General features: G+C 45.7%; 1 protein-coding gene and 1 long non-coding RNA gene across 2 annotated transcripts; both read left to right on the top strand.

Annotated features, from left to right (window-relative positions):
• Positions 1 to 61,550: 61,550 nt before the first annotated feature.
• On the top strand, positions 61,551 to 75,557 carry LOC146200461 (uncharacterized). The gene is made up of 4 exons (XR_014705241.1): positions 61,551 to 61,764; positions 63,743 to 63,950; positions 67,630 to 67,736; positions 75,519 to 75,557. It is a non-coding gene; the product is annotated as an uncharacterized LOC146200461 (long non-coding RNA).
• A 9,631-nt stretch (positions 75,558 to 85,188) lies between these two features.
• LOC146200460 (luciferin 4-monooxygenase-like) lies at positions 85,189 to 103,698 on the top strand. The gene is made up of 5 exons (XM_084595524.1): positions 85,189 to 85,441; positions 90,076 to 90,176; positions 91,565 to 91,706; positions 97,133 to 97,402; positions 103,138 to 103,698. The coding sequence occupies exons 1-5, from the start codon at positions 85,300 to 85,302 to the stop codon at positions 103,287 to 103,289; spliced, it is 807 nt and encodes a 268-aa protein (XP_084451650.1). The 5' UTR covers positions 85,189 to 85,299; the 3' UTR covers positions 103,290 to 103,698.
• Positions 103,699 to 121,783: the final 18,085 nt, after the last annotated feature.

The following is a 121,783-nucleotide window of genomic DNA, read 5'->3' as shown; positions in this document are numbered from 1 at the left end:
AATGAGGAAATATTCCTATACAGAAAAAAAAGCACGCCATCTGACAGCTGGTTTTCCGATGCTTCTATCGAGTGCTACTTACTGTTTAAAAAAATTCATTTTGTAGAAATTTCAGACTGCGCTGGTGTGAAGCCAAAAGCTCGGAGAGGCTTTGGGCTGTTCCTATCCTCACTGCCCTCAGCATAGTATGGTGGTTGAACATAGTCGAGGTGAACCTTCCGAACGTTGTAATAGCACCTGGCAGTGGTGATTATAGTTGGCTTCTGAAGGCAGCCTACCATGTATAGCTGCTGTTCTCTTTCAATGTGCCTGCATATCTTTTTTAAGCCTCCTTTAAAGATGCTACAGTCCTTCCTTTGCGCGCGGAGTGCATATGTAATAGCCGACATTATGTACTTGTTAATAGTTCGGTAAAGTTAACAATTAAGTTAACTCAATTATTAGAATTCAAGGATTTACCTCGCATTCAATTTTTTTTGGGAAACCACAAAACGTGGATTGAGATGAAGATGGACAGAACAAGCGCTCACTATCAGCTGACAAAACTTATTAGGACATACTCAATGGATATAGGAAGCAGAAAAACAAACACAAATAACAAAAGAAGAGAGATGCGCAGTCCAGATCATGTCGAAACGGCCGCGTCAAAGTGTATTTGTACCAACTAGAACAGTTTTCGACCCTTTTGCAATTCTCCCATTCTTGGCAACTATAGTTGAAACTAGAGGGATAACATGATGCCAAAAGTGAAGGAAATATGAATTTGCAGCATAACAAGATCATACACCCAAACCTATCCGAAGCCTCAGAAAGTTTCGGTCTCAATGGTACAAGCCAGAGCGAGTGGCACTTGCTAACACAAATAGATAGTTTGCTGTCATTATAAGAGTAATGGGAGCAATAGTGATGGTGAAAGAAAAAGTGCACATCAGACACGAACGACAAAATCGAATATTTATTCACTTTCCAGTCGAAAGAACATACACGACATCAACGAGAAAGAATGAGGTAAGAAAAAAATTATAAGGGTTCGATGCTGCTGGGCCAACTATTGAGCGAAAGCATTAACTGTGGGTGACCGAGCGTTCTTCTCTTTTTCTTCATTCTCAGCCCACATATAAAGCCCCGCTTTAACCAAGTCATAAGAACGCATCTTAGTAGCCTATAGGGGTAACGTGAATGCCACGGTCCTAGCAGCTGATTATGACATAACCGTCCCATGTGAAACGAGAAACCCAAGTTCGCAGCTCCTGCCAGCCGCTTGAGTTCGTAGCCCAGCTCTTACCCTAGTGTCACATGGAGTGTGACGTCACAGCGTCACGTGGGTAAGGTGCGGCTACCGGGCGTGCTACGCTGAAGGCTCTTGGAGTAGTTAACTTGGACTTTCTCAATACAACACGCTGGGCATAGCTGTACGTGCGGTAGAGTGCCTGCCTTTAGACACATGAAAAATGTGACAGGTTTCCTTGATTCATTGTGGCAGACGGAGAGCCCAAACATTTACGCCCTTTTCTTCAATATTAAGTAAGTATTATGAAATTCTCTCTCTTCCGTAGCGATATCTTTTAAAACCCTTCATACATCGCACAAAGAAAAAGAAGTTCGTTCCGCATATATTTCGTACAGAAGAATTTTGTTAACTGAGTTCGCTCGTGGAAATAATTTTATTGAGTTGGTGGGATCCGTGGGCGGATTTTCAAAGCACCCGTTTGACGTTTGGCTGACGTTGCACCGAGCACACGGCAAAGGAATGTAATAAACAGTTAGGTTGTGCCTGTCAATAAATTGTATAAACTTGGGTCAATCTAATTGCTACTCTACAGCAGTCGCACGCCCTTGCTCGTCTCCACAGCCCAGCAAAATTCTCAGCGTCAAGAATGCTACAGTCATCTCATTTTTCGAAAAAGTCACATCAAGATAAAACTATTGCAAGAAACTGGCACTGCTCTCGCACACAAAAAGTCACACGGAGAAAAGCGACTAGTACATTTTATCTGCTTATGAATACATTACATTCACTCAAGATGAGAGGTCATGCCTTGAGAGCATTGTTGCTTGTTCACCACGGCGTTTACAACTGCAGAATCCTCTAAACTACTAGCACCACCCTGTACACGTAAGCTGGGCTTCGTTTCACCTTCATAGTAGTCGGGTAGGATACGCAGCGGATGCCGCCAAACGCTCAAAAAGCTTCATGGAGGTTTATTGCGCATCTCTGCAGGAGTTGGTGATTGGTTGGCACGGAGCCGCTAATGGTAGTACAGTTAGAAACGCTTTACCGCGTTGTTTAGCCTTCCGCGAAATTCCAGGTGAAAGGAGCAGTACCGTCGTCTGGACCAGAAGCGTGGTCATGTACTTCATAAATATGGCAGTGAAAACTGCACGCACAGCGGAGTCAAAGCCGCGAACTGTCATTCAGCCGCCGCTATACTGGACCAACTTTCGGCGTTTCCTGCGTCACTCGCTTTTCTTGCACTGGGATAGCATCACCACAGCACTCCAGTACTGGCGACCTTCTGCCCTTCGCATTGGACATCGCTGTTGTTGCTGCAAGTGAACTGAAGAATGATAAAGAACGTGCGCGCCTCTTGCACACTCATTGCCATGAACGATTAGAGACACTTGAAGAGGTGAGGGAGAACAGTGGGAGAAGAGAAACCTGCTTCAGCAAGTGTGAACAGCGAAACAGTGAAGACGACGAGAGATGAGTAAGAAACCTCCAGCAGGGACAGCACAAACCGGACATTCTAGCACCGCAGGATCGAGAAATGTCCATCGTTGATCTCTTGCGCCACAAATACTAAAAGGGCCACTAAGCAAAGAGAATTGCATGTAATGAATGGCGCGTTTTGTCCCACATCTATGAGCCACCATAAATTTGTTGCTCGTCTCCTGTACGGCATTTCAGTCTAAAATAATAATAATAATAATACTTTATTTATTTCCTTTAATACAAGGAAAGGAAAGGTGCAGCCGCTAAAAAGCTGCTTCGAAGAGCAGCTTGACGGGGGTGCTGCCCCTGTATATGACGGCATTTAACAACAGAGAATTCTCGCCCACACGGTGAATAAACAATGAATGAAGAAATAATTAGACTACAAAAAAGCACTAAGTAACTCAGGAAAAATACACGAAAATAACACAGACATGCCGCAAGACAGAACACCTATTTAAAAATATGTATTTATATAAACATTTCGCGGTATAATTTAATGGGAGGAAGAGAGAAATCTTGACCACTATTAGGAAAATATTGATTTAATATGGTACGAAGCCTGAAGCGAAGGATCTGCCTGCCATATTTCATCCGGACCGCTGTAACGTGCCAATGCTCCGGGTTACGGGTATCGTATGTGTTTATGTTATGTTGAAGCGCTGCTATGAGTGTTAATGCGTGGTCCTTTTTACTGATACCTTGTTTATATAATCACAAAGCCTGTAGTTATACAAAGATGTTACTGTAACCCTTTTTAGCTGCTTAAATATTGGTCCTGTATGTTCGAGGTAAGAAGCTTTAGTAATATTTCTTATTGCACGTCTTTGAAGGAGTAGTAACTTTGTAATGTTTTCTGCTGTTGTTGTTGCCCATACTAGCAAGGAGTTACTAAGTATTGACGAAAAGAGTGAATTATAAAGCATAATGCTAATGGTAAGTGGAAATACTGGGAAATGTCGGCGTAGAGAACCTATTGTGCGTGACAGTTTGTTGACTAAATATTCTATGTGAACGTCCCATGTCATATGCTCTGAGAAGTAAACGCCTAACGTGTTCACAGAGTGAGCAGTTTCTATTTTCGTGCCACTGAGTACAAAGGAAAGCAGCTCGAATACTTTATTTCTGGGATGAAAGAGAACGGCTTTTGTCTTACTGACATTGAGTTTTAGACTGTTTTGACACGCCCAGTGTTCAAGTTTTTCCAAAGTTATGTTAGCCCGACTGGATAGCTGTATGCCTGAGTGACCAAAGAAAAACAAACTTGTATCATCAGCGTAAATAATGTGTTTTGTAGATGGCTAACCCTTGAACCAAGTTTCACGAGGGTTAGCCATCGGCCGCAGTCACACTTGTTGCTACCAATTCAGTGTGGATTGTTTCTGCGCTTGTTAAGCTTCTCGGCAACGGCTATAGTCTAGCCTCTCTTTGCTCAATAGTATTTCGCAGCCTGTCTGGCACTGCCGCGGTTTCTGTCTTTTGCGAAATGGCATGTATTTTGATGTTTTTAACCTAGCTTAAATGAAGAAGTGGAACATATGGAAATTCACGAAACGACGTTTACTGCACATTGCAAGAGTGTGTTGCGGTTTTCTACACGAAACGTGATCGGCTGTGGTGATAGCATAGTGCCCACGGGCCTGGGAACGATTATGAAAACGGGAATGTATGCTGAACAATCAAAATGAAAGAATATGCGGCAGACGAATACGTGACGCCATCTGAGGAACTCGTGTGCCACTATATGTGCAGGAATAATGTGGAACAACGCGAATCTCGAAAACGAACGCACCAGAGCTCACGTTCTAAAAGAAGGAAATAAGTGAAAATAGAGGCACGCTTTCACCTTACAGAAATGGGAAATGAAAAACAAATGAAACCAACAAGTCAGAAGCGAAAGCCCTCAGCGATGTGAAACTTAGGAAGATTTGATCGGTGGGTGGCCTTAGAGACAGAAAATAACCGTAGAGAAAAACCATGGCGTGCATTTCACTGCAGTTGCGATCCCGTGTAACTAAATTTGCTACGAAGGTATGACGTTGGTGCACCTAAAATTATTTTGTACGCGTAGCGTGAAACCGAGTAGCGAGTGACCGACGTTCAGCGGGGGACGAACGCCCTGGAGTAGCGAGAGCGGCATCGGAGATAACGTGCAGATAGCGAATGTAAAGGTTTGTAATTTGTTTTAAAAGAAAGAAAAAATTTCGCATCTATCATCATTCTTAGTAGACACCTACAGTGCCTTGCAAGGGAAGGGAGGAAAGTGGGAGTGAGAGAGGAAAATGGCGGCGTAGTGGAAGGCTCAAGAATAATTTCAACTACCTGGCAAACTTGACTTACTCAGACATCGCACAACACATATTCAAATTTCATCTCTGCCACAGTTCATATTAGCAGGGCCACGCTGGAGCTTCGCCACCCAGAGTAGGAAGCGTCAATGCGACTTAGGTGCCCGTCCTCGCCATTTGTGCTATTTTAAGGCGAAAGCCGCATATGCCCATTACGGCAATTGCAGTTGCAGTCAGCGACGTGGTAAAAACTTCTTCCCTAATTTTCGCCTTCTGCAAGGCTCTCCGATGTGGAGAGGAGAAGAACATCAGTATATTGGCACGGAACAAACTGATGGAAAGGGTATGCGAAGAAATTAGAACCGGCTTTGAGAAAATGAAATGTGCGATACTTTCCTAACTTCACGGTGGGCGCCTGAACAGCAGAATTGGGGAAGGAAGACAGGTGGAGGGGGTGGGCTAAGTAAGGATAAGTGGCTGCACTGGAGAGATGAGGAATAACTTGGTGTGAGAATGGCTACGACAGTCATGCTCGTTCTAGATCTGATAAAGTTTGTCGACAACGTGACATATGAGACAATTTGCCTGACATGGATAGGGCCATTTAACACGCTTTGGGTACGATAAGTCGGATCCAGTTTCACTGGGAGCCAGAAGCACGCCGCAAGTCTCTGGTATCTCAAAGTTCTCCATAACTTGCGCTTTATTTGCCTCCTCAGACCACGAACTCGTCATACCGGGTGATAGCAAATGTTTTGCGTCGGCAACAATAAACTAGGGGGAATGGTAAGATGCTGTAATGGCGTAGAAGTAGAAAATTCATTTTCCGTGGAAAAGGACTGCGGGTAAAATCTCGATGCAGTTCTAAACAGATTAAAAAAATGAAAAAAAAAGTAATATCTGCGAGTAGTTGCAATTGCATAAAACAGGTCTGCAGTGCGGCCTGATGCCGGTGATCGTTGATGGAAAAACGCTCATTGACTAGAACAGGATTTAGGCACCGCACCTTCTATGAATCTCTCAATAAATCCCCTGTTCCTATTTCTTCGTGATAGAGAAGCAGCTGAACTCTGGCGGCCTTCAGGCCTGTACCGCAGCGGTAGATGGTAAAAATCTTCTTCTGGAGAGGTCCCCACTCGTACCTGTAACTGAAACAAAAGACATTTAACGCGAGAACGCTATTCTAGCGAAGATAGTTCAGTACAACTGATCGAGGAGATAACAGGCCTGCCATGGGATATCATAAGACTTAGTGAGCTTAGGATATCAAGTAACACATAAGTGGACTAAAGTGCATGAACGTGCTGTGCTCCTGTAAAATTAGCACAGAGAGGCGAGATCTAGGCGCGGGATTGATTCTCAAAACATATATAAATGGTTACTGTGGGGACATAATCAGTGTCCAAACCGCCGACCCCATCCCGTGATGCGTGCGCTAACAACACGAACGACGATTACGGCGGGCTCTTGAGAACAAACTCAAAACGCGTGCCGAAGAACAGACATTTATGCTATAACAACACTCATAAGACAAAATACGGTAATGAATCTAGATCGTCCGTCTCACCAACAATGTTGAGGGCGAATGTTCGCCCCCGCTAGGAAAAAGGAATTACTCTCAGGTCGAACGGGAGGAGCAGGCGGGATACGTTCCCGTGAAGCTTCGCCACGGGCAACAACGGACGTGGAACGTGACATGCATTAGTACGGACTTGAGAGTGCCTTTCGAAGATAATTATTTATCGGAGTCTTATTCTGAGCAACGGTATACATATAAAGGTTAAAACGCTCCTTTAAACCCGCAGAACTGCGTGGTGCGTGCTTCGGGCGTCTCCGGACTACGCACGTGAGATCTACAGAAAAGTTCCAGATTCTATACGTGCGTTCCCGTCGACGAATCTGCTTATGCCCTAGCTCGAGGGTTCTGCCGCCGATCGGGGGACAAACAGGGGGCCTTGGAACAAAGCGCGCAGTGTGTGCCAAATCAAAAAGCGAAATTATGCAAAACAATCCACTCAGTAGGCAGGTGGCTGCTGTGCAGGCTCATACCCTTAACCGCAGCCAAGCCGTTGCCTGGCGCGCCTCCAGACTGAAACGTTCCCACTCCCGGTCATTGTGAGCCATAGCTCACAGGAGAAAGATCCGAAATCCATATAAATTATGACTCGAAACGAACCCTCAAACACATTATCTGGTACAGCCCTTTTTCTCTTGGGAGGAACACAAATCTGATGCCGCAACTCTGGAAGACTGCTGCGGAGCTTGGACAATAGCCGCCGCCCAGCTGGCATATGGGACGCCATCGGCCAACAATGTCTGCCGGCCTGCGTCTGAGGCGCAGCCCCTGCCATCCCTTCCAAATGACGAAAGGCCGGAGCTCCTTCATCCTTTGGTGTGAATTTTGTAAGAAAGTCTGCTTCCTCTCTCTCTCGAGACATGCTATGGTTAATCACGTGAAGCCAAAATAATAGTGTCACGTCTCGATAGAACGCCAAGGAGGGCCTAAAGATAGGATGGTTTCAATGGTTGACCAGAACGAGTCTTGCGTTTAAGCTTCCTTCTATTCCGGGTTCGCAGTTATGGTTTCCAGTCGTCTTCTTTGGCGCGGTCCTTTATGCGGCATTTGCCCCCCTCCTCAAGAAGCATTGTCCTGATTAGAACAAAACTGAGCAGGAGGTCAAGGTCAGTCCGAGTTGTACGGCTTCATATGTACAACGTGAACGACGTTGGCTTATTGGTGGCGTCGCTTTGATGTGGACTTTCTGTGGAATACTGCGCTACTTGATATACTGTGGACACTCCGTCTGGCAACACCTCATAAGTGACGTCCGTTAAACGTTGCTGAACAAATTAGCGCCCGAATAGATGTACTCACACTTTGTCGCCAGGTTCGTACATTACATGTCGATATCTATGATTGTAGCGTAGTTCATCATTCTCCTGCTGATTTTTGATCCGCACACTCGCTAGTTGGCCAGCTTCCTCTGCACGCTGGGCGACTTCCTCAGCGTCGTGATCGAGATCATCACTGTCGGAATAAGGGAGCAAAACTGCGTCCAGCATAGTTGTTACTGGTTGTCCGTGATTGAGGTTGAATGGTGTCATGAAAGTGGTGTTTTGGCGTGCCGTATTGTAGGCGAACGTGACATCGGGAAGAATTTCCTCCCAATTCCTGTGGTTCCCGTAGACGTTCATGCAAAACATGTGTGTGATGGCCTTATTGAGGCGTTCCGTAGACTCAGTGGTGTGAGGGTGATAGGCTGTAGTTTTGCGGTTACTCTTACCACTGAGGCGGAGAACCGTTTCCAAAAGTTTGACCGTAAATGCAGTTTTTCGATCAGTTATAATGAGTGCCGGATTTCCATGCCTCGTGCAATGTTCTCAAAAAAGAGCCGAGCTGCTTCAGTGGCGGTACCCTTTGGTAGAGCCTCGGTTTCCGCGTAGTGGGTTAGATAATCGGTGGCGACAATTATCCATTTATTCCCGGTTGTAGACGTCGGAAATAGACCCAAGATGTCCATGTCAATTTCATTAAATTGTGTCCTTGGCACTTGAAGAGGATAAAGTAGACCAGCTGTTTTTACAGGGGTGGTTTACCCCGCTGGCAGTTGATGCACGTACGTACATGCTTCACTGTAGCGGGCAGTTTTGGCCACTAGTATCTGTGCTGTACTCTAGCCAACGTGCGGGTGTAGCCTAGGTGACAGGCGGTTGGCTGGTCGTGGCACGTTTGCAAACCTTCACTGCGGAGAGCCGATGGGGCGACGAGCAGATGACTGTTTCCCCCAGGACGGAAATTCTTGTAAAGTACGTTGTTGCGAATTAAGAATGAAGAGATAACTCGTGCGAAAATCATAGGCTCAGCCCTAGTTCGCTTCTCCAAGAAATCAACAACAAGGAGCAATTTCTGGTCCTCTCGTTGGTGTTTGAAAGTGTTGCGTCATCTATGCCTCCTAAAACACAGCGTCTTCATCGGTGATAGTGGAAGGTTCGACATGCGCTCGCGAAAGGCAGTCAGCATCTGCGTGCTTCTTTTCAGATTTGTAAATAACTGCTGTGTCGAATTCTTGAAATCAGAGGCTGCAATGCGCAAGTCTTCCTTAAGGATCCTTTACGTTCGTCAGCCGAAAGAGAGAGTGATGGTCGCTAACGACTTGAAAGGGGCGAGCGTAAAAGTAAGGGTGGAACTTCATACCCGCTCATACCACTGCAAGGCATTATTTTTTGGTTGCGGAGTAGTTCGCTGCTGCTCTAGATAGCGTCCTGCTGGCGTAAGTAATTGCTGTTCCCACACGAGCCTGGAGCTGCACCAATACAGCACCTAAACCCACGTTGCTGGCATCCGTATGAAGCAGTGCAGTCGCGTCGTCATCAAAGTGCGCCAGGACAGGTGGTGTCTGTAGACGCCCCTGTCTCATTAAAAACTTGGTGCATTCCTTCACACTAGCGAAAACCGCCTTGTCACGTGTCAGTGAAGTAATGGCCAGTTAATGCGTGAGAAGCCAGCAAAAAACCGGCGGTAATAGGCGCAAAGACCCATGAAGCGCCGCATCGTCTTTTTGTCCGTAAGTGTTGGGAACTTGACCACTGCGTAGTAGTCAAGTTCCCAACACTTACGGACAAAAAGACGATGCTGCGCTTCATGGGTCTTTGCGCCTATTACCGCCGGTTTATTGCTGGCTTCTCACGCATTGACTGGCCATTACTTCACTGACACGTGACACAACGCTATTGTCGAAGCATACTCCAGCACTTGGCCAACTCTGAGCAACTATATCGCCCCCCAGATAGCTCATTCCGGAGAGTGGAGGCAGTACTCCTTCGCTGAGCCCAGACTGATCAGCTTCTGTCCCCCGCGAAGCTGCACCTCATAAACCCGCAGGTATACCCTTCTCCTCAGTGCCCGACATGCCCGGCCAGAGGCACGGCCGAACATCTCCTGTGGAGCTGCCCTGCTTTTGACGCAGTACGGGAGAGAGCACTCAAGTCCCTGGGTGGGCTTCGATCTGCAACCCTGCATGCATGGGTCGATCCCCCATCGCACATCGGGCCATCAGACGCAACCCGGCTCTGGCGAACTTTTCTTTCCTACTTCAAGGAAGAAGAAGGACCAGGCCATTACTTCGCGGAGCCAACCTCGGGACAACCCTACCTCGAGGAAGAAGTGGACACCGGTCCCTCATATCTATCCCAACCTTCACCTTCATCCCCACCCCCACCCTTAACCGCTCCGCCGCCCCTACATCCATGAAGTAACTTACTTCTGCCGCAAGGTAAACGCCTACCGTAAGCAGAAATAAAGACGTAATAAAAAAAAAAATTGCAGCTCCTCGTAACTAAAGTGCCACTTCTCGGGTTTTAGTGTAAGGCCTGCAGGTCGTATGGCCTGAAACACAACTAGCAAACGGCGTAGATGCTCTTCAAATGTGGCCGAAAACACGATCATGTCGTCAAGATACACCAGGCATGTTTGTGGAAGTTTTCTCCCGGTCCCTCTCACCTACTTTTCTACTTTTCAAGTCCATTGATGAGACGTAACGTGCATTTTGTAGGCGATCAAGGGAATGGTCAATGGGAGGAAGAGGGGACACGTTTCTTTTGGTGACTTGGTTGAGCTTGTGATAGTCTATGCAAAATCGTAAGTTGCCGTCCTTTTTAACAAGTACCACGGGGTAAACCCAGGTACTCTGTGATGGATGAGTAATGTCGACTTTAAGAATTTCGGCCACCTGTCGCTGAATGACTTCACCCTCTTTTGTAGCAACATGGTGAGAATTTTGTCGAATCGAGTGAATCGAGTCATCCGTGATAATTCGGTGTTTTGTCAAAGGCGTTTGGCCAATCCGCGATTCAGAAGCAAATCAGTCTCGAAATGGATGTATGAGATCCAAAGGGCGGTCCCATTCTGAAATATATTTGGGCTCCTATTGACGATGGGTACAGCCGTCTTACACACTGATCCTTCCTGTTGCAGTAAGAAGTGCTGCACATTTGGGAGGCTTTAGAAAACGGCTACAGTTGTGTGTTTCGGAATTCGCTGATGCTCGTCGCTGAAGTTTCTCAGCAGCACTTCTGGTCTGCCCATTGGTCAAGTTGACTAGACCTCAAGCTATAGAAATACCTCGGCAGAGTACCAGGGTAACTGCCCGTTCGTCGATGCCATCGCCGGTATGCGATATGCGCCACGTCGCACTTCAACAAGAGAGCATGATCGCGGAAGCAGTGTCACTGTCTCATTGGCGACGTGTAAGGGCATCAGTGGTACTTTCGCATAACCAAGGTCTTCATTATTATTAGTGAAGGCAATGACGCTGTCCCGAAAGCTGATTACAGCCCCATGAAGACGCAGAAAGTCCATGCCTAAGATTAGGTCTTTGCAACAGCCGAAGAGAATAACGAAGCTGCCAACGAACACCGCATTTCCTATTCCTATCCAGGCAGTGCACTTCTCTGTTGGTGCCAGTAGCTGACACCCCGAACTTATTACTGGCCCAGTCCTTTCAGTTATTACTTTACGCAGCCTGTCAGCGAGTTTATGGCTAATAAATGAAAAATCCGCCCCAGTATCCACCAGAGCATGTACCTCCAGCCCGTAAATGGACACGGCGAGGTCAGCGCTAACAACATTAAACGGCGGAAGTGCGCCAAAGTCGGCGCTTTCGGCTTTGTCGTCGTGGCTGCTCATCTGGTGTGGAATTTTAGGCGGTATTGTAGGCGGCATTTTCAGGTCAGCGCTAACAGCATTAAACGGCGGAAGTGTGCCAAAGTCGGCGCTGTCGGCTTCTTCATCATGGCTGCTTATCTGGTTGTCACGAAATCGGCGCACATATTCATCAAGTCGGCACGGCGCGAGGCCCGCGCGGCGTCGCGTGGAAAGCATGTAGAGAAAAGCCCCCTTCCCTGCGCGGGAGAGCGCGTAGCTTTGTACGCGTTGCCGTCACCCTCTTTCCCATTGCCCGGGGAGGACGGTGGTTCATCGGACTGGAATCAGCCAGAAATTTCCAGCATGTTCTATGGGACCTAGCCAATGCCGACGCGCGGCTCGACTGGAGGAGAAGAGGGAGCTATAACCAGCGAAGCTATGTGTGTGTGCGCGCTAGCTTTGGCGCATGTTAACAAACAGACGCGGCGCGCCCTATTTAAAGTGACCGCGCCGCTTGTTGAGTCAGCCAGTCAGTCAGTCAGTTCGTCAGTGTGTTGCGACGTGTTCGCCTGTGCTTCGGCTGGACTCCCGGGGATCACCCACTGCTGGCAAGCCCACGGACTTTCAAGGGAGCGGCGCTCGTCTCGTATGGCGGCCACATCGTGGCTCTTGAGGCGTTGGACTGCAACAGTGCCCGGTGAACAATTTGGTGTTTGTTTATGTACTCTCTCGTGTTTCATCTGTTGTAAAGCCTCTACGGTATTGGATACCTGTGTAATTGCATGCTTAGCGTTTGTTATTCTGTGAACCTCTCGTCTGTGCATTTCAAGTGATCTTGTGCGTTCCGTTGTATCGTCTCTTGCTGTGCATAAATTGTGTTTTGTTTGTTACTTCTGACTCCGATCCTTTCTCTGGTTTGAACCGGCGACCGCTGGGCACCAAACGACCACCCCCTTCTGTCACTACAAGGTAGTTGAATTCCGGCTGAGCTTGCCACGCAGGTCGAGGGCATCTCTTTTGCGACCGGAACAGCTACCCCCACTCACTCTAAGGGTGTCTGGGAGTGTGCGCACCGTTAAGGGCGCATCGTTAATAATACCCTCATAATTATTAATGGGTGACAATCTGGCGTCCGCGACAGGACGTTTGGTGCATTCAAGCTCAGAAGACGGGGAAAGAGTTGGAAGAGTTTACGAAGAGGTCGTAAACAGTGTATCAGCAGAGCGGTAGCGAGAGGTAGGGCCGCGCGGAAGCGTTTAGGCGAAGTTCGCTAAGCAGTGTTTAGGCTACACCCAGGCGGTTCGCGCTACAGATATGAATCTGAAAGAGTTGATTGAGGCTGGCACCCAGCTGGGGTTGTCCGGTGCCGAACTGCGCAAATGGGTTAGCCAGAGAGAAAAAGAAGAAAGAGAGAGAGAAGAAAGGGAACGAGAGAGGGCTCGAAAGGAAGCCGAGGAAAAAAGAGAGAGAGCAGAAAAAGAACGAGAGAGGGCTCGAAAGGAAGCCGAGGAAGAAAGAGAGAGAGCAGAAAAAGAAAGGGAGAAGGCTCGAAAGGAGCGTGAAGAGGAATTTCAGCGAGAAAAGGAACTACTTACTATGAAACTTCAGCTCCAAAACTCAGGGAACAACAACGGTTTAACTGAAGTGCATAGCTCCAGTGAAGGACATAACAGCTTGCGGATAGATGCAAGCAAATTGATCCCGAAATACGACGAGAGAAGAGACGATCTCGACGCGTTCCTCTTGCGTTTTGAAAGGGTCGCCATAAATGCAAATTGGACAGACAGTGAATGTGCTACCATCTTGAGCACTTGCCTTAGCGGCGAAGCATTAAGTGTGTTTGGAAGACTTCCTCCTGAGGATGCAGGCAGCTATAACAAAGTGAAAGCTGCATTACTTAAAAGGTTTAGATTTACGACGGATGGGTTTCGTGAGAAGTTCAGGACTGGAAAACCTATGGACGGTGAAACGGCAACACAGTATGTTGCGCGACTGAGTCATTATTTCGACCGCTGGACTGAACTCTCAAAAATTAAACTAGAGTATGGCGCACTTCGCGAACTCCTAATTAAGGAGCAATTCCTGGGCAGCTGTCACCCTGGTCTGTCGCTTTATTTAAAAGAAAGAAAAGCGAATACATTGGACGAAATGATGGATCTCGCAGACCAGTATTTGGAAGCCCAGGGAGGCGAAAATTTGAGCAAAATTGTAAATTCTGAAAGCCCACAAAAGCCTGAATTTCGGCAGACAAGACCTAGCGTAAAGTCAACCCCGAGGTGCTATCTCTGTGGACACCTAGGCCACATCGCACCTAACTGCCGCAAACTCGCAACCAACAATCCATCCTCGTGTTGGAAATGCGGACAGAAGGGCCACAAAGCAATGTCGTGTCCCGACGCTGACAAGGCAGCACCGCAGGCGGCATGCGCGAGGACTCCGTCAGAGTCGGAATATCGCCTGGAGGAAGAAGATGCCGATGGCTTTGTTGAGCTTAAGAACGGCAGGAAAGTCCGCGTGGTGCACGGCCAAGAGGAGGAGGAAGCAGAGAGAGGGGTTAATCGGAAGGTCAAGAAAATCCGGGTGGTGAACGCCGTAGTACATGCACAACCTGGATCTGCGGTGAATCGGATGGCGGTTTCGAGGGGAAAGATAAAAGGAAAATCAGTTTCTGTTCTACGAGATACAGGTAGCAGTGCCGTAATCGTTAGACGCAGTTTGATTCATGAGAATGATCTAACTGGCGAGAAATGCCCTGTGAGGCTAATTGACGGCTCAATCCAATTACTCCCTGAGGCAAAATTAGAAGTGCAGACGCCATACTATTCTGGAAAACTGACAGCCCTGTGCATGTAACGCCCTATCAATGATTTGGTGTTGGGAAATATCAAGGGCGCAACATTTCCCGAGGATCCTGATCAAAGTCCCGCGCCTCTGCGCTGCAAGGAATCTAAAAAGAAAAAGGCAAGGCGAGGAAAGCAAGGCCATGAGAAGCCGGAAGAAAAGCCTCGAGACAAGAATAAGCAAATGGAAGCACCTCAGAAGGAAACCGAAAAGAAAGCGACAACACGGGAAATAAAGTCAGCAATGCCTAGGCCTTCGTTGATGCAGGCAGCCCAAGTGTTCGTCCTACTTATGGGGGCGTTACTTGGGATATTTCACCTTCAGCGGAAGGAATACCGGTGCCTAGGAAAGAACACTATTACAGTGATTCTTTTTGTTGGTCTGTGCGCGTTGGCACATGTTCCCGTGTATCCGTCGGCGCTACTGATTGTAGGGGCAATTATCGGCACACATTGGTTGTGTGATTTGCAAGAGGATAAGTCCTGCCTCAGGGAATTTTCAGTAGCCCGATCGGAGAACATAGAAGCGTCTCAAATGCGAGAGACTAGAGCGAAGGCAGAATCCCTGGCGGACAGAGGCGTGTCACGCACTGATCGCGGGTTAGAATTACGCTCGGAAATTTAGGTTTGTGCGCTTCGCATTTGAAGAGCTGTGTGTTGTTGATTCCTAGGTGTATCCGACAACAGCGTGGTGCTATGTTTGTGAACATCATGGCATTGATGTGTGAATTTTGTAATGTGTTATGGCAGTTGTGAAATTTGTGCAATGTGTGGACATTTGCCCCATATATTTGTGAGCGCATGCATGTGCGCGCGATGTTCGTGGTTGTTGTGAATATTGTGGGACAATATTCTTTAAGGGAGGGGCAGTGTCACGAAATCGGCGCACATATTCATCAAGTCGGCACGGCGCGAGGCCCGCGCGGCGTCGCGCGGAAAGCATGTAGAGAAAAGCTCCCTTCCCCGCGTGGGAGAGCGCGTAGCTTTGTACGCGTTGCCGTCACCCTCTTTCCCATTGCCCGGGGAGGACGGTGGTTCATCGGACTGGAATCAGCCAGAAATTTCCAGCATGTTCTATGGGACCTAGCCAATGACGACGCGCGGCTCGACTGGAGGAGAAGAGGGAGCTATAACCAGCGAAGCTATGTGTGTGTGCGCGCTAGCTTTGGCGCATGTTAACAAACAGACGCGGCGCGCCCTTTTTAAAGCGACCGCGCCGCTTGTTGAGTCAGCCAGTCAGTCAGTCAGTTCGTCAGTGTTTTGCGACGTGTTCGCCTGTGCTTCGGCTGGACTCCCGGGGATCACCCACTGCTGGCAAGCCCACGGACTTTCAAGGGAGCGGCGCTCGTCTCGTATGGCGGTCACATCGTGACTCTTGAGGCGTCGGACTGCAACAGTGCCCGGTGAACAATTTGGTGTTTGTTTATGTACTCTCTCGTGTTTCATCTGTTGTAAAGCCTCTACTTTATTGGATACCTGTGTAATTGCATGCTTAGCGTTTGTTATTCTGGGAACCTCTCGTCTGTGCATTTCAAGTGATCTTGTGCGTTCCGTTGTATCGTCTCTTGCTGTGCATAAATTGTGTTTTGTTTGTTACTTCTGACTCCGATCCTTTCTCTGGTTTGAACCGGCGACCGCTGGGCACCAAACGACCACCCCCTTCTGTCACTACAAGGTAGTTGAATTCCGGCTGAGCTTGCCACGCAGGTCGAGGGCATCTCCTTTGCGACCGGAACAGCTACCCCCACTCACTCTAAGGGTGTCTGGGAGTGTGCGCACCGTTAAGGGCGCATCGTTAATAATACCCTCATAATTATTAACGGGTGACACTGGTGCGGCATTTTAGGCGGTATTGTAGGCGGCATTTTCGGTGGTAGTGCGGCAATGTCAATGTTAACAGCGGCGTCAGAAGCACGGTTTGTTGTCGGCAATTGTGTTGGGGGATAGGGTTTTCAGAATTTTCGACCGGTTGCAACCTGCCCTCGCGACGTTGCTGCTGTTAGTTTCCCCGGCGAGGGATCGGGGGCCGCCGTCCGCTAACATCAGCAGTGCTACGACGCATCAGTGAAGAATAACGCAGTGGCGATGGAGAGGCGCGGCGGCGGTATCCGGGGGATTCGGTTTCACTGCTGACCGGAGTGTCGTCCTCGATTTCGGCAGAGTCAGCATTGCAGTGGTAACGAGCAGAAGCAGGCGGAAAGGCATTCCCTTACTCGCGGTAGCGGCAGTACAGGTATACACGGCCAGGTTGTCCGCAGTAAAAACAGAGTGGTCGGCTGTCATAACTACGCCACCTGTCAGTCAGGCATGGTTGAGAGCGCCTAGAACGCGCCCACTGAGGCCCCTGGAAGAATCGAGTCTCCTGACGGCTCGGTGAGCTCAGTGGCGCGTGGCCTGGAGGCGGGCGACGAAGGACTGCGGCATAGCTTTCGGGTTGCGGCTCATGGTAAGGTGCCGGGATGTCGGCCGTGTAGCTGACCGGTTGTGTAGCGTGGTATGGCTCAAAAATGGCTGCCGCGTTGTCGACGGGGAGACTCGTTGAATGGCGCGGACGGTGATAGGGCGCACCAAATTGTATTCCTCACAGCTTTATGAACGCCTCTGGTTACTAAGCCTTGGTTTGGTTTGTGGGGTTTACCGTCCCAAAGCGGCTAAGGCTATGTGAGACACCGTTGTGGAGAACTCCGGAAATTTCGACCACCTGGGGTTCTTTGACGTGCACTGACACACTAAGCCTTCGTACCAGCAATTTGCTGCAGCTCTGTACGGACAATTTGAGGACTCAAAGAGTGGTCCTATCGGTTGCAGTCAGCACCGCTGTAGTCGTTCGAGCACAGTTGCCGAGCCAGTTGTACTGGCGGCACCGGTCTTTGAGGGCTCGCTCTATAGCCGTAGCTTCCTTAACTTATTCATTCATGGTTTTAGGTAGATTTCGTACCAAGCCGGTAAGCACCTGCTCTTTGACACCGTACATGAGCTGCCGTAACTTCCTTGGCTCACTCATATCAGGGTCCGCACGGCGAAAAAGGCAAGCCATGTCTTCCGCAAACATAGCCATGCTCTCATTCGGCTTTTGGACGCGCGCTTCAAGCAGGCGCAGCGCATTGTCTCGTCGATCAGTTCTTGCAAAAGTGTCTGCTAGCTGGCGGCGGAAGTCATTCCAAGTCGATAAGCCTGCCTCGTGGTTTTCAAACCACGTTCTAGCATTATCCCGAAGGGCGAAATAAACATTGCAAATTTTCTGTTCTGGCTTCATTGATCTTTGCCACTCGCTCAAACTGGTCGAGCCAGTCCTGCACAATTTCAAACGCTTCCCCGCGAAAGCACCCAGGCACCTTGGTGTTCTAAGAGTCACTGGCGTAAGGTTGGGATTTACCATAGCTTAGGAGACCTGCCGAACTTGGGCGTTTGAATAGTCTCTCGGCAGATTGTTGCACTCTAGCGCTATGCCTAGAAGGCGGCGACTAGTGCGATTGACAGGTGTGTCGATGTCTGGGGTCCGCTGTGGAACTGCCGGAAGGAGTCTTGAAGGAGTCTTATACATACCCCGCGCGCTCCACCAGTGTCACGTCTCGATAGAACGCCAAGGAGGGCCTAAAGATAGGACGGTTTGAATGGTCGACCAGAATGAGTCTTGGGTTCAAGCTTCCTCCTCACCCAGGCTAGCGCTTGTGGTTAACAGTGGTCATCTTTGGCGCCGTCTTCTATGCGGCAATAGCATTGCCCTTTTTTCCGGGGCTCCCTAGCTACCGCGACTTTCCTGCCTACTTCCTCCGTTAGAGCGCTGACGGTTGAAAAACCAAAACTTAGCAATTGGGACCTCTTTTCTGGCTTTTCTCCTTTTTTTTGTAGTTGTGGCTAGACAGACAGTGCTATAAGTACGAAAGCAAGCCGCAAAGTCATAGATAATTATTTTGTTAAAAGGTGAATAGTCTCACAGGGTCCAGCGGTCCGATTAGCACTAACGTACCAAGCGGCCGGTGATGTAAAGCTCAATTCAGCTCTCGGCTTAAGGCACGCTGTTGAATGCTGGTATGTGCTGCGCCCGGCCACTTGGTTCCAGGAGCGCGGTTTGAATTGTAGCAAACGGTGCTCCCGCGGCGCTCTGTTGGCGTATTACTGTTCTTTACTGTATGCTAGTGTGTTTGTTTATTACCAGCTTCGAAACATAAAAAATATATTTCTATTGCCAGTGACAGGCGATCAACTTAGCTGCGTCACAGCCTTTGTCAAACCGCAGTATTGCAGAAAAGTCGCCAGGAGCTTTGTGAAATGAGCATTTATTTCGCTTATTAAAAACTCAGAACCAATACAATTGTCACCCTTTGGTGCATAATAAGCAAACCGGACGACATAGCAAGAAAGTAGGATACATTATTCGAGGTGCAGATTAAAAGTGGCAATATTTCTACTAAAGTAAGGGTGAATAAATTGATGAATGAAATACAGGAGTGTCCGCTTTCAAACGGGGTGGTAGCAGTAGCTATCATGCTCATTTTTCTCCCTTTATCTTAATTATTGTTTTAGATTGGTTAACTACACCATCATTCTGTTTATTAAATATTTGTTTCTACATTACTAACATTATGTCACTTCTCTGCTTTTAAGCCAAAAATCTTCCAGTCGTTTTTTGCTAGTTTTCACGGCCGGTTTATTCACCCGGCCACTGTTATCTCTAAACCCCAGAGCTTTTGAGGCATCTCTAAACCCCAGTGACTGCGCCTGCATCAACTTCCGGATGGATGCCATTACCTTCGAGTATAACATGGTCAATTGTTTCACTGGAGTTACCACATACAGCACATGCGTCATCTTCATTGTTACATTTCTTTTTGTAGCTGCGTGTTCTAAGGCACCCTGATCGAGCTTCAAAAGTAGGGCCCTGCCTCTTGAGTTATCAAAGAAAGCTTGCTTTCTGATCTGCATTTTCCACTTTCGGTATAATTCCACCCTCTGTTTCTTTTCCATCGAATTTATCCAATTTTTACGTTCTGTGTTTTTCACCTGTTGCTTAATGCTCTTTATTTCTCCGTCCTTGTTACCAGCATACTTACTTGTTAGTTTCCTAGTTCTTTTCCTCCATTGTGAGTCAACGCGTTTTAAGTACAGGTAATTAAATACTTTAGCTGCCCATCTGTTACTGTCCAATTTTCTCAGGCGTTCCTCATATGGTATCTTACTCTGCGCTTCCCGTACTTCGAAAGATGTCCAGCCCATATCTCCCTGTACCCTAGTGCTAATCGTCCAACGGCTCTCTGATGTATTTGTAATGTCGACTGTACCTCTGATTTTAGGCACAAAACAGCATTTCCGAAAGTAAGTCCGGACACCATAATTCCTTTCCAAATACCCCTTAAAACCTCATACCTGTTGTATCCCTACAATGCCCTATGCTTCATTATCCCGGCATTTCTTCACCCTTTGGCCTTAAGTGATTGCTCATGCTTTCCAATGTAGTCCGATCCTTCATTTACCCATACCCCGAGATATTTATATCCTGCTACTCTGGGTATTTCATGGCCTTGTATTTTAAGACCCTGATCAGATGAGTCGTTGAAAATCATCAGACCCGACTTAACTGCGCTAAAACTGAAGCCTAGAGTGTCCCCTTCGTCTCCGCAATATTTAACTAGAGTTTTCAATTCTTCCAGACTCTCCGCTAGCAGCACAATATCGTCTGCATATATCAAACCGGGGAGGAACTGCTCTACCGCCTTTCTACCTAATATATATGACCGGTTAAAACCTAAGTTCATTTCTTGTATCCTCTGTTCCAGGGTTATCATGTAATTTATGAACAGCAGCGGGGATAGAGGAGAGCCTTGTCTTAATCCTTTGCATACTTTGACATCTTCCGTGCTTCTTATCCCTTCCCATGTAATTTCTACTTTGTTATCCCGGTATATTTCCTGTAGGAACTCTGTTATCTCATAACCGATACCTTCTTCTTTTAATATTGTAGCAATCCTGAAGAAGAGGAAAAACACATAGAAGAAGGAAAGGAAAAGGACGTTGAGAAAGACGAGGAGACTCTCGTGCCGGTGCCGGACGCACTGCCGTTAACCAGCTGAGCTCCCTGCCCTATCGTCTTGTTGTTCAGCGATCCGACGTCTTACCCCGTCGTAACAATATGTTCCACTGGAGTTCCCTGTTTACGTTGTCGTACGCCCCGTTTATGTCCAGGAAGGCCAAACACAAAGGTCTATTTTTCACTCTAGATATTTCGAAGCATTGGGTAAGCACTAACAGGCTATCATCTAAGCGCCTACCATTTCTGAAGCCGTTTTGAAGTTCTCTGAGTATCTTGCTACTTTCTACCTATGCTTGCACCTTTAATTTTACCTCCTGTATGGCCAACCTGTACATAACAGATGTTATGGTAATCGGCCTGTAGAATTTTATGTGCATCCTCTCTCCTTTCCCTTTATAAATCAGTCACTTTACTCTGCCGGCAGCTGTCCGGAATTTGCATTTGTGACTGTTTCCAAAGCATTTAACAACGTTACCTTACTTTCTGGATCAAGTTCATTAATCAGCTTTATTGGAATTCCATCTATTCCTGCAGATGTGTTTTTAGCAATATTTTTTCGGCCTTTTTACAGTTTAGATGGATGAGTTCTAAGATGCTTTGTATTCTGCTATCTTGTGTTGCTTCCTGATTTGCGGAGATCATCCTATCGTCTCTCTTAAATGGCTCGGCTATAACTGATGTAATGTAGTTCACTGCGTTGTCTCCATTTAAACAATTGCCCACGTTATCTTGTATCCGGTCATGCTTTCTTCAATTCCTTTTACCTAGCCAGCTCATATGGTTCCACAATTTCCTTGCTCCACCTCTAGAGGCATCGTGTATGTCAGCCATGCAGCGATCAGTAGACTGCTTTATTTTATTCTGGACGAGGGCCTGTACATCGTTTCTTTTGTCGATATGTTTCCCATTTTGGGTCGATTTCCTCCTGAGATACCTGTGCTTTATTTGCCTCGATGTTCCCTTGAAGCAGCCCGTCGTTGTTCAATAGCTTCCCTGATTTCCTTATTCCACCAGCTCCGTGGCTTCCTCTTTCCATTCCAGCGGTTTGCTACTTTGACCGCCTTAAATTTCTTCCTTATGAGTGGTTCTACCGGTTCATAAACCCAGCCTTCCATGGGGCTTTTCTCTATTGCTTCCGCTATGTCTGCTGCTATCTGCGCTATTTGATCGTCGTTTAATTTTGCGTTTACGTTTTGCCGAAGCTCCATTTCTCTTGTCATCAAGGGCCCCATCTGCAGACTAATACATTTATGATCCGTTCTCAGACTACACTCGCCTTCTTCGTCTATTTCCATTTTTGTGACCTTGCTATAAATTCCGTGCGACATTACACAGTAGTCAATGATAGTCTGCCTGTTGCGAAATTGCCACGTGATTTGGCCTTCGCATTTCCTTTCTCTATTTACTATAACTAGGTCCTGTCGCTCACAGGAATCTAGCATTAGCTTCCCATTACAATCCATGTATCCATCCAGATCGTCGATGTGGCCATTCATGTCCCCCAGCAGAATAATATCGGCCCCGACTCCAAACTGGTTTATATCGTCACAAAGACATTCAATAAGATCCGTGTTTTCTTGCCTGCATATGTGTCCTCTTCCTAAATAAACTACCCCTAGCTATTTTCGTATGCGGGCAGCTGTTATTGATACCCAGATATGTTCTTTACAAGATGATTTTATTCTTTGCCAAATTGTTTCCCGGTGTATCCACATACCTACCCCTCTACCCTTTTTTTTTCTGTTCTCGTTCTGTTGCACCCTTCCCAGGCGTAGCCTTCTATAAACGGCGGATCTTCTAGATCCCTGAGATGAGTCTCGCATAGAGCGTACACACCTATTTTGTCCTCCTTCAACTGCTGTTCTATCTCTAGCAATTGCGTTCTTTTAAACCTCCTTGCATGTTTATGTAGCTGATAATAGCGTTCAATTTCTTTTTGTACTTTTTTTTCTCGACCTCCTCCTTGCCATTTTTTGGGGCTCAGCCTCTGTTATTTCACTTTCAATTCTGCTTCACTTCTAACTACCTCTGTTCACGGAGTCAACGCGGACCCCCCATGAAAGCTACAGCCCTGCCTGCCAGGCGCCAGTCAATCTATTCTCGCACCCTTCTGTTAAAATAATGCCATCTCGCTGAAAAGCCCTACCAAGACCTGCTCTATGCACCTCCCTGTTTACCTCAACCACTTCGAAACTCTTCTCCAGGCTTAACTTTCTTATTTCCTGATTAACTGTCACCACTTCCTTTTCCAGCTTTCAGTTCGATCCTAGCACCTCCGGTACTGTGTATACAACTATCTGCGCTTGCTGTGTTATCTGCCTGATATCGTCAACTCCCTTAGCTCAACTTTCCACCAGTCCGGCTGCGTCAACATTTAGGACATAGTTTAGCCTCGCGGCTACTATAACCATACTGCGCTCTGCGGAATTTTCAACAGCCCATTTTTTCTCTCTTTCTGCACTGCCCACATTGTCCTCTCCGGAAAGGTTCCAACTAACACTCGCTTATCACCCTTTACACGTTGCAAGATATCTTGCTTGCACCTGCTCATGTTAGAATCTCCGGCGACAAGCACCTGGGCACTCTTTCCCTCTCCCAACAGTTGGGTCCTGCTTTAGGCTATCTGTGTCCTTCTTTCTGGGATTTTCATTCTTCCTTACTTCTTCCTTTTTTCCCGACTTCTTATTAGCTGCTTCAAAATAACTCTGTCGGTTCCGATCCGAATGACTTACTTTGCTTATGCCTTCCATGCCAGTGCTGGTCCCATCCACGCGGCCCGCACAGGAATGTTCGTCCTCATTGTTTCCAAGGCTAAATTCCGCCTGACTTACTTTGCTTACGCCTTCCATGCCAGTGCTAGTCCCAGCCACTTGGCCCGCACAGGAATGTTCGTCCTCGTTGGTTCCAAGGATTACGTCGGCCATGTTTTTTCACTTGAGGAAGCTGTCCTAGCAGTTTCTGATTTTCTGCCCCTAACAAACATACTTCATTTTCTAAATCATCCACACGAGACACTAAACTGCCCTTTTCTCGTTCAAGTCTATCTAGGCGTGCACTCAGCACGCAACACCGACACAAAAAGTCACTGCCTTTCCCTTCATCTCAGAGTCGAAACGCGTTTCCTTGAGATTAATCTGCGCTTCACACTGACTACACTTTAACTTCTTTTGATTGCACATCTGAGCATGTATCAACTGAACTATTTCTATTACGAATTCGCAGAATATACAAACTGCGAAAGCAAGACTAAAAACGACTAGCAAACACGTGTTAAAATAAATTCTGCGAATGTCAATAGCCTAGAAAAAAGAATATTTCTCTAAACAAAATAGTTGAAGAATGTTAAAGAATGAACGCCGAGAAAACCTAGCTGCCGGCACGAAGAACCAGGCCGCTAGGACAAAGAGCTAAAAATCTATTCTTTAGGCTGCACCTAACCTAACTAGCTAAAAACGAAATAAAGTTCATTAAATAAAGAACTCATCTATTTGACGCTTTCGGAAGCTCCCGCTGTCGCCACTCCGTCCGTTTCCGGTAGCCACGTGCAATCGGAGGAGCGATGGAGCACGCGTCCGCACCACACGGCTGTCAACTGCCAGGTGGCGCACGGCTCTCCGTGAAAGGCGATGACGTGGGACTGGTGCTAGCGTTCCAGTATACTTCAAAAAAAATTTTTTTTTGCTACCCAATTCTTGGACTATCCCTCTCTGTAGGTATGTGCAAGAAGTTATTTGGTCAACAACAGCTACAACTATGGCCGTGCTTGCTGACTGTGCTTGCGTGGATCCAGGTATTGGACCGTTCGTCTCTAAGGACTGTGCGACTTTCGTTTAGAACTACGTGACAGTTTGGTGTAGCGTGTGCTGGGTACGGCTAGCCTATGCAAGAAACCCCTCCAGGCAGCCGTTCCGCAAGCCCTGCACCGATCGACACCCCGGTACACCACTTCAGTCGGAGGACCCAAGGACTCCCACCGGTGCTTGCACCATCAAAGACCGCCATGACAGCACCCGCGGTTGTTCCTAGGCACGTAGCTGGCGCTACGCCAGCCCACTATACAGTGCAGACTCCAAGGGTTCCCAAGTCATTTCACAGGGACCTTTTCGAGTATGTGGAGAACTGGTTCGTTCACTTCGAACTTTTGGCTACCTTGAACCAGTGGGACGATGCCGTGCAACTGCGAAATGTGTATTTCAGAATAGAGGATGGAGCGCGCACCTGTTTTGATAACCGTGAGGACGTTTTAACATCATGGCAGAGTTCCGCCGTCCCCTGCTGGAGGCCTACAAAAGCGTTGACCACCGCGAACGAGAGGATCGTGCCATCCACTCTGGCGTCCAGCATCCGAAAGAAAACGTACAGTTGTACATCGATGTACATGTACAGATGTACGTCGAGGACATGAAACGCCTCTTCATACTAGCTGATCTAGCCATGCCCGAGAAAAACCAATTGCGTCACTTAAGGCGTGGAGTTAAGGAGCAGCTATTCGTAGGTCTCGCACGCATCCCTTTCATGCTGCTGTCACAGCATCGTTTATTCCTGTCGGACACCACCTTGATTAACTGCGTGAACTGATCCGTGCCATTGTGCATGAAGAGCTGCAGAAAGTGTGCATCTCATCACAGCCTGCGCTCAGCTCTATCTCAGCTCTTGTCCGCGAGGAGGGGCAACAGGCGTTCCAGAGGCCATAATTCTGCGATCGACACGTCACATCTGTCTGATGCCTACCACCGTCCCACGTATGCCTACGTTACACGGCGTCCTGCTCCCGCTTTGCCGCGACCCATTTACGCTGCGCCTCTAGCCATGCTCCCATCAGTGCCACCGGTGCAGTATTATGAGGATCAACGAACGCCTTGTCGGAAGGCTGACATATGGCGCACACCTATCCGGCGGCCATTCTGCTTTCACTGCGGAGAGCCGGGCCATCTTTATCGGAATTGTTTTTACCGGCGCCTTGGCCTGCAGGGCTTCCGCATGGTCTCTCCGAGGCCTCGTGTCGGTAAGCGCCCTCCGGAAATAGAGAACTTACTTGCGGACCAACGTACTCCTGCCCATCCGCAGAGTCGCGCTCATAGTAACCGAGGCGCTCTTCCCCGACCCCTAACGGCCTCTCGTGAGAAGCACAAGGTCGATTCCCTAGTCCTCGCCGGAAAACAGAAATCAGCGACCTTTGGATGCGAGGTCGCTGGGAGGAACTGGGCTGAAGACCGCCCGTTGCCACAGCTATGATCCGACCAAGAAACGACGGCGCCTGCACCAGAAATAAATAACCGTGGTTCTTTGGACATTCCTGTGGTAATCGACGGTTGCAGAGTCGATGCGTTAGGGAACACAGGCACCGAATAATCTATTTTACGTGCACCGTTAGAAACTTTTATGAAAAAAAGTGGTTACCCCTTGGCTTGGAGGGCATCTCAGAACTGCCGGTGGTCATCTCATTACGCCCAAGGGTATGTGCACTTCTCGCTTTGAGATAAGCCAGTCCACGTTCGTCGTTAGTTTCATCATGCTGTAGGACTGCTCTCAGGATCTCACCATCGGCATCGATTTTCTGCGGGAATTTGGTAAGTTATTGACCTCCGGAACCAAATCGTCACGTTTAAAACAGAATCGGCTGCCGAATTCAATAACTCCAGCCATCGCAGTGCCGCTCTTCGCATTTCCGCAGGCTGGTCACGCTTCCGCCACGAATGAGTGTTTTGGCTGGCGTCGCTTGTGCCGCATATCTCAATGGCGACAACCTAACCGGACGCTCCTTCTCACTTAAGGCATTTGTGTCGCTCGTAGCTTGCTTACGATTCGCAGTGGCCGGTCTGCAATTCTCGTCACCAGTTTTTCTTCAAAACAGCGGCACCTTTTTCTTGGAATTACCAGCGCTTCAGCTGACGCTGTAGTCAATGTTCCACTCTGTTTTGCGCCTGCGGCAGCTGCCACTGACGATCATGACAGGACGACCTTATAACATGACAGTTTTAGAAAGTACGGCGCATAATACGTAAAAAAAGGCAATATATTACAATGCTTATTAATACATTCGCGGCTCCTTCGGCAAGAGTGCACAGTGCTTTATTTTAAGCACACATTTCAAATAATAAACTTCAGGCAAGTCTTTGGTAATATTACGCAGGGTACAACATTGCAGGGTACAACGAGATTATGAGAAGGTTTTTACCTTAGGGTGTTTTTTCTGAATGGTTTTTTTCCTTCTTACTTTAGGGATATGCGCAAGCGTTCACTGGCTTCGGGTTATATATGTGAACATGAATCTTTCAATAAACTTAGTTGGAGTTAGCGTCTGTCCCGTCCGTCTTTGTGTGTGGTTCGTCTAAAACTTAGCGCTGTAATTCCTTTGGTTTAACACAACATTGCTTATAGCCTAAATGAACACCCCATCCCTGCTCCCTCAAGTGTTTTCTGCTACAACCTTGCCCACAAATTTCTACCAGAAGCTCACATATTTCATCATCAGCGTTTCTTGTTCAGAAGGTTTGAAATTCTTCCAGATAAAAATATGTTCTAAGTACGAAAGAAACAGAAGCACATGCATATTCATCTTAAAACCTGCTTTGCATTGATTTCACGAAGAAAATGAACCACGTTAAAGCATTTATCTCCACAATACACAATATTTTGATATGAAAATTGCTCCTTTATAATTATTGTCCTATCAGCCTGGGTGTCCTTGGTACGTTAGACGCTCTAAACCAACAAACTGCGACCTAGGAATGAAATATTCTGGAACTCATATCACAAGAAATGCGCAATTTTTCTCCAGTCTTTCTTGCCATTGAGATAACCATCATCATGTCTAATAAGATCGATAAAATCACCCGCTGAGAAAGGTACAAGTGGCTCGTACCGGTGTTGGGGAACAGCACAAAACAAAAGGTTTCTCTAAAACTGCTTCGAAGACCTTCCGTTGACGTGGTGATGGCGGTGGTGGTGGTGATGATGATGATGATCCGGTGATGATAGTGTTGAATCCTTGCAGCCCTCAAGGTTGTTGTATTGAAGAAGACAGGCTGAGGATTAACTAATCCTTGGTTATTGTCACACTAACACATCGCGCCAAGCTTTTCGTTCAATAAAGATGGTAATCAGCTCTAATTTTCCCGCGAATACGGTGAAGACGAGGCGCTCACATTGTGACACTGTAATCATTTTTGTTTGTTACGAACACCCCGCGTCAGTTCGATGTTTGGTCACTTCCAAGCGGACAGGTAAACCCTGCAGCATACATCACTGCAGCTCACCACGGGTAACGCAGTCCCCGTTTGGGGACATATTTTTCATATTTCGCAAAAAGGGGCTTTTTTTGCTGACGTTTCTTCCGGGACCATTTTTTGCTGGGGAAATTTACCCCTGGAACATTTGTTTTCAGGAACGTTTTTACCGGAACCCTGCATCACATGGTCCATTTGTTAGGATGTGAAAATGTGCACTTTATTCGTATTTCTCAGACAACATCAGGAATATTTATTTCATGTTCGCAGTTCGCAAACATAATGGTCGGGTTGATTACCAGTTAGATCGCTGTGATGACAAATTATTCGTACATTAAGCAGGGGGAAATGACAAGCCGAAAGTGAAAGCTCAACAAACTTATTGACTCGTGTGATGTGCAAAGTTGTTCCGGACCTCTTGCACACACCTTACTATTTTTGCACCAGAGGTGCACACAACAGAAACTCTCGGCTCCTGGTATGAGGTGGAAAATTTATAGTAGCAGTATTTGTCATTCTGATGTACCTTACAGCTGAACTATGTAAACAGGAGAAACGCCAGAAAGCTTAAAATAATGAAATTACGAACCGAATCAATATGCTTTTCCGAACCTCATGTGCTGAACATTTGTACTAATATACAATACACGTATCAAACTATACAGCGAAGGCCCCTACCAGTAATTATCAAGCATTGCTTCATTCTCCAACACTGTTCATTTATTTTTAAACGCTGCATTGACTGCCGACTACCGTGTTTCATTCCGTAAAAAATATTTCATATATGGAGTGTGTTAGGAGCACTAAGCACAAATGCGCGGGTGGAATGTATGTTTTCAGAAGCGAAGATGGCGAGATAGTTGAAATATAGGCGTGCTACTTCTTGTGTTTCAATATTTTTTGAAAGACCTTAGCTTCGAGTTTTTTTTTTTCTGGACATTTTTTAAATCGCATTCCTGCGTTGTCACTACGCATGTGCAATGCGAGTTCTCACTGCGGAAGTTTACTGAGATTTGAGTGCACAAGATTTGGCTTTTCCCGCTTTCGTGCATCATCATTTTGGCAATCCTTATAACTGCGGTAACGTGCATTCTACGCGGGAACGCTCCTTTTAATACATCGGCCTGTTCATTCGGTGCTCGCTATTCACGCGGCCAACAGATATCACCCAAAAGCAACTGTGCATTCGTGAGGGCCATAACACATGGTATAACCCGTAAGCTTCAACGCCGAAACAGGTAAAACTAACCGCTAGGCAAACCAAGCACAGAACGTCTAGCGGGGGCACGCTGTTATCTAACTGCTCACCGACGAGCGAGTGTGGGAGTACGTATTCTGGCCATGGCTGAGCACACAGACCTTCCCGTGCTAAGCAGATCTGCTTGAAATTCAGTGTAGTTTGGCAAGAAGAAAGAATTTCTCGCCTTATCGTTGTTCGAAAGTGTACGAGTGTCACGAAATGGTTCAGAACGACCGGCTGTCCACAAGACGTGCGTCCCGCGCTTGTTCAGAACTGCGGGATTTAAGGCACCGGCCGGCATGGTCAGCCTAAACTGCTTGAAGTGCGGCGTAATTGGGCCAAACAGCGTCCTTCGCGTTGGCATCACCACGAACTGGAGTAGTTTCTCTTCGAACATCAAGACAGACGTAAAATATCTGCTCCGGTGGTACCACGCGGGCCACGCGGGACCAGAGCTTCCGCAGAGTAATATTATCAGTCACGCGTCGTTTCTGGGGCGAGATTTCGCCGTATGTCCGCTTTTTAACAAAATTCTTTCTCCTTGACAAAGTCGTGGCGTGGACCAAGCACGAAATATGCGTATATTGCTATCAATTTTAAAGAAAATGTTTACTTATAGTCTGTCTGGAACCAGTCGTTATCGGTAGACGTAGCATATATAGTCTCTAGTCGGGCCGTTCCAAATTAGCGTTTCGCCCTCTGTAGCATAGATCTGTACCGATCGCATCGTCGTATCATTCAAGGCTCTGAAAGAGGAAAACAGTTTCACGCAAGCACCCCCCCCCCACACACACACACAAAGAAGAAGAAAATACTAAGTGTGGCCAACCTACGCTTGCCGAGCCGATACATTGTTAAGCCTAAATACAGATCAATGAACCCTTTGCTTGATGTGCGTCACCAACGAAAGGTGAACGCTCGAAGGTTAACGTCCTGATAGCTCGACATCCGCCAGAGAGCTTTGGGCGTCGGTCTTTTAGGTTTTGTTGTGAACTTAGAGCGCAGCGATAACTTCATTCGCACCTGTGCAAAGTGGACGGCAATAAAGAACACTACTGTATGAGATGTGCGTAAGCGAACATTAAAGGGCCTGCAAGCCACGAAAGCGTATCATATACAGCCTGACATCCCACTGTTGACGCGGGCCTCACACTGTAGTGTTCTGTTAGGCTTGGCGGTCACGTGTTCGTGGCAGGTATATGTAGTTATATAACCCGTAAAGTACGGCAGCGCAGACAAATAAGCATAGGGACGTTAAAAGGTAAGCGAGCAGCCGTATCGTCCACTCAGTCTCGGTGTGTCGCTGCAGAATATAATATACGCACAAGGAATCTTTGATGCCAATTTACTCAGCTCTTCAGTTCAGTCGTTCAGTCGTGTCCGACTCTTCGTGACCCTATGGACCATGTCACGCCACGCTTTCCGGTCTCTCACTATCTTCCTAACATCACATAACTTCATCTGCAGTGCCTCGAGGATGCCATCTAACCATCGCGTTCGCTGCCTACCCCTTCTCCGGCGACCCTCAACCTTTCCCAACATCAAATCTTTCTCCAGCGACTCCTCTCTTCTCATCAGATGACCAAAGTAGCTGAGCTTTAACTTTAAAATTTGACCCTCCAATGAGCAGTCAGGGTTTATGGTCGACAATATCGACTGATTTAATCTTCTGGCAGTCCAAGGGACTCTTAAGAGTCTTCGCCAGCACCACAATTCAAACGCGTCAATTCTTCGGCGGTCAGCCTTTTTCACAGTCCAACTCTCGCATCCATACATCACAACTGGAAAGACCATAGCACGGGTTATACGGATCTTGGTTGGCAGACTAATGTCTCTGCTCTTTACTAGGCGGTCAAGGCTAACCATTGCTCTCTTTCCCAGAAGCAGGCGTCTCCTAATTTCATGGCTGCAGTCTCCTTCCGAGGTAATCTTGGCGCCCAAGAACAGAAAATCTGTCACAGCTTCCACTTCTTGTCCATTGATGCTCCAGGACTTGATAGGGCAAGACGCCATGATCTTCGTCTTTTTAATGTTCAGTTTAAGCCCAAACTTCTCACTCTCTTCTTGTACGCGCATCAGAAGTCTCTTGAGTTCCACTTCACTTTCTGCCATTAAAGTGGTATCATCCGCATATCTAAGGTTGTTGATACGTTTTCCAGCAATCTTCACTCCAGCTGAAGACTCGTCCAGACCGGCCTTCCTCATGATGCACTCTGCATATAGGTTAAATAGGCAGGGCGACAGTATGCAGCCTTGCCTCACCCCTTTCTCAATCGGAAACCAATCAGTAAGACCATGCCCAGTTCTGACTGTGGCCTCTTGCCCTTCATAAAGGTTCCTGAGGAGACAGATGAGGTGAATTGGAACTCCCATCTCTCGGAGAGCTTGCCACAATCTGCTGTGATCTACGCAGTCAAACGCTTTCGCATAATCAATAAAGCAGAAGTAAATGGGTTTCTGGAACTCTCTTGCTTTTTCCATGATCCAGCGAAGGTTGGCAATTTGGTCTCTAGTTCCTCTGCCCTTGCGAAACCCAGCTTGCACGTCCGGAAGCTCCCGATCCACATACTGCTGCAGCCTACCTTGCAGGATTTTTAACATCACCTTGCTAGCATGCGAAATAAGCGCGATCGTGCGGTAGTTGGAACAATCTTTGGCACTGCCTTTCTTTGGAATGGGGATGTAAACTGACCTCCTCCAATCCTGTGGCCACTGCAGGGTTGTCCAAATCTTTTGACATAATGTATGCAGTGTGTTAACAGCGTCGTGGTTGAGGTTTTGAAGCAACTCAGCTGGAATACCATCAATTCCGCTTGCTTTGTTCTTAGCAAGGCTGGCTAAGGCCCATTCAACTTCACTCTTCAGGATGCCCGGCTCGAGATCAGTAATCACAACCGTCCTATGTTGGGATTGCACATCCGGGTCCTTCTTGTACAGTTCTTCTGTGTATTCCTGCCACCTCTTCTTTATCTCTGAGGCTTCAGTGAGGTCCTTGCCTCGTTTGTCCTTTATCACGCCCAGCTTAGCACAGAAGCTTCCTTTGATATCTTTGATTGTCTTATACAGAGCTCTTGTGTTTCTTAATTGGCTGTTGTCCTCAACTGCTTGACACTGTATGTTCAGGAAGGCATTCTTATCTCTCCTTGCTATTTTCTGAAAATCCGCATTGAGAACCTTGTATCTTTCTCTTTCCCCCATACCTTTTGCCATCCTCCTTTCCTCAGCTATTTGCAAAGCCTCTTCAGATAACCAGTTTGCTTTTTTGCATTTCTTTTGCTTTGGAACTACCTTAGTAGCAACTTCTTGTATTATATCACGAACATCAGTCCACATCTCTTCGGGCTCTTTGTCTTCTAGATCTAATTCTTGAAATCGATTCCTCACTTCCACAGCATATTCTAATGGAATCTGATCCAGATCATACCTGAAAGGCCTTCTAGTTTTCTGCGTTTTCCTCAATCGAAGCTTAATTTTGGCAACAAGAAGCTGATGATCGGTGCCACAATCGGCCCCAGGCCTTGTTTTTACTGCTTGTATAGCGCTTCTCCATCTCTGCCGGCAAATAATATAATCGATCTGATTCCTGTACAGACCGTCCGGTGAAATCCATGTGTACAGGCGCCTCTTGTGCTGTTGAAAATGAGTATTCGCTATGGTCAGGTTGTTTTCTTGACAGAACTCTACTAGCCTCTGCCCAGCTTCATTTGGCTCACCAAGACCGAACTTGCCTGTAATTCCGGATATTTCTTCACTCCCGACCTTAGCATTCCAGTCTCCTATGAGAAAAACGACGTCTGATGATGGGGTGCGGTCTAAAAGGCATTGTAGGTCCGCATAAAATCTCTCAACGTCAGCTTCTTCAGCAGCAGTGGTCGGTGCATAGACTTGGATAACTGTTATGTTGAAAGGGTGACCTTGGATCCGAAGTGAAATCATTCGGTCGTTTTTGGGGTTGTACCCTAGCACTGCTTTGCCCATTCTTCTGTTTACTATGAGAGCGACCCCATTCCTTCTCTTGGATTCGTGCCCACAATAAAAGACATAATAGTCGCCGGAGTTAAATTCTCCCATTCCGGTCCACTTGAGCTCGCTGATACCCAAGATATCAATGTTCAATCTGTCCATTTCTCGCTTGACGATATCCAGTTTACCTTGCGTCATAGATCTTACATTCCATGTTGCTATGTGATATATCTCCTTGCAACATCGGACTTTCCGGTCGCTTCCCGACACATCCACAACTGAGCGTCCTTTTGGCTTTAGCCCAGCCGCTTCATTCGTCCTGGAGCTACTAGGAATCGCCCTTTGTTCATCCCCAGTAACATGTGGGACGCCTTCCAACCTGGGGGGCTCATCTTCCGGCGCCATATCGATAATGGTATTGTGACTGGCCATAGGGTTTTCTTGGCAGGAAATACTGGAGTGGGTTGCCATTACCTTCTCCAGTGAATCACATTTTGTCAGAACTCTCTGCCGTGACCTGTCTATCTTGGGTGGCCCTACACAGCAGAGCTCACGACTTCATCGAGTTTCGCAAGCCCCTCCGCCACGACAAGGCAGTGATCCATGAAGGGGTACTCAGCTCTAGAATAAGATAATTCAGCCTCGAAATGAAGTGACCTTGGGATGGAAAAGCTCAAGACATTTTGCACTACGCAATGACGCCTGCATTCGGATAGGCTGCCTCTTTTCTGTCATGGATGAGAAGTGAATCGCTTTTACAAAACAACAACAACTAAAGAACAGTTGGTTCGTGAACAGGTTAGTACGCGTGCTTGCAGTGACGGCAAAATAGCCTTGCTGATCCGAGTGACTGGTGGTCTTTTGCTTGCTGTATTCTTTTCTGTGTAATATTGATGTACATTGCTTGTAACACCCCTTACAGACAGTATACGTTGATAGCATATAGCATGTGTAACGTCGGGATTGTACTTTACTGCTATGGCTTGCCAGAGCAACTTGTCTTGTACCTTACGTTTTCTATCAACCTTTCTTACAGAAGACTTCGAGGCAGTGTTCCCGTCTAAAAGGACAAGCTGAGTTGGAGGGCATCATGTCCGTGATTATTGAAAATAATATTGTCAAATCTTGTGTACCGAGATCCATAATTCCCGACGTTAACTTTGCGGAATTCTTCGCAGATGTCTGCCAGAAACATGCAGATAAAACGGCACTGGTAAGCAAAGCTTTTTTTCGTTCAGCCATATCCCTATGCAATGAAACCAAATATCTGTCATCATCATCGTCATCATAATCAGCCTGACTATACCCACTGCAGGGTGAAGGCTTCTCCAATATTACTTCAATTAGCCCAGGCCTGCATCCATTTAATCCCTATCGCATCTGGTCAAAAGCGCCAATGAGATATTGGAGATCACTTCAGTTCTTGAGTGAGAGGAAATAATTTTAATATAAGGCAGAAGTTCCCACTGATGTTCTAACATTTGGTACTGCGTAATGCGGTAGAATACCCAAAGTAAATAAAAAAAGTGCACATTACGTAATTCTGAAACCAAGAATATTGTGAAGTGTAAAGAAAGTAATCCTTTCGGAATGCTATTTTATTATTGTCTCACGCAGCTTCTGTACTAAGAAAAGTCATAACCTAACCGAGAAGTAGCCACATCCTCATAAAGAACTTAGACACTAAGGCGCCTTCCTTTTTGTCCCTTAAGAAAGGCGGTTTAATCCGGAAAAACTTTTTGACCGCAGTTGCCTCTTATATAGGTTTGGGAATATTACAACATTTTGACCGTCAATAACGCTATTATGAATACAAAATATCAACACGACCGCATTAAACATCATTTCGTCGAGAAACGTGGTGCCAAAACCGCGTCGAGCAAGCTCTGAGTACGAATAGGGTGACGTGAAAGCCAAGTATTCTCCGTAAAAATGACCAAAGGAATGAGTTAATCAATCAAGTATTTATTAGAAGCGAACAGATGGCTCAAGAGCGCCTTAAAATCCAAGCGGCTTGGTGAAGTGCTGGAATAGCACCTTTGTTTATTGGTTTGCGTGCTTGGCACGCTAACTCTACGACACCAAGGAGCGCTCGTTCAGGGAGGATAAACTGAGGCTTTCGAAAATTAAACTTACGCAGTTGGAAAATTAGAGCGAAGCAACGCATGGTTAATAAGTGTCATTTTGTAATAGTAATTACTGTCAGCCTCTAATGCTACTGCGTAGCACTCTTGGTGTACATTAGTGTATACCTGAATCTGAAAATGTCTTATATTTATCCTTATTATTAAAATGTATGCGGTACTATAATATATATTACATTTCCGCAATAGATTATCGCACAATACACATTTGTATCCGATTCAAAAAGCGTATTCACTGGGGACAAAGAACAACGAATATCAAGATGTCCACTATATTTCAACTGTGTACACCATTATTACCAGCTTTGACTTCGCCGCCAACACTTACTGTTTCATTCGTCAAAATAATAACTCTCGCCTCTTTAAATTTAATTTAAATTCTGAATAAGTGCCTCCTTGCTTCACTGGTGAATAATATATTCGACGTTTCAAGTCGTTGGAATATCCTTAACACGTATTTGAAAAGTTTACTTTAATAGTTATTTGTTAACGTGTGCTTCAAACTACGCGTCATGCATGCGGCGTTCGTCACCTTCTGCTTATCGCGCTTTACGCTCTTTTAGCTTCATCATGTTTGATTAGTTGGTTAACATTGCTAACACAGGAATTGAATTTTCGAATTCCCTGCGCACTATTAGTTTGCATTAGTATAAACGAACAGCCGAGGCACTCTCCGATTCCCAAAGGAAATTTTAAAATGTGAGGTTCATTGACCCTAGGGGGCGAAAATGCATTTATTGATCCCAGAGAATTTGTTCTAAGTAATGCAAATGACTTAAGGGCTCCCTCGAAGTCGTCAGTAAGCTTCCTAAATTCTCTGCAGGGGCGTGAATGGTCCCACTTTGTTACAAGGGTGAAACATTTTGTGACTCCATCCTGTCCCCTTCCTCGCCCTTATTATGGCCGGCAGATGTTTCTCTGCATTTTTTCATTTTTTGTTCCTAAATAGTATCATATTTCGGCTGAAATTGTGATCGCCCCAAAAATAGCGCGCATTTTACAGAACGCAAGTAAACGACTACAACTGTACTAATTCGTGTGAAGTGTATTGGGTTTCTTTGGTCAATTTCGCCCATGAAAGGTAACCTAAAATTTCCAGATAAGTAATCGATTACGGTTATATTGCTTTGAACGCATTTTTATTGGCTTGTAACAAGATACGTGTGGTTGAGGGAAAACTGGCAAACCTTGCTCGGCGTGTAGCCTGTAGCATTACATACGGAGGCATTTCTTTGGTTCTCATGAGTGCACATGAATGAGTAACGACACTGAACTGTAGCTCATTTTATAAAGTGGTGGGAAGTGTCTCTTTCTAATCAACCAATAGCTTGCGCATCACCCCCATTATATGAAAAAGACCTCGCATCATTCTTGTTCCCGCTTTCAAGGAACAAAGTTCATTTTGATAGCCTTTTATTTGAAAATTTTCCAGCATTGTCTTTTTGTAGCTTTAAGCACTCTGCATACTCTCACACCTTTTTGCATTCTACGCTTTGTTTACTACTACCATTATAATGCTTAGGCCTTTGAAATTATTCAGTTTAGTGGAAAAAACCTAATTATGTTTCCTCAGGTTAATCAAAGAAGTGTTCATAGCCCTCGCTGAAATCATCCAGAATTTCTGTTCCATGAACATCTCTTGAAACGCTCAAGCTTAATGAAGCCGACATTTCGTCCTATCGTCGCTATGAAATCCTAAGTTTGAAACGGAGAACTCTGGGTTGGTCAAATGCAGGCTGATCGGGCTAGTACTTACGTCAGTTAAGCTTCGCCATTGTCGCTTTACCGCTGCCGAATTCGTGTCTATGCCTTTGTCAGCTGGCTAGTTCGGGCTCTCGGCGCTATGCGACTAGAGAATAATTGTTTTCCGCAAACGAAATGTTGCAGATTATTTCTCATGAAACGCTGAAAAAAGATGTTGTATTACCGCGACAGTTAGTGTAAAAAAACCATTGCCATCAGTTATAAATTTCGATGATGCAATTCATAGTAAGCAGTGCTTTACATTACGTGCAGCTAGAAGAAATGTAATAGAGAACACGGGAGCGCGTGGCATCCGCTTTTCAAAGCACTGCCATCATCATGCAATAAGTATGAGTGATAAACGCGAATGCAAAGAAACCTTGATCGGCGACTAGCATGCCCCTGATACCACCCATTCTTATCTTGTGTTTGTGGCAGCGCTTTGCGAAGTGCGAAGGCCACGTGCTCCCGTCTTCCATCTCATATTGCTTCTAGATGCGCTTACACGTCCGCTTGTAAACCTTTGGAGCTTCTAAAGCAAAACATTCCAAGTACCGATGGTCACCCTATTAGTAGTCTCAGCTGGGAAGCGGACCTAATACCAGCAGTTGAACCTTGGATGGATGTCGAGGCAACGTTTAACGTACACGTAACTGGGTAAAAACAACCAGCCAAGGTTGAGCCGGCGACGGGAAGTGTTCGGTCGCCGATCGCCTTCATGAGGCCGCCATCGGCATGTCGGACCAACTGACAATGGTGGGAGATAAGTGCTTGAACAGTTCTACGCATACTTGAACAATGACACCTCAGTAACCCCAAGACAAATTTTCTTGACTTTAATCATTCTAGGTTTAAGGTTTGACATAAAGATATTGGAACTGCTTTCGGTTATGACCATAAATGCATAAAAATGACGTACCCCTTATGGAGTAGTAGTCCAGGGTATAACGGGAGAGAGAAGATGGCTGAACATCATAAACGAGCACAGAACAAGTGTTGAGGGCGAGCCTCAGTTTGCAAGCCGAGCCAACGTTTCCATAAGAGGAGTTGTCTTTGTCTGGACAGCGTGACCATCGCTCTCAAGGGTTATATACGCTGTTGCTTCCAAAAAAGAAAAACCAGGTAGGGAAGAGAAAGGAACGTGGAGGAGAAAGAAGCAGGGCAAGGAGTGAAAGAACGTTTTCTTCTGTATGAATTCTTGAGCCTGGAACCAAAGGTCCCGTGGCCTGAAAAGAAAATAAATAGCGCCAACAGCAAGAAAAAAACTACAATGAAGATGGATGATGAGTCAGCATCTAAAGCAAGTTCGATGCTGGCATACCTTTCTTGGCAGGGGACAGACATTCCAAGGGGTCACGATAAACAATGCAGCTGCAAGGGAACAGTTATCAAAATCTTTCCACAAGGAAGGGAGAAGGATAAAGAAAAGGAATAATAACCAATCAAGTAGACCATACCTGCCATGCCTTACATTATCTGAAGAAAAGGATTCAAGGGGGAACCAAAGTAAGAAGCGGTCAGGAAACATGTAAGGAAAAACACGTGCAGCTTATGGTATTGTCGATTGGTAGTTTGTCTATATTTATAGGCATTGCTTGTCGCGGTACTCTCGCAGCTTCTGGTGGAGAGCGCCACCTGCAAATAGCGTGATGCATACATGCACTCGTCTGCTGCCTAATTTAGACGCACGCTGCATGACAACCCGCCAGTATTCGTTGCCATGCCGATTCCGTAGGTATTGACCGCTTCATGTTTTTTATTGCTACGAGCTGAGTTGCAGTCGCGGTCTCAGTCCGTTTTGGAAAAACATGCAGCAAGAAGAGCAAACGTTTAAGTTTGCGTCCCCGCAACTTATTGCATACTTGTCATGCCGCACTGACGGACGAACCGGCATTTTGTCTTATGCTGGAATATTTTCCCGCGTATATACTTGTACGTACTCGTAGTAAAAGCGCGTGGTAACCGCAGGAGATGACGTATTGAATATGACTCGAGCTCTTCGTTGCATCTTGCGTTTGATGACGTGATGTGTACTTCGTAGTTTATTTTCATTATCAGCGATCCCCAAATGTACGAAATGGAACAGTGACAGTGCATATAGGCTCCAACTGTCTTTTTTGCGTGGCAGGAAAACGGCGCGCTCTATGTGCTGCCATATTTTTATTTTGCTTATTTTTTTTCATGTCATGCAAAACGTCAGAGCCTAGTTTACCACAGTGATATAAAACCTTGTTGTATTTTTTGTACACGGTCGCAATAGAAGGTATGTTTACTGAACACCTGTTTCTACGCCAATAAATTTATGCGAGCTTTACGCTTTCCCGCTTCTTTGTCGCTATATGAGAATGCGTAGGGGTATTGCCTTCCAAAGCGATCGCAATTTCGAATACTTAGGAAGCCTATTCTATTCGTTGTTCACGCAGGTTTGTAAATTCCATGTCCAGTTTTCGATGGTAACGAGTTCAAAAATGTAAGAGCCCGGTTTAATTTAATGCCTTTGGCTAATTGTTGCAAGGCTATGAACCGGGAGCGGCCGGACAAGTAAATTGGTCATGGGAGAATATACACTTCCTATAAACATGTACATGATCCTAGACGATGTGCTGCAGGATGACTGATGCGTTGTCAATATGCCATTCGCTTTAAATCGACCACGATGAATATATAAACTTGCCATTGCCATGGTCCATTCGAAAATATTTCGCCGATTTTTGGATCATGGTTGCAGATGCTTACCAATATGTGTCAGTACAATTATTAAACTGTCTATGGTGTTATATCCCCTTCATGGACCAGTGCCTTGTCGTGGCGGAGGGGCTTGCGAAACTCGATGAAGTCGTGGGCTCTGCTGTGTAGGGCCACCCAAGATAGACAGGTCACGGCAGAGAGTTCTGAAAAAATGTGATTCACTGCAGAAGGTAATGGCAACCCACTCCAGTATTTCCTCCCAAGAAAACCTTATGGCCAGTCACAATACCATTAATGATATGGCGCCGGAAGATGGGCCCCCAGGTTAGAAGGCGTCCGACATGTTACTGGGGATGAACAAAGGGCGATTCCTAGTAGCTCCAGGACGAATTAAGCGGCTGGGCTAAAGCCAAAAGGACGCTCAGTTGTGGATGTGTCGGGAAACAACCGGAAAGTCCGATGTTGCAAGCAGATATATCACATAGCAACATGGAATGTAAGATCTATGACGCAAGATAAACTGCATGTCGTCAAGCGAGATATGGACAGATTGAACATTGATATCTTCGGTATCAGCGAGCTCAAGTGGACCGGAATGGGATAATTTAACTCCGGCGACCATTATGTCTTTTATTGTGGGCACAAATTCAAGAGAAGGAATGGGGTCGCTCTCATAGTAAACAGGAGAATGGACAAAGCAGTGCTAGGGTACAACCCCAAAAACGACCGAATGATTTCACTTCGGATCCAAGGTCACCCTTTCAACATAACGGTTATCTAAGTCTATGCACCGACCACTACTGCTGAAGAAGCTGCTGTTGAGAGATTTTATGCGGACCTACAATGCCTTTTAGACCGCAACCCATCATCAGACGTCGTTTTTCTCATAGGAGACTGGAATGCTAAGGTCGGGAGTGAAGAAATATCCGGAATTATAGCCAAGTTCGGTCTTGGCGAGCCAAATGAAGCTGGGCAGAGGCTAGTAGAGTTTTGTCGAGAAACCAACCTGACCATAGCGAATACTCATTTTCAAAAGCACAAGAGGCGCCTGTACACATGGACTTCACCGGACGGTCTGTACAGGAATCAGATCGATTATATTATTTGCCGACAGAGATGGAGAAGCGCTATACAAGCAGTAAAAACAAGGCCTCGGGCCGATTGTGGCACCGATCATCAGCTTCTTGTTGCCAAAATTAAGCTTCGATTGAGGAAAACGCAGAAAACTAGAAGGCCTTTCAGGTATGATCTGGTTCAGATTACATTAGAATATGCCGTGGAAGTGACGAATCGATTTCATAAATTAGAACTAGAAGACAGAGTGCCCGAAGAGATGTGGACTGATGTTCGTGATATAATACTAGGTGCTACTAAGGTAGTTCCAAAGCAAATAAACGCAAGAAAGCAAACTAGTTATCTAAAGAGGCTTTGCAAATAGCTGAGGAAAAGAGGATGGCAAAAGTTATGGGGGAAAGAGAAAGATACAAGCTTCTCAATGCGGATTTTCAGAAAATAGCAAGGAGAGATAAGAATGCCTTCCTGAACATACAGTGCCAAACAGTTGAGGATAACAGCCAATTAAGGAACACAAGAGCTCTGTATAAGACAATCAAAGAGATCAAAGGAAGCTTCTGTGCTCAGCTGGGCGTGATAAAGGACAAACGAGGCAAGAACCTCACTGAAGCCTCAGAGATAAAAAGAGGCGGCAAGAATACACAGAAGAACTGTACAAGAAGGACCCTAATATGCAAACCCAACATAAGACGGTTGTGATTACTGATCTCGAGCCGGGCATCCTGAAGAGTGAAGTTGAATGGGCCTTAGCCAGCCTTGCTAAGAACAAAGCTAGCGGAATTGATGGCATTCCAGCTGAGTTGCTTCCGAGCCTCAAGCATGAAGCTGTTATAATTCGCATACATTATGTCAGAAGATTTGGACAACCCTGCAGTGGCCACAGGATTGGAGGAGGTCAGTTTACATCCCCATTCCAAAGAAAGGCAGTGCCAAAAATTGTTCCAACTACCGCACGATCACGCTTATTTCGCATGCTAGCAAGGTGATGTTGAAAATTCTCCATGGTAGGCTGCAGCAGTATGTGGATCGCGAGCTTCCGGACGTGCAAGCTGGGTTTCGCAAAAGCAGATGAACTAGAGACCAAATTGCAAACCTTCGCTGGATCATGGAAAAAGCAAGAGAGTTTCAGAAACCAGTCTACTTCTGCTTTATTGATTATGCGAAAGCGTTTGACTGCGTAGATCACAGCAGATTGTGGCAAGCTCTCCAAGAGATGGGAGTTCCAATTCACCTCATCTGTCTCCTCAGGAACCTGTATGAAAGGCAAGAGGCCAGTCAGAAGTGGGCATATTCTTACTGATTGGTTTCCGATTGAGAAAGGAGGGAGGCAAGGCTACATACTGTCGCCCTGCCTGTTTAAGCTATATGCAGAGTGCATCATGAGGAAGGCCGGTCTGGACGAGTCTTCAGCTGGAGTGAACATTGCTGGAAAACGTATCAACAATCTTAGATATGCGGATGATACCACTTTAAAGGCAGAAAGCGAAGTGGAACTCAAGAGACTTCTGATGCGCGTAAAAGAAGAGACTGAGAAGTTTGGGCTTAAACTGGACATTAAAAAGACAAAGATCACGGCGTCTTGCCCTATAAAGTCCTGGAGCGTCAATGGACAAGAAGTGGAAGCTGTGACAGATTTTCTCTTCTTGGGCTCCAAGATTACCTCGGAAGGAGACTGCAGCCATAAAATTAGGAGACGCCTGCTTCTGGGATAGAGAGCAATGGTTAGCCTTGACCGCCTAGTAAAGAGCAGAGACATTAGTCTGCCAACCAATATCCGTATAATTCGTTCCAGTTGTGATGTATGGATGCGAGAGTTGGACTGTGAAAAAGGCTGACCGCCGAAGAATTGACGCGTTTGAATTGTGGTGCTGGCGAAGACTCTTGAGAGTTTCTTGGACTGCCAGAAGATCAAATCAGTCGATATTGTCGACCATAAACCCTGACTGCTCATTGGAGGGTCAAATTCTAAAGTTAAAGCTCAGCTACTTTGGTCATCTGATGATAAGAGAGGAGTCACTGGAGAAAGATTTGATGTTGGGAAAGGTTGAGGGTCGCCGGAGAAGGGGTACGCAGGGAACGCGAGGGTTAGATGGCATCCTCGAGGCACTGCAGATGAAGTTATGTGATGTTAGGGAGATAGTGAGAGACCGGAAAGCGTGGCGTGACATGGTCCATAGGGTAACGAAGAGTCTGACACGACTGAATGACTGAACTGAACTGAACTGATGGTGTTATATAGCTTCTATTTCCTAACATAAGGATACAAAATTTCTATAGCGCGTGACATATTGAAAAACGCTATCAATGACTCTCTTGCCGATGTTTGAAATCCCGTAAAACAATACTTTGCTGTTTAACTGATTCAGTAATGCTGATTGTATATTAATGAAGTCGTGATTGCCTGCTCGCTTCAGAATGACTATGGAAGCACGGCGACGAATTGAACACCTGCCAGAGCTCATCGTGTCATTTGAGGACTGCACTGCAGCTTTTGCACGACACGCTGCGGTGGCTACACCAGCCAGACTGAACCAAATTAAAAAGGACGTCTCCCGTAATCGAGAGGTAGAGTTAAAATGAAGGGGCATGTTCAGTACTTGTCACACTGAACCAACCATCTAATTGTTTGCGGCCTGAGATAAGCACTAGCTTTTCTCGGCGGCTTTATCACCTTCAGCGACGTGCACTTCGCTTTATCTATTCTTGCTTCCGAAGACAAGATTAGGTAACCCCACTTTACACTTTAGCGAACTTGCGCCCTCTTCAATGTAGCCGGAAACAAAAAAGACTCATTCTTTTCTATAAGATTATGAACAACATGGTACATATCGATAAGCAGCAATACATAAGCGAAACTACTTCACGTATCACTCGGGGTAAACATTGTAGACACTTAAAAGAACAAAAGTTTTCTAAGCACTGCTACAAGCATTCCTTCTTCCTGTCCACAGCGAGAGAAGGGAACAGACTGCCAGAGAATGTGGTGCTCGCATCGGGTGTGGATGTGTTCTCTGCCGGAGTTCGTGATTGTTGGTATAGTGCCTGATATAATGCGCCTTGCATTTGTGTTGGGCATGGTGTTTTCACATTGTTTTCTGTTTCGTTGCAGCGATATTTTTGCGCATTTTTATTTGTTGCTTAGAGATCAGTTCCATTTTTGATATGTTAAAACTTGGCACCGACTGGATGGTGCTGGTGTTTTGTTTGTCGTGTTCCGCCTTTGTAATCTGTACCGTGTATCGCTCCTATCTTGGTCCTGACCGGACTGATAGTGTCTCGAATAAATAAATAAATAAATAAATAAATAAATAAATAAATAAATAAATAAATAAATAAATAAATAAATAAATAAATAAATAAATAAATAAATAAATAAAAAGTTGAATGCGTAATCAGGGGCCGTCGACACAGCTGAGTGACCTTCTGCTCCAAAGCATAACTCGTGAAAAGATCCATTTCACATGTGCTTTTTAGCTCGGCAATCGTCTAGCTCCGTTGCCCGGCTTAAGCTGTTTTTATAGAGATATCTGTGCGATGTCGAAGGATGTTTTAGCTAGAGCACGCGCCCACGACACTACGTGCGCATTCCTTTAAGCTTACTTAGCCATGCTGAAACTCATTTTAATCTATGAATCTTGTCAACGTAGGGGTTAACAGATCCGTGTCACCACCAAGCGCAAATAGGTAGGGCAAATTAGAGCTTATTACTGTTAGTGAAAGTGACTGAAAAGCGCTAAGAGATAGACAAGAAGAGAAGAATACAAACTCAACGCGTATGGCCGCGTTTTCCTCTTCTGCCCTATATTTCCGCGCTGTTCAGACCGTTTCGTCAACATTGACCAACAAGCTAGACTAAGACCTTTTCCTGGTTACTGTACGAAGTGATAGATATTGACCTACGCTCAAGCGCTGTAACTTTCTTACCCTCAGAAGGTCGAAAGTGGGTTCCAAAAGTGGTCCACGTCAGCACGATGATGTCTCAAGCTCTCAGTTTGATCAGACCACTTTTCTCCGCATAGGTCGGCTTAACGCATTTGATCGCGAAATCACCGCGTAAGAAATGAGAATCTACGAATATTACCCGAAACAATAAGAATATTGGAACATACTTCTGTGTTCAGAAGATCGAAAAAAATAAATATACAACTGTATAAGTTGCAAACTCACAAACATAGGGTTCATAAGTAATGCCGTAAAAATGACGGTGCTCATATAACCCGTTCATTCGTGTGGGCAACAAATAAGCGCTGCCTTGATTCAATTTCTGTATCAAGTGAGTGTGATGCGTCAAGTGAGTGTGCGCAACATGATACTACTCTCAGAGAATAGTATTATGCTGCATAGCTTGTAAACAGCGACTGGTGCGTTGTGTTTACGGCATTTCGTATGGCATATGTGGGACCTACGAAGGTACATAGCCATTCTGATTCCAGCAAACATAATTTTCAGTGCATCATGCAAGCCTATGAACAAATATATTGGACAAAATTGATTACTGGACGAAGTGGCGGGAGCGTATTGTACAGCGCGCAGAACTAAGGCGAGGAAAGAAACACAAACGGACAAACGAAGCGCTGACTAACAATTGAAATTTTTATTAAGAATTCGTGCTTAAAAAGGATCAAGTGTTGCCTCACGCACACGCACAAGGCATGAAGAAACACAGAAAGATAAAAACCTACAAGCCAGACCACACGTGCGCACAATTTAATTGCACTGGTAGATTACCACGAATATAATCCAATTCTATCTGATGTAATGCGACCGAAGGTTTTGCGACACGCAATGTCCTCGATGTGGCTATCAAATATGTTTCTACTATCTCCCGGCACACCTGATCTCTGTGTCCAAAGACGACTCCAGCACGCCCCAAATCCGGTGCACATACAGCACTATTTTTATGCTCCAGTCGCTACAACAAACCGCGAGGTTTGAAGAGGCAGCCGAGGTCTCCAATAAGCTCCCGTGTTCCCCCAGGCGGATATTGAGATACCTTCCAGTTTGTCCATAATAAACTTTCCCACACGAGACGTGTACTTTGTACATGACCCCCGTGTTGCACGGCACGTATCTGGGGGTTTGTCTGACAGCGCAACCGCCCTGCGTTGGCCTCAACTGATCCAGATTTTTTCGGACCGAGGCAAGTCTTGCCTACCTTGTTCTCGGCAGTAAAGGCCACCTGGATGCCGAACCTGCCAGCAACCTTTTTCAAACGATCTAGGAGGCCATGTATATACGGGATAGGTGCAATCCTTTTTTTTATTCGATCGGCATTTTTTCTTGCTTCTCGGCCAGCCCCTTTTAATTGCCAAGAGCCTCTCCGACAGGCGGGTCAGACTTTGTTCATTGAAGATATCTTTTATCAAGTGTGGGCGCGACTTGTTCAGAGACAAGCCAAGGCATGACGTGGTTATGCAATCCTTTACAAGCCTCGAGTAAGGTATTGTGGTTCAAAAGGGGCTTCTAATAAAGCTGTGCATATTTCCAACAACAAACGTGCTCTTTAAAGAGCCAGTACTATTGTTCGAAAATATTCGAGTAATATATGTTCGCGCTGTCCATTGTATCAGCTGTGCGCACAAGCCAGAATAGTGTGAAGTAGTCTCAAAATATCGTAGGCAAGTATACAAGACCAGGACGGTATTTAAAGAAGGTCTCCCATGTGTGCCATAGAATTCGCTTCCTGTATGACATAGCACGTGCACTTGCCTAAAGTCACGGTGAAATCGACAGTCGATATACATGGCAAACTTCGGTCACATTTTCTTTGTGTGCGCAAAGAAGAATGGGCGCATTTTTAAATGCCAGTAAGACTGCCTCTCTAATATTACATAAAAAAAAGGTTTGTCTGGCATTTTACTCACCAGGTACACTTAAACATGTAGTCTTTATTCAAAATCACGAACAGAAAATGCGCGTATCGGTCGTGATTATTAAATAAAGTTGCGAGTACACAAAACGCTTCGAGACATCGGTATTACAATGTACGGACAACCTTTCTACACATGAGCTTTTCGCGAGTAAAGGGAGTCGGCGGAGTAGTATGATTGAACTGCAATGTATATTCGCTCAAAGAAAGAATAAATTGGAACGGGCCCTAAATCAATTTGGTAAAATTTCAATCACTTTGCGCTGAGCGAGTTGTGTTGTTTCATGGGAAAACCTGTAAATAAAAACATTGCTCACTATGTGTATTTTTGTCATGTTTCTCTTCCTATCTGGAATGCCAGCTAAAGTAGTTTCGGAATGTGGTTTTCGCTCTGATATTTTGAATGTGAGAATTGTGCTTTAGTTAGCTTTATGGAAACGAAAGGGAAGGACTGGTCTGAAGCGGCATACTAGGAATGAAAACGCTCCAAAGTTAACGTTAGCTCCTGTGAGCCACTAGTAAGGTAGTCTATGAAATATGCTGAGTCGTGAACAAGATAGCCGAAAAGGAATTTCAAAGGTGTTTTCGCAAACATCGATGGCAAGCTGTGCCCAAAAGGGATTTATGCCAGCGATTAGCGATTTTGAAGTTGTGACTGGCCACAGTACTTTTACAGGGCGTTCCCAACTTACGAGCAGGTTCTGAAAAGGTCGTGTAATAAAAGGAGCACCTGTAATTATTACACAAATCAGGAAACAAGTATAAAACACATTTCAGTGGCTACAACATCTCACAACATGAAGTAATTCCAGATATTCTTTCTAGCGCGCAGTGTTTTCATTGAGTGCTATTACTACCCACTATTGAGCGCAAGCATGGGCAGTTCAGCAGCCTTCTTGCTAGACCATGACTAATAGACTAATTCTTCCTTTTTAAAAATATGAAGCTAAGCGAACTACAGAGCTACGAAACGATGTATGAGGGCAGCAGGCATTTCCAGGGACCGCCTCGAACGGCGTTCCCGCGAGAGACAGGGTCAGCTCACAGAACACACATGCGGAGCAATGTTTTCATTTAGACACTTTTGACAACCAATTACTGAACAACAGGCTAAGCGCAAAGCGACTGCCACTCTGTCAAAATGATTCGATCCAAATTTTATTGCGATATCCATCAGAAGCGCTCAAACCTAATGAAGCGCGATTACTTCTACGTAAGGAAAATGCCTTCACTTTGGAGGGTTCTGCTTTCTTTTGACACCGGCGCCTCGAAACAGTCTCTTTTTGACACGTGACTGCTGTGCGCATTTAATTTGCAGTTGTTTAAATTAGGGTGTGCAAACCAGGTAAATATGTTTCAATTCGCCGTTGATGTGAAAGGAGTAGCTGCCGTGCTCTGACGAGGCGCTTTCACCACTGGCGCGTAGCGCTACCATGCGCCGAGGATAGAGAGGACAAAAAAAGCCTAGTTCTTTATTTTATGTATCTATGAAACACTCTTGCGGCGTTTGTTCCGCATCTACCGTGCTTTCGCTATGGAGGCCATTTCAGGCGCGCAAACACTGCAGCCATTGCGAAGCTGCGCGTTAGTGTGTGTGACCCCTCAGCAATCGCGGATTTAATACGTGGCGCTTGTATGGAAGCGTGCGCTCTGTGGTGGATGATATTTAGGAAAGAGTGCCTTTGTCGAGAGACGGGCTGCGCTCCTCCAAGGTAGACCCGTTGTAGCGATACTTGCATAGACCCCATGAGGACAGATTGAATGAAGCACGACTTTCTTGGCACCACCACGTTCCTTGCGAGATGGTGAAGGGTGGCTGATGCTGGCCTGGATGGGGCTGGGAGAGGTGGCGGAGAGTGACCTACCTATCCCTTATGGGGCTGGGACAGGTAGATCGCCTACCACTCCTAGCCCCATCAGGGCCAAGAGCAGACATGCATGCACTGCAAAATGGCGGGGGGAAAGGTAGGTCACCATCGCAATGATTGATTGATTGATTGATTGTGTACCGCTGAGATAGGCCACGATGTGGCATGATGGCAGTAGGTGCTCTAAACAAACCAAGGAGCAGCTAAGTGTTCTGATATTGCAACAAGTCCAAAGCAGCGAACACTGAACCGATCAGTTCCACACACTGCACTGTTTCGTACTCTTCTTTCTCGATTCCGCGAGGCACGCGGCATAACCGCCCCTCTTCAAAAGCGGCGACTCGACGCTGGGAGTGTCCTCGAGCTATATGCACACAGGAGCAGCAGAGAACACTGCACACCCGCAGATGATCACTGTCTCTCATAATACGGTTTCATTCGCACTACATGAACAGTTTTGAGCACTTGAGCCCCGACGTACTGAGGGTTGTTGACCCTGAGGAACAACTTCATAGGTCACGTTACTACACGTCGAATGACTTCATATGACCCTAAGTAACGGCGAAGTAGCTTCTCCAAGAGTCCTCGACGGCGCACTGATGTCCCCACCCATACAAGATCGTCAGGCTGGTAGTGAATGTCTCGGTGCTGGAGGTTGTATCGACTGGCATCGCGGTGTTGTTGACGTTGAATACGGCACCGTGCGAGCTGGCGCGCTTCTTCGGCCCGCTGCAGAAATATGTCGACGTCCGCATAGGCGTTGGTGGCATCGTCGCCGTGACTTATGGGTAGCATAGCATCCAACATTGTTGTGACGGGACGACCGTAGATTAGCTGGAATGGCGCAAGACATGTTGTCTCCTGTTCAGGCGTATGGTATGCAAAACTTGCACACGGAATGACTTCATCCCACGTGCGATGCTCAACGTCGACGTAGATGGAAATCATGTATGCAAGTGTTCTATTGAGGCGATCAGTCAGTCCATTTGTTTGTTTGTGGATGGTAAGCAGTAGTCCTACGATGACTTGCGCGGGTAAGACTGAAGAGATCCTGCATTAGTTCAGCAGTAAAGGCTGTACCGCGGTCAGTGATAATAACCGATGGGGCACCGTGGCGCAGTACGATGGTCTTAAGAAAACACTAGGCTACTTCTGCAGCAGTTGCACGTGAAAGTGCCTGTGTCTCGGCATATCGCGTTAAGCAGTCCGTCGCCACTACTATCCATTTGTACCCTGATGCGGACGTTGGGAAAGGGCCCAGAAGATCCATACCCTTTTGCTGCAAAATGGGCTGTTGGTGGTGGTATCGGCTGAAGGAGCCCTGCAGGCTTCAGCGGAGGTGTCCTTCGCCGCTGGCAATCTCAGCATGTTCTAACGTAGTGCTGGACTGAAGGCAGCAACTTAGACCAATAGTACTTTTGTCGAATGCGTGCTAATGTTCACGTGACTCCTAAATGACCAGCCGAAGGCTCATCGTGGCATGCGTGCAAGATTTCTGGCCGTAGGTCAGACGGCACAGCGAGAAGAAAGGTTTACTTGTTGTGCTGGAAGTTTCTCTTACATAGGACGCTATTGCGAATGCTGTAGGACGATAAACCCCGTGCGAAAGCACGTGGCACAGCTACATCAAGGCCTTCGAGGTTGCTAAATAAGCGGGCGTAAACCGGGGTCAGCCCGTTGACGCTGGACCATGTCGGTGGTCGTGACTACAGCAAGAAACGGGAAGTCGTCGTCTTCGCTGTCGGGAGGGGCAGTATCAACTGGTGGACGCGAGAAGCAATCGGCGGCATTGTGCTTACGGTCGCACTTGTGTACAACCGTAATGTCGTACTCTTGGAGACGGAGGCTCCACCTTGCAAGTCGTCCAGAGGGGTCTTTGAGGTTGGCTAGCCAGCATAACGAATGGTGGTTGCTCACAGCCCTAAAAGGTCGGCCGTAAATATAGGGTCGGAACTTAGTTATGGCCCAAACTACCGCGAGATATTCCTTTTCCGTGGTTGAGTTGTTTTCCTCTGCTTTTGAAAGAGAGCGACTTGCGTAAGCGATAACTTTCTCAGTGCCATTTTGCCGCTGAATCAGAACTGCACCGAGACCAAAATTACTGGCATCGGTATGGATATCCGTGGCAGCGTTTTCGTAAAATGGCAAGTATCGGGGCGGCCTGCAGTCACCAGCGCAACTCGTTGAAAGCGTCCTCTTGATCATCTTGCCACGCAAAAGGAACATTGTCTCGGGTAAGACGCGTAAGAGGCTCGGCAATCACTGACAAATTCTCTACGAAACGCCTGTAATAGGGACAACACCCCCAAAGCCTTCTAACGGTCATTTTTTGGTTGGGCGCGGAAAATTTTTCACAGCAGCAGTCTTGTCGGGATCTGGTTTTGCGCCCTCAGAACTAATAACATGGCCAAGAAAGCGGAGCTCAAGGAATCCGAAATGGCATTTCTGTGGTTTTATCGTCAGTTGGGCTGAACGCAGCGCCTGTAGTACCATTCGCAGTCGGTCAAGGTGCTCCTCAAAACTAGCCGCGAAAATGACGACATCATCGATAGTTTTGCTCTGAAACCAAACATGCTTTGGGGATACAGTTCGTTGTCCTCCGTGTACTGTTGTAGTCTCAGCGTCACTACCCGTTCGTACAGTTTACCAAGGCACAATGTGAGCGAGGTCGGTCTGAGGTTCTGAATTTATAGTTTCTTGACCTGTTTAGGAATCATGACTACCTCCGCATGCTTCCACTCCTCGGGGACGGTCTCCGATTCCCAGTGTTTTTTGAGAAAGTCTGTTAATTCAGCGACTAGGTCATCACTGAGGTTGCGGTTGAGTCCGTTATTGATCTTGTCCGCACCCGCGGCTGTGTTTCTGGTTGTGTTTCGAATCGCTGCGTAGACCTCTTCTCGCTTGATGGGCCTGTCCAGGGTATCGTTTTCTCTTCCCCGGTAGTGCTCTGCGTAAGCCGCTGGGTTTGTGTCCCCGACGCACTTAACGCGTACTTTCTCCAGGAGTTCTGAGTCCGGTCCCTCCAACTGGTGGATTAACCGGTAGATGGCCTTGTTGTTTTCTGCCTTGCTCTTTGTTCGCATCGTGCCTTGGGAAACTGTACGAACGAGTAGTGACGCTGAGACGACAACAGTGCACGGAGGACTACGAACTGCATCCCCACAGCATGTTCGGTTTCAGAGCAAAACTATCGACATAGGACGTACTACTTCAAATCAAAGAAGAAGTACTCGGGAAAGCCCCAAGAGCGGATAAAACATAATAATGGCATTGGACATCAAGGGGGCTTTTAACAATGTCAGTCACGAGGCTATCCTTACGGGTATGAATGACCTGAACTGCGGGAGGAGAGTGTACGGCTAATCCAAAGCCTTCCTGTCAAACAGAACGGCAACAATTGGCCTGGGGGACCTCAGATCAGACAAAGTATTTTACGCCAAACAAAGGAACACCTCAAGAATCGGTCATCTATCCTACGATCTTTAACATAGCCATGATTGGCTTGGCAAAACAGTTGGAAGAAATCGACGGCATACACAATGCCATGTATGCCGACGACATCCCATCTGGATCAACACAGGCTCGCTCGGAGAGAAAAAAGAGAAATTTCAAAATGCAGCCACCTGCGTAGAGAACTATGTCAGAGCAAGAGGGCTAGCATGCTCCACCGAGAAATCCGAGCTCTTAAGAGTTTGGAGAGGAAGACACGACCGCACAGTCCCCACTAGCGACGACTTAAAGCTTAACGTCTACCTCGAGGGGAAGTCGATTCCAGAAAAAACACTTATCAGAATTTTGGGGATGTGGATACAGTCAAACCAACGCTGTACCCATACCCTCGCCCTACTCAAGGCATCCACTCTACAAGTGACCCGCATGATCACGCGCATCTCACGCAGACGTCATGGCATGCGAGAGGAGGACACACTTAAGCTGGTTAGAAGCTTGGTAGTCAGCCTCCCCTACTACAACCCCATCAAGAGTGAGGTACAACAGGCGGACGTGATTCTACGCAAAGCCTACAAAACCGAACTCCACCTTCCTCACAGCACTTCAACCGAAAAGCTCCTAGCCCTAGGACTACACAATACTTTTGATGAATTGAGAGAGGCACAACTAGTCTCCCAAGTGCGCAGACTACAGCAGACCCCACCTGGCTGGGAGCTGCGTAAGATACTGGGCCGTGCCGATCAAATTCAAGAGATACAGAGGACACAAACACTCCCGGACGAATATCGCCACACACTAAAAGTAATGCCCATACCCAGGAGCATGGATCCCAACCTACACAAAGCACGCAGAGGCAAAGGCTGAATACCTACAAAAGACATTAGCACCCTGAGAAATGACGGCATACGTGAACTCAGCCACATACACCAGAACAGCGGGGCAGCAAAACAGCAATGTGGTAACAACGGTGATTGACTCGACGCTACGCGAGATCACCAGCGCATCACTGCCAGACTGTACTATAGTCGAGGCTGAGGAAGCGGCCGTCGCTCTAGCGGCAGCGGAGGGCTATCGATCTAAACGGTCTCTAACAAATCTTAGAGACTAACAAGCAGCATGCCGCAACTATCTTCGCGGCAGAATCGGGCACAGAGCGCTCCGCATACTCTGCTCTGGGGGCCACATAACACAACGACAACCAAACGAAGAACCAATCAAGCATACGATAGTATGGACGCCGGCACACGCCGGAGTAACAGGGAACAAAGAGGTGGACAGGATAGCTCGAAGGTACACTTATTACCGAGCATCCAACGTAGGCGACCTCGAGGGGAACGAACCTGTACCCCAAGATTATTCGCCGATACTAAACCATTACAAGGGCTACAGAAAGCGGTACCCATCACCACAAAACGCCCTTAGCAGAGAGGACTCAGTCGCGTGGAGGCAGATACAAACGGGCTTGTACCCGAGTCTACACGTACTCAACAAAATGTATCCCACACAGTACACTGACAAATGCCCTTGGTGCCAAGAACCACCCACGCTGTACCACATAACCTGGGCATGCCAGAGGATAAGCGTGGTACCCGTTATAACAAACCCGAGTGCGGAGCAATGGGAGGGAGTACTCTCCAGCGATCGCCGAGTTGACCAAGAAGGTCTGATTCGGCGAGCACAACTGGCAGCAGCATCCAACAGAGCCCTGGACTAAGGGCAACCGACCTTTGTCTTAGACGATGGGCGAAGCCATCTGAAAACCGCAGAAGCCAAGCCAATCTAGAGCTAAATAAAGTTTTTCACTCACTCACTCACTCACTCACACACATCGTCGAGATATACTAGGCACGCTTGCCGCTTCAGTCCAGAGAGAATGGTGTCCATCATTCGCTGGAAGGTTGCTGTTGCAGAAAGAGACCGAAATGAAGGACTTTAAATTCATAATGGCTGTCTGGGGTGACGAACGCTGTTTTCTCTCTGTCCCTTTCGTCCACTTCTATCTGCCAGTAGCCATCCTTAAGGTCAAGCGACGAGAAATATTTGGCATTGCGTAACCGGTCCGATGCGTCCTCAATACGCGGGAGCGGTATACGTCCCGTTTCGTTACCTGATTTACCTTACGATAATCGACGCAGAAACGCAAGGTGTTATCTTTTTTCTTCACCAGCACTACAGGCGAAGCCCAGGGGCTGATAGACGGCTGCACCACGTCGTCGGTAAGCATTTCCTGCACCTGGCTGAATAGCCTCTCGTTCCGTTGACGACACTCGGTATGGGTGTTGAGAAATTGGCTTGATCTCCGCGTCTCGTCAACCATAATGCGGTGTTTAGCTACTGCGGTACGCCCAACTTTCGAAAACGTTGCAAAGCATCCAGCAAATTCTTGAAGGAAGTCAAGGAGTCGCCACCGCTCAACCACCGACAGATTGGGACTAATGTCCATAGTTGATAGAATGTCGGGTGCATTACATCTGGCTGGCGACGGCGGCGCCAGAGTACACATGTTCCCTGGCTCAATAAAGTCGGCAACAAACGCGATGGCCGTTCCTTTCGCAATGTGCTGAAACTCGGTCCCGAAATTCGTAATCTAGAGCGTCGCACAACCGTCCCGCAAGCGAACAACTCCTCTTGCAGTGCAGATCCCTTTCTCAAGAAGCAGGCCCACGTTCATCTCTGCCAGTACGTCTCGGTCCCATGGTGAGTCGCTTTCTACCCAGACCATAATGCTGCACCGTGGCGGGACCGTAACGTCAGCAGCTGCAATACGTAAGGCGGGCGTTGATGAACCGTCGACGCTAGATCTCGCAATGGCTTGGCTCGGCGAAAACGTCACTCGTGATTCCTGCAAATTAATTATCACACCATTACCTTGTAAGAAGTCTAAGCCGAGTATGAGGTATTGCGAACAGTGGGTAAAAACATCGAAGTCGCAAACATAAATAAATCCGTCAGTTGCAACTTTCGCAATGCATCTTCAAGCCGGGGTAATAAGGAGTCCCCCTGCAGTGCGGATCTGAGGTCCAGTCCACCGGGTAAAACTTTCTTGAATTTCCTAGCTAACCCATGCTTATAACTGAATAGTCCGCCCCCGTATCAACTAAAGCTGTAATGAGAAAATCGTCGATAGAAACTGGTATGTCCGAAACTGCGCACTCAGGTTCATCGTTACATGACGCCGTCTGATAGCCTTTATCTTGTACTAAACTTGATGGAGGATGTTCAGCACTTCGTTCGTCAGCGGTCTCACCTCCACAGGTCGCTGTTCCTAGTTTTCCCGAAGGCTCGGGGAGCGGGGGCTTGTCGAGTGGCTAGTGCGGTATGTAGAGGGACGTGGACTTGGGGAACGATAACGGGAAGAGGTAATGCCGCGGGACCCGTATTGTGGGACGTCTGCAGGATTCGTATGCGTCGACAGGTACTCCTCGATTTCGGGTGGTCGTTCACCACTCTGAGGACATCGTGCACGCGGATGGAAGCCACGAAGTCCGGCGCGGCGGTACGGACAGAACCTTAACATGTGACCAGCCTCACCACAGTGGTAACACGGGGGCCGATTGTCAGGGGCACGCCAGACGTCAGTCCTCCGAAATCGTGCCTCGGCTAGAAGAGGAGGATGGCGTGGGCTTGGATCAAGAGTCGGGGGCTTCACTCTGTCTCTGGAAGATTCGTACCCACTATGGTGCTGGTTTGGATAAGGCACAGAGGGGTTCCCTCTTGGAGGATCACAGAGGTTATGCTGATGAAGCACGGACGCGTACGTTGGCACACTAGGTGGCAATGGCTGCGCACCAGGCACCGACGGTTCCAGGACGGCTTGCCTCACTTCTTCGCGAAAGACCTCTGCGAGTGATGGAAGCCTCGACGACGACGTTAGACCCTGTAGCTGAATGTGTCTCAGCTCTTCTCTAACCACAGATCGAATAAGCTCCCTTAGGCATCATCAGAACCGTTGAAGCCAGAACCATAGACGACCGGTGACATGGCGGACACGTTACGGTTATAGTGCTGAGCCCTGTGTCGAAATGTTTGGCCTATCGTGGTGGCCTCCTTTAGAAAATCTGATGCCGTTCCAGGTGGATTGCGCACAAGCCCAGAAAATACTTCTTGTTTCACCCCGCGTATTAGACAGCGCACTTGCTTCTCCTCTGACATATTTGGATCAGTACGCCTAAAAAGGCGGATCATGTCCTAGTACATTCGAATACTCTCGTTAGGGGCTTGGATGCGAGATTGCAGCGCCGACTCCACACGCTCTCTTCGGTCGTTGGCGGTGTAGGTCGCCAACAGCTGGCGACGAAAGAGGTTCCATGTTGATAGTGTCATTTCGTGGTTCACGAACCACGTCCGCACTGAATCTTCGATTGCGAAGTAGACATTATAGAGCTTCCTTTGCTCATCCCAGCCGTTGTAATTGGCGACCCGTTCGAATATGTCCAGCCAGTCTTCAGCGTCCCCATAAAGCTCGCCATGGAAGGACGGTGGCGTTCTAGACTGGAGGACGACAAACTGGGGTGAACACTCTCTGTTAGCCGCAATGTTCGTGTTGGATCTATGCACGTTGGCCACAGGCGTGCAGGAAAGAGGCCGAACTCTGGCGACTAACCTCGAAGGCGGCGGCTGCAACTGCGATGGACCGGTGTCAGATCCGTGGTGGCTCTCGGTTGCCCTGAGGGGTTGAACTCAGCAAAAAGGGAAATCTCTCCCCGCACCTCCACCAGAAAACGTAACGACTATTAGGCAGCGAAAACTGAACTGATCAGTTCCACACACTGCACTGTTCCGTTCTCTTCTTTCTCGGTTCCGCGAGGCACGCGGCAATATCAACGTACCAGGCAATAATTACTAATTTCTTAAAATAACGGTTCGGAAACTAGTGCTAATAAAAACAAACAAAATGCATGACGTCACAGTGACGTGTGCTTAGTGCGGATTTCGAATCTTTTTTTCTCGTTCACATGAAAGACAAGGCCAACGACTACGAAGACTGAAGAAAGGTCGACTAAGTCACCAAAAAGTTACCCCGTAACTGTTGCGGAAATTTTAGTTTGGCAGAAAATTCGACACCTAATTTAGGCCTACTTTTGGTGTTGAACAGGGTGTATTCTTAGCCGACTTGACCAAGCATCGTTCAGTCTCTGTCGTCGTCGGCCTGTAATGTAAAAGCATGCAGCTTTACACCACTAGTTACATCCACATTCATTCTTCAGGCCTACACTGGCCTGATGAATGACAAATACGCCACAGTGCTGGCGCACCACGAAAAACACAAATGCAGAATGGAGTATCAGAGAAGGAACATAAGTTTAAGGTCAGCTCTCGGACGTGATCAAGCAGCAGCTTGGTGCAGTAAATGGAACAGACGGCCTTAAAACAAGATGGAATATGCAGCTTCAATAATTACACGAAATAGTATGTCGCATCAGCAGAACGGCGAAGTTTGATGAAAAAAACACCTGGCAGAGAGTATACTGTTAATACATATTGTTTTGTGTGTATAGTTATTTACAAAATAAAATCTGCACAGCTATGTGCCCACAGAATCAGGGGATACAAGTGAAGGAGAGCCCACATAGAAACTAACGCGCGGGAGCCTCCACAAAAATTAGTGACAGCCCTCTGTATAAATACGCTATTACATGAAAGCGTATTCTATTAGGTGGAATGATCTGTTTACAAATAACAGTCAGCTTGCACACATCATGGCAAATCAGTAAGATTCCCAACAACCGAAATATTACGCAATTGAAATATATGCATGCCACAAACCAACCCTTCCCTAACAACCGCAATAAACGGTCGGACATCTGAATATAGACCCGAATACTTAGCCTTTGTGCCTGTGTGCTGCCTTCGCGTGCGCAGCCGCATGACAGAATTCGGCCTTTCTTTGCCTCGCAAACCAATCAAGCTTACCTCGTGTGAAGAAGGAAAACATTTCATCATATACAGCACCCCTGCACATTCCCAACAATGTTCTACTTTTTCATGAAGGATAGAACAAAGAAAGGGCTGGACCGATATTGTATTAAAACACATGTCTCTAAATAAAAGCCTTAAAAAGGCAATCGCATGCACCAAAAATAAGCAAGAAGTCATGGTGAAATTGCGCAACAAACACGACACAAAAGTAAGAGGGACACGTAGCACGGGACGAGCGCAAACTACCAACTCTTTATTGAAGGAAAAAGGGAACAAATTTACACTCTCCGCCACTCGTGCTACGTGTCCCTCTTACTTTTGTGTCGTGTTTGTTGCGCAATTTCACCATGACTACAGTAGACATTCACCAACTAGCCGACAACAGCTCCTGTTAAAGCAAGAAGCTATTCCCATAATGTTTCGATGTCTCTAGCCATGAACACTAGTGCCTTATTGTAAAGATTCCACCCCTGCATGCCGCAGTATTCCACAAGGCGTTCAAAGTTATCGAAAGGTGTTTTGCAGGACTTTTTCTTAATGTACATGTCACCAAACAGTGTAGTGCATGCACGCCCGGGTGCCGAAAACTAAACTTCTTGCTTCTTACTAGTTCAAATAGTTAAGAAAAACCTATTTTCAAAGGAACACACCTGCAACCAGGGCTGCAGTGCCCTGCCTTATGTTTACATAAAAAACTGTCAAAATGATATTTGGCCCTTTTGGGATGAGAGCGAAGTTCCAGGCGAATGCTTTGTTGCAGCTGCTGCAAGGGCAACCGCCGCGTTTAACGCTGCTGAGCTTCAAGCAGTGCAGCAAGTGATGACGATGGATATGTGCTTATATCCTTTAGTATTTAGGCCATGTATTCTGGCGACATTGTCGTGCGGACTGCTGTCGTGGATGCGCTCTTAGGCAACTGGTACTTCTTTCGAGGCTGGGGATGTTCCTGTTGGCTGAACGGCGGCTAGTACAGGAAGTTGCAAGATGCATTAGACACAACTGAAAGAAATGCGTGCTACAATAACTAACACCTGAGGTGAAAGCTGAGTAGACTCAATAACCTAGCATTGCCGCTAGCAGTATATCTCATGAACTTATCAGCCGGTAATAATCATCTCCGTGAGCTCATAATTAGGCGCAATGAAAGGAAATTGAACATTTTAAGAAACACTAAGGAATACTTCTATTACTCTTCAATATTGTCAATTCGCTTGCAACTCGCCTGCTTCATTTGAATTCGATTCGAGCACTATAATATAAAGTGCTATAAAGTGCCAAAGCAGCAAGTGTTTTCATCAATGTAGTTAAAACGTAACAAAAACGAGAACTGAGGAACGCCAACGAGGAATTCATAGCAAGCTTAGCTCGCAGAGGCTCGAGACGTCACCGCCGTCTCGGCAGTGACATTCATCAACAACACTTCTTTTGAACATTTTCTTTTATTACAGCCACATAAATCACGTCAAATTATGGTCCACGCGCCTACCCTTCCGTAACAACTCCTCGAGCGAAATCATGCACTTAATGCTGGTTAATTCGATGCAGTAACTGAAATGAGCAGCAAAGCTAAGAGTAGGAAGGCTCTGCAGAATGCCACGCGCGCCCAGAAAAGAATTTAAATACTCGCTTGCTCACCTTCCGAGTTAACATTCCAAAGCAATGCATTCAGGCACCGTTCGAGCAGTGCATGCCGCCACTTGCTGCGACGGAACGTCTCTCCGTACAAGCGCTGACACAGCACCGTCCGAGGAGCTTTGCACGGTACAAGCTTTACCGCAACCAGCATACCGACGTGCGACTACGTCTGACACATTAAAAACTACGTTCATGTTGCGTGCCACTTCCAGATATCAGGAACACTTGACGATACAATTCCTTCCTCAGTGTGACGATACAACGAAGACATCTCTAACCCGCAATCTTCTCGCACGCAAGCCCATCGCGTTCTGGAAGATTCCGCAAGATGCATCTACAAGACTAGAAAAGGGCGCTAAAACTAAGGTGCACTATAATTGCTGTGCAATTACTGTACCGCGTTGTTTTAAAGAAATCAAGATGCTAAATTTCATTGATACAGCAATGTAAAAAATGTTATTTTGTTTTTGTTTTTTACTCAGTAGTGGAAATATTTACAACCCCTTGTGAAAATGCTCTTCCAAGCGATTGGTGTCATTAGCAATGGGTTTATGTCCTTGTTTGGTTCCACGTAACGCGACCATATGATGGGTCTTGTATCCTCCGGAGAGGCTGAGACTGTTGGTACAATATTCTAGGAAACTGCCGAAAGTAGCCGAGCAGCCGAGTCTGACGGGGGAGCAGGCACGGGGCCGAGGTGCGGCGCTACCCTCGCCGTCGCTGGCCACTGCTATCCTGTGGGGACTGTAAGCTGGCTGACGTAAACATATTCCCTCGCTGTCCTTCTTTGGATGATAACATTAAGCGAGTATCATGTGCGTTGTCTGATTTCGCGCCTTCAGAACGCTTTGCTACTGAGGAAGGGCGCTCCGCAAAGCATCACTATCTCAACGCTCTTTTTCGGCTTTCACTGTGAATCTGAACTCTTCGTAAGACTGCCTTCGCGTTTAATATAAGTACAGTGCTCCCGTAGTTGCAACGAATTGACAAATATATGCTTTTCTGCTCCTTTGGTTTGTCCGGAAAGTAAGGGGGGGGGGGGGGGGAGTTCAAAAACCCGTTGCGCTTCTCCTGCGGGTTTTAGTCATCTGTTACGACCACTTTTGCTCTGATACTCCGTTAAGCTGAAGAAGAGAAAAATAACAATTTCAGCTGTTTCAAATGCCCCTCTTGTTTCATGCCATATTTCCCGCTATTTGGTGACGTACACAGAGTGCGTAGTGTTTCCCGTGTTGGTAATTACGTTCGTGCGTAATCTGCGGCCAATCTTTTCGTTTAACCAGCGAGCTGCAAGAAAAATGTCATTTTCATCCCTAAAACAGACGTCGGCCATTTTTTCATTAAATAGAGCTGTTGTTTTGTATTATGGGGGAACAATATGCGACGGACCTAAATGCAATATGTTCCGGAAATGAAAAAAAAAAAATAACCGGACACGCAGCCTTTGGAGTGCGAATTATTTTTACGTTACTCGTTATTTCCTAGGAATTTGATTGGTAGTTTAGTACCTGCTGGGCAGACTGGTGCATCGGTAAGTCGGTAAATAAGATGCCGGAATGGAACCTTTAAGCGCAACGTAAGATCGAGCTCGCAAACCGAAGGTTTCCGCGTTTGCTGAAATCTCTAGCCGCAAAAAAGTGAAGCTTCAGAGGGAGTTTCAGCATGCCGAAGAAAAAACTGTGCGTAAGCCCCCTGCGCAATAGCAAGGCGCTCTTAGAGGTAATATGCTAGGGAGCATTTACATCACTCATTCGCCATTGCCAAACATTTTTGAGGCAGTGGCAATCTCTGCTTAGATTTCCGGCTTTTACTTTGGCATTGCAATTGAAGAAATCGTTACGCAATTCTGTGGGTAGACAAGCGGTAGCAAATGCGACTCTGGCGGATTCACCTATTACGTTAAGAGAAACAGCCGCACTTGGAACGACGGAATCGCCTCATTTTTGCTTTTTTCTAGCGCAATGAAGCGTCATCATCGAAGAGTAAGAATCGCGGGAAAACCACACTGCAGTTTCTATTGTCTCCTATCTCCCTGCGCTAATATTCCAAACGCGTCAAAAGCTACCACTTTATAAATCTCTACATCTATAGAAGCTGTGTAATGGTATTCAACATGCAACGCATTCTAACGAAGAGTGCGGCGTCACAGCACCAGCCCAAAATGAGCGTTGAGCGAGTTTTGCGGGGCACAGCGCCCTCCATGACAAGCACAGCACTCTACTGGCTCGAAATATGACGCCGCACATGCTACCCACTTATTTTATCATCCCAAGAAAGATAGCGAGTTGGCAGCTTTACGTCAGCGAATTTTACAATCGCAGTCTGTGAGCAGCGGCCCCTGACACGCAACACCGCTGCTCGGCCCAGCGCCTGCTCCGCCGGCCGGCTGGGCTTCTCAGTTACTTTTGACAAAGGCGGTACATCGATGTTCGTGTCCACCGTATGACCTCACACCTCAGCGTTTTATTATATTACTGTATCCGATAGGCAAAACTGCGCCATTTGTTCTTGATGCTGTCCAGTAGTGCCTTACCATTTTGCCTGTGCATATAGAAAAATATCATGCGACTATATTTTCGTGCCAACTTTCTGGACAAATGGCTAGCAAGCACACTAAAGTTTCTGCTACCCACGTGTGCTTTGCGTGTAGTAATGTCTTCTAAAAATCAGCACTTTTCGTTAAGTAGCGAAGCACTGGAAGTAGTAGCCGAGTAACTCTACTTAGGAGGATAGTAATAGCATATCCGGACCAAAGGGAACTAACAAGGAGAATAAGATTGGGATGGAGCGCATTTGGCAAGCACTCGCAGATTATGACTAGCAGCTTACCAGTATCGCTAAAGAGGAAAGTATATAACAGTTGCATCTTACCTGTACTCAACTATGGGGCTGAAATGTGGAGGCTAACCAAGAGAGTTCTACTTAAGTTGAGGACAACCCAGAGGGCTATGGAACGAAAAATGGCAGGGATAACATTAAGAGATAGGAAACGTGCCGAGTGGGTCAGAGAAATAACTCAAGTTACCGACATTCTAGTGGAAAATAAGAAGAAGAAATGGATATGGGCAGGACGTGTAGTGCGAAGAGAGGATAACCGATGGTCGCTTAGGGTAAAAAACTGGATTCCAAGGGAAGGAAAGCGTAGCAGGGGGCGGCAGAAAGTTAGGTGGGCAGATGAGATTAAGAAGTTCGCAGGGGTCAAGTGGATGCAGCTAGCACAGTACCGGGTTAAGTGGAAAAATATGGGAGAGGCCTTCGCCCTGCAGTGGGTATAGCCAGGCTGATGATGAATGTGTCAATTAAACAAAGCAGAAATGGACGTGTTTAGTGGTTTCTAAACTATTTGCTTTTGCTACACGTTCGGATAAGCAGGGATATGATTTTACTATATGCTATTACCTGGCATTCTACGAACGTGCCCATGTAGCCATTCGAGAATCTATTCGCTATATATGTGGGGAACCACCTCAAAAATGGTGTATATTCACGGACTCGAAGACTGCATTACAAATTTTGGAAAACTTCTTACGCCACACTGCCTATCAGTCCCTGGCACTAAACATTATGGATCTCATCACATCTGCCCAACTGCAAGGCCACACGATAATGTTTCAATGGATTCCTGCCCACTGCGGCCTCCATGGGAATGAGCAGGCCGATGTTGAAGCGAAAAGCGCACTCATCAATGGCTTCCAAACAGCTGTGCCTTTTTCAAGAGCGGATACGACGTGTCTTTTAAAGAGTTATATGAATATTGCTACAGCAGCTTACTGGGCTCAACCAGACTCCCGACACATCCGTCTAAGAAGGCTTGATCGAACATTTAAATTTTATGTTCCGCGTGATATTCCGCGTCATCAGACATGCTTGATACATCGACTTCGTTTAAACGTGGCTTTCACGCGCAAGTACTTACATTTAATTGGACAGCTGGACTCACCGGAATGTTTAACTTGTGGCATCCCAGAGACTGTGGACCATGTATTATTGGTGTGCCCAGAGTATGCGAACGAAAGAAATGTGCTAGCTGCTTCCTTGAAGCGTTTAGACAAGAGGCCTCTGTCGGAGGAACTGCTGCTGGGCGCTTGGCAGGACAAGGGGAAGGGCGTCCAGGCAGTGCGCGCTCTTTGCCGTTATTTGAGCGCCAGCGGACTTGATTCACGTTTGTAAAGCAAGCTGCTGTGTCTGTATATATATTTCATATGCCTTCTCCCACATCGTCACCCATCATGACCTTCTTTCTTCTCTCCTTCCCCTTCCCCAGTGCAGAGTAGCAGGCCAGATTTGAATTATTCGGGCCAACCTCTCTGCTTTTTCCTTTCAATAAATCCATCTATCTATCTATCTATCTATCTGTGTGTGTGTGTGTGAGAGAGAGAGAGAAACAGGTGCTCTCCTTTCGCAGGTGGACGCTAAATCAAACAGACGGCATACTTTCGGGCAGTTGCTCGACGCCTCGCGCCGGGTGGCAGCCGGACTGCGGAGGCTTGGCCTGAGCACGGGAGATGTGGTGGCGTTCCACTGTGGCAACAGCTCAGAGCTGGTGGTTGCACTCTGCGGAACATTCTTCTCTGGTGGAACTGCCGCCCTCGTTAAAACTATCCTTACCAGAGGTTTGTCGTATCTTCAGCCTTTGCGCGCACATCTTACTAGGGTACCGCGTTTCGTTTCAGATAGCTACAAAGAGAATGAAAAGATGCTTTTAATTCATTTCACGACCATTGGCTTTGTGTTATGCTCTGTTGACCTCAGATGCTATATGTTCCTTTAAAGATAAATCTACGTATTTTCTGTTATTCCTACTACTACTACTACTGCTGCTACTACTACTACTACATTGATTACTACCTGGTACCTCTGCGCTTTACGTGTAACAAATTGGATACCAAGGGAAGGAAAGCGCAGCAATGTTCGGGAGAAAGTCGGGTGGGCGGATAAGGAAAAAAGTTCGCATGGGTTAAGAGGGTGCAGCTAGCACAAGACTGGGTTAATCGAAGAAAAATGGGAGAGTCATTTGCCCTGCAGCGGGTGTAGTGCAGCGACTGATGATGATGATTACAAAGTTTCTGTGCACAAAGAAGAGATGGTTTAATGCAAATTTTATGTCAAACTATAGCCTGAATTGCTTCAGGGTGGTAGACCTCAAAGCCAAACCAAATCCTCAATTTTAAAACAAGATGCAGCGGCAAATACTATTTTAGAACATTGAGCTTTCGTTGCTCTTCATATGACTTCACGTTTGAAACAATATAAGATTTTTTCTTTCTTTCTGTTCAGTATAATTGCACAGATGTGGGGATGAAAGAATGTTCAACATTTCCCTCTGAACGTTTTACGCAAAAAAAAGAATTACGTTTTAAAATGTTGCTGTAGGGGACGCTGACAAAATTTAAGCTTGTTAAACGAAGCAGGCTTCAAAAAGATGTGGTAAATTTTGCATAAACTGAGCTTTTCTTAGATCCAGGACTACAGTAGGAATCAAGACACTAGAGACAAAAATACAGGTCAACACCTTGCTTTTGACTGATTTTGGAAGATTTTTTACGAGTTAATTATTTCGTTTGAAAATTGAGTATATCTTTTTCTTATAATTATACCCACTGGCGGGCACAGCGCAACTGTGACATTAGTGCAGAATATATATGCGTTGCCTATTATTCCTCTCGCCATATACTCGAGGGCGCTTTATAAGATAAAATACGTGCGGCTGCGTCACTTGGTGTTAGTGAAAATATATAGCAAGAGAAATGATTTCGTAAGTTTCTCGCATATCTTTTCGAGGACCCGTGGCTCTCAGGAAAGCCAACTTTGCGTGTGTGTGAACGTGCTGTAGCGGCAGTTAGTGGTGAACTTTGCGTAATTTTGTGCCATGCGGAGGTAGACAGACCCTCAAATCTGGCGGTGTTGTCTAAGATGTGAATTTTTACTCTCGTGTTCTTGGCCTTCCATTTTTTCAACTAGCCTGGCTCAATCGTTCTACGTGTAAACCTTTAATGTCATATATCTTAAGTGTGACGAAGCGTTTTTCCCCATTTGTTGACACAGATGTCTCAAGTATTTGAATACTTTGTGATTCCATCATGAACTATTGCAATCCTGTTTAATCCCAAATTGAATAAATTCTCCCTTTAGCATTACTGCCATTATCACTGCGATTTTGGAAGCCAGTTGTCTTTTGAATTCTTCTATTGTCGATTTTAGCTCATGCATTACTTTACTATCGTCATAATATTTCTACCTTTGGCACATACATCGTCTTCGATTTTAATCCCATAAAAGTATTAAATCTGCAAGATTGACCTTGTTTCCTCACCTTCCGTGGAGAAGCCAAGGGTGTCCGGCTAATATTTACGGTTTAAAATAGCGAGGAAATTATTTTTCGGCCAATAAAATTGTTTTCTCTTTGTGATAGAAAAGTTTCAGGAACGTATTTTTGCGTCTTTATATTAATAAGCTTTGTCATAAAACCATTATTATTTGCGCGAGATTTTGTTTCTCTATGTCCACTCAAATCTTTACATTCTGAATTGCAAACTGGTTTATTTACCTTCGACTGTTGATTTGCACAAACTGGCGCCAGAGTGCGTTTTAGAAAATGAATAACAAAGGTGGCACGTAAGGGATCTGCAGCGAAGTCACAGTTGGGCAATGCCTGCCATTGCGGCTCCATTATGGATCCTCAAAATAATTTCTCCGCTCAAACAATGTTTACTACAACCCCGCTGGGGTGGCGCAGTGATTACGGCGTTCGACTGCTGTGCCTAAGGATGCGGAATCAATCCTGGCCTCGGCGGCCACTTTTCCATGGAGGCGAAAAGCTAGGCGCCTGTGTGCTGTGCGATGTCAGTGCACATTAGGAACCCCAGTTAGTCTAAATTTGGGGAGTCCTCCAATACGGCGTCTCTCATAGCCTGAGTCGCTTTGGAACGTTAAACCCAACCAATGTTTACTCCACAAACTCTTCCATACTAAAAGCTACGAAGTTAAAATGTGTGATCTGTAACCTCACGTATTGCGAAGCGAAAGCTTCACTGGTGTAGCTGCGGCGCGTTTGACGTACGCCGCAGTTTGACCTTCAGCCGACTTTCGGCCTCATGGCTAGCTCGCACTAGGTAGCTGTGCGCGTCGGCCGGTTCTTCTTCGCACGCGTGAAGCACGGAACAAGCGGCGCTCCATTCTTCTGTTTCTTCATCACACATCTGGCAAACTTCATTCGTACAGGTCTCCGCGGGGTGCCGCGCGTGACGTCATCACTTAGACTGCGCATACGTGGTGCCTTTGAGCTTCTGCGCCGCCGCTGAGGATATCGGCCGTGTAGCAGGCGCTAGCTTGCGAAGATGTACATACACGCTGAAGATTGCGGCGTTTCTACTGCTCTGCCATGAATGGGGAAATAAACCTTTGGGCGATCCTAGCATCTACTCATCCTGCCGACAGCGCTCGCCGTCAGGAAGCGGCACGGGTGAAGCAGAGAGAGCTAAACGAATGATGGAAACTGCCCAAACGCCTGAAAAGAAAGTCTTGCTAAGCGATGACGCAAAGTGGCGGAGAAGAAGGTGCGACAGTAAAAACCGGGAAACGACTTGGTTTAATTCACGACTACTACTGCTTTCGCTTTGAATATCCTGGCTTATCTGAATTCAGTCCAATATTTTTGTTTGCAGGTTACTGACTCCATGTTTAGGCAGAAATGTCAACAAAGAGCCATGTTTCGAAAAGTTCACAATATAACATAAAGTTTTAAAACGCTTCATGTTTAAAAAAGCAAGATACTTTACATAAACTACACTTATACGTAAAAATAGTGAAATTGTTTTTGTATCAACCAAATGACTTGCAAAGTGCGAGTCATTAGGGGCTCAATCATGTTTAGAGGGTGTCAGTATCTCACAACTACTATTTTTTTGTCGGCCAACCAGAAAATAGGATTTTGATGATGACCGAAGAAACTGAAATGAAGACCAGGGCCACAGGAAGTTACTCAACCGCTATTTGCGAGAGCCGAGGCTAGGAGGCATTCTTGGAAACGTTCAAGTTTCTAGCAATCTTATGTGGGAGAAGTAGAATACGAGCAAATTTGGGGTCGAAGCCTCTGGTAATAATACTCAACAACGAAGTGAAATCTTTTGGCGTCAAAATTAAAGAATGTATACTTCGAGCAGCATTGACCTCTTCTCTTCTCTTTAAAAATCGAGCAAGCTATGTGATTAGCGCAATTAAACATAAATTCTTGTTATTGGACCTCGTAGTGGACTGCACTAGAAATGAGCTACACAAACATTTTTTTTTCAGGAGAAACTCATCACCAGCTTTCAGATGTTTGTCCCAAGTTCGTCTTCTGCGATCAAGCAGGCATCAAAAAAATTGAAGAGGTTTGCAAAGAAGTTCCATCGGTAGAGGTAAAGAGGCTCGCATTTACGGACCACATAAGGATTTGGGCCGCTTTAGGGCCACATAAATGCAGTTAAGGGTAGAAACGCTTGTGTGCACTGAAGCCTTGTTCAGTGCTCAACTAATACAAAAGGGGATACAAGATCAATATGATATATTATGGTCTTGGTAGAAAATATTACAGCCAATGTCATCAGTTCGGTCGTTGTGAATTCAAATGATTCTGTACCCTGTACTCTTCATTCTAGATCATGGGACGTGAAGAAGGCTAGGGCCCATGACAAGGTTGAGTAGCAGTAATCTTGTGCTCTTCATTTTTTTCGTGGGCGGTGAAGGTCAACGTGAACACTGCGAAGCATTTTTTCTTTCCATTGCTCCGGTGGTGTTTCTCAGAGTCTTGCCCAAAGTGTTTAAATAACCCAATTAAGTTTTACCTAGAGTTCTGGTCATAATGTGCTCTGAACGCAGTATATTGTTAGAAGTATTGAGTCTGACCGCTCAGATTTACCTCCCTATCGTTTCGCAAGTAGCAGAAAGCTTTCGGTCTAACGCGTTTCATTGCACATCGGCGCTTTAAAAACTCTATAAATGAGGCTTACCGGCGATATTTCTACCAGTACATGAAGCACATTTCAAGCATTGTAAATCTAGTAACTAAGGTCAGCGAACATTATAGCGAATTGACTTTGCGAAGAGTGTGAATTGTTGGACCGATTGATTAACTTTTCTTCAGGGTCCATCATTGTAAGCGGTAAGGTGATATACCTGCCATTATTATACGCTCAAAAACAGAGACTGTTCAGCAAGCGTAATGGCGAATCGATTTTGCGAAGAGTGGGAATTGATGGGCAGGTTGATTAATTTTCTTCTGAGTCCATCATTGTAAAAGGCAAGGTGATATACCTCACAATATTGTAGGCTCCAAAACAGAGGCTATCGGTATAATGCAGCATTCACTGCCGTTTGCACACCAAAAACTGATTCGCTGCAGATGAATAACCTTTTTTACAAAGATAGTATTAGGCTGCCATTGAGACTTGCAAAAATTGAAACCACAGTGGCTTGATTCAGGGAGAAATCTTAAAGCAGATCATCGCGGTTGACAAGTCAGCATCGTTTTTCATTCAAGGGTGCACTGGAGAGGGTATATGGAAGGAATAGAGAGCATGAAAAAGCCCGGACCCTGAAATAAAGTACAAATGTCTGTAAAAATGAGTCTTTGTAGTCTACCATAATGTGTTCCAATGAAAAAAATTACTGCATTGCTTAAAATGTTTGGTCAAGTGCACGACTGTGAACGGTGCGAATGAATGGCAGACTTACAGCACACGCTCTTGATTATAGATCAAAACATTCGTTCTAGTAATTTGCCCTCACGCACTATCTTTGCACGACTCTAAAGCACAAACTTCGCAGTCTAACATTTCGTTTACGGATTTCTTAGAAGCGTCGGAAGTCAGTCTTAGAAGTAAAGACTGACTTCCGACTGGCTCAACCTAGGACATTGGAATGTGATTGTTCCTTCTGTCCCGTTGGACAAAGTTTTTGTATGATGTGCCTTGGTCATTCGTTGAGTTCACCACCTCTTGTGAAATATGGACGCAGAGATCAAGAACCATGGACTTAATGAAACTATTTAGGTAGAGCCCCACTCTGCGATCCAACTTGGACTGTTTTCGGTCAAAACAAGATAGATTCTGATTAGGAGGTCATGATATCTTCCGAGTAATCTTTAGACCTAACTTTCACTCTTCTCTGAACACTAGAAGCCGGATATACGGCTTAACGCAATCAAAAACAAAGTATTTCTTCAGCTGTTTATGTAATACAGACAGAAACGCGTGAGCAACTATCTTAATTTTCAATTGTAAGGTGTGTGTGTGTGTGTGTGCGCGCGTGTCATGTATGTGAATGTTGATGTGATGTGTGGTACCTTGGAATGGTTTTATCGCTATTAGGCCTCCAGTGTTCAGCGCCACAAGTCTTCCAGCCGCCTCGCTTTTATCCCGGCTGGCCTTCGATATTATTAAGGGACGCTGCTTTATTATCCGGCTGTAGAAAACGCCCCTTCCCTAACTTTGAAAGGAGGCATGCTGTCTTCACCAAGCACTGATTTTTAATCGTACCAGAACGCATTAATAAACTTTGAAAGGAGGCATGCGGTCTTCACCAAGCACTGATTTTAATTCGTACCAGAACGCATGAATAAACTTTGAAAGGAGGCATGCTGTCTTCACCAAGCACTGATTTTTCAGCGTACCAGAACGCATGATGAACGCAATTTGTGTCGCAATTGGAATCGTCTTGCTTGAAAACATTTGTATGTTACGTCGTCGTCTGCCGAAACGAATACATATAGTGAAATATGCTTATTATTCAGAAAGGAAGAAAGATCAACAAGAAAAGCAGGTGACTGCACAAAACGTGAAGCTGCCTTTGTGAAGCTATTTCCAAAGAAGCCTGCTCGTCCCGTCGCGATCGCACAGAAATTTATGTTCGCACTGTCAGGAAAACAATACCGTGTCAGCGATTTCCGATGTGGCATTTGCTGAAGAGAAACATGTCTTTCATGATTAAGACTGCCTTGTCGTGGCGGAGGGGCTTGCGAAACTCGATGAAGTCGTGAGTTCTGCTGTGTAGTGCCACCCAAGGTAGACAGGTCACGGCATAGAGTTCTGACAAAATATGATTCACTGGAGAAGGTAATGGCAACCCACTCCAGTATTTCCTGCCAAGAAAACCCTATGGCCAGTCACAATACCATTAATGATATGGCACCGAAAGATCAGCCCCCCAGGTTGGAAGGCGTCCCACATGTTACTGGGGATAAACAAAGGGCGATTCCTAGTAGCTCCACGACGAATGAAGCGGCTGGGCTAAAGCCAAAAGGACGCTTAGTTGTGGATGTGTCAGGAAGCGACCGGAAAGTCCGATGTTGCAAGCAGGTATATCACATAGCAACATGGAATGTAAGATCTATGACGCAAGGTAAACTGGATGTCGTCAAGCGAGAAATGGACAGATTGAACATAGATATCTTGGGTATCAGCGAGCTCAAGTGGACCGGAATGGGAGAATTTACCTCGGGGACCATTATGTCTTTTATTGTGGGCACGAATCCAAGAGAAGAAGGGGTCGCTCTCATAGTAAACAGCAGAATGGGCAAAGCAGGGCTAGGGTACAACCCCAAAAACGACCGAATGATTTCACTTTGTATCCAAGGTCACCCTTTCAACATAACAGTTATCCAAGTCTATGCACCGACCACTACTGCTGAAGAAGCTGACGTTGAGAGATTTTATGCGGACCTACAATGCCTTTCAGACCACACCCCATCATCAGACGTCGTTTTTCTCATAGGAGACTGGAATGCTAATTTCGGGAGTGAAGAAATATCCGGAGTTATAGGCAAGTTCGGTCTTGGCGAGCCAAATGAAGCTGGGCAGAGGCTAGTAGAGTTTTGTCAAGAAAACAACCTGACCATAGCGAATACTCATTTTCAACAGCACAAGAGGCGCCTGTACACATAGACTTCACCGGACGGTCTGTACAGGAATCAGATCGATTATATTCTTTGCCGGCAGAGATGGAGAAGCACTATGCGAGCAGTAAAAACAAGGCCTGGGGCCGATTGTGGCACCGATCATTAGCTTCTTGTTGCCAAAATTAAGCTTCGATTGAGGAAAACGCAGAAAACTAGAAGGCCTTTCAGGTATCATCTGGATCAAATTCCATTAGAATATGCTGTGGAAGTGAGGAATCGATTTCAAGAATTAGATCTAGAAGACAGAGAACCCGAAGAGATGTGGACTGAGGTTCGTGATATAATACAAGAAGTTGTTACTAAGGTAGTTCCAAAGCAAAAGAAATGCAAGAAGGCAAACTGGTTATCTGAAGAGGCTTTGCAAATAGCTGAGGAAAGGAGGATGGCAAAAGTTATGGGGGAAAGAGAAAGATACAAGGTTCTCAATGCGGATTTTCAGAAAATAGCAAGGAGAGATAAGAATGCCTTTCTGAAGATACAGTGCCAAGCAGTTGAGGACAGCAGCCGATTAAGAAGCACAAGACCTTTGTATAAGACAATCAAAGATATCAAAGGAAGCTTCCGTGCTAAGGTGGGCGTGATAAAGGGCAAACGAGGCAAGGACCTCACTGAAGCCTCAGAGATAGAGAAGAGGTGGCTGGAATACACAGAACTGTACAAGAATGACCCGAATGTGCAAACCCAACATAAGACGGTTGTGATTACTGATCTCGAGCCGGGCATCCTGAAGAGTGAAGTTAAATGGGCCTTAGCCAGCCTTGCTAAGAACAAAGCTAGCGGAATTGATGGCATTCCAGCTGAGTTGCTTCAAAACCTCAACCATGACGCTGTTAACATTCTGCATACATTATGCCAGAAGATTTGGACAACCCTGCAGTGGCCACAGGATTGGAGGAGGTCAGTTTACATCCCCATTCCAAAGAAAGGCAGTGCCAAAGATTGTTCCAACTACCGCACGATCGGGCTTATTTCGCATGCTAGCAAGGTGATGTTGAAAATCCTCCATGGAAGGCTGCAGCAGTATGTGGATCGAGAGCTTCCGGACGTGCAAGCTGGGTTTCGCAAGGGCAGAGGAACTAGAGACCAAATTGCCAACCTTCGCTGGATCATTGATAAAGCAAGAGAGTTCCAGAAACCCATCTACTTCTGCTTTATTGATTATGCGAAAGCGTTTGAGTGCGTAGATCACAGCAGATTGTGGCAAGCTCTCCAAGAGATAGGAGTTCCAATTCACCTTATCTGTCCCCTCAGGAACCTGTATGAAGGACAAGAGGCCACAGTCAGAACTGGGCATGGTCTTACTGATTGGTTTCCGATTGAGAAAGAAGTGAGGCAAGGCTGCATACTGTTCCCTGCCTATTTAACCTATATGCAGAGTGCATCATGAGGAAGGCTGGTCTGGACGAGTCTTCAGCTGGAGGAAAGACTGCTGGAAAAGGTATCAACAACCTTAGATATGCGGATGATACCACTTTAATGGCAGAAAGTGAAGTGGAACTTAAGGGCCTTCTGATGCGCGTACAAGAAGAGACTGAGAAGTTTGGGCTTAAACTGAACATTAAAAAGACAAAGATCATGGCGTCTTGCCCTATCAAGTCCTAGAGCATCAATGGACATGAAGTGGAAGCTATGACATATTTTCTCTTCTTGGGCTCCAAGATTACCTCGGAAGGAGACTGCAGCCATGAAATTAGGAGACGCCTGCTTCTGGGAAAGACAGCAATGGTTAGTTTTGACCGCCTAATAAAGAGCAGAGACATTAGTCTGCCAATCAAAATCCGTATAACTCGTGCTATATGGTCTTTCCAGTTGTGATGTATGGATGCGAGAGTTGGACTGTGAAAAAGGCTGACCGCCGAAGAATTGACGCGTTTGAATTGTGGTGCTGGCGAAGACTCTTGAGAGTTCCTTGGACTGCCAGAACATCAAATCAGTCGATATTGTCGACCATAAACCCTGACTGCTCATTGGAGGGTCAAATTCTAATGTTAAAGCTCAGCTACTTTGGTCATCTGATGAGAAGAGAGGAGTCGCTGGAGAAGGATTTGATGTTGGGAAAGGTTGAGGGTCGCCGGAGAAGGGGTAGGCAGCGAACGCGATGGTTAGATGGCATCCGCGAGGCACTGCAGATGAAGTTATGTGATGTTAGGAAAATAGTGAGAGACCGGAAAGCGTGGCGTCACATGGTCCACAGGGTCACGAAGAGTCGGACACGACCGAAGGACTGAACTGAACATAAAGATGCATTCCAATGCTTTGTGGCCAGTCGACGCTCTAAAAAGACCGCGCTTTGTTCAGTGCGCTTCCGCATTGCCCACTCTTTCGGTATCTAGAACCCCGATGCTTTCTTATCAATCCTAAAATTGGATTCACAAACCATATCAGTGGTTTTGAATTGTACAACACATAGTAGCCGTTTAATATTTCGAGCTAGATGTTGATTAACTGATAAGCCATAAGTAAATATATTTTGCTGCCTGTCAACGTAAACATGATGTGCGTCTTTCTGAATAATGTGTCTGCAAAGAGCTCATTACCCTATCTTTTACGGAAGCATATTTCGTTTTCAAACCAATGAAAAAATAGGTCATTCTCAAGGATGATTTCGTAAAACGTTAGCGTTACATAAAAGACACGGACACAGGAAGAAATAAACAGGACTAACACAGACTCAAACTAATTTTATTGAAGCAGACGCATCCCCTATTTGTACACAATCAGTGAACGAGAGTGTATGCATGTATGGATTTCTTGCTAGACTGAGAAGAGCAGATTACATTCTATCATCTATTCAATAATCTGTATTAGCTGTCTCGTAGGTAGAGAGATATGTGGTACTGATGCGCTCATCGCCTCTTTTATTAATAAAAACGCTTCCGACAAATTCGCGCGAAACGAGCGACACGTGCATTTTGTTAATAAATAAATAAATAAATACCTCATTATCAAACCATATTTCACCAACTAGCCCAGCAACATGTTTTCTTAAGCGAGTTCTCAGGGATATTGTGAAAATAAATTATTCAAGTGAGTTATTTCCATCATCTGTCTACAATTTGCTCGTATATAGATATGTTGCATTTTCCAAATAAAAATGAATATTTTATGTAAGCAATATCCATAGTGTGAAAAATACCTTTCAGTGTGAACTTGATAAACAGAAGAGCTTAGAAAACATTACCCCTAAGTGCGGATAATGTGATTCACTGTTTTTTTTATACAATATGAATATTTAAATGCTTATTCAGTTGTGGAACCAATCGCAAAGCTCTTGTTTGCCCCTCAACCAATCAAGTTTAGAATTTGGCTAAAGGGGAGTTCCTGCTAAAACCAGTCAGAACTAGCATGTCGTGTGTTTTTCAAAGTTCGGATCCATGCGTATATTCCTGTATTTCACTCAAATAGATTAAATCCTCTCAGTTCAGAAATATAGAAGAAATAAGTCGAAATTGGACGCAAAGTTTTCTGACTCCCTTCGAGCCGAGATTCAATCGCGGCGAAGAGTTGTTCTACTTCCGCGTCAGGTGTTCTCGGAATAGAGATACTGAATAGAGATAAAACAGCAAAACACATAACAAGCCCGTGTAACTGCTCAACAGCTAGCAGAAAATGAAATACCCTCGCCTTGAGTCAATCATTTCAGTTCCTTGCTGACCGCCTCCTGACTCGCTATCACAGCTGATGCAAGGGCTCGTTAGGTCTTCTTCAGAGTTTTCGTCACAGCTGTCATAAAGTGATATGCAGTAGAAGCAACTCAAGTGTGACTAGCACTGATTTTTCAGCGTACCAGAATGCGTGATTAACGCAATTTGTGTCGCATTTGCAATCGTCTTGCTTGAAACAGTTTGTGTGTTACGTCGTCGCCTGCCGAAAATAATACATATAGAGAAATATGTTTATTATTTGAAAGGGCGGAAATAGCATCAGGAAAAGCAAGTGAACTGCATAAAGCGTGAAGCTGCCTTTGCGAAGCAGTTTCATGAGAAGGCTACTCGTCACATCGCTATCGCACAGAAATGTATGTTCGGCACTGTCAGGAAAACAATACCATGTCCGCGATATCCTATGTGACGTTTGCCGAAGAGAAACATGTGTCTCATAATTACAAAAACACTACATAAATATGCATTCCAATGCTTTGTGGGCAGTCAGCGCTCTAAAATGACCGTTTTATGAAAGCAAAACAAAAAATAAACCCAAGTTTCTTCACATAATATTTAAATACAGTGCTTGCTTCTTTCTGCAGGCTGTTATCCTCACCACGGGCACCTATAAAGAGATGCTCACTCTGCCGGAACTGAAGGAATCAGTTGCGGGCCATATTCTAACTCCCGTGGATCTGAAACCAGATGCAGTGTTAGCTATAATCTATTCAAGTGGCTCCACAGGGCTTCCGAAGGGCGTGCAGATCAGCCACCGCAATTTGATCTCACAAATCTTACTCTTTGGGTAAGATCATATTTCCTTTTTCGCCAGCATATATCCACGCTAACATCTAGTACTTGTTCTGTGGTCTAAAGTGTGAATCTGGTCAACGACTTTTAGTCTTACTTTGAAAAGCAGGGTAAACAGCTGAGGAAAAAAAAATCTTATCATAAGATATTCATTTCGGGGCAAGCACCAGGCATCGCCTTTTCAATGCGCGATACTGTTCAACGACCCATAGAAAAAATTCAAAGCTAGTAATGGGGTTTTTGATATGGTAGCCTTGACGTATTTGGGGGAGAGAGCACTGAGAGGGGACGGAATCGGTTTGCCGGTAGCAAAGCTGCGAATGATAAGACCATAAGCTACGGAAGGAGTAAGAATGCCAGATTTCAGGAAATCAAATAAGATTTTTTGACTACCAGGTCCTCGCATGCTCGCATTTGCTACCGGTGTTTCGGAAAACTCTTATCTAGGTAAGGGTAACCTAATATTGTCTTATTGTGAACACTGCTTTCTGCCGTTTCTTATATTGCGATAGAAGGTCAAGTTCCATTCTAGAAGAGCTATGGAAATTTAATTCGCCTCTAGAGCCTAAAAAATTAACATTTATAGGACCAGAACAGCAGTGTTCCTTATACCCTAATGCTGCTTTAGGATTAAGCTTACTGTATTAATACACAAAGATGACTGTGTAGAATTCGTGGGCCTCCGGAATATTTTTGAATAGCACTAGATGTTTGATGCACTTTCGGCTTTCAGTAGCTAAAAAGAAGGGGGAGGGAGGGGGGTTGACATATTTAGCCGGAGCTGCAATTCTTTACGTTTAAGATCTCGTTCGAACAGCATCAGATGCCTCACTTCAGTCTACGGCGCCATTCGGCATCGTCATTGTGACGTCTGGCGAGACGGACTTCAGAATATTCCGAGGTCCCGGCGGCACATTTCGCTCGACCTGTCCCCTTCGCCTCTATGCGGCAGCCTATCGGCGAGCTCTGTCCACTTGATGAACGGGTTCGGCCCGTAGTCCTCGCATTCTCTGAGACGCAGACAGTTCACGAGGCGTCGCCTGGATCATCCATGACGACTGGTGTCTTTAAATTCCCCAGTGGTGTTTTGGCACCGTCGAAGCGGCAGCGGAGGCTACCTAGACAGAGTGAGCGCTACGTCTCCAGCATACCTGCGGATAAGTAACATCATGGTTCTCATGTAATTAGGCGCAGGTGAGCGTGCGGTTTAAAGCGGCGGAGACTGAGTGACATCATAGCTGCCCCGTGGTTTCTCTCGCTACGAGGGCCAACACACACACACACACACACACACACACACACACACACACACACACACACACACACACACACACACACACACACACACACACACACACACACACACACACACACACACACACACACACACACACACACACACACACACACACACGCTCAAGACGCACACAGCTCGAAATCTACGGTTGAGAGTAGTAAAACCTTTCGCTTCGAAAATATTCCCGTAAAACGTTATCGAGTGTAGGAGAACAGACCCTGGTGACCCGGGTTTACTGATTTTATGCGCATGATTTCAAAGCAAGACCAAGCTAGGAAATATTTAGTATCGCATCGCCTTTAGTTTGCTAATCATGAGTATGAAAATTACACTACATTTACGGGCTAAATGTCGGTACTAATATTGAAAAATAGAGAGGTTCCGAAATTCCGTTCGCGGCAAAGAACTGTCATGCTGTTACTTTCGCTGTTAAAGGGAAGTGGGTGCTGGAACACCGGTGAATCTTTATGGATGGTCACCGCTGGGAATACTCCGCGGCGTAGTGTGGCACAATGACCATACCAGCGCGCAGCGCACTCTTGCACCACAGGAGACTTGATGACGTTACAAAAAATTGTTTGGTAATGGTGCTACTTTCCGCAAGGGGTGTGATTATATAGGTGAGTTGCAGGAAGATGTGTGCTTGGTCGAGGTCAGTGCTGTCACCACTGTCGCTACGAAATCACTGGTTGAGTCGAACAGTTACTTATTTAGGGACATGCATGGTTAGAATATAGGTTAAACAAAGACTGAACTGCGTTAAACGCAGCTGCAAGAGGCTTTAAAAGCCACTGCGGTTTCATAAGCGAACTCCCTGTTGCACAGGCTCCACGTGGCATAAATCATAAGCCATTCATCCATCGGGAAACACGGGAAGCATTTTGCGAATAAGGAAGTCAGCGTGTTCCCCGCGAATAAGATATGGGCTGAGCAGCTTTCGTATACAAAGCAAATTCTGGCTTTCTGTTCTAACGCAGCTTTGGCATGGCCTTATCTACGATGCAAAAAAAAAACGCTTTGATTCGACGCAGTTATTGCCGACGAGGATGAAGACGTATGACCGTAGATGTGCCAGTGAAGAATAAGAGAATGATTAACAAAACACGTACAGAGCAGGCGCTGTATTGTAGCTGGCCCACACCCGCTAAGCGTTTTTCAGAAAGAGCTACTACTTGCTGTACTTACTGTACGATCCTATTTGTTTTTGCACCAACCCTCTTATGATATGCCACTACAGTCTCAAAGAGCAGAAAATATGCTGTTTTTATTTTCTGGCTAAGCTGAGCATTATCCTACGGTAGAAGCGCACAAGTTTTTAACGCGTTGGCCAGTGCGAAAAAGTTGGGTGTCGTAAAGAAACCGCGCAAATTTGAAGCACCCTTTCCCCAGCACTCACGAAATGCATTAATCACAACTTGTTCGGGATGTAATAATGGGCTACAGCTTGAATACACATGCGCAAGAACCAATCAGTTTTTCTTTGCATGTATCCCCTGACTGTGCGTCGTTTTACTCCATCAGTTCAGGCGTTCAGTCGTGTCCGACTCTTCGTGACCCTATGGACCATGTCACGCCACGCTTTCCGGTCTCTCACTATCTTCTTAACATCACATAGCTTCATCTGCAATGCCTCGAGAATGCCATCTAACCATCGCGTTCGCTGCCTACCCCTTCTCCGGCGACCCTCAACCTTTCCCAACATCAAATCTTTCTCCAGCGACTCCCCTCTTCTCATCAGATGACCAAAGTAGCTGAGCTTTAACTTTAGAATTTGACCCTCCAATGAGCAGTCAGGGTTTATGGTCGACAATATCGACTGATTTGATCTTCTGGCAGTCCAAGGAACTCTTAAGAGTCTTCGCCAGCACCACAATTCAAACGCGTCAATTCTTCGGCGGTCAGCCTTTTTCACAGTCCAACTCTCGCATCCATACATCACAACTGGAAAGACCATAGCACGGGTTATACGGATCTTGGTCGGTAGACTAATGTCTCTGCTCTTTACTAGGCGGTCAAGGCTAACCATTGCTCTCTTTCCCAGAAGCAGGCGTCTCCTAATTCCATGGCTACAGTCTCCTTCCGAGGTAATCTTGGCGCCCAAGAACAGAAAATCTGTCACAGCTTCCACTTCCTGTCCATTGATGCTCCAGGACTTGATAGGGCAAAACGCCATGATCTTCGTCTTTTTAATGTTCAGTTTAAGCCCAAACTTCTCACTCTCTTCTTGTACGCGCATCAGAAGTCTCTTGAGTTCCACTTCACTTTCTGCCATTAAAGTGGTATCATCCTTATATCTAAGGTTGTTGATACGTTTTCCAGCAATCTTCACTCCAGCTGAAGACTCGTCCAGACCGGCCTTCCTCTTGATGCACTCTGCATATAGGTTAAATAGGCAGGGCGAGAGTATGCAGCCTTGCCTCACCCCTTTCTCAATCGGAAACCAATCAGTAAGACCATGCCCAGTTCTGACTGTGGCCTCTTGCCCTTCATAAAGGTTCCTGAGGAGACAGATGAGGTGAATTGGAACTCCCATCTCTTGGAGAGCTTGCCACAATCTGCTGTGATCTACGCAGTCAAACGCTTTCGCATAATCAATAAAGCAGAAGTAAATGGGTTTCTGGAACTCTCTTGCTTTTTCCATGATCCAGCGAAGGTTGGCAATTTGGTCTCTAGTTCCTCTGCCCTTGCGAAACCCAGCTTGCACGTCCGGAAGCTCCCGATCCACATACTGCTGCAGACTACCTTGCAGGATTTTTAACATCACCTTGCTAGCATGCGAAATAAGCGCGATCGTGCGGTAGTTACTCCATACCATGGCATAAACATTTTAATCATGTCGCATCGAACTTGCAACCCCAGACGTAATATGGTGCAGACCTTTTCTGCATTCCACAATTGCGGCAGACCAAAGTATTTAGAGGTGCATAGAAGTGTAAATTTTGCTCTACTTTCAAGAATGTCCAGCAGAGAAAAGTAAGGATTCTCTTTCTCTGTGCAAGCTGTTAGTTGTTCTACTGTGGGGCCAGAAACCACGGTTTAAAGAACCCTGTTAGCTTTCGACCAATACAAACTATTTGTTAAATAAATGTTTTAACAAGGCATATTGAAGTAATATGAAAATACTTGGCTACATTGTAATGTGAAACTTAAATGCGCCCTGACGACAAAGACTTCATTTAAGGTCATTACAGATTTTGTGTTGCCGTTGGTAATGAGTGCTCGGTTCTTCCAGAGTACTGATTTTTGTGTTATATACTGTCTTCTCACGTAGGCATTTCGACGCCTCAATTTTTCAAAAAGGGGACATATGCTTAGGCTCTGCTGCTGTTTGCCACGTTGGTGGATTTTGGATAAACTTCGGCTTTCTCGGTAATGCCAACACGGTAGTTTATGTGGACACTTCGGACATTTAGGTAATCCTGCCTGCTATCAAAAAGCACAAGGCAAGTAAAATATTTTTTTACGTAGTTTGGCCCAAGTTCTGTATGACCGTGAAATGAAATGCGCGAGCGTACCTTTAACAGCACATGTCTAGGCATGTGAGAATGCGAAAAAGTTATTTCGTCGCAGTGTTCAGATGCTCGATATTCCTGGGCAGGAGAGGGGGAGGGGAGGGGTGCGTGTGGACTGCATTATTTGTAACAGTATATAGGAACAGGACTCAGAGGCATAGCTGCAATGAATATCTTTCCGGCAGCACGCATGCCTTCCTTTTTTGGCCGATAGTAAATTTCATATCGTGAGAGAGAACGTTTTGACGCGTTTATGACTAGTCGTATTACTGTATTTTTTACACAGCATCGTCAATAACTGGTGCGGTTAGGTCTGTTGGGTGCTTCATTTCACAATCATCTAGTAGCCAAGCATTTAAAAGTAATGAAATTCAACAAGGTAGACGACTGGGCACTTTGGTAGGGGTTCATACTTAACCAGCCGAAGGACGAGACACAGGAAGGAGTCTTCGTTGTTTTCTTCTGATCAATAAACAATAAGTTGCTAGTCCAGCCTTGTCCTGTCTTCTTCTTTCCTGTGTCTCGTCCTTCGGCTGGTTAAGTATGAATTTAAAAGTAAATGTTCTTAATTGTGACACCATTTTTTCCACAAAGGTCAAGCTTCTAGTTTAACGAATAAAAAACACAGGGACAAATTGAGTGTCATATCCATTGTGAATGTATAGCAGGAGCCTTATGCTTGCTCTATCGGCGACTGTTACAGAAGTGGACCTAGCTTTTATAAATTGAAGCTATTGAGAACAACTGGCCGCATTCTCTGGTCTGTTGTCCCCACAGTCGTGGCCGCTGTTCACCTCGGACAACCAGTATTTAAGCGAAGCTCTTAAGTGGCTGTTCTTGTGCTCAGAGTCGAACACGTCGCCTCAAGAATTATGGCGATGGAAAATCGAGAGCATGGAAATCGAAGGAAAGGAGAAAGAGGAGAAACAACAAAAACAATAGCGAGTTCAGAATAAGGCGAGAAAGTGAGAGAGCGAGACAAGCATTATTGGTAGCATTCGTGAAATATTCAGCCCTAGATGAGCAGCCTCCTCAGTCCAGGAAGCCATGGACCCGAGCCATCTCCCGTGATCGGATGACAAGACTACGCTGATCATCTAGGCTGGGGCTTGACAGCTGAAGTCTGCCACTGCTGTTCGGTTAAGGCCATGGTGGTTATAGCACCAATTGGTCTCTTGCATCCCCGCACCATACGTTGTAGGGTATTCGGTACGTTGCAAAATGCGCATTCGTATTTCTAGGTGGTGGTGGAGATTCTGTGCAGTAAGGTGCCGTGGACGTGGCTGTTGGTTTGAATTTTTCGGAGGGTGACTACTTCTTCTCTAGTTAGTTTTTTGTAGGATGGGGAATATTTTCTTCTGTCAAGTCTGTAATGCAAGAGAATGTCCGTATTTTTCTTGGGTACATCCTGTGTTTACTGAAATCCCTCTGGAAAGGGTGCCCGGTTAGCATATATCCTCGGGCTAAGGCTTTGGCGGCCTCGTTTCCTTCCAGGTGAGTGTGTCCCTGTGTCCAGATGATGTAGGTGTCTGGGACGTGGTGGGTTGTGATGCGACGGAGGATTTGAAGTGCTATTCTGGGAATTCTTCCCTGTTGGCAGTTTCTGCGCAAACACTGAATCAATGAGAATGGCGACATGTTCTTTGCTCGTCGAGATTGCTAAGGCAATTGCGGCCTCTTCGGCTGCGTCAGTGTCATTTGTTGGAATAATTGCAAAGGTCTTTTTTGTAAATGAAGAATCCCTGACGCTAATGGAGTGGGCATGTCTTCTTGGGTATTTGGCTACATCAGTGTATCTCGTTTCCAGATTAGTTTCGTGCGCATTGCTTAGGGCCCGAATTTTGCCTGCACCGGTTTCTGCTGTATGTAGGATGCATATTTCGCTGCATGGGGGCTACGGGGATGCATGAGTAGATTTTGTCCGGGATGCGCTACATTGTGTTCGTTTTGTTTCAAGGCTTCTCTGTATCCCAGTTTCTTGAGGGAATTGCATGTCCAGTTTCTGATAGTTTAACGCGTTCCATTTGTTTACTTTGTGGGCCTCGACAAGCTCCTCTCACGCGTTGTGAAGGCCGAGGTGAAGGAGGCGCTGCGTAAAGGCACGTTCGGATATACCGATGGCGATTTTGATGGCTTTACGAATGAGAATGTTGCGTTTTTACACTTCTGCTTTCTATCGATCTAAATATGGTGCTCCGCATGTTATGCGGCTTACGATGAGAGCCTGGACAATGCGGACGATATCTTGTTCTTTCATACGATGTCTTCTATTGACACCGCGGCGAACCAGGTGCGCCACTTGAATAACAGTAGCCTGAAGTCTCGGGAGTGTTGCGGACCCTGAATCATCTCTCGGGATGCTTAGGCCACGAATGCGAAGAGAGTCGACTTGAGGGATGGGGGTTCCGTCAAAAACGAATTCCGAATCAGGAATGTCATCTTTTGGTGGTCTTCCTCGAGTTCTGGCATTAAGAATGAGGAGTGCAGATTTCTCTGCTGAGCAGATGAGTCCGGAATTTTTTAGGCAGCTGTTGGCGCAGTCAACGGCTTCCTGAAGGACGTCTTGCTGCTGTCCTGGGCAGCCGCTTCCAATCTATATTGTTATATAATCGGCATATAGAGCATGTCGTGAGCCGTTGATTTTATCTAGACTCCTCGGGAGTTCCATCATAGCGATATAAAACAAGAGGGGCGATATAGCAGAGTCTTGCGGGCTGCCTTTGTCCGCTACCAGGAATTTGTCCGTCTTGAGGTTCCCCAGGCTTATTGTGGCCGTGCGATTCGTGAGGAATGTATGAACATAGTTATGTGCTCATTCTGCGGCTAAGGACCATGTCTCCTTCACTGCGCATGAAGTGTGGGATATAGGTCTCAGGTTCCCAAGTCCTGGTGGTTTGTGGAGCTTGAAAATCATGCTCACCTCAGCGTTTTTCCACGCTTCTGGTATGTCCCCCGTCTCCCAGCTCTTTATTTGCTCAAGAAGGTACTTCGCTGCTTCTTGGCTAAAGTTGCGTAAGGTTTTGTGGGTTATTTGGTCCTTGCCATTGATGCTATTACTGGCTAGCTTCGCCACGGGCGCCAGTAGTTCCGTCATCATAAAAGGCCGATCTAGGTCCTCATTTCGGCTCCCTTGGTACTTCGGGTGTATGTTGTGCTGTGGTCGTAACGAACAGCCGTTGGTGAATTTCTTCTTAATCTCGGAATTTCTTGCTCCATTGCATCGTAGGAATGTACTATTTTAGTCAAGTTTTTCTGAGATGTAGATTGAGACTGTGTTGTGTCGATGAGATATTTCAGAATGTTCCAAGTATTACGCGTACTCAGAGTTATTTGTAGTGGGCAAAACTGGTTCCAGTTTTGTCTTCCGAGATGTTCGGCATACTTTGCAGCCTGTTAGGTGAGTGTGGCAATCCGCCTTTATAGGGTTCCGTTTCTTTTCTGCTTTCTCCATCTTCTAAAGAGTCCTCGATAGGCTTCCCAAAGTAGATGAGAATCCACAGTCGGTGTTTCTGTCGTGGGTTGTATATCTTTCGTGTGAAGTTAGCCTTTTTGCGGGCCTTCTTTTGCTTACCGAGAATTTGTTCAAGGTGAGCCTGGGTAATGTAGTTTTTGTTGAACATGTATGCGGAAGGAGGGTTACGTTGATTTTCTGCATTTCATGACTTAACAATTAGTTCATGTGCTGCATGACCTGCTGCGTCACCTGCTGCGTTATTTGTTGTCCCAGAGGTGTGAGGGCTTTCTGGTTCCCTTCGTTAATAACTTCCTTGATGCGTTCTTCTGTCAGCGCTGGTGGGTGGGTAGCTGTGCTTTTGCTCTGGAGCCATTTATAATGACCTCTTGTTCTTCGCATTACTGAACAAGCTTATCGATGAGTGCCTGCTGTTGGTGTAAGTTTGCTTGTATCTCGTCGGAAATCTTGGTCTCTTCACGGTCGGACTGCCCACCAGTTGCAGTGTCTTCGTAGCTGACGTGCGTTTGGGTCTGGGAGCGTGAGCAGGAGTCAGACCGGCTGTCTTTCCGTGACCTTGAGGTGCTTCTTGATCTTGCGGTGGAAGGTTTGCTTGCCGTCGTAGGGTTAGCGTTGCTCGTTGTTGCGAGAAAAAAACATTTTCTTCGCAAATATCTTGAACATTGGGAATGCGCTGAAATCAAGACTATGATGTTAATTTAGCCCCAAGCTGACCCACAACTTCAAGCCATAAGCACGCTTCGCTGATTGCTGTTTACGCCTGTGCGTTTTATTGCTTGACTCTTCAGCTTCCCAAAGACTTCAGTTATATGTGTGGCCTGTCGACAATCAATGCCTGCTCTCACACTATGATGGCGATAAATGGCACATGCGGATACTTAAAGGCTATAGAAATGGTCACCTAAAAGATAATTTACGTAAGACGTGGAACTAAAAAAAATGTAGCGTTATAAACATTGCATTGAAAGTAGTATTTTTTAATATTAGATTTAATTGTTTGGATGATCGTACTCTTAAACGTGCGCGTTTCGCGCTCACGTTTTGGTTGAAGCATGCAAGATGCGTTGGAAAGGGTTATAATGTGGCCATTGTTTTTTGTAAATCACACACAAAGATTGATCATAAGATCCTTTGAGTTTAAACTTTATTGCAGAACAGATTGCCTGACCTACAAGCAGGCATACGCCTCAGGAGGGCAGAAATACATTTCTTGAACAATTTTGTAAACACATATATTCCTTCTATATTTGTTTTCCATACAGGCCACGACCATACTATTGTACCCAACATTCATGGTGAAATTAAACCAGTCCCAGCTTCTCAGCCAGTTCGACACGAGCAGTCTTACGAAGCTTATGGTTGCCGGCGGTACAATAAGCAGTCATGTGTTGCAAAGCGTGGCGAAAAAACTCCGACTTAAAGGGATAATACAAGGTTCGTTCAAAGTAAGACTATGTAATGTGGTTGCTTTTCACAAGCAGTTATACAATGTGTGTGAGTAATACAGACTGTGTATATGCTGCATGTATTCACCGATTCACTTACAAGTGAATTAACTGTGACGCCTACGTAACAGTCGAGAATTGTGATACACTGTACGGTCGCGCGGATTTTAACCTCAGTGTATTGGTTGGTAATATGTATTTCTATTTCAAAGTACTGCACCGTAGTTATCAAGTACAAACAACATCACGGGTAAGGAGTATCTATATCCCGAAATCTGTATTTTGTCTGGTAGTTTAAGTGCGTGGTTTTTAGTCATCTCAAAACTTAAATGCGGTTGGACGTATCTTTCAGGTAATTGGTATCATATGTTACTTAAGACCGCCTACGGAAGCCTACAGAATTGCCCAGGGCACTGCTGCGGTTTTACGTTTCGGACGGATGGAAAACTAAGCGTCTGCTCTCATCCGTGTCAGAACAGGTCGCATTTATTAGACATATGAAACTTTTACTGCCGAAATGTATGAATCAAACGATAATTAAACATTGTAATTGATTATGCGTTGGTTACACTGCAGCGCTGAGGCCGATAGCAATACCGAAAGGGATAGCAAGCCCGAAAAAATCCTAGGGTGACACTAGCTATAGTAGCTATGGGCACTAGTGCAAATGAAGAAAAGGCTTATGCGCCCCCCCCCCCCCCCTAAATCAGACTGTGCAATAAGGCTTAGCTGAGGCTGCATTTGAGGCTTATATTGTTAATCTTTGCGTGCACTGAGAAATTCAAATTTCGCACTACCTGCTGTACCAAAGCTCACGTCAAAATCTAGCTTTACACAATTTAATAAGCAACACGATCATTAAATACTACCAATGAAAAACAACACGTTAATAAGGCTTTAATAAACATTTAATACACATGTAATAAATATGTGCTCTATATATTATCCATATAGAAACGCATCTGTTTAAATTTCCGAGAGCACTGTGCAATCTATACTGGAGCAATGCGAAAGACTGAGCGTTGCTTCTGCCGACAGTGCATGATGTTTGCTGTCATTATCATTATCAACCAAATGCGTCCTCATTATTATCGGTACTCTCATCGTCAAGGTAGGCAAGGAGAATTATGAAGCACGTTTCACGATCCCGGTGCCGTTGCTTCAAGCGCTCGGCAGGGGATCAGATGGATAGAGGTTCGATTTCCGGTGGAGATAGCATTCATTTTTAACTATTGTCCTCACGGTAGACAATGAGAATTACGATGTACGTTTCCCGATCCGGGCCGGGTGTGGCGTCTGTTTGTACCTTGAATCCTCAACCTTTCAATCTGTAAAAGAACAGAGACCATCTATCATCTTTTTATAGACGGCTGGCATCCTGATTTTCACTAGCATGTATTAAAAAGACTCTCAAAGAAAGAGCAACCCATTAATCCTCACGGCTTCCGGTTTCTACCCGTAGAAAGTGAAGAATTCTCGTACGACATGATTACGGTGCTGGGCCTCAATGGCAGTTGAAAAAAGCGGATGGCAATTAGGCATGATAAAAAAATGTGTGGTCTGTTAGGGACAACTTAATTGCAAGTGTAATATTTCTCAGATATGTTCTCTGTAGTCGGCCTGAACAACCTCAGTGGATGAACGTGGTCAGTGGATTGATCAACGTGAAAAAAATTTAATATATCGTTTTAGCCAAAGGTAGGCTAGCGCGGTTTATGCCTGTATGTACTTTGTTGACCGGCAATAAAGAAAAATAAATCCAGGGAATGGCATAGTTGGTTTAAATTCTCTGCTGGAGATCTGAGGAATGGAGGTTCAATTTTCGATAAAGACAGCATTTTTCTTTTTCTGATGACGTTAGTTTCGGTTTCGGGTGATGACGTAATTGATTGAAAGCTATAGTATGACCGACCGAACGAACAAAGGCCGACAATACGAGCCATTAAAGGCTTTCGCCTTAAAATGTGCTCTCTAGCCTGTATTGTGTGCCCCTGTGAGAATAAAAGCACCCAAGGGTGCCCCATTTATGTCTTTGGGTCCCTGATTCATGTCCTTGTCCACTGATGGAAATACCATCTGCAGTATTCAGACTGCATATTTATTCTGCTCGTGCAGTCCCGCTTTCGAACATACAGCCCACATATAGGTCTACTGTGCCTTCTACAATAAATTCCTCGTTTTGGCACATAGATACTTTCACAACTGAAGTACAGATAAATTAAATGAGCGTTACAGGGGAACGAAAGCCTCTTCACTGCAAACAAAACAATTCGACGATAATCTCACACCAGAAAGTTATAACTGACAGCACATCGGGCGCTCCACCTGGTCACATCATCTACTTTTTGAGGAAATTCCCCGTGGCGCCAAAGCCGGAGCATACGACGCTCTCGAGGCATCGTCTGCGAACAGCCTGGAGCATATCCGTGCCTCGCTAAATGCTCAGTTTGTCTACGTACCCCGCAACTGTACATCAGACGCGATAAAGCAAAAATGCTCCAGCGGTATGTTTGGCAAGGCACTAACTGCACCAACTCTGGAACTTTCCTTGACTTTGTCAGGACTCCTCCATTATGCGAGATACATCGCGTACACCTAAAAAATTATTTGTTGAGAGCCCCTCATTTAAAGCTCGTTTCTTCTGATCGGCCCAGCCTTGTAGGATAGGTCCACCCATTACCGCCCTAAGTGATGTCCTCATGAGAATGTGGTGTTGTGTCTGGCAAGATAGCAAAACAGGAGGTAACGGAGGCGTGGTGGCATCATGGGCAGGCAGTTTCAGCAAACACCGGAGTATCAGTGGTGGCAAAGCTTGCAGAGTTTTCAGCTTGATCGTGTTGATTACCCTTCTTAGCAAACAAAATTAAAATACTAGAAGTAAAAGAAACATGAGTATGTAGCAGTTACGGTACTCATAACGACAGTATATAGACAGTAGTTTATCGAAATTAGACATTACCCCGTTAATGTAAACCTAAATAAACACACCCATAGAAACAAATAATGCAAAATAGAGAAAGCAGCTTCTAAGTCTGAAATAGAAAATCCTTTTTGCCAAATATGAGAAAATTGTGTTCGAAAACGTGACCTCGCTCTATGCCCAATTCATCTAGACTTCGGAATCTTCAAAGGACGGTAGCGATTTCTCAAGTCATAAGAAATAGGACGTCAATCGCTTCAAAATATCACACTCATAAACGTGTTATCGTTTGTTCTCATCCTATAACTAAAATAGCGCTCGCGGATAGTATGCGTACAAGCTTACACTTCACTTAATCAGGCAGGCATTTTTATCAGCTACTCGATAATAGACTGCATTCATCCCATCCCTCAGAGGAATAGAAAAACGCACACAGTATAGCCCAGTCTTGCCTAGTGCGTTTCATATTAATAAAATTTTTTGTTAAGAACCTTGAAAGATAAACCAGTGTGGTCGCTTCAGGTGCATTTTACAGAAAGTAGGACATTGTTTGCGCGATAGAGTGTGAAAACAATGCAATTATTGTAAATTAATATAATCAGAACAGTTCCGACAACACCCGACGACAACTCCAGAACCGAGAATGTGACGCGGCGAAGGCTCTTCCACCAAACTAGCTTCATATGCTTCCATTAATACCCATTTTTTAAAGCACCAGCCTCGCACCGAACAAGTTTCATTCCGAAGGGCGATCGCGTCGTTGAGGCCCAGTGGTTAGGGTGTTCGGCTACTAAGCCGCAGTCTCCAGGTTCAAACCTGCACACAGAGGTCGTGCTCCGATAAGGCGGAAATAAAAGGCGCCCGTGCGCTGTGCAATGTCAGCACACGTTAAAGATTCCCAGGCGTTCGGAATTGTTTCGCAGGTCCCATTACGCAGCATCTCTTTCTCTCTATCTTCTTTCACGCCCCCTTCCTCTTTCAGAAACCTGCCTTAGTGGAGCAGTGATCAGGGGCTGGACTGTTGTAGGTAGGATGCGGAATTAAATCCTAGCTGCGGCCGGCGCTTTTCAGAGAAGGCGAAAAGCAATGCACCTGTATTCTGTACACTCTCAGCGCACGTTAAAGAACCTAAGGTGGTCTAAATTTCCGGAGCCTTCCACAACGGCACTCCATAGCCTAAGTCACTTTGGGACGATAAACTCCCTAAACCAATCCAAACCAAATTTACTGAATAAGTACTGAATAACCAAAGCAAACACCTTGCCTGTAGAAGATGAGAAATATAAGAGCACTCCCGTTATGAGCTGTGCTCAATTTGACGATGACGAGGAGCCTTCATCTTGTAGCAGTGCTCGCTCTGGACGATGATAGTGGAGGAAAAAGAAAGGACAAGGATGGTGTGGGAGGAACGCTCGGGATCCGGAGTTGGTACACGGAGGTAGAAAATAAAACATTGCTTCAGTCCACACTTTACTAGTGCAGGTCCTATTTCCTGACGGAGCTCTACAATCTTAAAAAAAGGCTCGAACAACAGATGGCCAATAGCATGTGGCTAAAGACAGATCACACAAATCTGGTGTCATTTTTATGATGAAACCTAAATAGCGAATTTGTGTGTCGGCTGTTTTCAAAATAAAGTGTAGAGGAGCACTGCAATTTCTTGAATTCCTCTTCCGTACATTTAAATGTTTTGGTCCTTGCAGTTTTCGGAATGACAAAAGTGACCGGTGGCGTGACACTCTCCGTTCCTCGACATGACGACTTCAGGAGTGTTGGACATCCAGGGGCCTTCGTTGAAATAAAGGTGCGAAGTTCTTACAATCAAACTAATGCAGCTAATGGTTTCTGCTCCTATACAATTACATGCTCTGGGTGCCCGCATTTCATTACTGCTTCGCACAAAAATGTTAGGAACCCACACAGAGGATACAGTATTGGGGATAGAGTATTGCCGCGAGCCATTCAAATATTCATTTGTTTTTTTTTTTCGACAGTCGCCGGCATATGGCCTTATCACTGTGAGTGTAGTGCATGGATCGATTCTGTACTGTTTGTTCATGCTCGTTGTCGCGAGATGGAGCTTTATAATTTTCTTTGTAGCTCAAAATGGGCGAACATGTATCTTGAAGGATTCCAGTCGCGTGCATTCGTTTCTACAATGTTCCAGGTTATTCTAGTCACCGTTTTCGACTTTAGATGTTTCTTTGTCGCCTTTAAGATTAGCGTTGACGGGTGCTACGGGAATTCGTATATTGACTATAGAGAAAGAATTGCATCGACGCCTGCCATGCAAGCATGCTGCTATCGCCACCGCCAACTGCTTAGTTCTCTTGCGGGCGCAAGTAGGCGCAATAAAAGGTTCATTTGAGCGCAACTCCATTCTCCTCATTCGTCGCCTACGACATTGCTACCACTACGTAACGGAAGTCTCCATTAGGAGGTAAATTTAACACTGTAATTAAAAATTTTGGACGACAGCGATGCCAGTAGAGAACTTTCGATGACGAGCAAAAGGGCATCGACACCGTGTAAAAGCGGTAATATTCAGCAATACAATCCTGATGACGCATTTGGCAATTTGAACATGCTCAGCTAAGACCAGCAGAGCCAAAGAAAGCAAGAAGTCAGCTGGAATATTTTGAAGAGTACGGTAAAACATCAACTTAAGTAAAGTTAAAGTTGTATCAAGATATCGTAGAAGGGACACCAATTTTCTTTCTCGCGAGAAATTTTAGGCTTTTTCAACTTTGCTTTCTAAACGAGTATTATTCTTCTATGGCCTAGTTGGTTCGTAGTCAAAAACTGGCGCTCAAAGCGGCTCATAATTCAGAGCAAATGTCGCACACTCCTTGGGAGTGACATTTTAAGATGCACGCGTACCGCAGTAAAGTCAATCCCTTTATTCAGCATATTGACACAACCACTTTGAGAAAAATCAGCCAAGTGTATTTGTTTTGTTTAATCGCAACTATGGCTTATGGATCTCGCTTGAACTGGTGTGCAGCGGCTTGCATTCAGAGAGGCGAAATTTTAAATCAACTTAAGCTATGCTTTGTAAGTCGGCGTTAGGAAGACTTGCCGGTTGAAATCGTCCAGAGCCGTGCTTCATGTAACCTTTCATATACCGTATGCAGCGTGGAGGCTTTGAATTACAGACATACACACACGTGACACGCTTTGTCTTTTCTACAGGTGGTGGACAGCCACACCAGGGAAGCATTGGAACCATTTCAGCAGGGAGAAATATGCGTCAGAAGCCCATCTAATTTCGTTGGATACCTGAGACGGCCAAAGGAAACAGCTGATATGTACGAAGATGGCTTCATACGAACTGGTGCGTCGACTTCTCTCAGTTTTTGCTTTGCTGGCGCCAGCACCATTAATTGATGTCACCTAGTCTGTGTTGGCTTGTCTGAATCCGCTGTCTGAAGCAGGAACGCTGTGTACATTCCTGCTCAACCGTTTGAATTAGTCTGTGACATCAAACAACCCGCCGTCTACATAGCGCCCATGACATGTCCCTTTCAACCTATCAGGCCACCTGCAAACTTTGCTGCGATGTTCCATATTTGTTTAAAACACTGATGCCGTCACAATGTTTGTGACCTGATCGAATTCTGATTGGTCGTTCAGTTCAGTTCAGTTCAGTCGTTCAGTCGTGTCCGACTCTTTGTGACCCTATGGATTATATCACGCCATGCTTTCCGGTCTCTCACTATCTTCCTAGCATCACATCATTTCATCTGATTGGTCGACGAGATGTTAATTATGACAGTATCACGAGAGCAGCAGAGCCAAAGAAAGCAAGAAGTCAGCTGGAATATTAGTGCAAAATGTTTCGTAATGCATGACGGCATCCGTTTTTTTTTTTTTTGCGAAGTGTGCACTCTAGCACTATGGCGATAAAATACTACTGCGTCAGTAGCAGAATTAGGAATATATAGCTGTGGTCGTTTAGTACTTCCTCCACGAAGAATGACCGTCGATTCCCGTGTCAGAATACATCGTAATATCTACATCTCGCGTGTGTATGCGCCCCAAGGACAATGCTTTCATATAAGTTTGATTCATCAGTGACTAGTGATCTGCAGAGTAACCACTCTACGTGATACGAAAGGTGGTCAGAGATGTTTCTGATAGTAGGAATTCATAAGGAGAAGACTGGGCGAAGGAGTAAAACACTAATGTCCATCTTACTTCATTTCGTTGATGAATGGCGCAGAACTTGCCGGCTGATTCCAATCTGGCACATGTGAAAATGCAAGATATGTACAGCGGTGGGATTTAATCGCCTGTTCCACCATCTCTGCTGAATCTTCTCACTGCATAATAGAGCCGAGATATCCCAAAATCAAGAGGTATACCGCCTCGACCAAGCAGCACCAGATCGATATTCTAAGGTCTTCTCTTTTCCAGATAGGAAGTGGTGCAAATGCCTTACTGATCTTGTTGGCTCTACAGGTCAAGAAATTTTTAAACTCTTTCTATGGAACCGTGTTCATGCGCAGGAGGCAAATATGAAAGATTGAAAGGTATATATTATTTGAAAGCCAAACACAAACGACAGCCATTGTTAAAGATGGCTGGAGGGGGAAGAAAAACTTTACCTCCACCGTTAAGAGTATAACGTCATAAATGTTACGTCTCCCAACTGCAGCTCTCCTTGCGGGTCCTGTTTCGCAAATGCCCTTTTCTACTCCCTTTATCACGCATCCTTTGATTTGTGCTTTTACTATCGCATTCGTACTCGATAACCTACAGTCGTAAGCTGCACACTTATTTAAAGACCACCCGACAGGAATATCTATAGAGCCGCGCTTTAAAGAAGCCCAGTGGACGTACCAGTGTCGCTTGAGAATTGCGTGTATTACTCCTCCCACAAAGCAGGTATATTCTCAGTCTCATTCAGTCGGAAGTGGAAGCCATAGTAAGCAGCTGCTGCCATGCTATGCGCCGTGGTGGCGTCACACAACGCGAAGACCGGCTTGCGAATTGCCATGTTACCTGAGACCTGCCACCTGTCTCAGCCATGCCCATGTTTAGGCGTTTACAATGTGTCCACTATCAGACCCAACACCGGATTGTTTTAATAACGGAGCCCTGGAAGCTATCGTATTAAACGACCCTAGGTTTATATTCTGGGTAAAGGTTCGTTAAGAGGTTTATTACGAACGACCAGGTGAGTAAGTACATCGTTTAGTCAGTACACCTTTTAGCGTGCTACCGCTAGAGCGGAATCAGGCTTAGGATTGGAAGCACGTCTTTAATTAAATCTAGAAAGCGAATTTTTCCCCGATTTCAACGAACGGAACCCAGTGGCTGAGATCTTCAAGTTACGCGCGTATTAGAAATCCAGGTACAGCAGAAGATTAACAGGTATCATTTTTCCACGTAAAAACGGGCATTTAGGTTGAAATTTAAAGTTTATTTTCAAATTTGAATTCAAAAAGCTACATACAGGAATATACAGCGAGAGGTCCCATGGTATGAGACTGCAGGTTACACCTCCCGTGGTAATAGATTTCAAAAGGCAATTTAAAGATTAATATTGTAATGAAAATTGTGTTATCATGCAACAAAGAAAAACAAATAACGAAATACATAGTAAAAAGTATGTTGCCGACAAATTTAGATAAAAAATAGAGGTAAAAAAGACAGAAAAGATAAATAACATAGAAACCACAAATTAAGAAGAATAATTTCAATTTGAACTTGAACAAAGAAAGTGTATTAGTTTGCTTAATGTCAAAATTCAAAGAATTCTAAATGATATGGACGAAACTTGAAGGCATTGTTTTCCATAGATAGTATTAACCTTAGGTGGTAGAAAATTATAACGTAGAGCGAACCATGTAACGCCGTTGTTTTTGATCGTGTCGGGAGGAAAAATTCAAAGCAGGAGCTGATGGTAAGAAATCTTAAAGAATAAAATTCTGATTTTATAAAGAGCCGAGAGGGGTAGAAAATTTAATCCATGAACAAAATGTGCGACGGTGACATTAGAGGGGAGGAGGTTATGATGCGTATGGCTTGCTTTTGCAATTTAGATAATGGCTAAGAATGAACATGATAGGTGTTGCGCCAGGATTAAATGCCGTAGTTTAAGTGGCTGTGGTCGAATGCGTAGCAAAGTGATAGTAACGTGTGGACTTGGTTATAGGATCAGGCTTCGATTAGTGCGCGTAACCGATAAGAAACTTATTTGCAAGTTTCCACTATATGATAACGGAATTTTAGGTGAGGGTCAATAACAACACCTTGAAACAAAATTCGGTGTTGCGGCGCGATGGCAGTGGAATTGAAGTATAGTAGTGGTGAGACGGGCAGTATCTTCTGAGGGGGTGGAAAACCTGCAGTCTAGTCTTAGTAACATTCACAGCCAGGCGGTTAATATGGCCCCAATGATCAAGACAATTAATGTCATTTTGAAGGTCAGATATGAGCTGGTAAATGTCATGGTGCCAACATATCATGGTAGAGTCACCTGCGTATAATACATTATAACAATGCTTAAAACAGGATGGCAAATCGTTAATATAGAGCAGAAACAATACAGGGCCTACAATAGAACCCTGCGGAACCCCTTTGTTTGTGCAAAAAGTGTTCTTTATATTCTAAAATAAAATGTTGGAGTCTATCGAAAGCACCGCGCAGAGAGAGCAAAAGGGCTCCCTACTTTGTCCTCGAATTCTTGAGTGCGGGCGTATCAGCTATCTCACAGCGCTGTATAAGAGCGTTCGTTTTCTGATTTTAATTATTGTATAAAATTTAGTTTGAAAACTCCGCAAGCTCTGTATGCCCACTGGCTCAAAAGACCTTTTCAGGCATATCGGAGTAACCGGGGTTTGGTTTGTCTCTATTTCTTTTACGGTTGAGAGAGCTTGAAAGGCCTATATGAGTCCCTACGTAATAATATAACATACCACGAGTTTCCGCGAATACTTTCAAAATTTGGAAAAAATATAGAGTGCGAAATATAAGAGAAAAACAACTACCAAAACAATATCTCAGCCGCGGTATACGTGACTTACTCGAACAGTTTACCATATTGGGTATGGAACTAAATAAAACATAGCACTTACCTATTTATTCACGCGATTGAGCGGCTATTGCTAACAACCAATTCAAATAATGTTCAAGTAGATGCATTACAGTTTTTATTTCAAACAAACACCCTTTTTCTAAAGCCTGGCTGCTTGAGGAAATCTGACGCTTTTTCCTCCGATAGACGAAACTGTGGCATAAGATGCATAGTAAGTTCTGTGAAAATGGATCGTCCGGTTTTGATATTTTGAAGTTGCCTTGACACCGAATTTGAAATGTCCGCTGTAATATGACATGCCATGCACTTTCGCTTCAATTTTAACCATGAAATTTTTAACGGCTTGTCGATTTCCTTGCACTAAGCGGTAAACGAAAATTGTTCTTTGAGTGCCACAAAAGGGCGGAACATTTAAGCCGTAGAGTGTATTCACTGCAACATATTAGCGTTGGACATTCCCTGATTGGACATAAGGTTTTTGCAAAAAAAAAAGAATTTTGTCTTGCTATACTAATTTAGAAAATTGGTTTTGAGTTAGAAATTGAGATGACAGTGTCCTGTAACGGCTTCGAAATGCGCATTGCAACTAAGCCCCCATCTAAGCTACTGAAATTTACTTAGTGTGTTCTTGTTTTTTAGCCACCTAATAAGAAAGCTTGTTCAAAAATTTGCATCGCCCTGGCTATGAGTGCTCACACTTTTTTACTCAGGTTTTTCTAACCGCATGATGCGGTTAGAAAAACGTTCTGTATTTCAAACTCTCTATATTTAGCAATGCTTGAATCTGTTCGCTGAAACACCTATTGTGTACTGGGATAGTCACAAGCGACATCAATTTTTCTGCTCAGTGCCCACATCAGACCTCACGAGCGAGCACTTCCAGAACATGTCAGTCTACTTATTGCCACTACGCGAAAGTTATGGATCATAGATGCACTAGCGCGAATATATACTGTGAGAGGTCCTCGATAAATAAAACTATAAAATAAAACCAAATAAAACCTTGATAAGTCAATAAATAAAACCATAAGCAGTAGCTGGTCTATGGTGACGTATGTAATGTGATCGAAAATTACAGCAGAAAATACTTTCTGATGTCTACGCGAAATGTATTATCTGAATAATTGAGCCCAATGCTCTCGTGCGTGCTATTCTCGTTGCCTAAATGTCAGCTACAGTCATAACTGTTCTATCGATGAGAAAGGTAATTTTCTGTTGAACATACATCGGCCCTCGTAAGTAGAACGATTCAATTCTACCGGAAGTAAAATAACAAAAAGGGCACCATTCTATTAAACTTAGAGAGCTGGAACTCCTTAATATGCAAAGTCCTTTAGAGTGCGTTGCACCCAGATGTGAACGCAGGAGCCCAAAGTATAGATAGCAGCGATACTTAGTTGGTGCGATGTGCGAGAAGACAAATGTCTTGGTATGGACTGAAATCTTGAATAGTTCGCTCCTTGGCGCTTAGCCGAAATCCTATTTAAACCCTACAATTTGTATTAGTGCGATACCATTTAAAATCGACTCAGTTTCAGGAACGATGGGAAGACACCTGGTCCTTGAAATCTACAAAGCGTAATACGAGTTATGCCGAAATCATAAATAAGTAAGGCTTATGATTAGTCCGCCATACCCTATCGACATATCATTGATACCAGTGGACAATACCGCCGTAAAAGACGAAAGCGAGTAATTTTACAATTTTTGCCACCTAGGTGACATGGGCTACTACTCTCCCGATGGTCGTATCTTCGTGTGCGGCCGATTGAAAGAGCTAATCAAGTGCATGGACCAGCAGGTAGCGCCCGCTGAACTGGAAGAGCTGCTGGTCCCCGACCACGAAGTGCGCCATGCGGTCGTCGTCGGAGTGCCGCACCCACATTTCGGAGAAGCCGCCAGGGCGTTCATTGTACCCCGGCGTCGCCTTCAACCAGGAAGCCTCGAAGAGCAGAAAGAGGTCAGCAGGCTGCAAGACCTCGTGGCTGGTGAGGACGCTCAACCGTACCAGATCACACAGTTTTTTTTATTTTTTTATTTATTGAACCTTACAGGCCCTGATGGGCATTGTGTAAGGGAGGTTACAATAAGAAAAGACTAACTAATTATGGGCGAAACAAACAAGCAATACATGATGGAAAATCATAATACACATCCTAGAAATTGCGGTATAAAAGCATGGTTACACAGAACAAAAATACATGAAATGCATACAGAATATAACAACAAAGCTACAGATATTACGGGGGGGTTAACTAACAATACAAGTCGAGCACGTGTTTGCGGAATGCAACAAGATCAGTTAATGAAACAACTGATTCGGGGAGATCGTTCCAGAGTGATATGGCGCGAGGTAATGCTGATGAATTGAAGGATTTTGTGTGTCCAAAGATGCGCGAGAAACTGACATGATTGTGTAAGCGCCTAGATGTACGTAGTGGAGTGTTAAGTGGAAGTGGCGAAGGCCTATCGCTGTAAACATACCTGTGCAATAGGCACAGAAGTGCAACTGAGCGCCGGCTAACTAAGGGTGGAAGAAGAGGTTCTTTTTTCATTTCAGATACACTGTATTGGCGACTGTAATTGTTGGAAATAAACCTGGCAGCTCTGTTTTGTATTGACTCCAGCTTAATCTGTAGGTAATTCTGGTATGGTGACCATATTGCAGATGCGAATTCCAGTTGAGGTCGTGCATATGTTATGTACGCAAGTTTACGGACATGAGCAGGTGCTTTCTTAAGTTTTCGGCGGAGGTAGCCAAGTGAACGGGATGCTTTAGCACAGACGGAAGTAATGTGTTCGGACCAGGAAAGGTTTGATGTTAATTGAATACCTAGGTACTTGTAGGACGAAATATTAGCCACGGGTACTTTATTTATGAGGTAGGGGAAATTTGAGTTAGTTCGCTTACGGCTGAGAGTCATTACTTTACATTTGGTGGGATTAAGCATCATTAGCCAGTTTTCACACCACTTGTGAACACAATTGAGGTCCTGCTGAAGAGCGAGGTGATCATCGGTAGATTGTATTTTACGGTAAATTATGCAGTCATCAGCAAACAAGCGCACACAGGAAGAAGTATTAGTTGGTAGATCATTTATATATATAAGAAACAACAACGGTCCGAGAACACTGCTCTGTGGAGCACCTGAGGTGACATAAGCTGTTGGTGAGGAGTAATCAATCACTAATGTAAACTGCTCGCGAAGGGTAAGGAAATTTCGAATCCATGATAAGGTTAGAGAATCAAGGCGAATGGCTGAGAGTTTGGATATTAGGCGGCAATGGGCTACACGATCGAAGGCTTTTGAAAAGTCAAGGAAGATGCAGTCAATCTGTTCGTTATCATCCATATTGTAATTCAGATCAGTTGTTAGTTCGAGTAGCTGTGTATCGCAGGAGTAACCTTTCCTGAAGCCATGCTGGTTAGGAAGAAAAAAACGGTTAAAGTCAAGATGACGACGGACATTAGATGAGATAACATGCTCGAGTAATTTACAACATATGCATGTGAGCGAGATTGGCCTGTAGCTATCAGGAGAGCTTCTATCACCGCTTTTAAAAACAGGAATTACTTTAGCCATTTTCCAATCTGCAGGCAATTGACTAGTCTCTAGCAATTGTTGAAAGATACGTGAAAGTATTTCACTTGATGTAGGCTTTGTATTCTTCAGTATTTTGGAGTTGATGTTATCAACTCCACAAGAGATAGAAGGGTTTAGGCTATCTATCAAAAGTGATATGCCCTCAGTAGTTATAGTAATCGATTCCATGAAAGTCCAGTCATATTCGGGAACAAACGGTACACTGGAATAGTCTTCCTTTGTGAAGACAGATGAAAAGAATTCGTTGAATTTTGATGGGCAGTCTTCATCGGGAACAGGTAAATGTGTTTCGTCTTGTAATGAAATGTGATAGTGATCTTTCTGCGGTGCAACCACCTGCCAAAACTTCTTGGGCGTTGATTTTAGTAAAGCGGGAAGGTCGTGGCAAAAGTACTTATTTTTAGAATCTCTTATGGCGGCACAATATGTTTTCACACACTCTTTATACTTGTTCCAATCGGACTGATCACCAGTCAACAAGGCTTTCTTGTATAGACGTTTCTTTCTGTTCCTTAATTTTCTGAGGGATTTATTAAACCAAGGATTAGACCTGTCGTTGCTCACTCGAACTGATGGGACATAAAGGTTGACCAACTGACAGATCTTATCTCTAAAGAGTACCCAGTTTTGTTCTACTGATCTGGAATTAAATGGTGGTAGGAATGTGTGGTGATAAAATGCATCAAAATGTGCATTCATTTGTGAATAGTCGGCCTTATTGTAGTCTCTTATGATCTTGATTTCGCGACCGGAGTGCTTATGAGGGAATAGGATTGGCAACTGCATTAGTTTGTGATCACTGAATTCATCGAAATACATAATGTCGCCTACAGTGTCAGGAGCGCTACTGAAAATAAGATCCAGTGTATTGGAGCCACGTGTGGGACTGATTACGTTTTGAGACAGATTGAAATCCAAAGTCATGTTTAGAAAGTCACGGGATGTAGTGCTAGCGGCGGATAATGAAGACCAATCGATATCTGGAAAATTGAAAGCACCGAACAGGTAGATGTGCTCGCAAGGGTATTGCAAAACAGCAACTTCGATGCTGTTGCGGAGATTGTCGACAAAGCAGTGATTAGAGTCGGGTGGTCGATAACAGGCACCTATCAGCATCTTTGTTTGGAACGACGTACAGGCTGTCCAGACAATTTCAAGTGGAGAAGATGTGTCAATAGCAAATGATTTGAGTGTTTGTTTGATGGCTATCAAAACACCTCCACCCTTTCTTTCTGAATGGTCATGTCGATAAAGAGAATAAGTATTTCTACCAGGCAGTACTTCACTGTTAACTATATCAGGGTGCAGCCAGGTTTCAGTTAATATAAGAATATCAGTATTATTGTCATCAATGAAAGAGCATAATTTGTCACGTTTCGGAAGCAAGCTGCGAATATTGGCATAAGTTACTGATAAATGTAGTGTGAAAGCGCTCAAGGCAGAAATCGCTCGTGTAGCGGGGCCAGATTTCCTTGCTAGCTAGCTGTAAAGAACGACAGAGCCTTTTTCTTTGTTGTAAATGTATGTCTTGCCGCCCATGCGCATTTTATCCACAGATAACCTGAACTTCTTATCCTCAGCCTTAGCATATTCTATTAGTCTTTTACGTGCGAGTCGTGTGGCAGGCGAAAAGTCCTCGCTGATAGAATAGCCTGAATCTTTTAGTTTGTGGGCAGCAGATAAGATTGTCTGTTTATCCTTAAAATGAGCCATCTTAGCAATTATTGGTCGATGCTTGTCAGCAGAAAACTTTTCTATACGATGCGAGCGTTCGATTTGAGATCCGGTAATTGTTGTATTGAGGACCTTTACTTCTGACCTTTACTTCTGGACAGCTAGCTCAAACACGAATAGAAATGAACATTGCCTTCAAAAGATCTGAAATAACGGTCTTGCGTGATAGCCAAATTAATAAAAAGACGTCTTCAGTGGTCTAATATACCAAAATATCTTGTTTTGATAAGCTTATAGTGTTGCGCTATTCTTCTCATTTTGGTTTTCATCAAAATTACGACTTTCAGACTGGAATTAAGGATAGAACTATGGTCTAGCTATTGTTCCCTTTCGACTTGCGATATCAAAGCAGCGAAAGCCCGTAATACCCTATCTGGTGGCTATATCATGCACACAGCAGGATGCTGCATGAAATCGTCATTCCAGGGTGCACAATACATTTTGTTATATGGAACAGTGCAGCACGTGCTATGTTCGCAGGCCTTCTCAATGTTTTCCTGCTGTATTACTCTGGTTTTGCTCCGTGTGCAGTTTCTTACTAGGACTCTATTCCAAGCACATATTTGGTATAAACATCTGCTTTTAAAGAATTTGAAGAATCAAAGCCTAGCGTCCTTTGTCTGGCTCAGTGTTATTCCGTCTGCGAAAGCGATGGCATAGTTTTCAAATAAACGGTGTATACTAATGTTTTTACTTAGTGCACTGTTTTTTCTACGCACTGCCGGGAATAGTTTTCTTCAAAACATCAGCCCACCTTTTTTTCACTCAGGCTGTTTTAGGAAAGGAGTAAAACTTACCACATAATCCAGCCATTTCAGGCCTGTGCCGAACTGTCGTGCGAATATCCCTGGAACCATCTCAAACAAAGTAACTTAGAAATTCTAAAACAGCGCATAAACCACGTACGGGAAAATTAAACGGAAGACGAGACCCCAAAACTGATGCCCAAATTTAAGATAAAAGAGAAAACCCAAATATGGCAAGCTTACCGCCACAAGGGCCTTTTTTTTGCAATTGTGTATGCGCAACTTCATTACGAAACATGCGCCTACGTAGCCAGAACGGAGAAAAAAAGCTTTGGGAGGAGCCTTTGATAACCATTGCGGATAAGAAGTTCAGCTTCTAGTTAGAATCTGGGCGATCTTCTTATTCTCCTTCTTGTTTGCTGTGGCCGTGGTTCACTGCCTGGGTGTTTCCACTTCTTACCGCCGACGCTTTGTATATGTTTGCTGAAAGGCCGGAGGCCTGCTTTCATTTTACAAACAAGCACACGAAATCGACGCCGTGTTCGTTCTCAGGAGATTGGTCCATATGCGAACTCCGTTGACGACGTGAAGCTCTCACTGCGGCGCCCTATCAGAACTCCAAGTCTTATTGGTTCACTTCATGTACAGTAACCAGCATCGATGCTTGCTGCAAAGAAAACCACCATCTTTGTCAATACTGTGATTGTCACTTTTGAAGCGACGAAGCAAAGTAATTTTTCTGTGAAGGTGCGGTAGGACAAGTAGTTCGAATTTAACACTATAGTCAATGCGACGAGTTAGCAGCTCACGTTACGTTTACACCTAGTTTTCTTCAGGGGACAACCGCTCAATTTCTGTATCACGCGATAAAAAGCACCGGATTTGATCAAGGTGCGGGGCGTTAAGAAATTAGACTTTATTAGTTTCAGAAAATTATATTGCACTTTGTTTTCAACGGCCTAAACTCCCAGCATCGAACAGAGACAATTAAAATGTTATTAGAGAGTTTTATTTGCTTCGTTTTGCATAGAACGGCGTTGCAGAAAACTCTCTTTGGTTGGGAGGTTTTTCCTGCAAAATGTTTTTTTTTGTAATATTAAACGGCAAATATTTTCCGAATTTTGAAAGTGTTCTTTCGCACACCCTGTAGATATCATTTGCTTGTGTTCTCGTCTCCTCTCGTATTCTCTTTAATAGCAGCACTACATTAAAAGCTCTCAGTCTTTAATCAATGCTGCCTGTTATTCCACCTTCTCTCTGCATACCGTAATGAATTTACTTAAAAAACGAATATAAGCTTAACAAATATATGTTTAAAATATATATTTGCTCTTAGTTTATTAGCGTATTACAGATGTCATTAGTGACTAGTGATACAACTTCTTTGCCAACATATGCGTTCACAAATAGGCAACCACAAAGGCATTGGCAACAAACGGGCGATGTACAAAAGCTACTTTATAACTTCATCTCGCATTAAAGTAATATATTCACGTATTTTGCCGTATTCACGTATTTTTGTTTGGAACGCTGCCCATGGGTTGCAGCTCACATTTACCGAGTTAAAATGCGTGCTTTATTTAAGATGCTCTCATATGCCATCAAGTGTGCCTGAAATCAATACCTGTTTCTTTGCAGCCCATTTGGCTTACCACAAACACCTACACGGCGGCGTGGAGTTCCTAGACAGCATCCCTCACTCTGCAAACGGCAAAGACTTGCGCAATGATCTAAAGCAGGCCTACATTCGCCAGCACATGACTGCCACCGACCAGTGCAACGGAACCTAAATGAATTGTTTTTACGCCTGCATCGCAGCGCTCAGTGAAATCTTTGACGTCTGCCACAAGCTACACGCGATAGATATGTACTCACGGTGCTAAGGAGAACCTGTTCGTAATGTTATTACAAAGCTTTTAAGCGGTGGCTAAATCATTTCAGACACGCAATACACTTTCCGCGACAGCATTTTTAGTTACAAGCACAACAGAACGTTAGTTTTTTAATTTTTGTACATCTTTAGGAATGACATTGTAAGCACTGCAACTTGTATTCTGCGTGTATCACGTGCAACTAGTCTTCTCCGAAAATATGGACGAACTTTTTTTGTTTCTGAACCTGCCCCAGATACGTCACGTTGCTACACGCCCAGGATTACTAGTGGCAAACTAAATGTTTGAGCGAACCCATTTGTTTTCTGTTACTGTGAAAACCTGTGTTTGTAAGAGCAAGATGCATTCCACGAATCACTTTATGCAGATGGTAGGAAGTGTAAGCAGTCAGTATCGATATACCCCAGCCTCTCACTGAGCTCTATCCTTTTTTTCAAGAAGGCATCTGCAGAAAAACTGCTCGGATTTCATTCACGAACCCGCCTAAGCGCCAACGTTCCAGACAGTGAGGGGAAAAAGACAGTTTTGCCACAGCAGGGTGTCGATTCTAGAACAGCAGCCACTCCCGCCAGGATTGCAAGTGTGGGCTCGACAGTATAATCAGCCTGCTGAAAGGTGAATACCTAGGATTGTGGTTCAAGCGAACGGCCGACATTTGTTCACTGTGACTGGAGGAAGCAGCGGTATGTGGATCAAGGGCGACCGCAGTCCAGATGAAAATGGAGGTGCCATTTCCACCCGGAAAAGCAGTTTTCTAGCTGGAAACGTATAATTTCTAGCTGCTAAATTACAGCTCATATTTCTCTAAATGCAAATTGTATTTTCCAACTGGAAAAAAAAAACATTTCAACTTTAGAATGTCCTAGTTGTAATCTTTCCAGCTGGACGTTATCCCAGCTAGAAACGGCATTTTCCTGCCGCAACTATTTCTGCTGGAATTTATCCAGCGGGAAAATTGGAAATGCGACTAAGAAAGGTAATAACCGATCCACAAAGGAGACCTATGAGCAAAATATAAAGAAACTCTGAATGGTTTCTTTCATAACTCCGTATTATACAGGACGCAAAAATACGATATGTAGATTCACTGCCGTCAACTTGAAAGAAGTGGGACAACCCTGCAGGGCACAAAAGACTAAGAAGGCAGACAAAATGGGTACATGAAAGCGATAACTTTATTTGTGCACTTGTAAGTTAAGGAATACTAATCAAGCTTTACAAGCAGTATGAAAAATTCTAGATATAATCATATATCAATGTAATAGCGATGCTCGTTTGACTCTGAAATGGGACAAAAGAGTTTATACATGCAATAAAAGTGCATTCTGAACATATCAATCACACAAAGGAACGCGAACGGGTTAGGAAACAAAAAGCCATGCTACAGAAAGGCTGCGCATTTGAACCTAGTGTAAGGAAGAAGATGATACAGCGCCGAAGCTAACGACGATGAAGACGCCGATCAGCTGGCGCGCGCAGAGAGAGCTCGGACCGTCTTGTTCGGACGATATTGTGCTTCGCTCTACGATCGTCTTGTGTCACCGGTCGCCGTCCCCGGTCCTTCGAATAACCCCCAATAAACCCCTCTTCAATATATTGTAAGGAAGAAGATGATACAGCGCCGAAGCTAACGACGATGAAGACGCCGAATAGCTGGCGCGCGCACGGAGAGCTCGGACTGTCTTGTTCGAACGAGATTGTGCTTCGCTCAACGATCGTCTTGTGTCACCGGTCGCCGTCTCCAGTCCTTCGAATAACCCCCAATAAACCCCTCTTCAATATATTGTAAGGAAGAAGATGATACAGCCCCGAAGCTAACGACGATGAAGACGCCGAATAGCTGGCGCGCGCACGGAGAGCTCGGACTGTCTTGTTCGAACGAGATTGTGCTTCGCTCAACGATCGTCTTGTGTCACCGGTCGCCGTCTCCAGTCCTTCGAATAACCCCCAATAAACCCCTCTTCAATATATTGTAAGGAAGAAGATGATACAGCGCCGAAGCTAAAGACGATGAAGACGCCGAATAGCTTGCGCGCGCACGGAGAGCTCGGACTGTCTTTTTCGAACGAGATTGTGCTTCGCTCAACGATCGTCTTGTGTCACCGGTCGCCGTCTCCAGTCCTTCGAATAACCCCCAATAAACCCCTCTTCAATATATTGTAAGGAAGAAGATGATACAGCGCCGAAGCTAACGACGATGAAGACACCGAATAGCTGGCGCGCGCAAGGAGAGCTCGGACTGTCTTGTTCGAACGAGATTGTGCTTCGCTCAACGATCGTCTTGTGTCACCGGTCGCCGTCTCCAGTCCTTCGAATAACCCCCAATAAACCCCTCTTCAATTTATTGTAAGGAAGAAGATGATACAGCGCCGAAGCTAACGACGATGAAGACGCCGAATAGCTGGCGCGCGCACGGAGAGCTCGGACTGTCTTGTTCGAACGAGATTGTGCTTCGCTCAACGATCGTCTTGTGTCACCGGTCGCCGTCTCCAGTCCTTCGAATAACCCCCAATAAACCCCTCTTCAATATATGGTAAGGAAGAAGAATGATACAGCGCCGAAGCTAACGACGATGAAGACGCCGAATAGCTGGCGCGCACGGAGAGCTCGGACTGTCTTGTTCGAACGAGATTGTGCTTCGCTCAACGATCGCCTTGTGTCACCGGTCGCCGTCTCCAGTCCTTCGAATAACCCCCAATAAACCCCTCTTCAATATATTGTAAGGAAGAAGATGATACAGCGCCGAAGCTAACGACGATGAAGACGCCGAATAGCTGGCGCGCGCACGGAGAGCTCGGACTGTCTTGTTCGAACGAGATTGTGCTTCGCTCAACGATCGTCTTGTGTCACCGGTCGCCGTCTCCAGTCCTTCGAATAACCCCCAATAAACCCCTCTTCAATATATGGTAAGGAAGAAGATGATACAGCGCCGAAGCTAACGACGATGAAGACGCCGAATAGCTGGCGCGCGCGCGGAGAGCTCGGACTGTCTTGTTCGAACGAGATTGTGCTTCGCTCAACGATGGCCTTGTGTCACCGGTCGCCGTCTCCAGTCCTTCGAATAACCCCCAATAAACCCCTTTTCAATATATTGTAAGGAAGAAGATGATACAGCGCCGAAGCTAACGACGATGAAGACGCCGAATAGCTGGCGCTCGCACGGAGAGCTCGGACTGTCTTGTTCGAACGAGATTGTGCTTCGCTCAACGATCGTCTTGTGTCACCGGTCGCCGTCTCCAGTCCTTCGAATAACCCCCAATAAACCCCTCTTCACTAGTAAGGTTGTTCAAATTGCCAAGCAGCAGGAACAAACATGAATGATATTCGCCAAGTCCGGTTGTCATAGGCTTTATTTTTAAATTAACCAACCATATTAATAAACTTTCAATCTCAGTATAATTCAAATCCTAGGGCCTCTACTCTGGATTAATCCTGTCATGGTGGTGCAAGGGTTAGGGCACTCGAGTACTTTTCCCAAGCATCTGGCACTAAACCTCGGCCGTGGCAGCCGCTTTTTGATGGAGCCAAAAAACTGCATATCTGCGTGCTGTCTGATATCAGCGCACATTAAAGAACCTCAAGTAGCTGAAATTGAAGTGAGTGGCTGAGCCCTCCACTATTGCATCTGTGATAGCCTGAGTAACTTTGGAAAGTTAAACCCTATAAACTAAGCCACCAACCAATATGTTTTGAATTAACACCTTGCAAGAGTATGACATGATTAGCAGCTTACCGCTATTAATCAAAATGAAATTGCATCCTATGGTACTAACATACGGGGATGAAACATGAAGGTTAACGAAAAGTGTTTTACTTAAGCTGAGGACAACTCAAAAGGCAATGGAACGAAAAATGGTAGGTGCAACATTAAGAAATAGGAAGCGTGAAGAGTGGGTTAGAGAAATAACTCGCGTTACTTACATGTCAGTCGAAATTAAGCTGAGTAAATGGACATGGGCCAGACATCTTGTTCGAAGAATGGGTAACCAATGGTCTCTAACAGGAACCAAATGGATTCCATGGGAAGGTAAGCGTAGCGGGGGGCGGCAGAAAATTAGGTGGGTGGATGAGATTAAGAAATTCGCAGTGTCAAGTGGATGCAGCTAGCACAGGACCGGGTTAATTGCAGGAAAATAGGAGAGGCCGTCGCCCTCCAGTGGGCATAGTCCGGCTGATATAAAACGTAATGCACACCTGCCATTCCTTGTTGTAGATTTACCTGAACCATTTACAAATGTAGATAAAGAAGAAATACAGCAATCTACATGTTTGCTTCAGAAATACTCCTCGTCGTCAATAGAACTATAAATACAACGACGTCCATTTTCATTTATTTTGAACAGCCTCACTTGGCCCAGCTTTCTTGCAGCCTTTATGCTGTTCCCCAAGCAGCGCGCAATGCGCCTTCCTGGGGCCCGTATGATCACGTTGGACCAGAACAACCACACTAACGCCCATGAGGGCCCCCTTAAGGGATTTAAGCTGCCCGTGCTTTTCCCATTTCGACATCATATGGGCGTGGCAACTGATAACTGAGTACATATTCCTATATCTGGCCCTCTTGAGGAACTTTAGGATGAATGCAAAGAGAATTTGGGCTTTATGTCTAATAAGCCTATGCTAACCTAAATGGGGCTGCCCATTCAAAAGCTCAATAGTTCCCGCATGGTGCGCGGCTGGGTTAAAAACGGGCATGCCCGCACGTTGCCTACGTGGGACCCTTGAGGAGTACTCGACCCAGACGGAACTATGGGCTCCATGCAGAAAACTCCTTGGCTTTCCCAAATAGGGCTGCCCACCAAAAAAAACTTCTGTGTGGCCTTTGGCGGGGCCCAAAAGTGCTCATACCCACTTCTGCCTGCATCGGTCTCTTTCGGGGCACATTAAGATATCCGATATAAATGTGGGCCTAAAGCAAACAGAAGATGGGATACCCCAAATCTTTCTGCGCACTCAAAATCAGAATAGGTCCAGCATGGTCGTGGCCGGGCTGAAAAGCGCGCATCCCTTCACGCTGCCAAGACGGGTCTTTTTAGGTTACTTGCGTACAATTGCAACTTCAATTCGTCTTCTATGCGGTAAAAATAAGATGAACCCAGCTGGGGCCGCACATGGAGGGCCGCAATGGGCCCCAAATTGCCCGTATGCCGACTTACAACTTCGAAACTTCCCCATCCTCCCATTAAGGGTGGTATTTTATTTATGTAATTCGCATTGTTACGTGGTGACAAGCAAAGAGATGGCACAACCTGGCGACAGGATGAACGATGATTTAATCTCTGGCCTAGTGCGAGGGCTCTTCTCGCGGCACTGCCGAGTTTCTTCGCAACGCTTCCCGGGGCCACCGAGCGATCGTTCTGATCGTTTCGTGAAGTCGGTGGTGACGTGATGGTGTAGATGTTCAAGATAAGATAGAAAAGAATAATGCGCTTGCCACCAGGATGACGCTGAACACGATGATGCTTGGGTGATCCACCTCCCCGAGAGTTGTTCAACCATCCGGTACCAGAGTCCATGGGACCGACGGCTCGAGGTGGTGACGAGCGGTTGGGCGGGGGTTGCGTGTACATGTCCGGTTCCTTTGGGTCCTTCAGGTTATTCCGGTCCTTCGTCTCGGATCTGGTTTGTCTGTCTGTTCTTCTTGTCCTCAGATCCGGGCTGGAGGCTGGGCAATGGTAGTCGGTCGGGTCTGGGCTGGAAGGGCTGGGGCGAAGCTGCTCGGCGATGTCCCTAGGCCGTCGGTCGATGTTCCCATGTTTACAGATGGCAACGATGTTCCAAGGCAACCAAAATATTACGTGGTCACAAGCAAAGAGACGGTACAACATGGGGACAGGTTGAAAGATGATTTATTGTCTGGCCTAGCGCGAGGGCTCCTCTCGCGCCACTGCCGATCTTCTTCGTCGCAACAATATTATACATGCCGCTAATTGCCTCTTCTGGAGATTTCACATAACCGTTCTACGGATATTCGAGCCATTGCTAAAGACTCTTTTCTACTCTGGCAACTATGTTAATTATGCAGTATTGGCAGAAAATATGTAGCAGTAAATGTTCCGATTTACGAGTATTTTCTGAAATGCCTCTGAACCTTCCCTGTGCCATTATTATGGACACACAGCAGAAAAAAATTATTTCCAGACCATAATTTAGGCGGCAATGTGGGCCAGCCCAGTTATTATAGTGAATGGAGAATCAGTTCAGTTCAGTCGTTCAGTCGTGTCCGACTCTTCGTGACCCTATGGACGAAATTGCGCCACGCTTTCCGGTCTTTCACTATCTTCCCAACATCACATACCTTCATCTACAGCGCCTTGAGGATGCCATCTAACCATTGTATTCGCTGCCTACTCCTTCTCCGGTGACCCTCAACCTTTCCCAACATCAAATATTTCTCCAGCGACTCCTCCCTTCTCATCGGATGACCAAAGTAGCTGAGCTTTAACTTTAGAATTTGACCCTCCAATGAGCAGTCAGGGTTTATGGTCGACAATATCGACTGATTTGATCTTCTGGCCGTCCAAGGAACTCTCAAGAGTCTCCGCCAGCACCACAATTCAAACGCATCAATTCTTCGACGATCAGTCTTCTTCACAATCCAACCCTCGCATCCATACATCACAACTGGAAAGACCATAGCACGAGTTATACGGATCTTGGTTGGCAGTGTAATGTCTCTGCTCTTTACTAGGCGGTCAAGGCTAGCCATGGCTCTCTTTCACAGAAGCAGGCGTCTCCTAATTTCATGACTGCAGTCTCCTTCCGAGGTAATCTTGGAGCCCAAGAAGGTAAAATCTGTCACAGCTTTCACTTCTTCTCCCTTGATGCTCCACGACTTGATAGGACAAGGCACCATGATCTTTGTCTTTTTAATGTTCAGTGCAAGCCCAAACTTCTCACTCTCATCTTGTACGCGCATCAGAAGTCTCTTGAGTTCTACTTCACTTTCTGCGATTAAAGGGGTATCATCCGCATAACTAAGGTTGTTGATACATTTCCCAGTAATTTTCACTCCAGCTGAAGACTCATCCAGACCGGGGTTCCTCATGATGCACTCAACATATAGGTTACATAGGCAGGGCGACAGTATGCAGCCTTGTCTCACTTCTTTCTGAATCGGAAAGCAATCAGTAAGACCATGCCCGGTTCTGACTGGCCTCTTGCTCTTCATACAGGTTCCTGAGGAGACAGATGAGGTGAATTGGAACTGCCATCTCTTGGAGTGCTTGCCACAATCTGCTGTGATCTACGCAGTCAAACTCCTTCGCATGATCAATATAGCAGAAGTAGACCGGTTTCCGGAACTCTCTTGCTTTTTCCATGATCCAGCGAAGGTTGGCAATCTGGTCTGTAGTACCTTTGCCCTTGCGAAACCCAGCTTGCACGTCCTGAAGCTCCCGATCCACATACTGCTGCTGCCTACCTTGGAGGATTTTCAACGTCACCTTGCTAGCATGCGAAATAAGCGCGATTGTGCGGTAGTTGGAACACATTTTTGTTAAGTAAAATATTGTTCACACTTGAACCTTAAAGAAACATGGTCAACCCCGAAGATACCAGATTGAACCCATGAGGGTAACACACGGGCCAGCCCCTTCGGGCTTGCCTTCGTAAAGCCCGCGCTGGTACAATTTGGGTATTAGAGGCATTAACCGACACGAAATTACAACATTGAATAATGAGGTGGCACCCGCCTGTACAAACGTAGGGCCCATTAATGATTTTGGCATGCTACGCACATTCGGGGCTCTGGTCCGAATGCGGGTGGTCCTAAATGGGCTGCCCACAAGAGTACGAATTAGAACCGATCATGGCATAATTGGGCAGCTCTCGCGGGGCCCCTCTGGGCGGAAGTTGCAAATCCCGCATGGAGCCCTTCTTGCTGCCACCATGGGCTCAGTGTGGGTGCTCGTAATATAGCCCACTTTGTGCTACATGAGGCCATGGATCTGTACATCATGCATTGTAAGCATTTGATAAGACAAAACTCAGCATGATAACCGCTTCGAAGAAAGTATTCTTTGTGCTTTGGGTAGATGGTATCTTCTGATTTCGATGCTAAATTGTCAATTATTTTTGGCCTCGTGTAATTTTCTGCTACGAATGTGGCATAATTTACTTTAGCTCTCTTGATTTTAAGATTTCAACAGCTTTGGCATGTTGCAAATGTGCATACTCTGTATAAAAATTACTATCCTGCCTCTTAGGCTGCCCAAGGGAACAAGTGCGCAAGAATTGTGATCAGTTCGTTTTTGCATTGGTACGGGGCGTTCCCAAGCCACGTCGGCCATGGGAGACAAGGGCATGATCTTATAGTTCACACCACTCTGTGCAAGATGCAGTAAGGACCCACGTATCGAGACATTAGTTTCTCGCACGGGCCACACTACGGGCCGGGAGCCAGAGGACGAGGGAGCCAGGTGGGTAGCGAACATCTCGATGGTGATTGTCGTATCGGAGTTTCTGGGCCATCTGGGAAGCCGTGAGGCAATTCCGAGCAATGTTCCGGACTGTGTCGGCGCGTGCAATGGCATCGGAAGCATAACTGCGGCATGGCCTTCAGGAGGCAGCAAACTGTCGGAATGCAGCAGGGGTTTGCGGCCAAAGAGCAGATAAAATGGTTAGTAGACGGTTGTGTCTTGACGGGACTAATTGTACGCAAATGTGACGAAAGGCAAATGGACGTCCCAGTCACTATGGTCGTCAGAAACGTACAGTCGGAGCAACATTGTATATAGCACTCAGCCAGGGACGGAGCTCTGAAAAACTGCATTGTAACTTTATCAATAGCTATCTAGGATCGAGACAATGAGGAAGGTGCCCCATTTTATCTACATACATACGTCGAGGTCGCTTTCCCTGTCACTCTCGCTATATGGCATTTTAATGCAGTTTTCCCTAGTTCCGTCCCAAACTGAGTGTTGTATACTTTTACTCACGACTGTACATGGACGACATGTTCGTAAGCGTCTGATTAAGGTGCTCTGTAAGGCCATTCGTTTGGGGATGGTATGCCATCGTGAAATTGTGGCGGGTAGAGCATGTCCGAAGCAAATTGTTAACAACGTTAGAAGTGATTCAGGGCCTCGATTCGTAAGTAATTGACGGGGAGCTCAATGAAGCAGGATGAGGGCATAAAGAATAAAATCAGCGACGTCGGAGGCACAGCCGGTCGAGATAGATCGCGTGATAGCATTCCGGGTGGAGTAATTAGTAGCGACCGCAGTCCACCTGTTCCCGTAAATTGATGGCGGGAAAGCCCCAAAGAGGTCGAGACCGACGCGGGAAAATGGGCGAGGAGGAACTTCGGTGGGTTGACGGCAGCTATTTTGTTGAAAGCTGGCGCTTCTTGCGACGATGGCGAAGGTCACAAGCAGCAACGTAATGGCTAACAGAGCGATAAATGCCAGTTCAAAAAAAAACGCTCGCGTATGCTTTCATACGTGCTTGACACTCACAGGTGCCCTGCTGTAGGAGTTTCATGAAGTTGGGCCACAACAGTAGAGCGCAGATGAGTAGGGCCGACAAGCAAAAGGTCCACACTATCTCGGCGCATGTTGCGTCGGAGCAATGTATCATCACGCAGCAGAAACATCCTCACGGAAAGATTGGAGTCAGTGCGCAGCTGGTCGATAATGGGTCGTAGGGACGGGTGAAGACTGTGCTGTGCAGATGTGTAGAAAGTCCGTGAAAGAACAACACATAGTCGTCAGCAATACGGTCATGTAATTCAGGAGGATCGAGGGGATAGCGAGATAAACAGCGCCTTGATGACAATCTTGATGCAATTGATCTGACTTATAGACAATATTAAATGCATATTCCTGTCAATGCAAAGCCCAGCGACCTAAGCGCCCGGTATTGTCCTTAAGTGACGACAACCAACACAAGGCATGATGATTTTCACTCCTCAGAAGTGCCTCGCAAACAAATACTGGCGGAATTTAGTCAACGTCCAAACAAGTGTGAGGAATTCTCTTTCAGTAATAGTATAGTTGCACTCGGATGGAACATAGATGGCAGCTTCGGGTGGCAGGCGAACAAATTCAGTAGCGCGAAGACGGGGCTTCTGATAGGCGCGGTCGGAGCAAAGCTCGAGGTCCAGCGTAGGGCAGTGGAGCAATAGATAAGCTCCGCATGAGTGGCCAAATAATTTCTGCTTAATACTGCAAGGTGAGGACAGCGGTCTATAACGGTGAACTGCACTGGAGTAGTACGGTCGGCAATACAACACGAGCAATACGAATTCCAGCAACAGCAGCTGTGCTTGCATCGGCGACAAGAACGCCGGAGGAAGTCTCGGGGGTCAAACTTTTTGCAGACGTTGACGAAAGGACGAGCTAAGGACATAAACTTGAGTCCCAGTATCAATTAAAGGGGGACAGGTACATCGTCCACATAAGTGTCGAGAAGGCTGCGTCGATCAGCCATTCTCAGGAGATGATTTTTGGGCCGAGTCGTTAATGCAGCCTCACCTACGGGGGCTGCACTGGTTAGGTTTCCGGAAAGGAGTCAGAATGGTAGAGAGAGGATATCGTGATAGGTGGGGCCGAGGGGATGGTGAACGGTTAGTCCTTCGCGGGGCTGAAGTATTGAACGGACGGGAGGGTGATCATGGGGCGATGGCAGGCAGGATCCGTATTCATCGCGTCGACCATAACATCGAGTTTGAGGAGGTGGAAACTAGCGGCTGTGGCAATGGCGAGAAATGTGGCCGACGCGTGAGCAGTTGAAACAGATGGGCCGTCGTCCGATTGCGGAAACCATAGCGCATAGGGAAGGACTGAGTGGGAGCAGTAGCAGCAACTATTGGTGTAGCACGTGAGGAACAGGGGTTTTCAGAGGGTCTGCTGGAGTTCAGGCCCGCGTTCTCAAACTTTTGGTGAACGAATGCCTTATTTAGGGCAATAGCGGCTTCCGTGGGCCCAGGAGTGAAGGCACTGGCAGTCATAGCCTCTAGTTCTCGGCGGACTATCCGGGTAACATTTTCTTGGTGCGAAGGCTGGTGCCGAGGCATCTTCGGCTCCACTCGTAACAGTATCATCTCTAGTGCCTGCTGACTTTCCAATCCTTTCAATGCAAAAAGGTTGTCTTGCAGAAGTAGTCGCGTAGCAATCTGCAGTGCATCTGTATTAGCCAATCTCGCTAGCTTGAGGAGTGTACCGTAGTTGTTGTCCAACGAAATGCAAAAGTGTGCCCATGAATGACCAAAAAAATAACTGATTTTGGAATATGCAACATTTGACCACATTGTACGTCATAGTGCTTTCCACACACAGAAACTGCATAGTGACTCACAAACAATTATGTTAACAGCCTGGACCCTGCTTCGACATCTGCACTAGAAACTGAGTCCCTGAGTACAACGCACTCACCTGTAGCAAGGAAGCGCCAGTGTTGCAAACCGGTAGAATCCAAAACGTTAGTGAAACATCGGATGTTGTAATACAGTAGCCACGTCTTCCATTCCGATGCCTTCAATTATTTTCTCGGATGTAGGGACCTCGGCTGGCGATTTGTGCGCCCTGTACTTATGATTGTACATAAATTGTTTTATGACTGCCACTTAGTATGGGCTGCCAAAAATAGAAATCAGCTTCTTTTTATGACAGCCAAAGTTCTGCTATGTTTCATGAAATTCCCAGCAGCACGCAGTGCGTGCAATCAGGGCGCCTAGCCCAAGAGAGGCTAAAGCCAGAAAGATTTATAGAGGGGGTGAGCCCTTAACTTATCGAACTATGGTAACGGTGCGACAGGACCTCTGATGTCTGAGAGATTCCTCATCACTTCGGTCAAGAAAGGGCTCGCTCACTATTTGCTTTTTACAGTACCTGTGAAGAGCAAATAAGAAAGGTACAAGATTAACACTTGTTTTCATTATGTTTAGTCATACTGCCATGATATCGTATAGCACCACAGCAATCAATAGGACGCAGAAATTATTTCAAACTTGACTCTTAAAGGGTTGGCTTGTGCCACCAAAAATAAGCAAAACATTGATGGTGATGACAATAGCCCTCTTAGGCTAGTACCGAATCACACGTGCTCATGGCCGGGCTGAACTCATTAGGTCCGCAAACATTGTGACCCTTAAAGAAAGGTTTTAAAATTCTCACAAATATCTTTCGTCATAAAACCATTTTTTCAACATAATCAATTATTTTTCAAGATAGGTGCACTCATATATTATAGCATGTAAATATTTTTTAATTCTTTTTGTCAGATGAGCCACTATGCCCCATACTCATATGCTCTTTATTGCTTCAACACAACCTGAATCAGATGGCCATTATGCTGTCTTGACAGAATATTTAAACAGATTATATTTGTTGTCGTGGACACCACGCAAAACGCTACCGCGATTCGACTGCTTTTGTTGACTCCATGTCCTCGTCCGAAAAATCGCATGCTTCAGCACCATTTCAGGTATAAAACAGCCATCCTTATTTAGAGTTAATGATAACGCAGGTCAATGGCCTTAGAAACCAGATTGCACTCACCCTAAAATAAGTGCACAATTATAAAGCTGATGTTAAGAATTGGCTACCTGGGGGACATTGCTACTCAAGTTAAGCCAATAATGTTCTAACTTTCCAAATTTAGCAAAACATTTGTTCCTTTCAAATTGGTCCACATAAAAGCTGATGCATAGTTTGTAATAAGTCTGGTACCAGTTGCATTACCTTCCACATTTTTGAAAAAAAAAAGCTTTTACCTCCTTCGTCAAAAACATGTCACGATTAGCCCTGTCAACTTTCCATGCTAAACTACAGCTAGTAGATAATTGTTTCACATAATAATTTGCCCCTTTCTGTAACAAAAAGGTTCTCCAGTAAACAGTGTGGGGTCCCACAGCCTATTTTAGTGTTTCAAACCGCGCGCGCTCTTCCTGTTTCTGTTGGTGTTTGCCCGGTCAGCGCGAGTACGCATGAGCGAGCTGCCTCGATCGGGAGCAGTATGTTATATGCGCGAAACCGAGGGTAGATAAGCACGTCGGAAGCAAGGCTCGAGGCTTTTGGCCCAGCGGGAGCCCAGCGAAGGGCGGCCAATGAGCGTCACGCGCCGGCGGAATGTACACGAACGACAGAGCGAGGTCCTGCCAGACGAAGACGGAGGCAGTGCCTACAAGAATGGCTTAGTAGTATTTGCCTAAGTTACTGCCACTCCACAAGTAATGGTTTTGTACTGCCGTTAACCCTTTGGCCCTATTATTCACCCTATTCACGCCGCAGTGTGTTTTTGTTGCCGCGGTAATGCCCTGAACCTTGTTCTGCTTTATTCTTTGGAGTCTATTGTCCCGCACCTCGATGGCATGTTTTCAGCGCTGTTTCGTTCAATGTTGTTTCTCTTTCATTTATTTATTTCCTGTTTATCCGGAATAAACCGGTGTTTTTAAGAAAGACCTGGTTTTTCAATTGTTGGGTGGGACCATGGCTCGCGGACCCGTATTCTAGAAGGCGGAACCTTCATCTGGGGCCCAACGTGGGGCCAAAAGCCTCGAGCCTTGCTTCCGCCTTGCTAATCTACCCTCCTGCTTATCTACAGTGCGGGACGCTTACCCTTTCCCGTCAGCCGACTCTGTCATGTACTGAAATGGGGCAGCTAAATGTTTTACAACTCTTGACTGTGGTACGGTTTTCCTTCAATTCCCGATTGACCGCTGTGACTTTGAGAAAACTGCTTTCACTTGCCATCGGAGACTGTTCGAAGCTTTGCGATTGCCATTCGGTTTGTGCTATTCACCTGCTACTTTTCAGTGTGTAATGAATATTGTGCTTGGAGACGCTAAATTTAGCTACGCTATGGCCTACATGGATGACGAAGTAGTGTTTTTAGACTTAGAAGAGCATCTCCTTCATCTCATCAATGTCCTTCATCGAATGCAGAATGCCAGAATCACCATTAACCTCGGCAAGATTCAGTTGGTGACAAGCACAATCAAACTTCTTTGTTTCATTGTGGAACAAGGCACAGTTCGCCTGGATGAAGAGAAACTCCAGGCCATTCTGCAGCTCCCACCAACAACCAACATAAAGAGCCTCCAGCGTTCCTTGGGCATAGTGGGATTTTACCGCCACTTCATCCCGAACTGTGCTCACCTAGCGCGACTCCTCCATCAGCTCCTCCAAAGGGTACCCGCTGGTTATGAACAGAAGCAGAGCAGGGATCATTCCGTTCACTGTCTGTAGCCATCTCGGATACTGCACGCCTGTGGTTTCTTGACCTTAACTGGCCATTCACAGCACAAAGGGACGTAAGTGAGTACGGCATTGGTGCGGTTTTGCTTGAAGAGCATCAAGGAAAGCTTTGCCCATTGGCGTTTGCTAGCCATATGCTAAAGAGACCGGAAAAGAACTATAATGTGGCAGAGAAAGAATGTCTCGTGGTTGTATTTGCACTAAAGCAATTTGAGATTTCCAGTTTGTTACCCTCAGCGACCATCGGTTATCCTCTCTTTCAAGGTTACGAACCCTAGCTGGCCATTTAGGTCGCTGGTCACTTGCTCTCCAAATGTACAATTACAGCGTGAAATACAGAAGAGGCACTTTCAACAAAGTAGCCGATGCATCCTGAGCGCCCCTTCCTTGTCAGGGCGAGCAAACCCCTGCGGTCCACGCTGTGGCAGCTCCAGCAGCCACCAGGGGCACACTGGTGTCCCGTCAATAGCTGCACGACGCTCTGCTCTCAGACGACCCCAGTGCAACCAGATACGCCAAAGCCTGAACAGCGCCAACCCTGCAGGGAGCCGGGCGCCTATAAGGGAACCTATGACCGCTACGTGGAAGCAGAAGATGGCTAGCTCCTGCGTTATATACCAGCAAGTGTAGATCATTCGGTTCCATTCCATGTGATTTTGGCCCCAACTAATGCAAGGTTACAAATACCTGTTTATTTATCATGCTAATTCAGAAAATGTACTGCTTTTGGAATGCTATCCACATCTTTGAGTCTCCAATGGGGCATGTAACACCTTCTTGCTTGCCGCACCGGTGGTTTTGAGGTTTGCTCCCAGGTTGTGGAAAATTTCTATGTGCATTACCAATGCCCTTACTGTGCTGCATAACTGAATTCTGCATCCAGTAGCGCAAAATATTGATTGCATATTGGCAATCACCTTTCTAAACAGATACTTGTTAGCTATTCTTGAAACGACTGGCCGCTAGCCCTGTTGCACACCGCCAAATTGTCATTCAACCATCCCCTGCCTTGGTCTAGGACAAAGCAGACGTGACTGAAGGCATGGCTCAAATCGCATCTTGTAATTGCAAAGCTCAACTTTGCATAGAATTTTTCGTTGCGTCCACACAAGCAAATATTGGCACTTCGCACCAATGGTAGGCCTGAACCTAGTCTGAAGGTTTCAGCAAGGTCCATGTAAAATGCACTACTCTCAAGCTGTGCGTTTTCATTTCGTTTCTGGAGAGCTTTAGTTCGTCTCTCCTCTAGATTTGGATGAGGAGTCTCAGACCTGCATAGTGCGCCGTTCCTTGAGGAAGCGTCTCCTTGAAAGGACTGTTACTTTTACAGCTCCGACATTATTCAGCGTATTTCCATGCTTGTGAATTCGGATGTATAGGGGAGTACGTGGCCGAGTCTTTAAAATATCAAATATTTTGTACCGAGAGGTACGCAACGTTACAGTGAGAACCGAGTTTCACGTGGTTAGCTGGAGACGTAACTGCGCAATGCGCCGCTACCATGGCAACCAGCTGCGCCGTTTCACAGGTGTTTCGCACCTTAGTTTTGAAACGGAGCTTAACGTAAAAAGCTCTGAGGGAATGCGCTTTGCTAGCGAGGTGTTCCGTGGGTGAAGAAGTTGAAGGGTGAGCACGTGTACTGCGCGCTGAATCTTCGCCGCCTGTTAGGAGCTGCTTCGGACGACCCCGAAATCACTGTTTGGCGTGGAGAAGCCCACCAGCGTAAGACCGAAGCTCCAAGGAGCGAAGATGAAGTAAGACGATGAAGCGAAAGTTTGACTCTGGTTTATTCTCAGAACCGCACATTCAGACTACTCAGTGGGAAACTGCGATTGACTTGGCGTACCAACGAGAAACATTCAAGTCTACATTCTGTGTGTCAAAGGTTGAAAGGGCGACAAAATACTTTAAAAAACACCGGTCAGACTTCGTCTCCATCAAACCACCAAAAGGCGATTAATTATAAGAACAAACTTGTGTTGTGTTTACAATATTAGTGGTGTTTTCCGCACCGCAGTAATTAACTTCGTTTCGAGTAAGCGAAAATGTCACCTTGTTCTCTTCCGCCTAGATCGAGAGCGCTGTCCCGTTATTTCCGCTATTGCAAACCCATCATTTCGACACAATCCTCTTTTTCAGCCTTCAAGAAGCCTTCAAGGCAGGGCTAGGAGGAGAGGCACTAAATGCGATCAAAGTTAGGGCTTTACATACTCTTTCTAGCTAGAAATAAACACTCAAATGAAGTTATAAAAACTAGGATTTGTAAAGTTTCCTTCTCTTCAGGGTTTTGTGATTATTTTACTGTACTGAGAAAAAATTAAAGAACAACAATGTTTCTCAACAGGAACTGTACCTTCTTAGGCTGGGTAGAAGAAGTTAAGAAATCGCAACCACATCACAACCACATGACCACGCGTGGGAATTTAAACACCACAAAAACCATGCCCTAAGCAATTTATGACAGTGAACAGCACTTGCCAACCCTTTCACCAGTGCTAACAGTTTTGCGAAATTTACAAGCATTACATGCGTTTCGAATGTACGCATGAAAAAATTGGCGAACGCTTAATTGCCTTAAGAGTAGACGCCAAGCGCTTTAACACCTTGTTTTCATTGCTGAAGATTAAACATTTTTCTTGCTTAAATAATTGCTAATTTTAATATTGCTATTACTGAAACATCAGTACACATCCGAAGCACACGTTCGTGAGCCACACGCTCCACAACCTGTTGACTAAAGTGCCCCTCTAACACGCTTAGTACCAACGACACTTCGTAGCCCATGCGTTACCGACCAATCTGCACGCAGTTGACCTGAGCTCGAACCCCCACGGCGACAAATTTATTTTATAGAGGAAGATGAGCTTTGGTAGCAGCCGCACCGCGAGCGCTCAGCGTGGGGACGAGTTGTTGGCACCGAAAGGCTGAGATGGTCGCTTTTGCAAGGGCTCTCTCGAGTCCTCTTTGCTACTAGAAACCTCGTTACAACATGGAGGTGCGGGATGGACCCTTCGTTTACCGTCCTAGAACTTCGTAGCCGGACCATCGCAGCTACTATGACAGCCAACGTCAGCAGCCCACTGCTTCTTCACCTACCCCTGTTTGCTCAGGCGTTATCCGACAGCAGCAGCTGGCCATTTTCAGCAGGACTGACGATCACAATTTGGAGAATCACTTGCCTTCCACGATGTGTAAGCAGCCACAGCCGATGGGACGAGGCCATGAAGCTGAACAACGTAGTGGTCTACATCACAGACGTTCCCAGCCTGTGGTACCGCAAGCACAAAGCAGATTGACGACCTGAACGGCCTTTAAAAGGGACTGTCGGACAACTTCGGCTGTCCTGCTGTCTGAAGGCTGCGCGCCGAGCAGCGCTGCAACCTAGAAGCCTGCTGCGTGGTGAAACCGTGACAAGAGATGATGTGAGTCTGTGCACCCGTCCAGGCGCGTCCATGCAATAAGCAGATCACATGAGAAAGATTTCAAAAGGCATTGTGACAGACGCATTCCAGATGCTTGTCGCTCGCAACCCCACCACCATTGTCAAGAAGTTCACGCTTTGCCAGACCTATGATGAGCTCCGAAAACAGCGGACTCCACCACAACCGCGATCCATATAGCCCAATCCACTCTCCAGCCTAGCTGTGTCGGCAACCGACAGCTCACTGCTTGACCAGATTAAGGACTTCGTGCACGAGGAGGTCGCATTAGGACTGTCCCTTCTTCGTAGCGTTCAGGGCATGTCATCTAACCTGGCCCTTGTGATTCGTGATTCCTGTCGCAGCGTCCCCCACGTACTCCGATGTCCTCCGGCACCCCAGCGCTGACATGGATATCCCGTTCCGCCCTCCACTGCCACCAGCCCCTTTCAATCCCCTGCGGCCGACTCCTCTTCATCCGAACCCTTGGCGTGCGCGTGACAATCTACCACTTTATTGAGTGTGTTGTCCCTGGACACATTATGCGTCACTGTCGTCGTCGCTTCGTGCCACCTTCGGAATATTCACGACCCTACAACTAGGCGCCTAGTGAAGACTGTCCCTCCTTTTCCGCTGACCTTGATTCCGCTGCCAACCAAACGCTTGTTCACCGCCATGCTCCATCACTGAAGTACTCAGTTTCACCGCTGAGTCGATACGCCAATATGCCTCAGCAAAACGAGTTAGACCATTTTCCGCGTGAAACCTTTCGAGT

The sequence above is a fragment of the Amblyomma maculatum genome, chromosome 2 (genome assembly GCF_055883805.1).
Source record: "Amblyomma maculatum isolate TAMU_Amacu chromosome 2, ASM5588380v1, whole genome shotgun sequence".
Taxonomy (NCBI): Eukaryota; Metazoa; Arthropoda; class Arachnida; order Ixodida; family Ixodidae; genus Amblyomma; species Amblyomma maculatum.
Note: the sequence above shows the minus strand (reverse complement) of the source record. Positions and strands in the feature narration are given on the sequence as shown.

What these genes read in the sequence shown, in the direction of transcription:
- LOC146200460 (XM_084595524.1), top strand. Translation starts at nt 85,300, where the DNA reads ATGGTGAAATTAAACCAGTCCCAGCTTCTCAGCCAGTTCGACACGAGC. An exon ending in ACTTAAAGGGATAATACAAG is followed by an intron (nt 85,442 to 90,075) that starts GTTCGTTCAAAG and finishes TGGTCCTTGCAG; the next exon opens with TTTTCGGAATGACAAAAGTG. An exon ending in GCTGCAAGACCTCGTGGCTG is followed by an intron (nt 97,403 to 103,137) that starts GTGAGGACGCTC and finishes GTTTCTTTGCAG; the next exon opens with CCCATTTGGCTTACCACAAA.